This window comes from Tamandua tetradactyla (genome assembly GCF_023851605.1).
Source record: "Tamandua tetradactyla isolate mTamTet1 chromosome 22 unlocalized genomic scaffold, mTamTet1.pri SUPER_22_unloc_1, whole genome shotgun sequence".
NCBI classification, from domain to species: Eukaryota; Metazoa; Chordata; class Mammalia; order Pilosa; family Myrmecophagidae; genus Tamandua; species Tamandua tetradactyla.
In genome coordinates this window covers 1964390-2108568 of record NW_027518251.1, presented here as the reverse complement: position 1 = coordinate 2108568, position 144179 = coordinate 1964390, and the positions used below count along the sequence as shown (strand labels likewise).

The window sequence follows — 144179 nt, the reverse complement described above, 5'->3', positions numbered from 1 at the left end:
GCGCCCAAGACTCCACCCCTCCCCAAGAGTACTTAAGCCCCATGCTTACCCCGCTCTGGGTCATCCGAGCCCCGGGGTCTTCGGACCCCAGACGTCTCACTCCTCGGGTTCCCGGGTGGCCCATCCCGGTGTGTATCAATAAAGCTCTAACCTGAATCTGGCCTCAGTGAAGACTTTTCTTGCGACCGCCGGCTGGGGAAAGCACTGGCTCCAGCTTACCCAGGTTAATTCCCTGCGAGCTCGCCCCCAAAACCACCCAGTGTACCAGTCCGCCGCCTGGCTGAGTTAATCCCCGGCAACTTCCCCTCTCTCTCATTGACCCACAATATGACGATCCACCCAAGTTTTACCCTTTATCTCACCCTGTTATTTATATACTCTTTATCCTTATTTTTTCACTCATCTCCCCATACTGTGGATAAAAGGAGCATCATATACAAGATTTTCACAAGCACATAGGCACATTGTAAAAGCTATATAGTTATACAATCTTCTTTGAGAATCAAGGCTGTTGGAACACAGTTCAAGAGTTCCAGGTGCTTTCCTCTAGCCACTCCAATATACCATAAACTTAAAAGAGACATCTATATAATGAGTCAGAGTAACCTCCAGGACAACCCCTGACTCTGAAATCTCTCAGCCACTATGATTTTATTTTGTCTCATTTCTCCCTTCCTCCTCTTGGTCAAGAAGGCTTTCTCATTCCATGATGCTAGGTCTTGTCTCATCCCTGGGAGACAGGTCCCACATTGCCAGGAAGCTTTACACCCCTGGGAGTCATGTTCCATGTAGGGGAGAGGTCAGTGCATTCCAAATTGGCTTAGAGAGAGAGGCCAATTTGAGCAACAAAAGTGGCTCTCTGAGGGTGACTTTTAGGTATAATTATCTGTAGACTTAGCATCCACTTTTCAGGAATAAGCTTCATAGGGTGAGCCCCAATATTGAGGGCTCAGTCTTATTAAATTTGTTGTCCCCACTACTTGTGAGAATATCAGGAATTTCCTAGAGGGGACATTGAATACTTCCTCCTTTCTCCCCAGTCCCCTAAGGGGGCTTTGCAGATACATTTTTATTCCCTGCCCACATTACTATGGGATACATTGGGGCATCATACAAACTAGGACAGACCAACAAGAGGTCATATCCTATTCAAGATCCCATGTAATTATGTTATTCAAGTCAACTGACCTTAGAAGTTAAGTTATAAAATGTGCTACTCAAAATATAAATTTTGCACCAAATAAACATCTCTCCATTTTGCCTGACACAGAGCTTCACAGAGGTTGGAATTTGAAAATAATAGCCATATCATCCTTTATCTAGTATGCTGATTTACCTTAGTCCTATCCAGATCAGCTTCATTCATATCTCCAGATAGAGTCTAATAGCTATTTCAGCTTTTATTTAACAGGTGTTGAATTGGATAATGTAGACTTTCATACTTTCAGTGCTCTAACTTACATATATATACTTTTATAGTTTCAGTGCTCTAACTTTATATATATATATATATATATACACGAAAATTTTCAGAGAATGACCAGGTTTTATACAAATAGCTCAGTATCTCAGAATTTAGAAATATCAGCTGCAACTCCTGAATATATGTTACTGCTGTAAGAACTTACAATCTGGACACCTTTACAATAGGCCCTGACCTGAAAGCCCATGCTTTCAACTTCAATTCTCTGGGTTTATGTATCATAATTAATCTATATGAGTGAAGCATGATAATATGTGTCTTTTTGTTTCTGACATTTTATTCAGCATACTGTCCCTAAGGTTAATTTGCTTATTTGGAAGCCTCAAATCTTTCTCATTTTAACAGAGTGAAAACCAAATTCTAGCTTTGCAAGAAGATACATTTGATGTGAAAATCATAAAAATTTTATAAAACTACCAAATCTTAGCTAACCTTAGCCACAACAAATACAATTCCTTTCCAACAAGTCTTCCACAACTTTCTACATCCATCAATTTTGTCCTGCACATTCCTATTCATCATTTTGCAGGAACCAGTTATTTTTCTGAAAGGAAATAAGTTACTCTCATTTTCCTTAGCAAAACCACATCATGCATACTTTGCATACTGAAGTTACAAAAAGGATATTAAATCACTTTTCAAGCCACCATCTTACAAAATACAATTATTTTGTAAGTGAAATTTTTCAAAATAATAACAATCTGGTTAAACATATATTTACATTTTTCATTACCTTAAAGATACAGTGCTAGCTTATTTGTTCAGTAAACCTATGTAGGAAGAACATACATAAGTAGAATAAAATTCTTTACTTATATTGTACTTAACACTGAAACTTATAAGACATAGCTGTTATTGTTTAACTAATATTAAACAACTCTTGTTTGATGGAGTTTTGTATGAATTATGTGAACTGAAAACTTTTAAAAATCATTTGGGTTTAATTCTACAAACTCATTTTTAATTTAGAAATATTAGAAGTTTAGACTCCTTATTTCTAGGAAATTAGAATTTACATAAAATTAAGAAAGAGCAGAAGTTTAGAGTCACATTAGTCCCACTAGGGAGGCTAATGTTTCATCAGGTGAGTTCAACCAAACCAATATAATATGCATTGAGTTTCAAGGGGAGCATGAAAGCAGTTTAAGTCAGAGAATGCCATAGTATATCATTAATTTTCTCCAGTTTCAATCTTATTAACATTTATATTGAATATATTTGAACATTTGAAAACTTAAAGAAACAAACACTGAACTACCTCCATAGCAACCTTTGCCTGATTTTTACTGTTTTTTGTTGACCTTTGTTTTCAAATAGGAAAATTAGAAGAAACAGAAATATAGCACTATTTCCACATATTCAGATGTGTATTGAGGAAAGGAATGTGGTAGGTAAATTTAAGGTCCCCTGTCAGTTTTTGAAGGAGTGGTGTGGCTAGAAACAATCAAGAACATTTTATTTCCCTTAATCAGAGAGATGGTATGAAAATATTAGTGAAATAATGATAATAGATCCTTTCTTTGTAGGTTCCAGAAAAACTGAGAATGGCAGATATCATACAACACAAGGTAGGAGAGTCTTTCAGTTCAGTCTAAACAGCTCCTTGTTGTGCTTTTAAATTCTGCATCCTTACATCATAAAATGAACACCTCAGATGTGTAGAGATGAGCAAGGCAACCCCTATTGATGTAGGTTTTCTTAAAAAAATGTTTTTCATAACTGAAGATACAAGATATTCATTCAATATGTTGCCATTTAAAATAATGTGTCCTATCACCTCTAGTTAAAATGTATCCTTAAAATAAGAATTTTATACATTATTTTATTGGATATTGACTCTCCTAATACATGAGTAAATAATTTCACAATTGAGGAATTTGATGATTGTGTAGGCCAATAATCTATGCAGAGACACTGTTAAAAAATTATTTCACTAATGGAAGCAATTATCACTGAAAATTTCCCAACTCTTATGAAAGACCTAAAATTACAGATCCAAGAAGTGCAGCACACCCCAAAGAGATTAGACCCAAATAGGCATTCTCCAAGACACTTACTAGTTAGAATTCCAGAGGTCAAAGAGAAAGACAGGATCTTGAAAGCAGCAAGAGAAAAACAATCCATCACATACAAGGGAAACCCAATAAGACTATGTGTAGATTTCTCAGCAGAAACCATGGAAGCTAGAAGACAGTGGGATGATATATTTAAATTACTAAAACAGAAAAACTGCCAACCAACACTCTTATATCCAGCAAAATTGTCCTTCAAAAATGAGGGAGAAATTAAAACATTCTCAGACAAAGAGTCACTGAGAGAATTTGTGACCAAGAGACCAGCTCTGCAAGAAATACTAAAGGGAGCACTAGAGTCAGATATGAAAAGACAGAAGAGAGAGGTATGGAGAAGAGTGTAGAAAGAAGGAATGTCAGATATGATATATATAATACAAAAGGCAAAATGGTAGAGGAAAATATTTTCCAAACAGTAATAACACTAAATGTTAATGGACTGAATTCCCCAATCAAAAGACATAGACGGGCAGAATGGATTAAAAAGCAGGATCCTTCTATATGCTGTCTACAGGAAACACATCTTAGACCCAAAGATAAACATAGGTTGAAAGTGAATGGTTGGGAAAAGATATTTCATGCAAATAACAACCAGAAAAGAGCAGGAGTAGCTAGACTAATATCCAACAAATTAGACTTCAAATGTAAAACAGTTAAAGAAACAAAGAAGGACACTATCTACTAATAAAAGGAACAATTAAACAAGAAGACATGAGAATAATAAATATTTATGCACTGAACCAGAATGCCCCAAAATACGTGAGGAATACACGGCAAACACTGAAAAGGGAAATAGACACATCTACCATAATAGTTGGAGACTTCAATTCACCACTCTCATCAATGGACAGACCATCTAGACAGAGGATCAATAAAGAAATAGAGAATCTGAATATTACTATAAATGAGCTAGACTTAACAGACATTTATAGGACATTACATCCCACAACAGCAGGATACACCTTTTTCCAAAGTGCTCATGGATCATTCTCAAACATAGACCATATGCTGGGTCACAAAGCAAGTCTTAACAAATTTAAAAAGATTGAAATCATACACAACACTTTCTTGGATCATAAAGGAATGAAGTTGGGAATCAATAATAGGCAGAGTGCCAGAAAATTCACAAATACATGGAGGCTCAACAACACACTCTTAAACAACAAGTGGGTCAAAGAAGAAATTACAAGAGAAATTAGTAAATACCTCGAGGTGAATGAAAATGAAAACACAACATATCAAAACTTATGGGACGCAGCAAAGGCAGTGCTAAGAGGGAAATTTATTGCCCTAAATGCCTATATCAGAAAAGAAGAAAAGGCAAAAATGCAGGAATTAACTGTCCACTTGGAAGAACTGGAGAAAGAGCAGCAAACTAATCCCAAAGCAAGCAAAAGGAAATAAATAACAAAGATTAGAGCAGAAATAAATGAAATTGAAAACATGAAAACAATAGAGAAAATCAATAAGACCAGAAGTTGGTTCTATGAGAAAATCAATAAGATTGATGGGCCCTTAACAAGATTGACAAAAAGAAGAAGAGAGAGGATGCAAATAAATAAGATCAGAAATGGAAGAGGAGACATAACTACTGACCTCACAGAAATAAAGGAGGTAATAACAGGATACTATGAACAACTTTACGCTAATAAATACAATTTAGATGAAATGGACGGGTTCCTGGAAAGACACAAACAACCAATTTTGACTCAAGAAGAAATAGATGACCTCAACAAACCAATCACAAGTAAAGAAATTGAATTAGTCATTCAAAAGCTTCCTAAAAAGTCCAGGACCAGACGGCTTCACATGTGTATTCTATCAAACATTCCAGAAAGAATTAGTACCAACTCTCCTCAAACTCTTCAAAAAAATCGAAGTGGTGGGAAAACTACCTAATTCATTCTATGAAGCCAACATCACCCTCATACCAAAACCAGGCAAAGATATTACAAAAAAAGAAAACTAGAGACCAATCTCTCTAATGAATATAGGTGCAAAAATCCTCAGCAAAATTCTAGCAAATCATATCCAACAACACATTAAAAGAATTATACATCATGACCAAGTAGGATTCATCCCAGGTATGCAAGGATGGTTCAACATAAGAAAATCAATTAATGTAATACACCATATCAACAAATCAAAGCAGAAAAATCACATGATCATCTCAATTGATGCAGAGAAGGCATTTGACAAGATTCAACATCCTTTCCTGTTGAAAACACTTCAAAGGATAGGAATACAAGGAAACTTACTTAAAATGATATAGGGAATATATGAAAAACCCACAGCTAATATTATCCTCAATGGAGAAAAATTGAAAACTTTCCCCCTAAGATCAGGAACAAGACAAGGATGTCCACTATCACCACTATTATACAACATTGTGTTGGAGGTTCTAGCCAGAGCAATTAGACAAGAAAAAGAAATACAAGGCATCAAAATTGGAAAGGAAGAAGTAAAACTATCACTGTTTGCAGATGATATGATACTATATGTTGAAAACCTGGAAAAATCCACAACAAAACTACTAGAGCTAATAAATGAGTACAGCAAAGTAGCAGGTTACAAGATCAACATTCAAAAATCTGTAGCATTTCTATACACTAGTAATGAACAAGCTGAGGGGGAAATCAAGAAACGAATTCCATTTACTATTGCAATAAAAGAATAAAATACCTAGGAATAAATTTAACTAAAGAGACAAAAAACCTATATAAAAAACTACATAAACCTGCTAAAAGAAATCACAGAAGACCTAAATAGATGGAAGGGCATACCATGTTCATGAATTGGAAGATTAAATATAGTTAAGATGCCAATCCTACCTAAATTGATTTACAGATTCAATGCAATACCAATCAAAATCCCAACAACTTAATTTTCAGAAATAGAAAAACCAATAAGCAAATTTATCTGGAAGGGCAGGGTGCCCCGAATTGCTAAAAACATCTTGAGGGGAAAAAAAACCAAGCTGGAGGTCTCACGCTGCCTGACTTTAAGGCATATTATGAAGCCACAGTGGTCAAAACAGCATGGTATTGGCATAAAGATAGATATATCGACCAATGGAATCGAATAGAGTGCTCAGATATAGACCCTCTCATCTATGGGCATTTGATCTTTGATAAGGCAGTCAAGCCAACTCACCTGGGACAGGACAGTCTCTTCAATAAATGGTGCCTAGAGAACTGGATATCCATATGCAAAAGAATGAAAGAAGACCCATATCTCACACCTTATACAAAAGTTAACTCAAAATGGATCAAAGGTCTAAACATTAGGTCTAAGACCATAAAACAGTTAGAGGAAAATGTAGGGAGATATCTTATGAAACTTACAATTGGAGGCAGTTTTATGGACCTTAAACCTAAAGCAAGAGCACTGAAGAAGGAAATAAATAAATGGAAGCTCCTCAAAATTAAACACTTTTGTGCATCAAAGAACTTCATCAAGAAGGTAGAAAGACAGCCTACACAATGAGAGATAATATTTGGAAATGACATATCAGATAAAGGTCTAGTATCCAGAATTTATAAAGAGATTTTTCAACTCAACAACATAAAGACAGCCAATGCCGTGTCCTCTTTTTCCTCCCCGGTTTGACAAGTTTCCCTGAAAGGAAGGGCGGTGGCAAGGCCTTCAATGCCCCACAAGAGGACGAGGCATAAAATGGTGTAATAGAAAAATACTGGGATTAATGACACTAATTGTGTGTTTCTTGTTGCTGGTTGTGCTCCAAGCATTATATCAAAACGAATCAGAAAGCAAAAGAATTGGAAAAAATGATACAAATTGTACAAATTGCAAAACTTTATTAATGACTGTTTGGGAAAAATTAGGTTGGGATACCCCCATTAAGCTAGTCATGCTGCAGATGCAGCAGGCAAAAGTGCTTTTAGAACAAGTCACAGAAAATTGCCCCATAGAGAGTAAACAATTACAATTAAAAAACCCTGCATTGAGCCATCCTATAAATTTACTTCCCACCACACAAGGACCACCTAATGTGAAATATAAAATTGGAGACAAATGGTGAGAACCCCCTAAAGGAGCTAATGTCAATAGGAAAAGATTCCCTGACCCTCCATTACCATACACAGGAGTTTACAATGAAGATAGCCATAGAATTGTAAATGTCAATGATAGGCACGTTAAATTTAACTCTTTATCATTTATAGAAAAACTTAGAAGATCAAGCCCCCTTTGGTGTCTTTTTGGGGCCTAAAACAAAACGAGATCTTTTACAACAATTAGTAAAATCACAGTTAAAATGGAGTTTAACATGCTGCCCCTGGTTCAGGGAACCTGTCCAAAAACTTCAAGAGGAAATAAAAGAATTAGAAAAACTGATACCTATCACCACCCAATCTCCCCCACCACGGCACCGGTCCATTGCTATGAAACAATAAAAAATCTAAATAAACAATGTAACCTTTTAATCAAAACAAGCTAACCTTTAACCAAATTAAAATAAGCCTTGACATATAGCCTCACCTGTAGAATAATAGAAACAGAAAGTCTAAACTCAGAAAACTGCAAACACAATGTCTGCGTTTTAAGCCAATATCTTGCTGCTATTGAAATCTTGTGTAAATGTTCCTAAAAAAATCAGAACGTGTACTTTCGCTTTTCTTCCCTGAACCTATAACTTTACCTAAAATGTAAGCCATGACACAACCATGATCCTGTGATACCTGTTTCTTTGCCAAGAATAAGGGTATAAAATCAATTAAGCAAAAATAAATCTAAGCAACTCTTCTCAGAAAAAATTCTCTAAGCTGTCTCTTGGTGTTCTTCTCACGCCGACGACCCTCTACACCTTCAAACCCGTTCCCTCTGCTGTGGCTGGACCGTGGCAAGCCAACCCAATTACAAAATGGGAAAAAGACTTGAACAGACACCTACCAGAAGAGGAAATACAAATGGCCAAAACGCACATGAAGAGATGCTCAATGTCCCTGGCCATTAGAGAAATGCAAATCAAAACACAATGAGATATCATCTCACACCCACCAGAATGGCCATTATCAACAAAACAGAAAATGACAAGTGCTGGATAGGATGCGGAGAAAGAGGCACACTTATCCACTGTTGGTGGGAATGTCAAATGGTGAAACCACTGTGGAAGGCTGTTTGGCGGTTCCTCAAAAAGCTGAATATAGAATTACCATACAACCCAGCAATACCATTGCTGGGAATCTACTCAAAGGACTTAAGGGCAAAGACACAAACGGACATTTGCACACCAATGTTTATAGCAGCGTTATTTACAATTGCAAATAGATGGAAACAGCCAAAATGTCCATCAACAGAGGAATGGCTAAACAAACTGTGGTATATACATACGATGAAATATTATGCAGCTTTAAGACAGGACAAACTTATGAAGCATGTCATAACATGGATGGACCTAGAGAACATTATGCTGAGTGAGCCCAGCCAAAAACTAAATGACAAATACTGTATGGTCCCATTGATGTGAACGGACATTCGAGAATAAACTTGGAATGTGTCATTGGTAACAGAGTCCAGCAGGAGTTAGAAACAGGGTAAGATAATGGGTAATTGGAGCTGAAGGGATGCAGACTGTGCAACAGGACTAGATACAAAAACTCAAAAATGGACAGCACAATAATACCTAATTGTAAAGTAATCATGTTAAAACACTGAATGAAGCTGCATCTGAGCTATAGGTTTTTTTTGTTTGTTTCTTTGTTTTTTTTTACTATTATTATTACTTTTATTTCTTTTCTCTATATTAACATTCTATATCTTTTTCTGTTGTGTTGCTAGTTCTTCTAAACTGATGCAAATGTACTAAGAAACGATGATCATGCATCTATGTGATGATGTTAAGAATTACTGATTGCATATGTAGAATGGTATGATTTCTAAATGTTGGGTTAATTTCTTTTTTTCCATTAATTAATAAAAAAATAAATTAAAAAAATTATGTCAAGTATGTTTCTTGTATTATGGTTGAAGCTTTATATTTACTTGAAATTGGTAAGGAGCAATATTTTACTTATATATTCTCAAGTACAAATTTCATTATCAACAATTTGGAAGTCACTGGATTATTGGAAGTCTATTGATGAAATTCCTAGGATATTTCACATAATACCTCATGTGCTATTCCATTAAAATGATGAGAAATCTCTTAAGAATGTGCATATTCCAGGTCAAACGAGGAATATTTGACTGGAACCTCAAACAGTCTAAGTCTAGAAATATAGAGGCACTCTCCCAGTGCTGTTATCTTGATCATCATCTTTTGAACATTGGTATGTTTGGTCCTGGATTGAATATAATATTCACCATGTTTTAGGAACATTTGACCTTGATGATATAGCTATAGACTTCACCCAAGATGACTGGGTGCTTCTGGGCAAGTACAAAAAAAAGTTGTTCAGATATGTGATGCTTGAAAACATCAGTTGTTCAATATATATTAAATATTATACACACACACACACACATTTATTTATCTATCAAGCATCAAGAGGACAGTCCCATATTCCACTATACTGCCTATCATAATTCTTTTACAGCACTTGCAACTTCATGGAATAATTTCTTTATTATGTATTTAGTAGCACATAGTTTATCATCTCACTGGAATGTAGTATCTCTGATCATAATGTCATAGGTTTCTAGCTACTAAATCTGCTTTCTCACTACCCATAACTATACTGGGAAGTAATAAAAAATATTTGTATGAATAAATAAATGCTTTAAACTTAGCTTTAGTCTAAGTTTAGTCTAAAGTCTAAAAATGCTTTGGACTTTTCTGCTGTAAGGATAGGGTTGGAGTTTGAGACTATCCACACAGCATTTATAGTGTTCTTGTGAAATTTATTGAATTCTCTTCTAAAAATTTAATTTCTGCATGGTTTAAGTCACTGAGAATTCTATGTGATGTCTTTGAACTTGGTCATAGATATCATCACACAGAAGATTTTATTTCCTTTGCCATAGTGTCAGGTGTGCATTCTTCACTGTTGAATAGCCAGTAATATGTTCTATGGTCTAGGAGCTTCTCCTTCAGTGGATCTCCAATGTTCATCTTTTTTTCATTTGTAGCCACCTTGGAACTTGCATTCCTTTCAGTAGTGGTCTTACAATCTATGCGCAGAATATCATTGTGCAAATTTTATGTAATTTCCCCATTGGAGCAAGGAGATCAGCTGTGGAAGAAAAGGAATCCTTTGCAGAAAGAGGATTTTCCCAAGGCAAGAGTTGAGTTGAATGGCAAAAGCCTGTTTTCCCTCTGAGAGAGAGCCTGAGAAGTGGAGTGCAGGACTTCAGTTGCATCAGCTACAGATTTCCTTGAGTAAATGCCGTTTTCTGAAATGGCTTCAAGGACTGGGGGGAAATTCTAAAGATGGATGTTTATTATATATATTTATTTTGAAAATTTTGTTTAGACTGAAAATTTTATTGAGATATCTTCATATACAGTATAACCCATCCAAAGTATACAAAGTCTCACAGGAATCACCTAGTTTGGTAATCATCAGCATCAATATTAGTACATTTTCATTATTTCAAAGAGAAAAATAACATAGGCATTAAAAAAGAAAATTCAGAACAACCTATATCCCTTTTTCTCCCCACTATTTTAACACTTAGCATTGGTGAGGAATATTAAATGAAAGAATACTAAGATATTACTATTATCTGTAGTTCGTAGTTTTAGATAGGTACTTTTCCCCATATACCACTCTATTATTAACTCTTTGTCCAAGTATCATAACCCTGTAATAGTTTATGAAAGAACATATTTATGTTTATAATGTTACCATATACATTATCTATCACAAGGTTCACTGTGTTACAGTCCCATATTTTAACATCCAGCTTTCCTTCTGGTGATGTACTTGACTTTAAACAACCCCTTTCAGAAATATCCGCCACAGTTAAAAAAATATTATAACCTCAAAAATGAGCTACCATCAGCTACATCCATTTCTAAGTATTTAATGTCAACTCATTAGAAACAATAGACATTAGGAAACTGCTCCCCATTCTCCAGACTCATTCTGTCTCTTGGTAACCTATATTCTAATTATATGATGATGAGTTTCATATTTTAATTCATTCATATTAGTGAAATTAAACACTATTTGCCATTTCATCTCTAATTTATTTCACTCCACATAATGTCCCCAGGTTTCATCCATGTTGTCATGTGCTTCAGGATTTCATTCCTTCTTACTGCTGAGTAATATTCCATCAAAGGTATATGTGACATTTTTTATCCATACATTCATTGGTTGACACATTCATTGTTTCCATCTGTGATGGTTATGTTCATGAGTCAACTTGGCCAGGTGCTAGTACACAGTTGTATGGGCAAGTGCTGGCCTGTCTCTCAGTGTGAAGACATTTCATGGACTTAAACCATGACCATATTAACAGCATCCATAATTGACTACATTTGCAATCAGGTAGGGAGAGTGCCTCTTTCAATGAGCATGCACATCTGGGTCACTCCTACCCCCACCCTACACAGGCGCATACCCAGTCATTGCCACCTGCAACCAGAGTCCTGCCTCTTTCAACAGCACACATCAGGGCCCCACCCCACAGATATGTGCACACACTCAGCCACATCTCCCCATCTCCAGGTGCCCAGATATCTGTGTACCCACCACTCTGGTCCTGCATCCCACACCCCTGTACCACAAATGTGCACCCTTGCCCCATCCCCTGGTACAAGATCTCTGGCAGGTGCCAACATGCACACCTGTGCTACATAGGCCCCACCATACACATGTGGTCACCCCTGTACCTGCACCCCTGCACCAGGGTCCATCCACCTGATATCACCTGCCCCTGACCCACGTATTTAAACCCCATGACCTGTGCCCTGCCCCTACACACTCCCATATCTTCATCCTGGGCCCCTTCCTCACATGAGCCCTGTCCTCCCTGTGCCCTGATCTCTGTACCACCTACTATACACCCTGATAGACACAAACCCCAAACACCATGCACCCACCCACAACCTGCCCACACATCAGCACCTGTGCATGCATACAATCCTTCCCATTTGCCTTCCTCTGTACCTTCTCTCAGTGTGCCCCATGCCACACTCTATTCCTGTGCACTAAGGCTGGTCCCCCACACTTACACCTTCAAAACACTGTGCCCTGCATCCTATGCTCACAGGGACCAGCATAGTGTCCCCAACCAGTGACTATACCTGTGCTGCAACCCATTGCCACACTGTTGTACCCACACCATAGCCCACACTCTGCTGTACAGCCATCCTACAAATATAAAGCTTTAGACTACTGAATGAAATCAACATCCAAAGAAACACTATCATGATATTTACATGCATTGAGAGCAAAAGATGACCATTAAGCATACCAAAATGCAGACAGATATAGTCTAGCCAAATAACTCAATTAAAACACTGGTGGAAACACAGACTTTGGAACAAGTTATCAAAGATGTTCACTTTATTTAATAAATTAATAAACTTAATAGGATGGCTAATGACATAAAAGAGATCAAGAAGAAACTTGAAAAGCATAAAAAAGAATGTGAAAGAATAAATAGAAAAATAGCAGATATCACAGGGATTAAAGATGCTGTAGAGCAAATAGAAAATATACTAGAAGCACACAACAGCACATTTGAATAGGCAGAAGAAACAATAAGTGAACTAGAGGACAAGGCAACTGATTTGAAACATACAAAATGCAAATGGCAAAAGAGATGGAAAAATTTGAATTGGATCTTAGAGAAATGATGGACAAAACAAAGGGCACAAATATAAGCATCATCATAGTCCAAGAAGAAGAAGAGAAGAGTAAAGGGCTAGGAAGATTAGTTGAGGACACAATGGGGGGAAACTTCCCAACCTTAAAAGGATATAAATATGCAAATAAAAGAAATCCAATAATCTCCATATAGTCTAAATGCAAATAGGCATTCCCCAAGACACATACTAATCAGTCAGACAAATGTTGAAGAGAAGCATAAAATCTTGAAAGCCGCAAAAGAAAAACAATCTACTACATACAAGGGAAACCCTATAGTTTGGACTACTCAGCTGGCACTATGGATGTTGAGAAGGCAGTAGTATGATATATTTAAGATCTTGAAAGAGAAAAACATCAAGCCAAAAATTCTGTACCCAGGCAAAATGCCCTTATAAATGAAGGAGAGATTAACATTTTCACAGACAAGCAAATCCAGAAAGAATCTGTCAACAATAAATTGGCCCTACAAGAAATACTAAAGGAAGTTCTTCTGTTTAAAAAAAAAAAATGATGAGAGAGGGAAGACTGGAGGAGAGCACAGAATTTTAGAGTACCACTAAGGGTAACATAAAGGATAAAAGAGGAAGTGGGAAAAATTTATATAGATCTGACTAATAAAATTCAAAGGATAAGATGTTGGATTCAAGAAGTGCATTTACATCTATAACTTTGAATGTTAACAGACTAAACTTACCAATTAAAAGATACAGATTGGCAGAATGGATTAAGAATTATAATCCAGCTATATGCTTCTTATAAGAGACTCATCTTAGACACAAGAATACAAATAGTTTGAAAGTGAAAGGATGGAAAAAGATGTTTTGTATAAGCTTTAACCAAATAAAGCAGGAGTAGCTATAGTAAAATCAAAGTAGACTTTAAATGTGAAGATATTATAAGACACAAAGAAGGACACTATACATTAATAAAAGGGACAATTCACCAAGAAGAAATAGCAATCATAAATGTTTATAATCCCAATCAAGGAGCTCCTAAGTACATAAGGAAAACATTGGCAAAACTGAAGGATGCAATAGCCATTCCAATAATAAGAGCAGGGGATTTCAATACATAACTCTCCTCTATAGATAGAACCAGACAGAAGATTAGCAAGGAAATAGAGAAGTGAAACAACTTGCTAAATGAATTAGACCTAACAAACACATATAGGTCATTACACCCCCAAACACCAGGATATATGTTTTCTCTACTGTTCATGGAACATTCTCCAGGATATATCATATGCTGGAGCGCAAAACAGGTCTTTCTAAATTCAAAAACATTGAAATTATTCATAGCACCTTCCTGATCAAATGGAGTGAAGATAGATATCAATAACCACAAGAATGAGAATTTTCACTAATATATGGAGAATAAATAACATACTCTTAAACAACCAGTAGGTCACAGAAGAAATTAGTAGAGAAATCAGCAGCTCTCTGGAGATGAATCAAAATGAGAATAAAGATTATCTGAAATTATGGGATGCAGCAAAGTCTGGGCTGAGAGGGAAATTTATTGCCCTAAATACTTATGTTAAACAGAAGAAAGAGCAAAAATTGAGAACACAACTATTTGCCTAGAGGAACTCGAGAAAGAACAGCAAACTAGTCCTGAAGCAAATAGAAGAAAATATATAAAAAAGATTAAAGCAGAATTGTATGAATGAGAGAGCAAAAGAATAACAGAAAGAAGCAATAAACAAAATGGTCATTTGAGAAAATCAATGGACATCTAGAAAAGCTGACAAAAAAAATTTCATCAGAAATGAAAGGTTTACCGCAAACCATAAAGAAATAAAAAAAAATCATAAGAGGGTACTGTGACCAAATATTTGCCAGCAATCTAGACAACTTAGATGAAATGGACAAATTCCTGGAAACACATGAACAAACTGCACTGACTAAAGAAGAAACAGATGATTTCAACAAACCAATCACAACTAAAGAGATTCAATTATTTATGAAAATTTTTCCTATAAAGAAAAGCCACAGACAGATGGCTTCACAGAGGAGTATTATTGCACATTCCACAAATAACTATCACCAATCCTGCTCAAACTTTTACAAAAAATTGAAGGAAATGGAACACTGCCTAACTCATTTTATGAAGCTAACGTCACTTTGATACCAAACTGGGTAAAGATGGTATAAGAAAGGAAACCTACAGGCCAATATCCCCAATGAACATAGATTTAAAACAAGTTCTCAAAAAAAACTACTAGCAAATCAAATCCAACCACACAGTAAAATAATTATACACCATGGCCAAATGGGATTTATACCAGCAATGCAAGGATGGTTCAACACAAGAAAATCTATTAATATAATACATCACATTAACAAGTCAGAATCAAAAGAGGAAAATCACATGATCACCTCAATTAATGTTGAAAAAGCATTTGACAAAACTCAACATCCTTTTCTGATAAAAACTCTTCAAAAGTTTGGAATCAAAGCTAATTTTCTCCTTATGACAAAGGGCATATATGACAAGCTTACAGCCAGCATTATACTCAATGGAGAGTGAGAGAAACATTTTCCCCTAAGATCACAAATGAGACAACAATGCCCTCTGTTACCACTATTATTCAACATTGAAGTATAAGTTCTAGCTAAAGAAATCATGCAAGAAAAAGAAATAAAAGGTATCCAACTGGGAAAGAAAGATATAAAACTTTCATTATTTGTGGATGACATTATGCTATACTTTGAAAATCCTGAAAAAACTACAACAAAATTACTTGAGACAGTAAATAAATTCAACAGGCTTGCATGATATGAAATTAATGTGCAAATATCAATAACTTTCTATACAAAAGGAATGACCTAATGGAGGAGTCAATTAAGGAAAAAAATCCATTCAAAATGGCAAGTAAAAGAATCAAGTACTTAGGAATGAGCTTTACTAGGTATATAAAAGATATGTACACAGAAAACTACATAACATTTTCAAAAGAAATCAAGGAAGATCTAAATAGGTGGAAAGATAATCCCTCTTTTCATGGATAGGAAGGTTAAATATAGTTAAGATGTCAATTTTACCCAAATTGATCTACAGATCCAACACAGTGTGAATCAAAACCCAACAACCTATTTTGAAGACTTGGAAAAGATAGTTACTAAACTCATCTGGAAGGGAAACAGACCCCAAATAGCTAAAAGCACCCTAAAAAAAAGAATCAAATGGGAAGATTAACACTTCCTGATTTTAAAATTTTTATAAAGTCACAGTGGTCTAAACAGCATAATACTGGCAGAAAGATAGAAATATTAACCAATAGATTAGAAATGACAGTTTAGGAATAAACCACCAAGTCCATGATCAATGGATTTTCAACAAGGCCCCCAAATCCACTGAACTGGGACAAAATAGTCTTGACAGTAAATGGACATGCAAGAACTAGATATCAATACCCAAAAGGATGAAAGAAGACTCTTATCTTACACTCTATACAAAAATTAACTCAAAGTGCATCAAACAGCTAAATATAAGAACTAGTACCATAAAGCTCCTAGAAGAAAATGTAGGGAAACATCTTAAAGACCTACTAATAGGACATTGCTTCCTAAGCTTTACACCCAAAGCATAAGTAACAAGAGGAAAAATAGATAAATGGGAACCCCTGAAAATAAAATGCTTCTGTGCCTCAAATGATTTTCTCAAAAAGGTGAAGAGGCAGCCAACTCAATGGGAGAAAATATTTGGAAATCACACATTGGATAAATCTTTGATATCATGTATACATAATGAAATCATACAACATACAAACAAAAGAACAAACAACCCAATTATAAAATTGGCTACAGATATGATAAGTATTTTTCTGAAAAGCAAATACAGAAGGCTAAAAAGCATTTGAAAAGATGCTCATTCTCTTTAGCTGTAAGGGAAATGCAGATCAACACTACAATGAGATACCACCCCACAACTATAAGAATGACTACTATTAAATAAACAGGAAACTACAAATATTGGAGAGAATATGGGACACCTATTCATTGCTGATAGGAATGCAAATTTGAACAGCTACTATGCAAGACATTTTAGTGGTTACTTAGGAAACAAAATATCAAGTTTCCCAATGACCTGGCAATCCAACTGCTTGGTATGTTCTCAGAAGAGCTGAAAGTAGTGACACAAACAGACATTGGCACACAGATATTCATAGCAGAATTATTCACAATCACCAAAAGATGGAATAATCCAAGTGCCCATCAACAGGTGAGTGGATTATCAAGATGTGTTATATACATAAGATGGAATATTACGCAGCAATAAGATGAAATGATGACCAGAAGTACATGGCAATATGGAAGAGCCTTGAGGACATAATGCTAAATGAAATAAGACAGACATAAAAGGATAGTTACTGTATGGTTTATGCTTCCAGTATTATGACCATGGTAAAGGTAAACTCAGAGGCTTATAATACAGACTTTAGGGGATCTAGAGATACACAGAATCTAGAGAGGGATGACTGGGTAGCTAATGGGATTGGACACAAATATAAGGGAGTAGATAGAAGTGAAGGCAGTTTACTAGTGTGTCTATAAAAATAATATTACCATATTTAAAGGTGAACAAGATCAATGGTGGTCTATAAACTCATGTTTCCCACTGATTAACACTACACATATAAATAAGTTCCTACATGAATTACTTCAAAGGTATGAATTTTGTACAAAGAGTGTTTAAGTTCACAGTAGAAGGAAAACTGTTGTTGCATGCTATGGGTTATGCTTAACAGGAAAACATCAACAATACCACAGCAATAGCAAGAGTAAATGATGGGGGAAGGGATAAGATTTATTAGGGAGGCTTAGTCTTTCTATTTGGTGAGGGTGTGTTTGTTGTTTATCTCTCTCTTGGGCACAATGAAATTATGTAAAACTGCAAGTATTGATTGACTGTTGACTTTGGACCTTACACATGTTGCCTAATGAATGGAGGTGGCTGAAGGATACATTGACTCAGAAATGGATTGGTGAATGATATATACACATGTGATCAAATATTGCACTGTGACAAAAGGTAATGAATAGTGAGGAATGCAGCATTGTGAATGAACCTGTGGGACATTTGGTAAAGGCAAAATAAGCCAGACACAGGAGAGCAATTATTGTATGACCTCCCTTAGAAAATGCTTATACAAATCTGGAACCTTGATTGTAAGCTCTTATAGCAGTCATATTTAGTCTGGAGTGGCAATTATTATTTTTGGATTTTGATAAACTCATGTATATATATATATATATAACCTGGTATTTAGAGATAAAAAGAAAGTTGATCAGTTAGGGATTGAGGTAATTAAGAAATCAGGGGTACAAAAAAAAGAATACAGGGGTAAGCCAGACATTGTTTATGTTTTAGAACCTCATCTACTCTTTGAAACCAAAGGAAGAAGGCTTATTTTTCCCATAATATAAATTTTCTTTGGCACATAATCTGACTCAAACGGTCTGAGTATATCATTTGAATAAACTAAACAAGAAGCTGTTCTAGTTTGCTAGCTGCTTGAATGCAATGTACCGAAACAGAATGGATTTTAAAAAAGGAAATTTAATAAGCTGCTAGTTTGCACTTCCAAGGGTGAGAAAAAGTCCCAATTAAAACAAGTTTATAGAAATGTCCAATTTAAGGCATCCAGGGAAAGATACCTTGGTTCAAGAAGGCTGATGATGTTCAATGTTTCTCTCTCAGCTGGAAGGGGACATGGTGAACATGGCAGCATCTGCTGGCTTTCTCATGGCTCTACCAAAAGGACTGTCTCCAAAATGTTTCCTCTTTTAGAGGACACCTTTGTCAATGGGTGGAGACACACTTCCATGGAAATCATCTCCATAGGAATAATCAAAATGTTCCCACCTAGCAATGTTGAATGAGGATTAAAGGACATGGCTTTTCTGGGGTCCACCACAGATCCAAACAGGCACATAAGCCAGAGTAATAATGAGGGCATTTAATCCTGTATAGCTTAAAGCAATGCCTGGATACATCCCAGAGTGTATTAAGCAGATAATAAAAAAACACTGGAAAAGTCACTTGAGGAATGGGAGAAAAAATATGGAACCATTAAATTCTACCACCAGGGAAACCCCTGAAGCTGTATAAAGTATTAGGGAATGAATGTTCAATAAGCTTGCTCAATGTTCTTGAGGCTTGCTCCTTTGAAGTTTATGTATGTAGTAGAAAAGCCTAGACTGCCTGTAGTTATGCTTAAGTGCTATTTATGGAGGAACTCTTTTGTTGATGAGATGTGGCCTCACTCTCTCTAAGCCCAACACTTCAAGTGTAGTCATTGCTCTCCCCATTACTTGAGACATGACATCAAGAGATGAAAGTATCACTGAAAGTGAGGAAGATGACTCCAATGGATGAGTCTGGCCCTGGCACTGAGGGATGAACAGTGCCATCCTGACCAAAAGGAGAAAAAGTGTAACAAATAATATATCAGTGGCTGAGAGATTTCAAAAAGGATTGAGTAGACTACTCTGGAGGTCATTCTTATGCAAGCTTCAGTTAGATATCACTACCTACCACGACATGCCAAATATCAACCAAAACCATTCCAGCTAATCCTAAAGAATGTATAGGGTGATATATAAGATTCTACAAAGTTTTTACATATTTGGGTAACTTTCCAGAAACCTGCAACCTCCAGAAGAGTTCCTGGATGAATTAAGTTCTGAATTTCAGAGGAGCCAGCCTTTCCAGAACATCAACTACTTCCATCCGCATCCCATATTACTGTCCACCCCTTCCAATATGAAAATGTCAGAATGGACATAGCCCAAATAACCCTAATGAGTAAGAGAAAGATCATAGGTGATGGTGGAGTTATACAGAGAAGGTAGATGTTAAAAAATGATAATTATTGCTGACTTATTGATATTTCTTTTGGTCTCCAATATCTTAGAGCAGCTAAAAATAAAAATCTAAAATTGTAAAACTATAACCCATACCAAATGCTGAAATACATTCTACAAGAAATTACTGTGTTGTGCTTTGAAATTCATTCCTTTTCTGTACATGTTATTTTTCACACAAAAAGAAAGAAAGGCAATTGTGATTATTAAAGAAATACTTATTTTTCTATCCTGTAGTATTCTTGAGCAGCTAGAAGGAAAAATCTAAGACATTGGAATGGTAGACCCTGACATACTCTGGGATCTGCTCTGAAACTTTGAAGAGTGCTTTGGAAATTTTTGTTTTTCCTTTCTTTGCTTTGTATATATGTCATATTATACAATCAAAAAGTTAAGAAATCTATTTGCAACTCACAATAAGATCTAATTATTACACTTTTATGGACCTATCCTGGAGTGATAAAATCTTGTGTTTAAGAAAGGGGAGTATGGATTACCAATGGTAAAAGCAGAGATGAGGAAGAATGAAGACTTAATGAGTAAAGGATAGACGGTTTGCACTTGGAGTGATGAGAAAAATTTTTAACATATGGCCCCCTATATTGTTAATGAAATTAACTCCACTGAATTTTATGTGGGGAACAATTGATATGGGGAAGTTCATGTTTGTATATATTTTCAAAATTTAAAATTAGGAAAAATGAAAAGGCACTAAGAACTAAGTGCAATACATGATCCTGGAGTGGATCTACAAATGTACATGGAAATGGAAGTGTTCAAGGAAAATCATTATTAAAACAAATTTCAAATGTTTAGCAAATTGATCAATAAGTAAATATGCAGTTTAGTTATTTAGATAAAATGAGATGGCAAATGTGACAAATATTAAAAGCTGGTGGATGGGGTATCTGTGTGGAAGATATGGCATTCTCTATAGATTTTCTTTTATTTTTCCATCTGTCCCTTAGTATAAAATTATTTTAAAATAAAGATTTTATTAAATCTTGTTGTTTACCCCAAAACATCTATGAACATCCATTTTAAGAAACATAAAATGAACATGTTGGAATATCAAGAAGAAATGATCATAGCATACTATGAAGAGTTGATGTTTGAAGATGTTGGAAATAAGTAATCAAGAGTTCAAATTGTTTTTAAATTAAAAAGAGGGCATTCTTAATATTTTATTTAGGGTTTGGCATTTCATAAGAGAAAGACACATTTTTTCTAATGCAGTGCAACATGAGAAGATGTGGAAGGCAAATCCCTATGCATAAATTTTTAGGGGTGTTAAGGTGATTCAGCTCTTGACTGAGGGTATCTACTTTCTCAATGAGTTATTAGGTAAGACTATGAGGTGAAATAAGTCGGGCTAAAGATTAGAAGAATATAAGGAAGATTTGTTAAAGGTTTTGGGGTTTCTGAGGAAATGACTTTACTGGGGAACTATGTACTTAATTATATTTGGACAATGTTCATTGCCCATTTGGCATGTGGATAATTTTGAATTTATGGTTTAATTCATACATGAAAGAGAATACCTGAAAGAGTATTGTTAAATTCACACTTGAAAGAGAACGCCATACCAAAAAGACAATAAATTCTCATCCAATTGTAGTGAAGAAAAGAATTTGTTCATGGTCTTGCAAGAACAGGCACACAAACAAACATGGTGGCTACCACCCTGAGCAACCCAAAGCAGCAGTGTTTATTTCCTAAGCCTAGCATGCAGGTCCTTCCTGTTTCTCCACTGATTGCCTACTTCAGAGGCTATAGCCTATTCAGACAGTCTAACAAATTTAAATTTCCTATGAAGGTTCCCATTTTTGTTTAGGCTTTACACTTCAATGACCTTGGCTGTTATTTATTTAAACTTGTTTCTACTTATTTCATGCCAATTCTAGACTTGCACCAGAGGCTCTCTCATTCCCTACCTGTAAGACTGATTTGAGCTGTCCTGCAGCCATTTCCTGCCCCATTTTGTGTGAAAGTTAAACTTAATTTTATCCTGACAATGTGAGCATAACATTTTGATATTTTCTCCAGTAGAGTGCAGTTGTGTGGTGAAATCATGCGAATATATGGCAAATTGAGGGGATCTTCCACTGATGGAATTTCTCCAGAGAAAAGGAAGAGAGGTAAGGGAATTTGTGGTATTTAAAGCAACTATCTAAAGAGGATGAAGTAGAAGTTTCATTGTTTTTTGTGTTGAGAATTTGTAGATGGGTGTTTGCTTACTTCAGAGAGAAGGGGTGGGAGAATGTATGGGGGCCTGGGTAGGTTGATATAACAATTATTACAATTATTGGTACAAATAGTCTGGTAGTACAGGAAGACATGGTCAGTTCATTTACTAAGGAATCAGGAAAATCTGTATCAGTTGAGAGGACAGAAAAGTTAAATAATAGGTAGAGAGACAGATACTGGTAAAGGTTTAGAGAGACTGAACCTTTAGTAGTAAGGAATATTCCCAAAGTGAACGAATTGAGAGGGTTCACAGTAGATGGGTCCTTTATTTATCTGTAAAATTGTGATTGATGATCTGTCAACATTTCATTAAGAATTAAAGAAGATAATAGTAACAATCTAACATATAAGTCACTGTGTCAGGAGTTCTTCAAAGCCTGTTACATTATTGATATTCTTGTGTATTCTGAGGTAGACAGTTACTGTCACTCCCACTTTCTGAAGAGCAAATGGAAGAATAGCTTGGATGAGAAATTTATCCAAAAGTGATTCATCTAAGAAGTGATAACTTGGGGTTCAAACCCAGGCAATGAAGCTGCAGATTAACTCTATGCCAGGAAGAGCCTTCCCAGCTTTTCTTTAATTACTATGTCAGGAACATACTTGAGAGAGAATGCTCTAGACATGGCTTGGGAATTCCAGATATCCTCAGTTACACAGGATATTCCTGTGTAACTATTCCTTTCGCTAATGGAAATGACCTTTTATATACTTCTCATCTTAAAGTGGTAAACACTCCTGCATTTTGGGTCCAAAATACATACATATATACATGCATACATGCATATTTATATTTATTTATCCATGTGTTACAAACAAGGCACACATGCATATTTTCACAGACTCATCTTACTATATATATATATATATATATACAAAAATATGCATGATAATATTTTTTCACACTCCATGCCAACTCTACTCAATGCTCTGTAAAATCGCTACAAAGTGTAATTATTCAGAAGAATTCTAAAATTTCATGTTGCCAGATTCAAATTCCTAGGTTCTTGACCACACCACAGGAAAGAATTCAATGGCACAGCACAGAACAAGCAAACTGGTAGGAAGTGTATTAAAAGCACATGCAAGAAGGGCCTGCAGACACTCTTACAGCAGTAAGAGGTGAGAGGCTTTTTTTGTGGTGATACAATCTGCTTGTATTGCATAATTTTATCTACTCCCCCTCTCCTATCTTTGTTGGAGAAAAGTGGTTTATTAATAATAATTTTCTGCTGCCCACTCTATTAAGACATATTTACAAAGCAGGCCTTTGAAAAGCACATAAGTCAGGACTCTTTCTCCTATACATTTGTCTCTCCAGGGTGGTGCCTCTTGGTTAGATAGTGAATTTGGGTGGGTGGCTTCCACTTGGTATTTTGCATAGGTGCATAGCCCCAGGCAGCATATCTGTGCATGACAGATTCTCCTGGCCATCAACAACCATCCTTGCTCAAGGACATCCTCATGGTATCTACTGTCTCCTTTCAGGTCCCTGATCTAGCTTGTCTTATTCATACCAAAGGAAAAGCACAGAGCCTCTCTCTGCATTACAGTTCTTAGTTATTCATCTCATTGGCAGCTTTCACTTCATGTGTCTCAACTCTGAGATTAGCAGTGATGTCCTGAAAGTTCATTCATATTGTACAGTATACTATGCATGTTTTATACATGTAGGTAGCTGATCCTGTTATATAGAATACAAGTATTTTTGGGATAATCTACCATTTATTTTATTTTTTATTTTTCAACAACTCTGTGACACTTGTGAATATAAAACTATAGCTAGTGTTACCACAAAGACCATGGATTCTTCTGTCTGACATGCTCAATAACCAATTTCTGAGACACTCTCTTTCAAAGGGAGAAAGAGTTTATTACTAGGTGCATAGTAGGAGAGCAGATGGTCTAGCAGCCCAAAATATGTCTCCCTGAGTTTAGGTGGCTCAAGGTTTTTAAGGATTTTACCAAGAGGAGATGAGGTCATTTGGATAATAAGTTCAAAGCAGAAAAGGAGACATTGTTATCATTATTGCTTCAAAACAATAATGTTGTCAAAAGGACAACATAAGTTGGAAGGAAGGGAGAGCTGTCATTTTAGTATTAATGGTGTGAGCCAAAAGGAAGGAAGACAAGTTATCTTTCAATAACAGAGTCTAGCCAGTATAATTCACAAATATAAGGGTCTGAAACTAGTTGATGACTGACTTCAATAGCATTAGGGCATTTGCCTTACAAGAAAATGACCAGATAAATGGGTAACAGCTCTTACAGTCACAAAGGCACAAGGTGAGTTCTTTTACAATCATTTCAGATATCAGGGTAGCTGATTTATAGTTTAAGGATTTAAGGTATTCCCCCTCTAAGGGAAGCCATCTGGAAGTGAAAGAGACCACAAATAGCTAAAAAAAATCCTAGAAAAAGAATGAAATGGAAGTATTAACACTTCCTGACTTTAAAAACTAAGATGAAGGCACAGAGCAAAGAAGCATGGAACTGAAACAAAGATAGAAACATTGACCAATGGAATCAAATTAAGAGTGTGGAAATAGACCACCAAATCTATGGTCAACTGATTTTTGACAGGGCCTCCAACTTCTCTGAACAGGGACAAAATAGTCTTTTCAATAATTGAGCATGGAAGAACTGGATATCAGTAGCCAAAAGAATGAAAAAGGACCCCTATCTTCCACCCTAAACAAAAATTAACTCAAAATGGATCCAACACCTAAGAATAAGAACTTGCACCATAAGTCTTTTAGAAGAAAATTTGGGAGATGCCTTCAAGAACCAGTAATAGGAGTTGGCTTCCTAAACATAACACCCAAAGTACAAGCATAAAAGAAAAAAATAGATAAATGGGAACTCCTCAAAATCAAATGCTTCTGTATCTCAAAAGACACTGTCAAAAAGGTGAAGAGGCAGCAGCTCAACGGGAGAAAATATTTGGAAATCACATATTGGACAAAGGTTGGATTTCCTATATATACAAGGAAAGCATACAACTCTGCAACAACAGAACAAACAATCCAGTTATAAAATGGGCTGAAGATATGAATAGACATTTTTCTGAAGAGAATACAGATGGCTCAAAAGCACATGAAGAGATGCTCATTTTCATTGGTTATAAGGAAATGCAGATTAAGACTACAATGAGATGCCATCTCACACCTATAAGAATGGCTGTTATGGGCGGGCCGCGGTGGCTCAGCGGGCAAAGTGCTTGCCTGCTATGCCGGAGGACCTCGGTTCGATTCCCGGCCCCAGCCCATGTAACAAAAACGGAAAAACAAAATACAATAAAGCAAGAAAATGTTTGGAGATGTTTCCCTTTCTTCCTTCTATCCTTCCTTCCTTCTCTCTGTCTTTCCTTTAAAAAAAAAAAAAAAAAAAAAAAAAAAAAAGAATGGCTGTTATTTAACAAACAAGAAGCTATAAATGTTGGAGAGGATGTGGAGAAACTGGGACACTTATGCACTGCTGGTGGGAATGTATAATGGTGCAGCCACTATGGAGGACTCTTTGGTGGTTCCTTAGGAAACAAATATCAAGTTGCCATATGACCCAACAAAAGCACTACTTGGCATATACCCAGAAGAACTGAAAACAATGACATAAACAGACATTTACACACTGATGTTCATGGCAGCATTATTCATAATTGTCAAAAGATAAAAACAGAACAAATGTCTATCAACAGACAAATGGTTCAACAAAATATGGTATACACATATAATGGAATATTATGCAGCCATAAGACAAAAAGACATCCTGAAACACATGACAGGATGGATGAGCCTTGAGGACATAAGGTCGAGTGAAGTTAGCCAGATGCAAAAGGATAGATATTATATGATTCCACTCTTATGACCAATATAAAGATATAATCAGAGGCTTATAATATAGAATATAAGGGAATTAGATATATATAGAAGCTAGAGAAGGGTGAACCCTTAGCTAATGAAGTTGAACTCCAATGTAAGGAAATAGGTAAGAGTGAAGGTGGTTTCCTGTGGGTCTATAAGTAATATTACCATATTGAAAATGAACAAGATTGAGAGGGGTTGTATAGACCTTTGTGTCCCACTGATTAACACCAGAAGTATGAATTAGTTCTTGAAAGAATTACTCCAAAGATATGATTTATATACAAAGAGTGTTTAAGTTCAAGGTGCAGGGGGAAAACTGCTCTTGCATGCTATGAATATGTTCAGAAGAAAACCATCACTATCACAGTAGAAGCAGAGGTAAGTAATGGGGTGGGAGAGTTAAGAGGAGATTGAGATTTCCTATTTGGCAAGGTTGTGTTTATTGGTTTTTTCTTTTGAGAACAAAGAAATAATCTAAAATTGAGAGTGATGGTCTGTGGACTTTGGGCATTATATCTGATGCCCAATGAATACAGATGGGTGAAGGATGCACTGACTGACAAGATTGGTAAACTATGGTGTATACTTATGAATGAAGGTTGTCCTGCCTCAAAAAGGAACAAAGTCATGAAGCATGCAACAATGTGAATGAATGTTTGGGACATTTGGTAAGACAAAATAAGACAGAAACAAAAGAACAAGAACAATATGGTCACCTTTTGAAAATGCTCATAACAAAACAGGGACCTTGATTGTAAGCTTTTAGAGCAGACACAGTAAGTCCAGAATGGTGATTATTAACATTTCTGGATTCTGTGAGGTTGTTTTATATCTATCACCTGATATTTAGACATAAGAATTAAGCCAAAGAGGTTGGAGTTAAAGTAATTCAGAACATAGGGGTAAGGAAGACAGTCTCTATATTTTAGAACCACATGTACTCTGTGAGACCAATGGGAGATAGATTTATTTGGTCTGAAACTGAAATTTTCTGCAGTGCATAATCTAACTCAACCTATCTGTATAGCTCATTTGAACAATTGAAACACAAAGAGCCTAGAAAAAGAAAGAGGTCTTTTAATCTTGTATAGATTATTGTTAATGCCTGGATACATCCTAGAGTATATTAAGCAGATAATAAAAATGTATTGGCAAAGTCCTGTGAGGGATGGGAGATAGAATATGGAACTATTAAACCTTACCATCAGGGAATCCCCTGATACTGTGTCAAACTTTAGTTACATCCATATTAATAGACTATGCCCTTGATCTTAAGACTTGCACTTATGAAGCTTATGTAGTTAGTGGAGAAGCTTAGTCTATCTATAGGTATGCCTAAGAGTTACTTCTGGAGGCACACTCTTTTGTTGCTTACATGTGGCCTCACTCTCTCTAAGCCCAACTCTACAAGTGAAATCATTGCCCTCCCCCCTACATGGGACATGACATCCAAAGGTTAAAGCCTCCCTGTTGACATAGGATATGACTCCCAGGGATGAATTCAGACCTGGCACTGTGGGATCAATAATTCCATCCTGGTGAAGAGTCATCTCTTGATGAACTAATAAAGTATCATTGGCAGAGAGAGTTCAAATGGAGTTGACAGGCTACTTAGGCAGTTGCTCTTGTACAAGTTCAGTTAGGCCTTGCTACCTATCAAAACTTCCCAAACCCCAACAGGGAACATTCCAGCCACTCCTAAAGAACCCCTAGGGCAATGAATAAGATTCCATAAGGGTTCTATGCACTAGAGTAATTTTTCAGAAACCTACAATCTGGTCCCTGGTCCAGATTAGTCCTGAAACCTAGCCCAGCCTCTCCAGAACATCAGATAGTTCCATCTCCCTACACCATATTAGTGGCAGACCCCTAAAATATGAAAAATTTAGAATGGCCATAACCCAAACACCCCTAAAGAGAGGGATGGAATGATCAAAGGTGATGGTGAACTTATACAGAGAAGATAAATTCAACAAATGAAAATGAATACTGCATCATTAAATTGATATCTCTTTTAGTCTCCAGTATGTTAGAGTAGCTTGAAGTAAAAACCTAAAATTGTGGAATTATAACCCATGTCAAATTCTGAGAAAATGTTCTACAACTAATTGATATGCTGTGCTTTGCAATATATAGCTTTTTTGTATATGTGGTATTTTTCACAAAAAAAAAGAAGGAAAAAGTCTAATGTGATGATAAAAAAATATTTTAAGCCTTCTAGTCTCCTATATTCTTGAGCAGCTAGAAGGAAAATTCTGAGAGGATTGTATGGTACCCCATGGCAATCCCTAGGATCTGTCCTATAACTACTTGTTGAAGAGTGCTTTGAAAACTATTGCTTTTTTATTTCTCTGCTTTGTATATTTGTTATACTATACAATAAAAAAATTTAAAGAAGTTTGAAAAAAGTATGAATTACAGAAATCAGACTTATGTTCTTAACCTGCCTCAGCCACTTCTTAAATATGTGTGACCCTAGGCAAATCCCTTATCCTACTTGAGCTTGATTTCTCTACTATTAAAATGCAGATAACAGTACACCACAGAGAGTTTTTGTGATTTTTAAATATATGTATAACACGCTTAGCACAGTGCCTGGCAAAGATTATGTGCTCAATAAATATTAATAAAACATGGTAAAAGTATATAGATCACATCATCCTTTACCCTACATTTTGATTTACCTTAGTCCTGTCCAGGGTACTATTATCCATATCTCTAATCAAAGTCTGATCACAATGAATTTTAAGCAATTCAGCTGAAAGAGAAGTCAGAAGGAGCTCAAGAGCTCAGAACTAACATATTCCTTGTCATTTGGAGATGCATAAAGGAAATGCCCCAAGGGAAGCCACTTGAAACCAGAAGACAGGAGACGTGAGCAGAAATTGCCAAATGACTTCCAATGTCATGGAAAAGCCCATGAAAATGTTTTTTTCTAACTTAATAAATAACTCTTATAAAAGCAGGTCTATTCCTAGCATTTTGCATTCTGGCAGCCTTAGCAAACAGAAAAGAAAGAAAAAAGAAACAGATTTTGTTAGCAAACAAGTACAGTGCAGATGAGTCTACAAATACCAAACATGTAGGAATGTTTTTAAATGAATAATTGTGTGGAGCTTGGTAGAGGAAGCCTAGATTGCTTTGAAGAGACTATTGGTATAAATGAGGACTTTAAAGACACCTTTGGTGAGTCTTTAGGTAGAAGTGATGATGCATCACTGCAAATTGGAAGGAAGCCAACCCTGTTTTTACAGGGGCAAAAACTTTGGCAAAATTAAATTCTGATGCTGGATGAAAGGGAGAATTTGAATGCAATTATGTGACATTTAGATTAAGAAATTTCCAAATTTAATTTGGGTTTGTTCTTGCAGCTTGTAACAAAATGGAACAGGAAAGGGATATGTTGAAAGATGGACTCTTGGGTACAAAGAAACCAGATATTGATGATCTGGAGAATTCTGGGCTTCTGGATAGGGAGATCATAGGAAACAGTGCCCCAATTGAGGATTTAATTAAACTTAGAACCAGTCAGTCATTACAGGTCAAGCCAGGATTTCAGATGGAGTTACACAGAAAGGATTTGTAGAAGTTCCTATTGTCCAATGGCTTTGACTCCTGCAAGCTATATGCCAAGTCAACAAACTTTCTCCTGAGAACAGTAAATGAAATCACTGCCTGTCTGGAAAGAAAAGGACAGTAAAGGTACAGATTGAAAAAAATGAATTCAAAGGCAGAACTATGGAAGCTAAGGTCTCAAGTCATGAAAACTGGGGCCAGGAGAGAGGATCCACCCACGCATGTGGAATGGATGAGTTTGCCCAGAGGGAGTGGGGGGGCCTTCCTCCTTGATGTTTGGGAGAGTTTTGTGATCTCAGGCCTCAGAGAAGATGGAGCACATTCCCCTGGGATTGCACAGACACTGGCTGCCAAAAAATTGTTTTTAATGGTTAGAGCATGTGCTCTGAAGATGGAGGAATCTGTGCCACCCAGATGCTTGAGGAGGGTGGAACAAAAACATGTAGTCTCTCCATATTCCAGAGTTTGGAAAAAGCAGGGATGCTGCATAAGCTTCTGCAAAGGGTGGGAATGTCACTTTTGAATCACCTCAGGATAAATGACTTTCAGACTTTGAATGTACCGGAGATTGCCCTGCAGGTTTTTGGAACCATTTAGGCCCAGTGACCCCTATTTTCCTTTCACTTTTTCCCTCTGGAAATCAAACTATTTCTCTCATATGACTGTTTCTTCTTTAAATATTGGAAAATTTTTAAATACGTTGTTCTGATTTTTATAGTTCCAGAGCCACAGGAGAATTCTGCCTTAGGAATGACCATGACTGTAACTGACTTGATGAGATTTTCTATATAATTTTTCAGTGGTATTGAATTTATTTTTTACTGAAATGGTTTAAGTCTATTGTGATGTTAAGATGAAATGAATATACTTTTTTAAAACACGTTTTTTACTAGAAAAACAAGAAAAACCTTTTTATTACATAGAGATAAAATATACAAATCAAATAAATGAAAAAGCAATAGTTTTCAAAGCACTCTTCAACAAGTACTTACAGGACAGATCCCAGAGTTTGTCATGGGCTACCATATGATCCTCTCAGATTTTTTCTTATAACTGCTTCAGAATATAGGAGGATATAATGCTTAAATCATTTTTATCACCACAATGTACTTTTATCCTTTTTTGTAAAAAATAACATATATACATATGTATATCATATATATAAATGATAATGCATGTAAAAGCACAGCACCAAAATATATGACTGTTTTGAAGGGAAAAACCATTCCATAAAAATAGTTAAAGATATCAATTACCCACTTTCATAAATGGATAGAAAAAGTAAACAGAAGATCAATATAGAAAGAAGACTTTGCAAACCTATAAACAAACTAGACCCAGCAAAATACAACTCTTCTCAATTACACATATATATATTACCTAGGTTAGGCCTTATGTAATCCCATGGCATTTCTAAAAACACTGATATCATAAGTATCTTCTGTGACCAAAATGAAATGAAACTAAAAGTCAGTTACAGAAGGCAAACTGAAAAATTCAAATATGTCAAAAGTAAATAATACTCTTAGATAACCAATAAGTCATGAAAGGAAATAAAAAACCACTTGGAGATAGAAATAAATGCATAGCATTTTTTTAGATGATAATGACAAACTAAATGAGGAACTTGGAGTAGGAAAGGCAGGAGGAAATCAGTTTAAATAATTATATTTAATATATAGCTACAGAACAAAAGTATGAGGAAGGATGTTTATCACATCATTATTTATATCATGGATCTGTGAAGAATCTCAAAGCAAATCAGTAAAAGCTGTTAAATGTGGTATACAGCAGCAATTTTGAAAATAGCCTGCAATCAATATAAACAGAAGATATTTAAACTATATTGTGACAGGGAAAAATAAAAAGCAGTTCAATGAAAGTTGTGAAAGTAATTGCCCTTGTAAGAGTCTGGATAATATTAAGGAGGAAAAGTATGAATATTCTATAAATAGCATTAAGCCTTTGGTATCTTAAGTGCTTTTGTGGTGTCTGTGGAAACAGTAGGATATTTGTATTCTACTTTTTTCACAGGAACCCCTTTATTTGCTGCCTGGTGTCAAAAATGGCATCCTTTGCCCCAAGCTAAAAGCCATGAAGAAAGATGTTTACTTATATATAACTCATTTCTCCAAATCAGAGGCATGATACTGGGGAACGTTGTTTGAACTCAGTATCTATGGTTTCAGGAGGTGGCTCAGATCTCAGTTCCAACTTTTTCTACTTGTCTGTCTTTTGTTACTCTGTACTTGGGTGTTTCTGGTGATGTGAATAGAGCAGCTTGGCCAGAATATGGTAATTTTTCTCTTTACCCGTCAGCAGTCTGTCTGGCTGGAGCATGAGGTAAGAACTTGCTCATGACAGGGATTTTCAAGTAAGGAAATATTGGGGTCTTATAGGATGCTGAAATTTACCTCTAGGTGATAATCTGGGATGTGCACAAATGTAATCAGGTTACATTGCACTCAAATGAACATTCATCAAATGTACATATAATATTAGGTACATCTGAGGTGTATGCAGTAGTTGAAGAAATGAACTGCTTTGGAGTTAAGATCCTTGGTGCAAATATTTGTACAAATATTTATAGAACTTTTTCTGGAATACTATATTGAACCCAAAGTAGCTAATATAGCTTGACAAAGAAATCCTGACAAAATATGAAGGTGCATCATTATTAAAAGTCCTATCCCCTTGCTTACCACACATAAAAGTAACTTTGAAAGAAGAATTCATTCATGTAAAATGTAACTGACACGTGATTATATTTTCAAATTTGAAAGTACAAGAAAAAGAAAAGAATTTAAGGATTATTCATCACCAGATAAACATAAGAATATTATGGGAAAGAGACATATAAAAATTGCAATTATAAATGTCTTAATTTCATCTTTTAAATGGAGATGTAAAAATTAAACTATATGCTTTCATATTTTGAATTTTTAACAGGAAAAATTAAATTTTACTGAAAACATGGTTTACAAAAAGCAGTCACTAACTCAGTTTTAAAATATACTAACAATTTAAGTGTTCAAGAAAGTTCATTTTAGAGAGGTTTAAGCAGTATGTTGGTACTGAAAATCAACATCATATGGAATGTTTCAAAAACAGATTTCTCTTATTCACAAATTTTACTTGGTGCAAGTTTGTCCTAATTTGAAGGTGACATATACCTATCTTAAGATGAAATTCACAAAACATAAAAATCATTTAAACCATACAATTCAGTGGCATTTAGTACATTCTCATACTGAGCAATTATGACCACTATTGATCTGTCTATATATTTTACAAACAATATTAGTCACAATGAAATTAAAGATATTTTAGTAAGCTGCACTTATTTAAAAATAATTTAAGATCATTGTTGGGTCCTGAGAAATTTTCCAATGTGGCAATTTTCTCAATTAAAAAGAGAAATTAAGAAGAATATTTCAACAATATTATTAATGAGCTGGCTTCTATTACAAAGGAAAATAAAAAGTATAGTAAATTTTGGTTCCATGAGTAAATAACATATTTAAAATTAAAACAATGTTGGGATTTGTAATAGCTGCAGTTACACTTGTTGACATTTTAAGACTATGTTAGCATTGCAAGAAAAATGAACCATTAAAAATTTATGAAAGCCAATATAGAGGGACATTACTTGACCTTTCCTATCAGGCTCCCATATGGCTCAACCAGGACCACCCTGTCCCCAACTTATCTAGCTGGAAATATCTAATATTTTGCATATTCATTTTAGCATTTTAGATGTTTTCCCCTTTTTCCGACTCTCAACCAGGATTTTCTCCAGGAACAATCCTGGGTCCATAAAAGGATTCAATAGCATGCCAGGATTTTAAGTAGGCAATCCGATCAATAAATAGATACTCTGGAAAAATAAGCCTTGCATCAATATTAGAGGAAAAGTATAAACCACATGGAAGGAATGCAGAGAAAGAGATTCAATGTTTGCTATTTCAGGAAAAAACTTCTTGGGTGAGCCACTGGCAAAGATGCCTCCTCAAAAGCAGGAATAAGAGAAAACATTTTACTCACTGCAAATGGCCAAGATATCCCAGAGCTGACTTTGCCTCCCTGGTTGGTCCCATGGGTATGAAGCTCCATCCTCAGTGTGGAAACAGCACCAGTCTCCTGGAAATTGAACTGCAAGGCATTTCTGAGACAATTTGAGTCATCATGGTGTGAAGAAAGCATGTTTTGAGTGCCTGCTGGAGGATGCACCTCTTCCTCTCTCTCTGGCTAAATCCCTGAGATAGGGCTGAGACTCTTCAATGCCAGCCTGGATGCAGGGTGAAGTGGACTCTTCAGCACAGTCAATAGGGAGGAAATCAGGAAGGAAGGTTTTACAGAAGAAAGATGAGTGGGGGACCCAGACTCTTCAGTCCACATTAGGCCCAAGACACAAGTTATTTTTCCCACCCCCAACTCTCTGGCCAATCCCATTGTGATAATTAAAATGCATCACAATGGGTTTCTTTGCATTCCTATGTGATGGCACCTGGAGGTGCCATCCACCTGGATCAGCTTCCCCTCCTTCATCTCACAGGCCCTCTGCTCTGTCCAGTCAGGAAATATCCACAGTTTGTTGGTGAATCTGGGTGGGGGTACCTAAAGAGAGTGATCTTTCCAAGGCCACACATCCCACTGGGAACATCCCCAGCTCAAGCAAGTGTTCCCAGTCTACACTGTAGGGAGCTGCAGGAGTGGTACAAACTCAGCAGAGGTGTGGCTTAAGCACAGTGGGTGACTGAGGCCCCTCCTCCACCATACACTCCTTGGGATTCCTGCCCCAAGGGATTCCTGCCACTTGTAGGTTATGGGGATTGTTGTTCCTTTCCATAGGCAGATAAAACTTCATTGGTCTCTTTCTTGTGAATTTTGCCCATTGGCTACTATTATGAAAAGTGAACATTAGTTCCATGAAGTGAAAAATCAGCAAATTATTAGAATTGCAAGGTTTGTTTTACACTGAGAAAGTAAACTACTTATCTGAAATATTTTCTATCATGGGATCTGAACCCCTACCTAAGCACCTTGGGGTCCATATGTCCCCATGCTGCAAGATGTAATCAAGTGTCTTAGGAACTAGAATGTGTTATGTATATATACATATAGAAAGAAAAGGACAGCAGAACCTGATTCTGCTTTGGGAGAAATATAAAGAACTCAGAATAATACCTGTGCTCCATTTTAGCTCTTTTATGATATATTCTGAGTTAAGAAAAAAAGCATTCTGAGCAAGTTTCAAAGTAACAGTTGTCAGAAGAGTCTTACTCAATTCAATTTTCCAAAATGTTTGCTTCAGGGGTGTCATTTGTAAGGTTCATTCATATTTTCCCATTTTCTTCTTTGTAGTGTTTGTAAAGCAAATAAAATCACTTAACCATGTTACTGCTATAGATGTATGAAATTTAAATGAGCATGTAGACCACATCATGCAAGCACCCCACAAACCAAGGCCATCATGCTCCCCATCTCCAGTTTTGGGAGGTGTATGGATTGCCTTGCTGGCCAGGCGGCATTCAAACAAGTGCTGGGTCTGTCTGCTTCTGGATGGGATGGGACCCTGGGATGCCTTGCTAAGACTGTCTGTCTGTTTCCCTGTCTCCAATTTTGGTTTACTTCAGTGTACACAGGGTTCACGAAGGGGCTCAATGCATCAGATGCCCAGGGCACAGAGCTGAGGATTCCAAAGGAGGACATCAGGGAGGTGCCAAGACACAAAGCGCCTGGGAAAAGGCACTTAGGAAGCAGACATTTTGGGCAAAGGATTTCCAAATTTCACTTTAGTGAACCTTCTGGTTGTCCACTGAGAGTTCACCAAATCCTCAGTTTGGTGTGAGATCTTTTTAGCTGGTCCAGATCAGTGTGATGCCTCGATATATCCCTGAATAATTTGAGCAGTGAACAAACAAATGTTCTGAGGTCCCCTTGGGGACTGGGAGAAAGAGGAAATATTCCACATCACCATTTGGAGACTATATGAAATTGTCCCAAGCAGGTGAGAACAGTGACATCTTGTGCCAAGTACTCAATCTTGGCATTCCTCCATAAGAACCTAATTCCTGAAATGGATAGATCGAGCATCCTACAGTTAGTCCTTAGAGGCACCCCCATCAATCATCTTTTGTTGCTCATATGTGACCTGTCCTCCCTAAGCCAATTCAGAGGGTGGATGTCTACCTTCCCCCATGTGGGACATGTTTCCCAGCTGTGCAAATCTACCTGGAAATATGGGACACTGCTTCTCCCATGGGCCAGGACTCAGTATCAAGGGATTGAGAAAGGCTGCTTGACCAAAAGAACATGAGAGTGCTGAGACAAATGAAGGTTCAGTGGCTAAGAGATTTCAAAGAGAGAGCAGGTGTTATCCTGCAGGTGATTCTTATGCACTATATGGAACTCCACTGTGTGTTTATGGCATAATGGGCTGGCTGAGGGAATTACCTAGAACTGTTGGGTGATATTCCAGTAGCCTTGATTCTTGAAAACAACTGTCAAAAGATATAACCTTTCCCATGTGACTGTGGGATTGTGAAAACATACTTTCCCTTGCTCCTTTTATCCAGGCTATGAGAGGTGAGTAAAAAAAGGTGGACAAAGAATAAATGAATGGTACAGTGGACAAAGACAATATAAATTGTGTATTTGGAAATTATAATGGTGGATGACAGGGAGGATTAGAGATACTGTATGTATGTTTTTTTATTTTTCTTTTTGTGTCTTCTTCTAGGGTGATGCAGCGGTCTGAGAAGTGATCAAGCTGATCAATACTCAACAAAGGAATGATATTATCCACCATTGGTTGTACACCAGACAAGGAGTGTATCTTTGTGAAGACTTATCAAAAATATTAAAAAGCCAAAAAAAAAGTAAAAAGAGCAAGAGACAGGACCGTGCATATACTCAGTTTCAATTCCGAAGCTCTCAGATTCCCCATCCTGCACACTGAGACTCAGGTGTGGCAAGTTTTTCCTCATTTGATTCCCCACTAGGCAGTAAATGAAATATATCCCATCAAAACATCATCACACACACAAAAAAATAAAAATAAACAAACCACTACAACACCCGGAATACCAAAGCAGACTCCCATCCAAATACTGACCAGGCACGACCCTGTTTAGCTTCTGAGATCAAACGAGAAGGGGACGTTTTGTATGCAAGGTCCCGGTACAGGTAGCTCCAAGAACATGCGCTGGCAATGGCTGCGCTGATGCATCATCTTGTGACACTCCCCGCAGCCCAACGCTGTTTGGCCCCCGGACGGTCCTACACCTGGTCTGACTGCGCCGCGTCATGCTGCTTCCCCCACCCTGCACACCCCACTTGCCCGCCACTGCCTGAGTCCTCCTGAAGTTCCCAACCCCCTCTCCGAAACCTTCAGCTCCCCCTACCGGCCGGCCAGTCTAGCTGCGGTTGCGCAAGGGCTCCGGACCCTTCCTGTCAGCCCACGATGCTGCCTCCCAGTGGACTCGTGGGAGCTTGCCAGGCCAGGCCAGGCGAGGTAATGGAGGAGGCTTGAGGCATGCTTGACCACCCAACAAAAGGCATGTTTTCTGCTCCAAGATAGTGCCTAGCGCTGTCCCCTGCCCTCTGATCTGTCTGTCCCATCCCATCTCAACCAGCCACCCCACCCATTCTCCGCTACCTGCGACAGTACTGTTCCTGCCGCTGGAGAACCTAGGCTGGGTGCACCACCTGCCGGGAGCCAGACTCTGGCTTCGGACCTCTCAGGAGACTCACAGGCCACAATAGTCTTGGGGACGGAAGGTCCAGCCTGGTACGCTGCGGTGTATTTAAGCAATATACATCTTTGTGACGTGCGCGTCCGGTTCCCCCAGCCGTCTGGGCGAAATCGGGGCTCTGATCCCCTCCGCTCTGGCTAGAAAGCGCAGCCATGGCCCGAAATGGGGGACAGAGGGTCGGGTTCTCGGGGTTGGGAGAGAGATGCCCTTGGAGCTGGCCATGGGAGCTGACCCATGGTATCGGGCCTCTCCATGCCAGAAGGCCCAGGATTGTTTGGAAAGGCGGGGCTCAAGAGCCTGCCTGAGATTCCCGGAGACGCTGGCGGATCAACCTGCACCGCCGAGACCAACACTGCTGCTGTGGCCAGGGATGATTGGTGGGCGGGGTCTCCCGCACAGCTGCACCTCCCATGGGCCCCGCCCTCTGACCCACTGTGACCTGTGACCCACTGTGACTGGCGTTTGTGACGCGGAGGCTACAGCCCCTGCGTTTGCGGCCAGGACAGGAGGGCATGTTACCCCCCATCGTGCAAGCACCCCACAAGCCGAGGCCTTTTTGCTCCCCACCCCCAGTTCTGTGATGCGTACTGATCTCCTTGCCCGCCAGGCGGCCTTCAATCAGGCGGTGGGTCGGTCGGCTTCTGGATGGGATGGGAACCTGGGATGCCTCACTATGACTGTCTGTCTGTTTCCAGGCTCCAATTTGGGTTTGCTTCCGTGTACACAGGGTTCTTGTAGGGGCTCAATGCACCACATGCACCGGGCACGGAGCTGAGGGTTCCAAAGGAAGGCGTCAGGGAGGCCCCAAGACACAAAGCTCCTGGGAAAAGGCACTATTGTAGCAGATGTTTTGGGAAATGGATTTTTGAATTTAACTTTAGTGGACCTTGTGACTGTCTGCCGTGGGTTCACACAATCCTCCAGTGGGTGTGAGATCTTCTTAGCTGGTCCAGGTCAGTGCGATGCCTTGATATATCCAGGATAATTTGAGCAGTGAAGAAAGAAATGTTCTGAGGTCCACTTGGGGATTGGGGCGAAAGAGGAAATATTCAACATCCATCCCCATTTGGAGATGATCTGAAATTCTCCCATGTGGGTGAGAACGGCAACATCTTTGACCAAATGCTCAATCTTGGTGTTCCTCCCTAAGAACCTAATTCCTGAAATGGATAGACCAAGCATCCTTAAAGTCAGTCCTGAGATTCCCCCCCATAGATCATCTTTTATTGCTCAAATGTGCCCTGCCCTTTCTAGGGCAAGTCTGCAGGTGAATGACTACCCTCCCCCCATGTGGGACATGTATCCCAGCTGTGTAGATCTGCCTGGAGACATGGGTCACTTCTCTTGGCATGAGCCAGGACTCAGCATCAAGGAATTGAGAAAGCCTGCTTGACCAAAAAAGCAAGAAGATGCTGAGACAAAGAAAGGCTCGATGGCTGAGAGATTTCAAAAAGAGATCAAGTGTTATCATGGAGGTGATTCTTATGCACTATATGGAACTCCACTGTGCGTTTATGGTGTCATGGGCTGGCTGGAGGGAATTACCTAGAACTGTTGGGTGATATTCCAGTAGTCTTGATTCTTGAAGATGATTGTTGAAAGATATAGCCTTTACTCTGTGACTGTGGGATTATGAAAACCTACTTTCCCTTGCTCTTTTTATCCAGGCTATGAGGGATGAGTAAAGAAAAGGTGGGTAAACAATAAATGAATGGTAGGGTGGACAAAGATTAATGCAAATTTTGTATTAGGAAATTATAGTGGTGAACGACAGGGATGGATCAGGGATACTGTAAATATGTTTTTTATCTTTCTTTTTGTGTCTTCTCCTCAGGTGATGCAGTGTTCTGAGAAATGATCATGGTGATCAATATTCAACAAAGGAATGATATTATCCACCATTGATTGTACACCAGGCACGGAGTGTGTGTGTAACGATTCATCAAAAATATTAAAAAGCAAAAAAAAATAAAGAACAAGAGACAGAACCGTGCATACATCCAGGTTCAATTCCTTAACTCTCAGTTTCCCCGTCCTACACACTGAGACTCAGGTGTGACAAGTTTTCATCATTTGATTCCCCACTAGGCAGTAAATGAAATATACCCCATCAAAACATCATCACGCACAAAAAATAAAAATAAATAAACCACTACAATACCCGGAATACCAAAGCGGACTCCCATCCAAACACTGACCAGGCACGATCCTGTTTAGCTTCTGAGATCAAACGAGATGGGAACATTTCTTATCCTGTAGCTCCAAGAACCTGCACTGGCGAGGGCTGCACTGATGCGTCATGTTGGGACACTCCCCACAGCCCAATGCTGTTCGGCCCCCGGACGGCCCCATGCCCGTCCGACCACACCGCCTCGCGCCCCTTCCCCCACCCTGCACAGCCCACTTGCATCCTTCTGAAGTTCCCAAATCCCTCTCCGAAACCCCCAGTGCCCCTTACCGGCCGGCCGGTTCAGCCTGTGGCTGCCCTGTCAGCAAAAAGACCCTGCCAGCGGGAAAACTGGCAGGAGGGCGCCAGGCAAGGCCAGGCAAGGAGAAGGATGAGGCCTGAGGCATTCTTGCCCACCCAACAAAAGGCATGTTTTCTGCTCCAAGCTCCTCTCCTTGCCACCGTCCCCTGCCCTCTGATCCGTCTGGCCCCTCCCATCTCGTCCAGACACTCCACCCATCCTCCACTACCTGCGACCCTGCTGTTCCTGCCCCTGGACCACCTCAGCTAGCTGCCTCACCTGCCGTGTGCCAGACTCAGGCTTCAGACTTCGCAGGGGACTCATACCGCCCTCTTGTCTTGGGGACAGAAGCTCCTACCTGGCACGCTGCCACACATTCAAGCAACATACAGTCGTCGTGAGGTGTGCGAACTGTTCCCCCAGCCATCTGGGCTAAATCGGGGCTCTGATCCCCTCTGCTCTGGCTGGAAAGCACAGTCAGGGCCCAAGATGGGGGCTAGAGGGTCGGGCCCTCGGGGGGCAGAAGAGAGATGACCTTGAAGCTGACCAAAGAGGATCATGTCTCGCTATGCGAGAAGGCCCGGGATAATTAGCGTGGCACAGAAACTTTTGTTTGAATTTTAAACTGTCTACCTCATTTCCAATGCTAATGATTATAACCTCTAAAGCTTTAAGTTTGACTTCTAATTTAATATTTATTTTTTCTTGCTCTTGCAACGTAGCAGAAGTGTTTTGAGCTCGAGTATTAACAAAATGGGCATTTTCTAAACTTTGAAAAAGAGCAACTGCAAAAGTGGTTAGGGTCTGATTTCTCCAGGACAGGAAAATCCCCAAAACTGGTGATATCTTCACCTACAGCTTGAGCCCCAGGAATCCTTTTTTGAAGGGGAGAATGTGATTCAGAGAAATGGGTTTTAGACTCAAAGGTCACTTTCCTACTGCTAGGAGCCCCACTTGTAGCAGTACTCAAATGAATGTCTTGCAAAAATGAGTTTAGACAGTTCTCCTCCCCTTCAGGGTCAGAATTATATATTTCTATTCTTGCTCTCTCCTGTAATTTTTTTCATTACCCTCACCTGATGGTTTATGAAGGGTTGGTTTCTCAGAACTAAGGGGGATGGTAAGTTCTGCAGAAGCAGAGCTCTTTGAGGATAATTTAAGACTGTCATATCCCCTTATGGTTTCTTTTAGAGTTTCCTCACAACTTGACTCTGCTATCTCAGTTTTTCGGAGCTGGCCACTATGTAGGCCAGGATCAATACATTCCTGAATTAAGGATCACATTGAAAAGGTCTAAATGGATATTTTATCTGGACCCTCTGCTGTGTAGTGGTCTCTTAGGTGTTTTCCCATCTTGACCCAGGTCTCCGGATTGACTGTTCCTTCCTTGGGAAACCAATAGCAAGTTTCTTGAAGAAAATCTAAAAAGGTATTAAGCTGGCTTCTCCTTACATCTCCTCCCCAGGCCTTAAGCATAGTCTTTAACATACTCACATATAATTCTCATTGTTTTGAACCAGAATGTCCCATGATTATTACACCTGGCTATACTTTTATGCACTACCCCTTACCTTAGCTCCAAATTGTGTGCATACCATGGGAGCAATCCCTCATCTTGGCATAGAGTTCCTCCATATTCATGTCCCTGTTCAGACACCACCTGCCATGACCAGTGTGACTCAGAGGCAGGACTGAAGGGAGGTGGCAGGGAACTGAGAAAGAAACACAAGAGACAAAGATATAGTTAAAGCTGTGACTAGGTGGGATTCTAAGTTCAGATGGAGACTCAAAGACCCCAAGAGGTTCAGCATGGTTTATTTTATAGGACTGTGAGGTAAAGAAAGTAAAAAATGTGACTAAAGAATGGGGGGAGGAGGAAGCATGAGCTGAATCATCTGCTTCCTTGTGACCAGATGAGTCAAAAGTTACACAAGTTTCCCAAGGCCTCCTTCTGCCCCAGACTCAAGCAGCTTTCCAACACTTTAGTCTTTTCAGAACATCAGGTGCCTTTTCCCACAGAAACAACTTTTCTATAACTGTACAGCAAACATGTGATCTCTGTCTCATCTGCAACCGGCAGACTTAATTATCACTGGTCTTTTACAGGATTCAGGGATGCAGAGAGTGTGCTTTGTGGTTTCTTCCCATGTACCTGGCCATCATGATGGGTTTGTACTGCCTGGAATATTTCCCATCTCATCCTTTACAGGAAAAGTTTCCCAGCCCTTGACTTAAGCCCTAATTACACCTATTGCTTACTCAATGAGTTTAGAGGCCACTTGTTCCAAGGTATGTTTGTTATTTGTATGATGTCAGTGTACTCTATTGTCTTCTCTTCAATTCTTTTGGCTGGCTAGTCAAAATGGCAAGAGGGCTATGGCATACCTGGCACCACACCCTCACTTGAAAGAAGGGTGGAGTTGTCATTTTATGTTGTGACATATTTCCCTAAAACTCCCCAGGACAATTCCTCATATTACTTTCCTTCTTGTCCTGAACCTGGCCACATGTCTTCCTAGATGCAAAGGAAGCTGTGGATGTGTGTGTTGGCAGTGGGCACTCAGATAGTGTTATCAGTTTGGAACCAGCCAGTTTTACCATCAACTGGGCATGCTGCTGCATGAGGAGTGCCACACTTCCATCCTTAAGGGAGGAGTGCCTGCTACAGGTGGGGTATTGGTGGTGGGTGCATATAGGGGATAATGAGAGGGTTAGGATGGCTGACTCTGGGGCAGATTGCATAGGACCCAGTGCTACGCTCTGGGTAAGTTCTGAGTCAACTTCTGTGGCATGGGGGTTTGGGGCCAAGTGAAAGAACTGTCTCCCCTAGTGTCACAGATGCTGCCTCAGTTTCCCTCCTGAGTATAAAGGAGGCAGATCATGGGATGTGAGTGCCTGGGGGTTCTAAGCTAGAACCAGCTGTCCTGGAGTCTGTGAACATAGGGGATTGCATTTTGCTCACATGTATGTACCTGCTCCTAAGGTGCTAGGATAATTCACTGCCAATAAATTCACCAAAATAGCAATTTTCCAGTTTAAGTGAATTACCATTTATGTGACTGATTTGCTGAACTTTAATTCACCAAAACCATACTTCTTTAAACTTTTCATAAAACTTATAGCACTTATGTTTTGCTGAGTCTGCAATAAGCAGTGTACACAGGAGAATTTTTGCATATTTTAATTTTCAGTTTTCTTGAAAATAATGCATATCAAGGATTTTATATATCGAGTTAACTGCCTCACCTACTTTTCTTCATTCTTAGGTTTACTTTCTCAAGAATGGATTATGGTACAGGTAATAGATGGTGAATTATGTCTGGGAATGTTTTCACTTGTGTTAACCAAGCTTTCCTGTGTCAGATTGAATAACTGGCCCAATTTTTTATCCCTTTTTTGCCCGTGCCGTTTTCCATGAAAATTTGCATCTTCCCAGGAAAGGTAAAGTGTGCTTTTCCACCTTTTGACTTTGAGCTCAGTCACATTATGACCTTCTCTAATTTAATCTGGTGGAAATGAAACTGTGCTAGTTAAAGCCATGCCTTGAGAGGTTGATGTATTCCAGTTTGCCATCCTCTGCCTATGCCACCATCAAGAATTTTCTCTGGTTTGCTGCTGCCCCTTAGCCTGGGCTGCAGAACCAATACACGTGAAGCAGAGTTTCTCCAGTTCAACCTGAAGCTGGGCTGCCTTAGTGGACCTACAATATGGATGAGAGTGTATATAATGCTTCTGCTGCATGTTCTGAGGTTTGGGACAGTTTGTTACTTAGCACAAACTCACTGGAGTTGAGCTGGTATATCTGCATGTGAGAGGAGAGGAGACATCTAGGGATTGGGTTAAAGTGGCTAGTATTTATTATATTTAGTCTATTTCCATCACAGTTCTTCATAAATGCTTTTCTGAGCCCAGATTTAACATGTCCTTCCTGCTGCCTGACATTTTATCCTTTGTGAGACTTTGAATCTCTTGTGGACCTCAGAAAAGCCATGACCTTTAATCCTCATTCAGTATTGCTGGGTGGGACCTTTTGATTGTTCCTGTGGAGATACACCCACCCAATTTTGGGTAGTATCTTTGATTAGGTGATTTCCATGGAGATGTGTCTCCACCCATTCAATGTGGTGTTGCTTACTGGAGCCATTTAATGGGCACCATTTTGGAAGAAGCTTCAGAGCTATAGAGCTCACACAGCCAGAGAAAAATATCTCTGGAGAACTTCATGAAACAAAAAGCTGGATAGGAAGCCAGCAGACATCAACATGTTGATCATTTCCAGCTGAGAGAGAAACCATGCACTTTATCAGCTTCCTTGAACCAAGGTATAGTTTCTGGATGCCTTAGATTGAACACTTTTATAAGCTTGCTTTAATTTGGATATTTTCACAGCCTGAGAACTAGAAACTAGAAACTTAATAAATTCCCCTTTTAAAAATTCCTTCCATTACTGGTATATTGCACTGCAGCAGCTTGCAAACTAGAACACCATTGATTGGAACTCTCTGGAAATTGTACCTCCAAATTTTGGCCAAGCTAACATAACTCAATTTCTTTTTCATTTTTTATGGATTTTCCATCTAAATCTATTGAACATCATTTTTTTGTGTTTTACAATTTATATATTTTTCAGGCCTTTTTATTTAAGAGGAACAGCATTAAGCTATATTGAAAGTAGAAGTATGTCATTGCTGAATTAATAATTTAGTGTAATTATTTTATGACTTCATGTTTTATTTTATAAACTGCTGGAATGTGATATACCAGAAATGGAATGCTTTTAAAAAGGAAATTTAAATTACAAGTTTACAGTTCTAAGGAAATGAAGATGTCCAAATTAAGGCATCCAGGGAAAGATACCTAAACTTAAGACTCATGGGTCTGGAACACCTCTGTCACCTGGGAAGCCATGTGACTGGCATCTGCTCATCCCTTGCCATTGTGCTTCATTGCTTACAGCCGCTCTTCCTGTGGGGGTTCCTAACTTTGCTTCTCCAGGGTTGGCTTTCATCTCTTAACTTCCCTTGGCTCTCTCCAGTTTCTGGTTTGCTTAGGACCTCATGGTGACATCTTCTGGGCTCCAAGCATCTCCAAACATCCGTGTCTCTGTTTTCCAAGTTTCATCACTTGTGTGAGCTCTCTGTTGCTTCTGCTCTGTCAGCCCTCTGTCAGCTCTGAGGCTTCTGTCATTTCTGCATCTGTCCTAAATGTTTCCTCTTTTAAGTGATTCCAATAAACTAATCAAGACCCACTTGGAATGGTTGGAGTCACATCTCCACCTAATCAAGAATTTACACCCACAGATAGGTGAGTCACTTCTCCATGGAGATAATCTAATCAAAAGTGTACACACTGTGATGTTGAATCAGGATGAAATGAAAGGGCTGCCTCCACAAGATTGGATTTGGCTTAAAACATGGCTCTTCTGGGGTACAAAATATTTTCAAATTGGTGCACTACTTTAGGCCATTTACCTAAAAGCTAAATTACTGAATTGGTATTCTGTTAGTTACCTGTTGGTAATTTGGACATCTGGTAAATTTTTAATTGGTGAACTGATTTTAGGTGAATTTAATTCTGTAACCAGCGAAATTGTCCTTGAAAAAAGTAAGGGAGTGATAAAAAATGTCAACGACAAAGTCTGAGAGAAATTCCCAACAAGAGATGGCCCTAGAAGAAGTACTAAAGGGACTTCATTAGGTGAAAAGAAAGATAGGGCCTGGAGGACTGGAGAGAGGCACAGAATTGAATAGTACCAGTAAGTGTAACTTAAAGAATAAAAAGAGAAAGAGGGAAAAGAATATAAAGATTTGACAAATATAAATCAAAGGATAAGATGGTAGGTTCAAGAACTACCTTTAGAGTAACAACTTTGAGTATTAACAGACTAAATTCACCAATTATAAAGTATAGATCAGCAGAATGGATTAAGAATATGACCCATCAATATGTTATTTACAAGAGATTCATCTTAGACCCAGGGAAGAAAACAGATTGAAGTGAAAAGATAGAAAAAGTTCTCCATGGAAGTTGCAGGCCAAAGAAAGCAGGAGTATTTTTACTGTTATGAGACCCACAAAGACTTAAATGTAAAGCATCATAAGATACAAAAAAGGACACTACATATTAATAAAAGGGACAATTCAACAAGAAGAAATAGCAATCATAAATGTTCATGCAGTCAATTATTCAACTTTAATGTACATAAAGCAAACATTAGAAAAACTGAAGGGAGTAATGGACTTTTCAACAATAATAGTTGGAGAAGTCAGTACAGCACTCTCCTTTATAGAAAGAACCATCAGACATACGATCAGCCAGAAAATCATGAATTTAAATATCTTGATAAAATAATTAGGCCTAAGGGACATATATAGATCATTACATGACAAAACAGCAGAAAATGCATTCTTCTCTACTGATACAGGCATCTTCTCTATGATACATAATATGCTGGACACAAAACAGGTGTTTATATTTAGAAAGATTGAAATTATTTCTCTGATTAAAATAGAGTGAAGGAAATCAATAACCACTAAAGAAGCAGAACTTTCACAAATACATGGAGATTAAATAATGTACATTTAAATAATTAGCAGGTCAAAGAAGAAAATACTAGAGAAATTGGCAAGTACATAGAGATGAATGTAAATAGAATACAACAGATCAAAATATATGGGACATGGCAAAGGTAGTAATGAAAGGGAAACTGCACTAAATGCTCATTTTTAGAAAGAAAGAGAGAATTTAAGGATATAACTGCTCAATTGAAGGAACTAGAGAAAGAACAACAAACCAACCCCCAAACAAATAGAGGAATATAGATAACAAAGATTGAAGAAGAATTAAATGAATTGGAGAGGGAAAAAAAACAGAATACAAAAAATCAATGAAACCAAAAATTGGTCCTTTGAAAAAATCAATGGGCCCTTAGCCAGGTGGACAAAGAAAAAAAAAGAGGATGCAAATATAGAAAATCAGAAATAATGTACGGTTCTCAGAATGGGTCCTGAAGAAGTAAAATAAAAATCATGAAGATACTAACCAACAAATTAGACAACTTAGAAGAAATGGCTAAATTCCTAGATGCACACGAACAAATTACAGTGATTGAGAAAAAATAGAAGATTTCAACAAACAAACCATAATTAAAGAGATTAAATCAGTCACCAAAAATCTTACAAAGAAAACCCCAAGGTCAGAAGGCTTCACAGAGGAATTTTATCAAATATTACAAAAAAAAACAAAAAAAAATGCTGCTCAAACTCTTCCAAAGCAATGAAGATAACATCACTCTAATACCAAAACTGTTTAAAGATCCTATAAGAAAGGAAAATTAGAGACCAATCTCCATAAAGAATATAGATGCAATATACTCAGCAAATACAAGCAAATTGAATCCAATGACACATTTAAAGAATTATACACCACAATCAAGTGAGAATTATACTAGAATGTGAGGTTGGGTCAACACAAGAAAATCAATCAATGTAAAACAGCATATCAACAAATGAAAAGGGAAAACTTAATTAATCATCTAGATTGATGCGAAGAATCATTGGACAGAATTCACCATCTTTTTTGATAAAAATATTTCAAAAGTTAGGAATCAAATAAAACTTCCTCGGTAAGAGAAAGGGCACATATAAAAAACCCATAGCCAGAATCATACTCAAGGGTAAAAGACTGAAATCCTTCTTCCAAAAATTGGGAATGAGACAAATATACCCACTGCACCATTATTCAACATTGTACTAGAAGTTCTATTTAGAGCAGTTAAGGCAGGAAAAATAAGTAAAAGCCATCCAAGTGAGAAAGAAAGAAGCAAACCTTTCATTATTTTCAGATGACATGATGCTATATTTGGAAAATCCTGAGAAATGTATGACAATGCTTCTTGAGCTAACAAATTCCAAAAGGTGGCAGGATGCAACGTTAATGTGCAAAAATCAGATATGTTTCTATATGCAAGTCTTAACCTGAGGAGACAATTAAGGAAAAAATTTCATTCTAAATAGCGACTAAAATAATCAAGTACCTAAAAATAAACTTAACCCTATATTGAAAAGACCTGTACACAGAAAACTACCTAATATTGCTAAAAGAAATTAGAAAGGATTTAAATCAGTTGAAAGACATTCGTTATTGATAGATAGGAAGTATAAATGTAGTTAAGATGTCAATTCTACCCAAAATTATCTACAGCTTTTTCATGGTTAGGGACACGTGTCAACTTGGCCAAGTTGTTTATCTGATTGGGCAAGCGCTGGTCTGTCTGTTGCAATGAGGACATTTCAAAGCATTAGGTCATGATCACATCAGCTGCATCCACAGCTGATTCCATTTTTGTAATCAGCCAAAGGGAAGTGTCTTCTGCAATTAGTGATGCTAAATCTAATCATGGGAAGCCTTATAAGGAGGACTCAGAGGAGACAGGTTGCATTCCTGCTTTGGCTAGTGAGCCTCTCCTGTGGAGTTCATCCAGGCCATCCATCAGAGTAGTCAGCTTCACAGTCTGTCCTGTGGATTTTGGACTCTGCATTCCTGCGGTCACGTGAGACACTTTTATAAATTTTATATTTGCAAGTGTTCCCTGTTGATTCTGTTCCTCTAGAGAACCCTAACTAATACATCTTGGTACCAGGAGTGGTTCTTAAGAAACAGAATCTTAAAAATGGGTTTTTATGAATGGTTTTCTACTCTGACTGGACTCAGAGACACTAAGGACTCTGATTCCTGTAATCAGAATGACACTCCCAATCCATGGAGTGAGTTGGCAAAGGAGATAGTCAAAATATCATTCGATTTTCCTAATGCTTCGTTTGTACGAAGCCAGACTCTGGGGGATAATGTTTTTGACACATTTACAGAGTTTTGTAGAAATAAGAATTATAGAGATGTTGTTTTGTTGTTGTTAGATACACAGTCTACATTAAGGGGTGAAAGGGATGGGCTTAAGGTTTCAAACGAGAAGCTTAAGTGCCGTCTGAAAGATGTAGACATTTCTATGAGTATCCTGAAGGAAAATCTTATTTCCTGTAGCCGTAGACTTGAGATCTCTGAAAATCAGACTCAGAATCTTACTGGTAGTGTAGCAACTTTACAACATAAACTGAAATCTCAGTCTTGCATGGTGTCTGCTGTTAAACTGAGGGCATTGATTGGAAAGGAGTGGGACCCTGAAAAATGGGATGGTGTCATATGGATTGATAATGATGTTGGGGGCGAGGTTGAAACCCTAGGCCATGCTGAGTCTTCTCTAAATAACCCTGTAATAGTCTTCCCTGAGGACATAGCCACCCTACCTCCAGCCTGCCTTGAGGAATTGGCCACCCAACCTCCTCCTGAAGGGATTAGCCCTAGAGTGACTAATCCTGTTTCACCAAATGAAACTGCAAATCAAGGCCCTGAAGAAAATGGCTTGGAAGACATTTCTAATTCTTTCCATGACCCACCCCCACCACCCCTCATTTCTTCTAGACCTATAACTAAACTAAAGTCCCAACAGGCCCCTAAAGGTGAGGTACACAGTATCACACATGAGGGGGTATGTTATACTCCAAAAGAACTGTGTGAGTTTTCCAATTTATATAGACAGAAATCAGGGAAATATGTGTGGCAATGGATTTTAAGAGTGTGGGATAATGGTGGGAGGAATATAAGGCTGGATCAGACTGAATTTATTGATATGGGCTCACTAAACAGAGATTCTGCATTCAATTTTATAGCTCGAGTGGTTAGAAAAGGTGTTAACAGCTTGTTTGGGTGGTTGGTTGAAACATGCATCAAAAGGTGGCCAACATTACCTGAGGTTGAAATGCCAGAACTGCCCTGGTATAATGTAGATGAGGGGATCCAGAGGCTTAGAGAGATTGGGATGTTAGAGTGGATTTATCATGCAAAGCCTGCTCTTACACCCCAGGAATGCCCAGAGGATGCACCTTTTACCAAAACAGTGAGAAATAAATTTGTGAGACTAGCACCATCATCCCTAAAGAGCTCTGTGGTTACACTTCTCTGTAGGTCAGATATTACTGTAGGAACTGCTGTCACTGAGCTGGAATCCTTAAACACAATAGGGATGACAGGATCCCGAGTTGGCAGAAGCCAGGTGGCAGCACTTAATCACCAAAGACAGGGTAGACGCGGCTATTATAATAGACAGCAAACTCAAAGGAGGCATCAAAATTATATGACATGTAGAGATTTGTGGCATTGACTAGTAAATCATGGGGTATCTAGAAATACAATAGAAGGGCAGTCTACTAAATTCTTGTTGGAGCTGTATAAACAAAAGAGTTCTAGGTCAAGGGGACAGAAGTCTAACCTGAATTACAAAAACACAGAGTCACGGCCCCTTAACCAATTTCCAGACTTGAAACAGTTTACAGACCCTGAGCCTCTTGAATGAAGGGGATGTCAGGTCCCTATGGAGGAGAAACCTGTTACACTGCCACAAATTTATACTGTTAACCTTCCTCTAAGTCTTCTGCAAGGAGACCTATGGCCTTTTACCAGGGTAACTGTGCATTGGGGAAAAGGAAATGATCAGATATTTTGGGGATTATTAGACACTGGTTCAGAAGTGACATTAATTCCAGGGGACCCAAAACGTCACTCTGGACCACCAGTCAGAGTGGGGACTTATGGAGGCCAGGTGATCAATGGAGTTTTAGCTCAGGACCGTCTCACAGTGTGTCCAGTGGGACCCCAGACCCATCCTGTAATTTCCCCAGTTCTGGAATGAATAATTGGGATAGACATACTGAGCAACTGGCAGAATCCCCACGTTGGTTCTCTAACTCGTTTAGTGAGGGCCATTATGGTGATAAAAGCCAAGTGGAAGCCATTAGAACTGCCCCTACCAAGCAAAATAGTAAATCAGAAGCAATACCATATTCCTGGAGGGACTGCAGAGATTACTGCCACTCTTAAGGACTTGAAAGATGCAGGGGTGGTGATTCCCCCCACATCCCCATTCAACTCTCCTATTTGGCCTGTGCAGAAAACAGGTGGGTCTTGGAGAATGACAGTGGATTATCATATACTGAACCAGGTGGTAACTCCAATTGCAGCTGCTGTTCCAGATGTAGTATCATTGCTTGAGCAAATCAATACATCCCCTGGTACCTGGTATGCAGCTATTGATCTGGCAAATGCTTTTTTCTCAATAGCTATTAGTAACGACCACCAGAAACAGTTTGCTTTCAGCTGCCAAGGTCAGCAATATACTTTCACTGTCCTACCTCAAGGGTATATCAACTCTCCAGCCCTATGTCATAATCTTGTTCGCAAAGACCTTGATCATTTCTGCTTCCCTCAAGACATCACACTGGTCCATTATATTGATGATATCATGTTTATTGGACCTAGTGAGCAAGAAGTAGCAACTACTCTAGATTTACTGGTAAGGCATTTGTGTGTCAGAGGATGGGAGATAAATCCAACAAAAATATAGGGGCCTTTCACCTCAGTAAAATTTCTAGGTGTCCAGTGGTATGGGGCATGTCGAGATATCCCTTCTAAGGTGAAGGATAAGTTGCTGCATCCGGCCCCTCCCACAACCAAAAAAGAGGCACAACACCTAGTTAGTTTTTTTGGATTTGGGTGACAACATATTCCTCATTTGGGTGTGCTACTCCAGCCCATTTATCGAGTGGCCAGAAAAGCTGCTAATTTTGAGTGGGGACCTGAACAACAGGAAACTCTTTGACAGGTCCAGGCTGCTGGACAAGCTGCTCTGCCACTTGGGCCATATGATCCAGCAGATCCAATGGTGCTGGAAGTGTCAGTACAAATAGAGATGCTGTCTGGAGCCTTTGGCAGGCCCCTATAGGAGAATCACAATGCAGACCCTTAGGATTTTGAAGCAAAGCCTTACCATCTGCTGCAGATAACTACTCTCCTTTTCAGAAACAGCTTTTGGCCTGCTACTGGGCCTTAGTAGAGACTGAACACTTAACAATGGGCTACCAAGTTACCATGAGACCTGAGTTGTTTATCATGAGTTGGGTGTTGTCTGACCCACCAAGCCATAAAGTTGGGCATGCACAGCAGCACTCTATTGTAAAATGGAAATGATATATACGATATAGAGCCAGAGCAGGTCCTGAAGGCACAAGTAAGTTACATGAAGAAGTGGCACAAATGCCCATGGTTTCCACTCCTGCCACATTACCTTCTCTTTCCCAGACCAGAGCTATGGCCTCTTGGGGAGTTCCTTACAGTGAATTGACTGAGGAATAGAAAACTCGGGCCTGGTTTACAGATGGTTCAGCATGATATGCAGGTACCACCCGAAAGTGGACAGCTGCAGCATTGCAACCCCTTTCTGGGGTGTCCTTGAAGGACAGTGGTGAGGGGAAATCCTCCTAGTGGGCAGAACTTCGAGCAGTGCACCTGGTGGTTCATTTTGCTTGGAAGGAAAACTGGCAAGAGGTGTGTTTGTATACTGACTCATGGGCTGTTGCTAATGGTTTGGCTGGATGGTCAGGGACGTGGAAAGACCATAATTGGAAAATGGGTGACAAAGGGTCTGGGGAAGAAGTATGTGGATAGACCTTTCTGAGTGGGCTAAAAACATGAAGATATTTGGTGTCCCATGTGAATGCACACCAGAGGGTGACTTCAGCAGAGGAAGATTTTAATAATCAAGTGGATAAGATGACCCTTCTGTGGATGCCAGTTAGCCTCTTTCCCCAGCAACTCCTGTCATTGCCCAATGGGCTCATGATCAAAGTGGTCATGGTGGTAGGGATGGAGGTTATGCATGGGTTCAGCAACATGGACTTCCACTCACCAAGGCTGACCTGGTCACAGCCACTGCTGAGTGACCAATCTGCCAGCATCAGAGACCCACACTCAGCCCCCGATATGGCACCATTCCCCGAGGTGACCAGCCAGCTACATGGTGGCAGGTTGATTACATTGGACCACTCCCTTCATGGAAGGGGCAGTAATTTGTTCTAACTGGAATAGACACATACTCTGGATATGGGTTTGCTTTCCCTGCACGCAATGCTTCTGCCAAAACTGCCATCTGTGGGCTTACAGAATGCCTTATCCATCGTCATGGTATTCCACATAGCATTGCTTCGGATCAAGGAACACACTTCACAGCAATTGAAGTGCGGGAATGGGCACATGTTCATGGAATTCTCTGGTCTTACCATGTTCCCCATCATCCAGAAGCAGCTGGATTGATAGAACGGTGGAATGGCCTTTTGAAAACTCAATTATGGTGACAAGTAGGTGGCAAAAATTTGAAAGGCTAGGGTAATGTTCTCCAGGAAGCTGTGTATGCTCTGAATCAGTGTCCGCTGTATGGTGCTGTTCCTCCCATAGCCAGGATCCATGGGTCCAGGAACCAAGGGGTGGAAATGGGTGTGGCACCACTCACTATTACCTGTAGTGATTCACTAGGAAAATTTTTGCTTCCTGTCCCTGCTACCCTGAGTTCTGCTGGTCTACAGGTTTTAGTTCCAAAATGGGGTGTGCTTCCTCCAGGAGAAACAACAATGATACCACTGAACTGGAAGTTAAGATTGCCACCTGATTACTTTGGGCTACTTATGCCTCTGGATCAACACACCAAGAAGGGGATTACATCATTGTCTGGGGTAATTGACCCTGACTATCAGAAGGAAGTAGGACTGCAACTACATATTGGCAGTAAAGAAGAGGTTTCTTGGAATATAGGAGATCCCCTAAGGTGTGTATTAGTACTACCATACCCTGTGATGAAACTCAATGGAAAACTGCAACAACACAATCCAGGCAGGACTACTAATGACTCTGAAACTTCAGGAATGAAGGTTTGGGTCACCCCACCAGGCAAAGAACCACAGACAGCTGAAGTGTTTGCTAAGGGTAAAGGGAACATGGAATGGGCAGTGGAAGAAGGTAGTGTTAAATATGAACTTCGACCATGTGATCAGTTACAGAAACGAGGACTGTAATGCTGTTTTGTTCATGTTATACTATTTAAGTTGTAAGATATCAAGTTTAAGAATGAATGTTGCCCAAGGATTTGCACCCTATTCTGGAGAGATTTAATGTGTTTCCAGTTATATGCAGGACAGTTGAGTATTGTCAGATAAAAGAAAAAAAATGTGTGCTTATTTGTTTTCATTTGGACATTAAGTATGGTTTAAGGTAATATATATATAGGTGCCAAGTTCACAAGGGGTGGACTGTCATGGTTAAGGACACGTGTTAACTTGGCCTAGTTGTGGTACCTGTTTATCTGATTGGGCAAGCGCTGTCCTGTCTGTTGCAATGAGGACATTTCATAGGATTAGGTCATGATCACGTCAGCTTCATCCACAGCTGATTCCATTTGTAATCAGCCAAAGGGAAGTGTCTTCTGCAATTAGTGATGCTAAATCTAATCATGGGAAGTCTTTTAAGGAGGACTCAGAGGAGACAGGTTGCATTCCTGCTTTGGCTGGTGAGCCTCTCCTGCAGAGTTCATCCAGGCCATCCATTGGAGTCATCAGCTTTGCAGCCTGCCCTGTGGATTTTGGACTCTGCATTGCTGTGGTCACATGAGACACTTTTATAAATTTTACATTTGCAAATGTTCCTTGTTGATTCTGTTTCTCTAGAGAACCCTAACTAATACAAGCTTCAATGAAATAACAAGAATTCCAACAGCCTGTTTTGAAGACTTGGAAAAGCTAATTGTCAAATACAAATTGGAAGGGAAAGAGATCTTCATCAGGTAAAATATCCCACAAAAAAAGAAAGAAGTAGGAGGATTAACGCTTCCTGATTTTAATGCTTATTATGAAGACACAAGGGTCAAATCAGCATGGTACTGGCACAAAGATAGAAGTATTGGTAAATGGAAAATAATTGAGAGTGTAGAAAAAGACCACCAAATATATGGTTAGCTACTCTTGAACAATGTACCCAAATCCACTTAACTGGAACAGAATATTATTTTCAATAAATTGGTGTAGAATAACTGGATATCAATAGTCAAAAGAATGAAGGAAAACCTTACTTTATACCCTTTAAAAAGTTAACTCAAGATGTTGTCATGGTGGCTCAGTGGCAGAATTCTTGCCTACCATGCCAGAGGCCCAGATTCAATTCCCAGTGCCTGACCATGTGAAAAAAAGAGAAAGAAAAAGTTACCTCAGAGTGAATGAAAGACATAAATATAAGAGCCAATACCATAAAACTTCTAGAAGAAAACAAATGGAAACATCATCAAGACCTTGTAATAGGAGACAGCTTCCTAAACTTTAAAACCAAAGTGCAAAGAAAGAAAAAAATGTAAATGGGAACATCAAAATCAAATGCTTTTGTACCGCAAAAGTCTTTGTTTAAAAGGTCAAGAGGCTGCCAACACCATGGGATAAAATATTTGAAAATCATGAATTCTGTAATGGTTTGATATCCTGCATACGTAAAGAAATCATACAATTCAACAAAACAAACGACTCGATTTTGCTGGTTTGAAAGGATGTATGCCCCCTAGAATAGCCATGTTTAAATCTAAATCCAATTTCATAAAGGCAGATAATCTCTATTCAATACTGTATGTTTGAAACTAATCAGATCATCTCCCTGGAGAGGTGATTTAATCAAGAGTGGTTGTTAAGCTGGATTAGGTGATAACATATCTCTGTTCGTTTGGTGGAACATCATAAGTTTCTGGAGTCCCATAAAAGAGGAAACATTTTGGAGAATGAAAGCAAATTCAGAGAGAGCAAAGTCCACCAGCCAGCGACCTTTGGAGATGAAGAAGGAAAATGTTTCCCGGGGAACTTCATGAAACAGGAAGCCAGGAGAAGCTAGAGGATGAATCTGTGCTCATTATGTGCCCTTCCATATGAGAGAGGAACCTTGACTGTGTTCACCATGTGCCTTTCCAGATGAGAGAGAAACTCTGACTGTGTTCACCATGTGCCTTCTCACTTGAGAGAGAAACCATAAAATTCATCAGCCTTCTTGAACCAAGGTATCTTTCCCTGGGTGTCTTAGATTGGATATTTCTATAGGCTTGTTTTAGTTGGGACATTTTCATGGCCTTGATACTGTAACCTAGCAACTTATTAAATTCCCCTTTTTAAAAGCCATTCCATTTCTGATTTATTGCATTCTGGTAACTAGCAAACTGGAACATCAATTATAAAATAAGCTAAGGATATGAGCTGACATGTTTTCCAAAAAGAAAATACAGATACTATAATGCATATGGAGAGATTCTCATTTTCACTAGCTCTAAGGGAAATGCAGATCAAAACTACAATATGATTCCACCTCACACCTACAGGAATAGCTAGTAGTAAAGAAACAAGAAACTACAAATTTTGGAGAAGATCTGGAGATATTGGAACATTTATGCACTGCTGATGGGAATGTATAATTATACAGACAATATGGAAGACAGTTTGGTGGACCCTTAGAAAACTAAATATCAAGTTGCCCTAATGTTTTGCAATACCACTACTTGGTATAGACCCAGAAGAGATGAAAGCAATGACAAGGACACATATTTGAAAACAGTGTTCATGGAAGCATAATTCACAATGGCAAAAAGATGGAAACAATCCAAGTAAGATGAAATGAGGTCCTGAATCATATGACAACATGGATGAACTTTCAGGACATAAAGCTGAGTGAAATAAGTTAGACACTAAAGGCTAGATACTGTATGATTTTTTTTATTATGACCATGATAAAGGTAAACTCAGAGAATTATAGTATATAATCCTTTTAAAGTTTATAAGGGATGTAGAGCTACAAAGAAACTAGGGATGGATGAATGGTTAGCTAGTGAGGTTGAACTTAAATGTAAGGTAATAGATAGAAGTGAAAGCAGTTCATTAGTGGGCATGCAAGCACAGTTGCCATATTGAAGTTGAATATGATTGAAAAGGGTTTTATAGTGACTTGTAGCCCACTAGTTAACACTACAAATATAAATTCTTGCATGAACTGCTTGAAAGGATTGAATATGGTGCAAAGAGTAAAAATAGACAGATGTAGGTGGAAAACTACTATTGCATGTTATGTTCTATATTTCACAGGAAGACATCAATAGTATAACAGCAATGCCAGGGGTAAATAATTAGGGGTGAAGGACAAGATATAGGGGAGGTTTTTATTTTCTATTAGGTGAATGTGTGGTTTTGTCTCTGTATTATTGAAAATTGTTCAAAACTGGAGAGTGTTGATGATTGTACAACTAAGTAAGGATAATGTCATACATGGATTGATGGCAATGTACATAATACATGATACCCAATAGATGGAAGTTACATTTACTGAGACGTAGAATGGGGATCAGTGGTGTATATATATAATCAAATATTGGGCAGCTACAGAAAGGAACAAAGTTCTGATGCATGCAAACATGTGAATGACTTGGGGTGATATGTGAAGCAAAATAAGCCAGAAATAAAAGGACAAATATTGTATCATCTTTATTAGAAAACACTTAAGAGAAATTGGGGCACAGGTTGTGGGCTTTTATATCAGTTACATCTAGTCCAGAGCTAAAATTGTTTTTTTTCCACTCACTGATTGAATCACTCTGGGATTCATCAGGGCATCACTCTGGACAAATCAACAAAATCTCATGTCCTACCTGAGATTCCAAGTACTTATGGTGTTAAATCAAACTACCTACATAAGTTATATTAGGAAATGGACTAGTCAAAATATAAATTTCGTACCAAATATACATTTTTTTGCTTTAGTCTCACACATAAGGTGACATTTTAAAATATTAATTACCATCTATCTTCAGCACCCTGCAATAATGACATACCTTTGTTCTTCCTCATGCAAAAACATTTTAAAAATTTGTACATTTAGTCTCTATTATTATACACTCTAGGCATTCCTAGATTATACCATCTCAATCTTTAACGTTTATCTTTCTTTCTGATTTCATTTTTGTTCTCAGCCCTCCTCCCTCTATCATTCTCACATGCACCTTCATTCAGTGTTTTATCGAAATTGTACTACAGTTAGGTAGTATAGTGCTGTCCATTTCTGAGTTTTTGTATTCAGTCCTGTTGCACAACCTGTATCCCTTCAGCTCCAATTACCCAATATCTTACCCTATTTTTAACTCCTGATGGTCTCTGTTACCACCAAAATATTCTGTTTATTCACTAATGTCAGTTCATATCAGTGAGACAAACAGTATTTGTTCTTTTTTTTTTTGGCTAGTCTCACTCAGCATAACGTTTTCAAGGTCCATCCAAGTTGTTACATACTTCACAACTTTATTATGTCTTAAAGCTGCATAATATTCCACTGTATGTATATACCACAGTTTGTTTAGCCATTCATCTGTTGATGGACTTATTGGCTGTTTCCATCTCTTTGCAATTGTAAATAATGCTACTATAAACATTGGTGTGCCAATGTCCATTTGTGTCTTTGCCTTTATGCCTTTGAGTAGATATCTAGCAATGGTATTGCTGAGTCATATGGCAATTCTATATTTAGCTTTTTGAGAAACCACCAAACTGCCTTCCACAGCAGTTGCACCATTTGACATTCCCACCAACAGTGAATAAATGTGCCTCTTTCTCCACATCCTCTCCAGCACTTGTCATTTTCTGTTTTGCTGAAAATGGCCATTCTGGTGGGTGTGAGATCATATCTCATTGTGGTTTTGATTCACATTTCTCTAATGGCCAGGGACGTTGAGTATCTCTTCATGTGCCTTTTGGCCATTTGTAGTTCCTCTTCTGAGAAATGTTTGTTCAAGCCTTTTTCCCATTCTGTAGTTGGATTGGCTGTCTTTTTGTTATTGAGTTGAATAATCTCTTTATAAATTCTGGATACTAGACATTTATCTGATATGTCATTTCCAAATATTGTCTCCCATTGTGTAGGCTGTCTTTTTACTTGCTTGATGAAGTTCTTTGATGTGCAAAAGTGTTTAATTTTGAGGAGTTCCCATTTCTTTCTTTCTTTCTTCAGTGCTTTTGCTTTGGTTGTAAGATCTATAAAACCACCTCCAATTATAAGATTGATAAGATATTTCCCTACATTTGCCTCTAACTGTGTTATGGTCTTAGTCCTAGGGTTTAGATCTTTGATCCATTTTAAGTTAACTTTTGTATAGGGTGTGAGATATGGGTCCTCTTTCATTCTTTTGCATATGGATATCCAGATCTCTAGGAACCATTTGTTGAAGAGACTGTTGTGTCCCAGGTGAGTTGGCTTGACTGCCTTATCAAAGACCAAATGTCCATAGATGAAAGGGTCTATATCTGAACACTGTATTTGATTCCATTGGTCAATATATCTATCTTTATGCCAGAACCATGCTGTTTTGACCACTGTAGCTTCATAATATGCCTTAAAGTCAGGCAGTGTGATACTGCCAGCTTCATTTTTTTTTCCTCAGGATACTTTTAGTAATTTGCGGCACCCTGCCCTTTCAGATATATTTGTTTATTGGTTTTTCTATTCCTGAAAAGTAGGTTGTTGGGATTTTGATTGGTATTGCATTGAATCTGTAAATCAATTTAGGTAGAATTGACATCTTAACTATATTTAGTCTTCCAACCCATCAACGCAGTATGCCCTTCCATCTATTTAGGTCTTCTGTGATTTCTTTTAACAATTTCTTGTAGTTTTCTTTGTATAGGTCTTTTGTCTCTTTAGTTAAATTTATTCCTAAATATTTTCTTCTTTTGGTTACAATTGTAAATGGAATTCATTTCTTGATTTCCCCCTCACAGTGTTCATTACTAGTGTATAGAAACTGCAGATTTTTGAGTGTTGATCTTGTAACCTGCCACTTTGCTGTACTCATTTATTAGCTCTAGTAGTTTTGCTGTAGACTTTTCAGAGTTTTCGACATATAGTATCATATCATCTGCAAACAGTGAAAGTTTTACTTCTTCTTTTCCAATTTTTATGCCTTGTATTTCTTTTTCTTGTCTAATTGCTCTGGCTAGAACTTCCAACACAATGTTGAATAACAGTGGTGATAGTGGACATCCTTGTATTATTCCTGAACTTAGGGGGAAAGTTTTCGGTTTTTCCCCATTAAGAATGATATTAGCTATGGGTTTTTCATATATTTCCTTTGTCATTTTGAGGAATTTCCCATGTATTCCTATCCTTTGAAGTGTTTTCAGCAGGAAAGGATGTTGAATTTTGTCAAAGGCCTTCCCTTCATCAATTGAGATGATCATGTGATTTTTCTGCTTTGATTTGTTGATATGATGTATTACATGAATTGATTTTCTTATATTGAACTGTGCTTGCATACCTGGAATGAATCCTACTTGGTCATGATGTATAATTCTTTTAATGTGTTGCTGGATTCGGTTTGCTAGCATCTTCTTGAAATTTTTGCATCTATATTTATTAGAGAGATTCGTCTGTAGTTTTCTTTTTTTGTGATATCTTTTTCCGGTTTTGCTATGAGGGTGATGTTGGCTTCATAGAATGAATTAGGTAGCTTTCCCTCCTCTTCAGTTTTTTTGAAGAGTTTGAGCAGGGTTGGTACTAATTTTTCTGGAATGTTTGGTATAATTCACATGTGAAGCCATCTGGTCCTGGACTTGGGAAGCTTCTTAATGGCTGATTCAATTTCTTTACTTGTGATTGGTTTGTTGAGGTCATCTATTTCTTCTCAATTCAAAGGTTGTTGTTCATACCTTTCTAGGAAGTTGTCAATTTCATCTACATTGCTGAATTTATTAGCATAAAGTTGTTCATAGTATCCTCTTATTACTTCCATTATTTCTATGGGGTCAGTCATTATGTCTCCTCTTCCGTTTCTGATCTTATTTATTTGCATCCTCTCTCTTCTTCTTTTTGTCAGTCTTGCTAAGGGTCCATCAATCTTATTGATTTTCTCATAGAACCAGCTACTGGTTTTATTGATTTTCTCAATTGTTTTCATGTTCTCAATTTCATTTATTTCTGCTCTAATCTTTCTTATTTCTTTCCTTTTGCTTGCTTTGGGGTTATTTTGCTGTTCTTTCTCTATTTCTTCCAAGTAAAATTGTTGCTTTTACATTTTGATATATTGTGCTCTATATGTATGACCTGGTTGTTCTAGTTTGCTAGCTGCCAGAATGCAATATGCCAGAAACGGAATGGCTTTTAAAAGGAGGAATTAAATGAACTGCTAGTTTACAGTTCTAAGGTCGAGAAAGTGTCCCAATTAAAATAAGTCTATAGAAATGTCCAATCTAACGCATCCATCCAGGGAAAGATACCTTGGTTCAAGAAGGCTGATGATGTTCAGGGTTTCTCTCTCAAGTGAGAAGGTACATGGTGAACACAGTCAGGACATCTCTCTTGGCTGTAAGGGCACATGGTGAACACGGCATCATCTGCTAGCTTTCTCTCCTGGCTTACAGTTTTGTGAAGCTCCCAGGGAGGCATTTTCCTTCTTCATCTCCAAAGGTCACTGGCTGGTGGACTCTCTGCTACGTGGTGCTGCAGCATTCTCTGCTGTCTCTGAATCTCTTATCCTCCAAAATGTTTCCTCTTTTATAGAACTCCAGTAAACCAATCAAGATCCACCGAAATGGGTGGAGACATTTCATCACCTAATCCATTTAACGACTACTCTTGATAAATCACATCATCCAGGGAGAAGTCCTGATTACAGTTTCAAACATACAGTATTAATAGGGATTATTCAACCTTTATGAAATGGGATTTTGATTTAATCATAGCTTTTGTAGGGGGCATGCATCATTTTAAACCACCACACTGGTATTTGCCTGCAGCTTTGGGTTGCTTGTGCTTTTGGTATAAAGTTTAAGAAGGTACCTCCTATTTCTAAGTTTTGAATAACTTTCCTTTTATTTTCTACTAGAAGTGGGTGACACCTGGGACTCAGTTCAGGAGTTCTGCATCTTTGAAAGTCAGCACTGCCACATATAACAGCTATTTAAGAATCCAAAAATAAAGACATCAGTGTTCAACTAGAGATAAGAACAAAGTCAACTTATTAGGGACTGAGGTAAGTCAGAATACAGGGTTAAGCAGCACACTGTCATATTTTAGAACTTCACTTACTGTATGTGATTAAAGGCAGAGAAGTTTCTCTTGTGCAAAATCTAAATTTTCTGTAGCACACAATCTAACTCAATCTATCTGGATAGATCATTTAAAGAACCCAAAGACAGGGAGACCAGAATGGGAATAAGGGTTGGTAATTCTGTACAGCTTAACATAATATCTGTATGTATCCAAGACTATATTGAACAGATAATTTAAAAGCATTGGGAAAGTCCCTTGAGGGATGGGAGAAAAAATATGGAACTGTTAAAGTTTTTATGAGGGAAATACCTGATTCTGTCTCAAATAATAGGGACCACCAAGTCAGAAGGTGATGTGCTTGGTCTTGAGCCTTGTTCTTCTGAAACTTATTTATGTAGCAGAGAACTTAAGCCTAACTACAGTTGTGCTGAAGAGTTTCTTCAAGATGGCTCAGCTGTGGCCTCTCTCTCTCTAGGCTGAACTCTGCAAGTAAAAATTTTACCCTCCACCCACATGGGACAAAACATCCAGGGGTGAAATTCTGCCTGGCAACAAAGGACATGACTCCCAGGATAAGCCTGGCCCTGGAACTATTGGATTAACAATACCTTCTTGATGAAAAGGGGGGAAATAATTACAACAGAATACTATATCAGTGGTTGAGGGTGTTCAAAAGAATCAAAAGGCTATTCTGGAGGCCAATCTTATGCAAGCCTCAGCTAGATATTGCTACTTACCATGGTTTGTCACATCCCAGCCAAAACTATTTTTGTCAATGCTAAAGAGCATCTGAGGCTCTCTCTGAGATTCTATAAATGCTTCATACGCTATGATTACTTTCCAGAGTCCTACAAACTCGAAAGGAGTTCCTAGGCCAGATACTTCCTTGATCAGAGAGTGGCCAGTCTTTCTGAGAATGTCAACAAGTTACATCCAACTATCCCATGTTGTCAACAGCCTTCCCAGCATGAAATATTAGAATGGGAATTTCTTAAATACCCCTAAATTTGGGAGGAGTACCAAATGAGAAGGAGGAGTTGTAACAGAGAAAACAGGATTGAATAAATGACTATGACTGTGGAATTGTTATACTGGTATTTCTTTTAGTCTCCAGTATCTTGGAGCAGCTAGTAGGTAAAACCTAAAATTGTGGAAATGTGACCCATACCAAACTATGAAATATCTTCTATACCTACTTGTTTCAATGTACTTTGAAATTTATTGCTTTGTGGTATAAGCTGTATTTCACAATAAAAAAATTAAATTTTTTTTTGCAAATTCCCTTTGAGTGATGAGAAAAAACAGGGAAATATTAAAGTTTACCCACTTGAGAAGGACAAATATTCTCACAATCTCTAGGGAATGCCAATTTGATGGGACATTTCCTTGATTTTGGGGAAACTTATTTTTGCAAAGGAGAAGATAAACCCACTTATCAATATGCTAAAGGTTAACCCCAGAGATCCTTATTTGTGGCCTCTCTCTTAAAGTCAAACCACAGATTAACTGACTGCCTTCACCCTTAAATGAGGTGTAAATCTCCCAATGGTGTAAATCTCCCTAACAATGTGAGACAAGAGTCCAGGAGATCAGCTTGACCTCAGCTTCATGAGAATGTGAAATCTTTCTTGACCAAAAAGGGGAGGAGAAATAAAACCAAATAAAGCCTCAGTGACTTGGCGATTTCAAATAAGACTGAGATATTGTTCCAGAAGTTATTCTTATGCAGTGTATCATTATCCCTTTACAGTTTTTCATGGATTTGAGTTGCTAGAGGGAAATCCCTGAAAGTGTTGAACTGTAATAAAATAGCTCTGATTTGTGAAGATGATTGCATAACTATAGAATTTTAATATGTGATCATGTGATTATGAAAACCCTGTGACTGACAATCCCTTTATCCAGTGTACGGACAGATAAGAAAAAGTAAGCAATAAGCACTAAATAAACAAACAATAGGGTATATCAGGTATTGTTTGTTTTGAATGTTATTTTTTTTTACTTTTATTTTCTTATAGAGTAATGAAAATGCTCAAAAATCAATTTTGAGGAATGCACAGATCTACATTAATACTGTGAACCACTTGTTGTACACTTTGTATGATGGTATGGTGTTTTAGTTTAAGCTGCTGGAATGTAATATACCAGAAATGGAATGGCTTTTACAAAGGAAATTGAAAAAGAGGTTACTTCACTCAAGATAAGCTAATGCCATCCAGAAGACCTCATCTGGGAAGGCACATTGCTGGTAACTGCTGATCTATTACTCATGTGTTCCATTGCTTTCAGCCTCTGTTTCCTGTGTGGGTTCCTCACTTGGCATCAGTGGTCCTTCACTTAGTTCCTTCAGAACACAGTTCTGTGTTTTGGCTTGCTTAGTTTCTTGTGGGAAGGCACATCATGACATCAGCTTGGCCCTGCATCTCCCTCCAAACATCTGGGCCTCACGTTGGCTCTGTTAGCTCTGAGGAAACTTTTCTGTGGTATCTATGATTTTCCCCCTTTTAGAGTACTCCAGGAAATGCAAAAGACTCACCACAAATGGGTGGACTCACATCTGCATCTAATCAAAAGGTGACATGCAAATTTGGACATGTCACATCTCCGTGGATATAATCTAATAAAAACTTTCAGCTCTAAAGTATTGAATCAGGATTAATAGAAATGTCTACCCTCATAAGATTGGATCAGGATTAAAACATATTTTATTCTGGGTTACATAATAGCTTCAAACCAGCACACATGGTGTGTGAATATAAAATATATGCCACAAAAATTGCATCTTAAAAAATATAAACTAGGGCAGTGCAATGATAGCTCAGTGGCAGAATTCTTGCCTGCCATGTCAGGGACCCAGGTTTGATTCCTGGTGCCTGCTCATGCACACACACAAATTTATATATATATAAATAAGAAATATGAAGTTGTTTGTGTCCCTTGTGAATGTTCATGAGAGGGGCAAAAGAATGTTTTGGTAAAGTGGTTGAAATAACCCATTATGTGGATACAAATCATCTGTTTTTCCCCATCACTCTTGTCATAATAAATATTTAGTATATATATACTAAACAATAGTACATGTTAAACAGGCCAGGATTGATTCTTTCTGTCTCACCATTTGCTGTTCTCAGGGCCTAACCAACAAAGGCAGTTATGAGGGAAGATTTGCTGCAGAAAGATGGAGGAGAGTGGCATTGGTTTAGAGTACTTTCTACTGGGCATGGAGATTAGAAATAGTAGGTAATAAGAAAATGTGGCAGAAAAGGCCATGTTTGCTCTGAAATAATTCCCCAATTCACATTTTTTCTAACATTTATTTTGGAATGTTAAGCATAGCGAACAAATCATTATTGAAATATAAATAGCCTTGGGCTAGGACTAACAATGAAATCTACTTGGCAAAATGTATAAGTAAATAACATAAGCATTATAACTACAAAAAAGTATTCCTGGGTTATGTTTGTTCAAAGTACAGAATTGTATGTATTGCCTAGGACTTGATAGCCTACATGATTTGTTGCTGTTCATAATTTTGGGATATAATTAAGGCAAAGAGATTTTTAATCTCCAATAGAAGGAATGTCATGTGTAGGCCATATAATCCATTTCCTGCAGATAACTACTTTCCTTTTGAGAAATGCTTCCAGCCTGTTACTGGACCTTAGTAAGGACTGCATGCTTAACATGGTCAACAAGTAACAAGGAGACCTGAGGTGCCTATCATAATCTGGGTCTTGTCTGAACTACCAAGTCATAACATAAAGAGCAACACTCTACCATAACATGGGAATGGTATATGTGAGATAAGGCTTGAGGAGATCCTTAAAGCACAAGTTAGTTACAGGAGCACATTGTCAAAATGCCATGGTCCCTACTCCTGCCATATTAATTCTCTTTCCCATCTCAGATTTATGGCCTCTTGGGGACTTCCTTACAATTGGTTGACTTAAAAAACTTAAAAAAAAAGGGAGAACTTGGAGCTGGTTTATGGATGTATTGTATACCTGTACTGCTGAGAATTGGGCATCTGTACCTCTGCAATACCTTTTGGGGATGTCCCTGAAGAACAGGGTTGAGTGGAAATCTTCTCTGTGTTTGGTATAGCAAGCAGTGCACCTCATTTTCAGTTTTTGTGAAAGGAGAACTTGGAAGATGTGCTTGTGTACTGACCCACGGGCTTTTTCTATTGGTTTGGCTGGATTGTCAGGGACTTGGAAGGAGAATCATTGGGGAATTGATGACAAAGACATGTGAGGAAGTGATAAGAGGACAGAACTTTCTGGGTGGACAAGAAATATGAAGATGTTTGTATCCCTTGTGCATGTTCACCAGAGGGACAGAGGAATGCTTTAGTAATCAAGTGGTTGAAATAACCCAAAAAAAAGTGGATACAAATTGTCCGTTATTCCCCATCACTCCTGTCATTGCTTAAAGGGCTCATGAAAAAAGTGGTCATGGTGTTGGGATGGAGGCCATGTGGGGGCTCAGATACATAGACTTCTCCTCGCCAAGGAGAACCTGGCTACCACCACTGCTGAGTACCCAATCTGCTTGCAGCAGAGACCCACAAGTCCCTGATATAACACCATTTCCCTGAGGTGATCAGTCTGCTACCTGGTGGCAGGTTGATTATATTGGACCACTTCCATCATGAAAGGGACAGCAACTTGTTCTAACTGGAATAGAAGCATACTCTGGAAATGGGACTGCCTTCCCTGCATGCAATGTTTTTGTCAAAACCGCCATCTGTAAACTTATGGAATGCTTTATTTATTGTCACATTATTCCATGCAGCATTAATTACGACCAATGCACCCACCTCACAGCAAATGAAGTGCAAGAATGGACACATGCTTGTGGAAATCTCTGGTCATACAATGTTTCCCATTATCTGGAGGCAGCTGGGTTGATAGAATGGAGGGATGGTCTTCAAAGATTCAATTATAGCACTATGTGCAAAAACCTTGTAAATCTGGGGCAATGTTCTCTATAAGGCTGGGTATGCTCTGAATCAGCATTCAATACATTTTGTTTTTCCTTCATAGCAAGGATTCACAGGTCCAGGAATCAGTGGGTGGAAATGAGAGTGGCATCACTCACTATCACCCATAGTGGGCCACTAGAAAAATTTTTATTCCTTTCCCTCCAACATCCAGTTTTGCGGCTCTCCAAGTCTAGTTCCAAAAGGAAGAGTGTTACTACCAGGAGACACCCCAATGATTCCATTGAACTTGATGTTAAGACTGCCACCTGGACTCTATTTGGGTTTTTTATCCCCCTGAATCCACAGACAAGGAAGGGTATTACTGTATTGTCTGGGATGATTGATCTTGTTCTGAGGAAATAGGACTCAACTACACAAGGGAGGTAAATACACATTTTCTTTGGATCAGGCAATACGTTAGGTTACCTCTATCATTACTACCATGTGATGAAAGTCAATGGAAAAATGCAAGAACCCAATCCAGGAATACCAATGGCCCAGAAACTTCAGGAATGAAAGTTAAGGTCACCACACCAGGTGAAGAACCATGATCAGTTAAAGTGATTGCTGAGGGTAAAGGGAGCATGGAGTTTGTAGTGGAATAAGTTACTAATAAATATGAATCTCACCTATGTGACTACTTACAGAAATGTGGACTGTAATGGTATGAATATTTCTTCCTTGCTTTGTTGTATGTTTGCATTTGTACATAAGTCAAATATCTTTGTTTCCTTCTCTACTTTATCCCCTTGTCAAATGACATAAATTGGATTGTTTTTGTTGTAGTATTGATGTTCTAGGAGTGAACATTAGACAAGAACCTGTGCCCTTTTCTGGAATGATTTATTTTCTTTCTGGTTGTACATGAGAGCTGGAATTGTTAGGTGAAGAATATGTCTATTATTGTGTTCTATTCAGAACTTGAATATGGTTTACGGGGGTGTGTGATGTGTATAGCTGCCAAGTTAACCAATGTTGGATGGTTATGTTTAGTTCACATGTCAATTTGATTAGGTGTTGGAGCAAAGTTGTCTGGTCAAACAAGTACTGAACTTTCCCTTAATGCAAGGACATTTTATGGCTGGTTAAGAAGCCAGAAGGCTGGCTTATTGAATCATCAGTCACTTGTTTACATCTATGGCTGATGGCATCTATGGCTGACTGATGTAGTATTTTCCACAATGAGAGAGTCCAATCAGCTAGAAATAATCCAATCATTTGAGGACATTTTATGGAGAAATGGTGTCTTCAGCATAGATAGAGAAGATAATTTTCATTTCCCGTTCACCTGGCCAGCCTCTTCTGGGGAGTTCACGGAGGACTTTCATTGGAGTTTCCAATTCACTGTGTGCCTAGGGAGTTTGGACTTTTGCATCTCTACAGTTACCTGAGGCACTTCTATAAAATCACATATTTACAGACATCTCCTGTTGGTTCTGTTTCCCTAGGGAACCCTGGCTAATATACTTCTATTACTAAATTTATATGCATGAAATGTCATTTATATGTTTAGAGATTGTACAAAATTCCTAAAGACTTAACAATGTTCTCTCCATCCATGCTATATCCTGATACTGATCTGCATGATGTTAAACAACAGTATGATGTTGTTAGTCATGGTTTTATTTATTCTTAGAAAAAAGTTTACAAATTATTTACAGAAACAAGCAAATTTATTTGATAGTTACACTACATTTTTCTAATACTTTTCTAAATGTATACGTGGTCAGTTACAAGTCAAAACTTCATGTTCATCATAAAAATACTTTAAAAGAGAAGCAAAGTAATTGTATACATCATGTTCTTCATTCTACTTAATAAGACCCTAATAAATGTGTTAATATGAGACAGGACAAAACTCCTGTGACATTTTGTTTTTGATGATCCCAGTATAAGCCATCTCTTAATTTTTTTTAAATTTCTGAAAGAGATCCATTTAAAAATACTAATGATAACATTATGGCCTAGAATGTAATTGCATACAGCAAACACATTTATTCCTGAGCTTTAATTGTTATTTCTAAATCTTGAGATGGTTTGCTGTTTGTCTATAACCTGGTAGTTCCCTGGAACTTTGGGTAGCTGTGTGGCACCTGAGACACAGAGTTAGAATACTCTAGCCCTGAAGTTCAACACTCCAACATACAGCAACTCTGAAAGAAGGTGAAAAGGAGATGTGATTTTAATTAGTGATGTGAATGAAGTTTAACAGATTAGGACTAAAGTACAGTAGAATGAAAGGTAAAGGATTATACTGAAAATATATTAAGACTTTAAATTCTATGTGAGACCAAAGAAGAGGTATATATTTTGACCAAAATTTTAACTTACACGAGCACATAATCTAATTTAACCTGTCTTGTCAATTTATCTAAACAATGCAATTCAGCTTTCTTTGACATAGAATCTAGAATAAGGCATGAGCTCTTGATATACTGTATACATTATTGTGATAACTTAGACATTTTGGGCAGAAAATGAAGAAAGCATTGCCAAGTTCTTGAGGGACTGGAGAAAAAGCATGGAATTATTAAACATTCCCACCTGGGGAATTCCACCTATTCCCTTAAACAATAGAGTTTCCAATTTAATAAGCCAAACCCTCAATCTTCAGGCTTGCATTTATGAAATTTATTTATGTATGTGAAGCTAAGCTTTATTTACTTAGTGCCTGAGTCACCCCCATAGAACCTCTTTTGTGGCTCAGATGTGGTATCTAGCAAGTAAACTCCCTACCTTTCTCCCCAACATGGGACATTACTTGCAGTGGTGTAAGTTTCCCTGGCAACATGTACTCCCAGGAATGAGCCCTGGCCTAATGGAATTGGTAATACTTTCTTGAACAAAATGGGGAAAGGAAATAAAGTTTCAATGGCTAAGAGACTTCAAATAGAGTTGAGAGATAATTCTCAGGGTTACTTTTATGTAAGTAACCAAATAATTCAGCCAGATATTGCAAACTGTAACAGAATGCCAAGCCCCAACCACCAGGGTTACTGAAAACCCTAAAGAATGCAAAGGTCTCTAGGTAAGACTTTGTAAATGTTGAATTCATTAAGTCTTTTTTTTGAGATTAAACCTCTGATTGTCCCTATACCAGATAAACCCTGAAACTGAGGCACCATTCTCTTCAATAAGAGCGTCCAATTTAATTCCTCCACCCCATAATATCAATGCCTCTTTTCATCATTATGAAGGTAGAAGGTTCATCTGCAAGATAACCTTCAAGATTGTGATAATGATCAAATGAGAGAGAGAAGCTGTGTGTGAGAAGTTAAAATTTAACAAATTATTATGATTTCTTAATCTATATAGATATATTTTGCTTTCTAATATATTGGAATAACCAGAGGTAAGTGCCTGAAATTACTGAATAAAATGCAGCCAACTTGATCTTGTATAATGACTATATAACTATATTACCTTTATCTTGTGGTTGGAAAAATTTTGTGACTGACACTTGTACCCCTTTATCCTCTTTTACAACATTAGGGCCTTATGGTCACTAAATACTGCCCCTAAAGTTTGCTACTGAGTCAGCCCCAGAACCAATCCACTGCAATTCTAAAACTATTTTGTTATAGCTGGATCTAAGCATAATCGCCTCCCCTAACACATGTCATTTAAACTTCAAACCACAAGTGACTGCTTTTCAGTTTTATAAAGCTGCTGGAATGTGACATATCAGAAATGGGTTAATTTTCAAAATGGGGATATGTTATTTGCAAATTTACAGTCCTAAAACTATGAACTTGTCCAAATTAAGGCATCCACAGTAAAATATGTTCTCTGAAGAAAGGCCACTGGCATCTGTGGTTCCTCTGTCAGCTAGGAAGTCACATGACCAGTATCTGCTGCTCCTTCACTTCTGAATTTCATTGCTTTCAGCTCATCATTCAAGTAGCCTCCTCTCTCAGCTTCTGTGGGTTATTTCTTAGCATCCCTTGGATTTTTCTCTATAAGTTTCTCCTGGGGATTTTTCTGCCAGCTCTTTATAAAGTTCTCCAGATGTTACTCTCTGAGCTATCTGAGCTTTTTTTTCTGTCTTTTATCTACTCACAAAGACACCAATAAAAGGATTAAGTCCCACTGTGATGGTTTGAAATTGTTAGTCACCACAGAAAATCCAATATTGTGAGTAAGACCTATGCTGAGTAGAACCATTTGCTTAGGTTGTTTCCATGGGGATGTGACCCTGCTTGTTTACTGCCCATTCAGTTTTACTTTACTGGAATCCTTTAAGAGATCTCACATACTGAGAGAAAGCCAGAACAGAAAATTCCCCAGGTAAAAGCAAGACAGACCCTCTGGAACTGAAAGAGCTATTTGATATCAGAAGCCAGGAGAGGACTGAAGACATGGCCATGCACTTTCCCATGTTGCAGAGGAACCCCAGTGTCAGCTGCCGTCATTCTGAGTAGATATCATCTTTTTGGCTCCTTATTTTGGATGTTTTCATGGCCTTAGAATTGTGATAATAAATCCCGTTGTAAAAGACAACCCATTTCTGGTATATTGCATTCCAGCAGCTTTAGCAAACTGTAACACCCACCTTGAAAGGGCTGGGTCACATCTTATTTGAAATAACCTGACATAAAGGTCCCACACGAAGTATGTCTGTATCTATGAGAATGGATAAAAAGAACATTGCATTCTCTGGGGTACAACTTCAAGCCAGCACACTGAACCATCAAGACCCCAAAAAGACATTTTATTTCCATATACAAACTACATTCATTCCACAACAATATCACAAAAGCCTTAAATAATTTCAGTAATTGTATTAAGCACAAAGACTAATAGATGTCAGTTAAAACATGGACTGTACAGGTAAATAATTCTTCTCTGGCTATGGACATGTGAAACTTAGAACAAGTTATCTGCTTCCGATAACATAACATTTTGAAATACCTTTCATCATATTAAGACTTCCAATTTCTTACATATGTTCTGTGACTAAGCATGTAATCAGTCTGTTCTGGCTTAATAATTAGATCATCTCTAACCTCCACATCTCAATCCATTGTGCCTGTTGTCCTAAAATCTGCCCATCTTCTGGATACTATAAATCTATCAGAGTTACTGTAGTTTTGGAAAGTGATTTTAGACCAATAGGCCATCTGATCTTCTCCTTTGTGGTTAATAATATATCCTTTATTTTTCTGAAATGGTAGTGTCTCGAGCATTGATCATTTAAGTGCATTTAGCAGGAACCCACCATTATTGATAACACAATTGTGACTCAGAAACAGAATTTTGTAAATACCTCTTTCTTCTATACATGCTTAATGAACAACAAATAGAAATGGGCAATTATTCATGCATACGATCTTGTAAACACCCATAAAGATAGCTTTGATGTAATAGAAAACATACTTGATCTTAAGATTCCTGGTTTCAAATTTTCACCCTGAATCTGCCCAATTTCATGATCTTCAATAAAATGCTTACATATGAAGTACCTCTTTCTTTTCCTCTAACAGATTGGATCAATAATGCCAAATAATATGCATGAAATCCTTAACATACACTAGGGTTCAATAAATATCTTTAGATATCACTACTGGTAGTATTATCATAGGGAAAAGTAAGAAACCTTCTGAAGTTACCCAGATAAATGTGCACATTGCAGCTTCATTGTGCTGGATAGATATAGATGTTTCCTTTTCACACATGGGGGAAAAATGAAGCTTTCACTATTGGGAGAGCCACAGGGCATGAAAGATCAAATTGGACAGAAAGTCTTCAGAGGTCAGAAGCTAAGAACTGGATGAGGTTCACATACCATTGGCTCATGTCCACAGCAATAGAACTAAGCACCTTAACCTACCCAAGTTGAAAACTGAATCTAACTACCACACATCCACCCCTTGTCAACTTGGCAACTATATGCTTCACCATAAATGATATTAAAGTGGCACAAATTGTCTTCTGGCTGTGGACTTATGAAACTCAAAACAGTGCCAATATGTAAAGGAGGAACAGTCACAGGATCCTTAGGTAGAAATTGAAAGGAAAACCTGCAGGGCAAGCACCACTGTATTTCAAAGTCTTGAGAGTCATTTATCCTTCAGCTTTAGAAAGTGGCAGTCCTCCCTTTTCAAGGGCCTATCCAGTGGCCTGCCTCTATCCCAATCAACCTTGGGGAACATTGAGGAGACCACCTTTTTCTTGGCTCCACTCTCCAGGCATCAGGGCCACTCCTGGGCTCTCTGACATTTCTGAGACACATGCTCAACCCCTCCATGTGGTGGCAGCCAGGCTCTTCCCATTCCCCAAAGGAGCATGCTGTACCTTCTCCAAGGCCTGAGGCTGCACGACTCTTCCACTACAAAAAGGTGGGAGACTCATCCTTGCCCTTCAGGGTAAACTCACCCTCTCCATGCATATGGGTGAGTCCACTCTCCTGGCACATGTTTCTTGGCTTCAGACCCAAGCTTACATGGTTTTCACTCCACGAATTCCAATTTGTCCCTTTTGTTTCCCCCTTTGTCCAGATTGGCAGTGATTCTGTTTACACCAACAGTCTCTTCAAACACTCCAGGACTTCTCCATCATTCTCTTCACAATTGCTCCAAAACCTTCCCCTTAGCCATCAAAAAAACCATCCAACATATCTGGTATTTGCATACTGCAGCAGTACCTCACTCTCCAGTACCAAATTCTGTTCTAGTTTGCCAGCTGCCAGAATGCAACACACCAGAGATGGATTGGCTTTTAATAAAAAGGGAATTATTTCATTAGTTCTTCAGAGGGAAGGCAGCTAACTTTCAAATGAGGTTCTTTCTTATGTGGGAACGTACAGAGTGATCTCTGCTGGCCTTCTCTCCAGGCCTCTGGGTTCCAACAACTTTCCATGGGGTGATTTCTTTCTACATCTCCAAAGACCTGGGCTGAGCTGCTTGGGCTGTGCTTTGTTAAGTCTCTCATTTAAGCACCAGCCAATTAAATCAAATACCATTCACTGCAGCAGACACACTTCCTAGCTGACTGTGGATGTATTGAACACCAGATGAGGTTCACATGCCATTGGCTCATGTCCACAGCAATAGGACTAAGCACCTTCACTTAACCAAGTTGACAAGTGTGGACCATCATTGTCACCCTGCTGTGTCAACTTGGCCAAGTAATGGTACCTGTTTGTATGTTTGGGCAAGTGCTGCTTTGTCTGTTGCAATGAGGAAAATTCAGAGTGAAATAATGATCATTTCAGCTGCATCCCCAGATGATTTCATTTGTAATCATCCAAGGGGAGTGTCTTCTGCAATGAGTGATGCTTAATCTAATCACTGGATGCCTTTTAAGGAGGATTCAGAAGAGACAGGCTCCCTTCCTGCTTCAGCTGGTGAACCTCTCCTGTGGAGTTCATCCAGACCCTCCATTGGAATCATTGGCTTCACAGCCTGCCATGTGGATTTTGGAATCTGTTTTCCTATGGTCATGTGAGACACTTTTATAAATTTTATAGTTGTGAATGTTCCCTGTTGATTCTGTTTTTCTACAGAAGCCTAACTAATACAGGCACATAACATTTATGATTATTTGTTTCTTTTGCTGGATTGCCCCTTTTGTTAATATATAATGTTCTTTGTCTCATTAACTTTTTGCGCTCAAAGTTTATCTTGTCTAATATTATATAGATATCTTAGCTGCTTCTTGGTTACTGCCTGCATGGAATAAGTTTTCCAGCCTTTCATCTACTTGTATCCTTGGGTCTAAGGTTAGTCTATCACAGATAGCATATGAACAGATCATTCATTTTTCCATTTTACCAATCTGTGCATTTTAATTGGAGAGTTTAATGCATTAATACACAATGTTCCTACTCTTTAGATAATACTTCAACTGTTTTATCCTTTGGCTTTAATATGTCCTATTGCCTCTTTTTTGGTCCTCTAAGTGATGCTTACTGATAATCTTCAAGTTTCCATCTCCTCCAAGCCTCTCTCCTTTGTCTTTTCTATTCAACTGGCATAAATGCCTTTTAATATTTCTTGCAAGTCAGGGAGTCTTGCTAATGAATTCTCTCAGCTTCTGTTTTTTAGTGAATATTTTTTAACTCTCCCTAATTTTTGAAGAGTTTTGCCAGTTAAAGAATTCTTGGGTGGAATATTTTCTCTTTTGGTAGCTTAAGTATATCATACCAGTACTACCTCATCTCCATGGTTTCTACAAAGAAATTGGCCCTTAAATTTTTCCTATATTTTTACTGAGATAGCTGTACACACTGTAAAGGCCATTCAAAGTATGAAATAGTATCATCACACAGATATGTATTCACCAGCAGGATATTTAATACATTTGCATTACTCCAGAAAATGAAATTAAAAAGTAAAAGAAAACCCCAAACATCTCATAACATATTATCCCTCCCTCTTACTGACCTCTAGTATTGCAATCTATACAATTTTAAGACTTACAATTGAGGTAGGTTAAGACAGTGTAGTATTGACAGATTAAAATAAGACAGTCAGTGGAACAAAAGAAAATACTCTGAAGTTGATCCATACAAACACAGACAACTATTTCTTTGCAATATACTTATCAATCATTATCAGATATCAGAGCTACTGGATTTCAGTTCCACAACTTCAGGTACTTCCTTCTGGTTATTCTAAAACATCATAATCTATAAAGAAATGTCCATATAATGAGTCAGTAATCACAGTCATTTACAGAATTCAACTTCTCAATTACACCTCTTGTCACTTATTTTCATTCTTCATGGTACCTGAATAAGGACCATTTCAGTTATTTCATGCTGGGAAGGGGTATTGGATTTCTGGGATAGATGAATTAATCTCGTTATTTTCCTGGAATGACTGGTACTTATGGTTTTCAGGATTTATCTGGCCTATGATCAATCTGGAGGATTTAATTTTCTGAGAAAATAAACTTACTAAGCAAATCTTTACATAGACTTAGATAGAGCAGACAGGCACTCCCTAAAGCTTACACTAGAGTTTACAGGAATATTGTTGTTTGCACTATGGCATACTGTGGTAGTGTGAAATATCTGGCTACAACTTGCATAAGAAAACCTCCAGAATGACTTCTCAACCCCATTTGAAAGTTTTACCTGCTGAAACTGTATTTTATTCCATTTCTTTTTCCACTTTTAATCACTCTCAACTCATGTGAACAAGGCAAGTATCATCCCTGGACATCATGTCCCACAGTGCTACAGAGGCTTATGCCATTGGAAGTCATGTCTTATGTATAGGGAAGAGTAATGAGTTTATTTACAGATCTGTTGGCATTTAATTTAATTCCAATTCTGTTGTATGTAATGAATTGCTTTTCTCTTAATGCTTTCAAAATCCTCTCTCTTTGGAAGTAGACATTCTGATTAGTATGTGTCTCAGAGTAGGTTTAATAGGATTTATTCTGTTTGGATTTCAATGCATTTGTATCTATATGTCTTTGATAAGACTTGGGAATATTTTTTGCCATTATTTACTTGAATATACTTTCTGCCTCTTTTCCCTTCTCTTGTCCTTCTGGCAAACCCATTTCATGTATGTTTTGATTTCCATGTTATCATTCAATTCCCAGAGATCCTACTCAAATTTTTCCATTCTTATCTCTATGTACTTTTTTCTCATTTTCATTTCAGATGTCCTACCTTGCAGGACTAATTCTTACTAGTTCTTTCTTCTGCCTTTTCAAAACTGCTGCTCTTTTCATCTAACATATTGTTAATCTCATCTATTGTGTCTTTCTGTTAGTTTTATTCCAGGCTTTCAAAATCTTCTTACATGCTCACCCAGTGTCTTGTTAATAACCTTTAATACACATTTTCTTTCATCTCTGAAATGGTTTAGGAGATTTGATTGAATATCTGTGAGTGGTTGTTCCAGTTTTTACATCTCTCTTTTAAATTTCTTCCTTTACCTGGCCATATTCTTGCTTATTAGTATGGCTTGTACTTCTGTGCTTGTTATTTGGGCCATTAATTAAGCTGTTGAGATTTTGAAGTCTGGTTTCCCTCTGTTGTCTAAGATTTTGTTGTTGATAGGGCTCTGTAACAGCTCTTATATGTTACTGTGCTTGTATTTCCCAGCCAAAACAGGGCCAAGGTCACATGCAGGGGGTGTAGAAGAATTCCAAAGGGACTTGGATAGAGGATCAGGAAAACAACTTCCCAAGATGACACATTCCAAGCCTTTACAGATGGCACAGTTTGGCAACAACAAAGGCAAGGTATTTTAGCACTCAGTCTGCTCTATTTCTATGGGAATTGGAAATAATGGCATTTCAAGAACCTGCCTGGGTAGGACCAAAATGAGACCTAGAAATCCAATTTTCCAGATCAACTCCTTGGCCAGGCTCTGTTGCATCCACCTGTATTCTTGGCAGAGGGATAACTTCCTCCAAATCTTTCAGTCTGCAGTAGCCCACTAGGCAGTGAGTAGGCCTATCAGAAGCTTTTGGTCTTAGGGTTTGAATATGGGCACCATGAGACATGGCCAATTGAGTCATTCATGGTAGTTTCTCTTTGAGTAAACAATGGTGCTCCAGGCACCATGGGTTCCTGTGTGTAATGGGGCAAGGCTGTGGGATCAAGATGTCCAATTTTTTTGAGGAAGAAATGTATCAGAACTGTACCATGTCATCCTGTTCCCAAAGTGGCAAGGGATTTCACAAATTCCAGTCCACGGCATCCTGACATAGAGGAACTGGGCTGACCAGAAACTACTAAACTCAAGGGTGGGGAGTAAGTGCAAATAGGCACAGTCAAGTGAGTTTCTCACTACAGTTTCTCCATCACAACTCTCTTTTGCTTCCTCCAGCATGATACTCCACTGATCTTTTAAGCCCAGAATAGCAGCTTTGGACAGTTTTTACCTGTCTTCTAGGTGTTTTCACTAATGGAAACTCTGGGCTTCTTTTTCCACCATCTTCCATTTTGGAGATTTTTATTGCAAGCTTATAGAACCACCTTTATTCAATTTAATTTCAGCTTATAGGATTCTGTAGACTTGTCTCTGTCTTAAAACTGCTTGACATACCTGTATTTATATGAACTTCCCCATGACAGCAAGGCTGTTCTGGTGAATTTCATGACAGATTCAAGGTGTGACTTGACTCCTGGATAGATGACTATGTAAAGATTTACCTGAAGAATTCTTGACATTGAACAGTAGAATCTAGGAAATGGCATAACACAGTTGCAGGAAAATTACCCCTGCCAAAGATCTGATTCTTGGCCCTCCATTCTGAGCAGTGTCTACCAATCTCTTTATTGCTGTGTTTGCAGCTTTAACTTTTTACATGCCTTAAATTTTCCTTCTTCCTCAAAAAGACATAATTTTATGCTTTTCATATGATCTAAATTCAATCAAGAAATGTCTTAGGACTGGTATGGGAGACGAATGCAGCAAATGGAAAAGTAATATCTAGAATATCCATTCAAGATCACTTGAAAAATATTTAGGATGATTTTTCAACATCCTTAAAATACAAAAAAAATAGATTTCTATGTTAATTACAAAAATTGCATAAACAAAGATGTTAATACAAAATATGCAATGTGAGAGACAGCACATATGAACATTCTCCTTCATTATGCTCTATACTTTCTCAATGAAGTGGAGAGATTTGTGAATGATTGAGGAAAAATGGCAAAATTAGGAAATAGTGAAAAGTTTTATATTTGATAACTAATTGGATATACTATTTATTTCATATACCATCTAATTGGACTTTATGAATCTTCATGTTTCCTAAAGACAATGTATCTTTCGTGAGAAAATAGTAGAGTTTTATGGATTATCAGGAATTTTTAGTGTTCTTTAATATTGGGTGTGGACAATGATGTAGATGCTTTCAGGGTATAGCCCCATAAATTTCATTTTCATAATAATGAGAAAACAATTTTTCCATGTGTATGTAGAAGTTCATCCAGTTATCAAGTTGTCATCACTAGGGTTGGAGTAGGTGGATTTCAGGTCCTTTTGGATGGGATGAATTGAGGAGAGGACAGCATCAGTCTGGGGTTTGTTGTTGGAATTCAGGCCTGTGTCAGTTCAGGAGGAAGCTGTGGGAAGATTTGAGTCAGCATCGTATGTACTTGCCAATCAGTCAAGCACATGAGAGAATATCTCAGGAACAATTCCAATTTGAAAAAGCATTAGCTGAAATGGACAAGGAAACCTTTTCCCACTCTAAGGACAATAGGTAAAATTCAAAAATGAGCTCTGGATTGGATCTTTTCACTTTCAGATTTGGGTTTGTGTGGTTACATAGGAGAATGTTACTGTTTTGAGGAAACATACACTGGTGTACTTTGTGTTAAGGGGTAAATGTGATGAAGGTATAACCACTGGGATTTTGAACAGACCAGGAATTCTTTACACTGTTAATACAATTTTATGTGTAAAATCTATACATTCAATAATTATTTCACAATCTGTTTAATTACCTTATCAATACCATACCATTAAGGGAGGACAAGATTAAATCCCATAATAGAGACTAAACTCTATGTAGGTTGACATCAATCAAAGTTGTGATACTAAGTCTGAATTTAGTTAAGGAGGTAGTGAGTGAATATTATATGAATGGCCACTTTGTATTCAGTGTTATAGATGATGTTGTGATACTATGGAAATAGTACTATATTTGGATTCAATTTTTGCACATGAGCTCCTTCACCTGGGAACTCTGAAAACTGATTGCCTTTTAAGCAAGGCTGAATGCTAAGGAGAAAGGCACTTATTGTCTCTAGTTAAAATATTGAGTAAAGGCTTTTCCACGTAGATGACATTCCTAAAGTTTCATTACAGTGTGACTTTTCTTATGTCTTCTAAAGTTAGAATACTGGGGAAAGACTTTCTGACATAAATGACATTCATAGGGTTTCTCTCCAGTATGAGTGTTCTCATGTCATCTAAGGTTAGAATAATGGCTGAAGGCTTTCCCACATAGATGTTGTTTAAGGCTAGAAGAATGAGTGAAGGCTTTGCCACAAAAATGACATTCATATGGTTTCTCTCCAGTGTGAATTCTCTCATGTTCGCTAAGATGAGATCCAAGAGTAAAGACTTTCCCACATAGATGGCATTCATATGGTTTTTCTCTAGCATGAGTTCTCTCATTATCTAAAGTAATAATAATGGGCGAAGACTTTCTGACATAAATGACATTCATAGGGTTTCTCTCCAGTGTGAATTTTCTTGTGTTTTCTAAGGGTAGAACAATAAGTGAAAGCTTTACCACATAGATGACACTCACATGGTTTCTCTCTAGTGTGAGTTCTCTCCTGTTGTTTAAGGCCAGAAGAATGAGTGAAGGCTTTACCACATAAATGACATTCATATGGTTTCTCTCCAGTGTGAATATTCTCATGTTCTCTAAGGTGAGATCCAAGAGTAAAGACTTTCCCACATAGATGGCATTCATATGGTTTCTCTCCAGTATGAATCCTCTCATATTCTTTAAGGTAAGAAGATAAACTGAAGGCTTTCCCAAATTGATGGCATTCATATGGTTTCTCTCCAGTGTGAGTTCTCTCATGTTGTTTAAGGCTAGAAGAATGAGTGAAGGCTTTCCCACACAGATGACATTCATAGGATTTCTCTCCAGTATGAGTGCTCTCATGTTGTTTAAGGCTAGAATAATAGGTGAAGGCTTTCCCACATAATTGGCATTCATATGTTTTCTCCCCAGTGTGAGTTCTCTCATGTTGTCTCAGTTCAGAATATTTAGTAAAGGTTTTCCCAAATAGATGATATTCAAAGGGTTCCTCTCCAACATGAGTTCCATTGTAATGTGTATAGCCAGAATTTTGAACAAAGGATTTCTTAATTAGATGACATTCATATGACTTATTTCCAGGGTAAAAATTCTGTTGTTGATTAAAACATGATAGATCATGGAGGGCTTTTCCAAATTGATTGCTGAAGTAGGATTTCATTCCTTTGTGAGTTAATACATGTTGAATCACTCTGGAACTATGAGTACAATCTTCTGACAATTTATGACATATAATACCATTCTTTTGAGTATGAGTATTCTGCTCCTAGGAAGTAGAGGAGAGAATGTAAGAGGTTTGCCCATAGATATCAATCCATATGCATCTGAATTCAAAACTAACCAATCGGTAACAATCTCCAATTAAAATATTTCCCATGTTATTTGTTAATCATTTTATTCTTCTGCAGGTACAGAGATCTACTGTTTTATAACTTCTCAACTGCAGAACTTTCTAATCAGTCTTGAAGACTTTATAATGTATCAGAGATTGAGTATATGAGCTTTATTTATAGAATTATCTTTTCATATATAAGGAAGGTTATATTATTGTGTTCAAATCAATTGTTTTCTATATTCAAATTATGACAGACTTTTCCTGGATTCACACTTAAACCAACTTACAGTTAAGTGATTGTACTGAATTTTTAATTTATTCCACTTCCAGGTATCTATTTGGAAGACCAGGGTTACAGCCATAATGTTTACCAATGACATGATGGTAGATATTTCTTTCTTACAGATATGATGCAAAGATGACATTTTTTGTTCTTTAACACTATCTTCCCTGCCTGAAAGAACTGAAAAAACAATTAATTTCTAGATAAGCATTAGGAAAATGAATATGTTGAATCAGCACACATAGCCATATAATTATTTCTAAAATGACAATTATCTGAGAAAGAACATCAAATTAAAGATTGCTTGAGTTAGTAGAAACTTTCATATGACACTATCGAGTAGAAAATATTTTCAAGATTTAATTATAAGAAAAATAATTTCAAAAATAATATGTTGGGGAGGTAAAGAGAGGGAAAAGCATTGAAGCCAAGGATGAGAAATGGGTCATAAGTGAAAGTTTAAATCCAATTGTCCATAGACATCTATTTTGCCAAAGCTAATGACATGTGAATACAGAGTGATAAGCATTTGATACTTTGAACTGAGGAAATTTCCCCAATATGTACATTTCAGAAAATATAACTTGCAGAAATCTGCAGGTGATATTTGAGTCACTCATTGATAATGCTCCTCCCTGTCCTGAATACATGTTCCAAGGAAGTGCTCACCTGAATTCTGGTTTTGAAAAAATCCAATTCCTTCTTCCCACAATTCCTCCCCTTGAACCAACTTTGAAGCTACATCTCATTTACAGATATGATATCTTGTTTATGGGAAAAAATACAAGAAATTTTGTGTTCTGTGCACTTAACAGTATATTATCATGATGTCCAGTGAAGGTGATTGTGTAGTTTGCAAGTGGCTGGAAGGCAATATACTAGAACTGGAATATTTTTATAAAGGTGAATTTAATAATTTACAAGTTTACAGTTCTAAGGACATGAAACTATCCAACTTAAAGCATTAACAATATTGTCTTCACTCAAGAAAAGTCAATGGGTCAGAAACACCTGTCAGCAGGGTAGGCACATGGCTGGCATCTGCTGATCACTTGCTCCTGGGCTTAATTGTTTTCAGCCTCTGTTCCTGTGGATATTATTCACTTTGCTTCTTCAGGGCTGGCTTTCATCTCTTGGCTTCCCTTGGCTCTACCCAGATTCTGCTTTGCTTAACATCTTATGGCAATATCTACTGGACTCCAAGCATCTCCAAATATCTGTGTCCCTATTCTCCATGTGTCTGCATCTGGGTAAGACCTGCTGTGAAATTTCTTTTGGCTCTGATGCTTCTGTAATTTCTGATCCTCTCCAAAATATTCCCTATTTTAAAAGATTTCAGTAAACTAATCAAGACCTACCTAGAATGGGTTGAGTCATATCTCCATCTAATTAAAAGTCAAACCCACAATTGGGCATGTCCCATCTCCATAAGATGATCCAATCAAAATTCTCAACCTATATTTATTTAATCAGAATTAAAATAGCTGCTCAGCAAGACTGGGTCAGGATTAAAACATGGTTTTTCTGGGGTACATAACATGGTCAAACTGGCACATTACAACTTTTGGGCCCTCAAAAAGACATATTTCAATATACAAAACACATTCACTCCATCAATTTAACCATTTCAATTCAATTCAAATACAGTAAGATGTAAAAGCCAGTAAAAATTCTCAATGAAGTCAATTATAGACATCATCTGCTCTAAGGCAAAAATTTTCCTCTGGCTCTGGACCTGTGAAATTTAGAGCAGGTTATCTGCTGCCAATATGCAAAAGCAGGACATTCATAGGATAAATGTTTCCATTGCTATAGAGAGATATATAAAAAATTAAAATGGGGCCACTGTACTCATACAGTTCTTGAAACCTGCATGCTTTCTCCATTCGATTTAAAATTCTGAGAGGCATATATCCTTCGGGCTTTAGAAGGCAAATTAAAAAAAAAGCAGCAAAGGCAGTGCTAAGAGGGAAATTTATTGCCCTAAATGCCTTTATCAGAAAAGAAGAAAAGGCAAAAATGCAGGAATTAACTGTCCACTTGGAAGAACTGGAGAAAGAACAGCAAACTAATCCCAAAGCAAGCAAAAGGAAAGAAATAACAAAGATTAGAGCAGAAATAAATGAAATTGAAAACATGAAAACAATAGAGAAAATCAATAAGACCAGAAGTTGGTTCTATGAGAAAATCAACAAGATTGATGGGCCCTTAGCAAGATTGACAAAAAGAAGAAGAGAGAGGATGCAAATAAATAAGATTAGAAATGAAAGAGGAGACATAACTACTGACCTCACAGAAATAAAGGAGGTAATAACAGGATACTATGAACAACTTTACGCTAATAAATACAACAATTTAGAAGAAATGGACAGGTTCCTGGAAAGACAGGAACAACCAACTTTGACTCAAGAAGAAATAGACGACCTCAACAAACCAATCACAAGTAAAGAGATTGAATTAGTTATTCAAAACCTCCCTAAAAAGAAAAGTCCAGGACCAGACGGCTTCACATGTGAATTCTATCAAACATTCCAGAAAGAATTAGTACCTACTCTCCTCAAACTCTTCAACATAATCGAAGTGGAGGGAAAACTACCTAATTCATTCTATGAAGCCAACATCACCCTCATACCAAAACCAGGCAAAGATATTACAAAAAAAGAAAACTACAGACCAATCTCTCTAATGAATACAGATGCAAAAATCCTCAATAAAATTCTAGCAAATCGTATCCAACAACACATTAAAAGAATTATACATCATGACCAAGTAGGATTCATCCCAGGTATGCAAGGATGGTTCAACATAAGAAAATCAATTAATGTAATATATCATATCAACAAATCAAAGCAGAAAAATCACATGATCATCTCAATTGATGCAGAGAAGGCATTTGACAAGATTCAACATCCTTTCCTGCTGAAAACACTTCAAAAGATAGGAATACAAGGGAACTTCCTTAAAATGATAGAGGGAATATATGAAAAACCCACAGCTAATATCATCCTCAATGGGGAAAAATTGAAAACTTTCCCCCTAAGATCAGGAACAAGACAAGGATGTCCACTATCACCACTATTATTCAACATTGTGTTGGAAGTTCTAGCCAGAGCAATTAGGCAAGAAAAAGAAATACAAGGCATCAAAATTGGAAAGGAAGAAGTAAAACTATCACTGTTTGCAGACGATATGATACTATATGTAGAAAACCCAGAAAAATCCACAACAAAATTACTAGAGCTAATAAATGAGTACAGCAAAGTAGCAGGCTACAAGATCAACATTCAAAAATCTGTAGCTTTTCTATACACTAGTAATGAACAAGCTGAGGTAGAAATCAAAAAACGAATCCCATTTACAATCGCAACTAAAAGAATAAAATACCTAGGAATAAATTTAACCAAAGAGACAAAAAACCTATATAAAGAAAACTACAAAAAACTGTTAAAAGAAATCACAGAAGACCTAAATAGATGGAAGGGCGTACCGTGTTCATGGATTGGAAGACTAAATATAGTTAAGATGTCAATCCTACCTAAATTGATTTACAGATTCAATGCAATACCAATCAAAATCCCAACAACATATTTTTCAGAAATAGAAAAACCAATAAGCAAATTTATCTGGAAGGGCAGGGTACCCCGAATTGCTAAAAACATCTTGAGGAAAAAAAACGAAGCTGGAGGTCTCGCGCTGCCTGACTTTAAGGCATATTATGAAGCCACAGTGGTCAAAACAGCATGGTATTGGCATAAAGATAGATATATCGACCAATGGAATCGAATAGAGTGCTCAGATATAGACCCTCTCATCTATGGACATTTGATCTTTGATAAGGCAGTCAAGCCAACTCACCTGGGACAGAACAGTCTCTTCAATAAATGGTGCCTAGAGAACTGGATATCCATATGCAAAAGAATGAAAGAAGACCCATCTCTCACACCCTATACAAAAGTTAACTCAAAATGGATCAAAGATCTAAACATTAGGTCTAAGACCATAAAACAGTTAGAGGAAAATGTTGGGAGATATCTTATGGATCTTACAACTGGAGGTGGTTTTATGGACCTTAAACCTAAAGCAAGAACACTGAAGAAGGAAATAAATAAATGGGAGCTTCTCAAAATTAAACACTTTTGTGCATCAGAGAACTTCATCAAGAAAGTAGAAAGACAGCCTACACAATGGGAGACAATATTTGGAAATGACATATCAGATAAGGGTCTAGTATCCAGAATTTATAAAGAGATTATTCAACTCAACAACAAAAAGACAGCCAACCCAATTACAAAATGGGAAAAAGACTTAAACAGACACCTACCAGAAGAAGAAATACGGATGGCCAAGAGGCACATGAAGAGATGCTCAATGTCCCTGGCCATTAGAGAAATGCAAATCAAAACCACAATGAGATATCATCTCACACCCACCAGAATGGCCATTATCAACAAAACAGAAAATGACAAGTGCTGGAGAGGATGCGGAGAAAGAGGCACACTTATTCACTGTTGGTGGGAATGTCAAAGGGTGCAACCACTGTGGAAGGCAGTTTGGCGGTTCCTCAAAAAGCTGAATATAGAATTGCCATACGACCCAGCAATACCATTGCTAGGTATCTACTCAAAGGACTTAAGGGCAAAGACACAAACGGACATTTGCACACCAATGTTTATAGCAGCGTTATTTACAATTGCAAAGAGATGGAAACAGCCAAAATCTCCATCAACAGAAGAGTGGCTAAACAAACTGTGGTATATACATACGATGGAATATTATGCAGCTTTAAGACAAGATAAACTTGTGAACCATGTAATAACATGGATGGACCTAGAGAATATTATGCTGAGTGAATCCAGCCAAAAACTAAAGGACAAATACTGTATGGTCCCACTGTTGTGAATGGACATTCGAGAATAAACTTGAAATATGTCATTGGTAACAGAGTTCAGCAGGAGTTAGAAACAGGGTAAGACAATGGGTAATTGAAGCTGAAGGGATACAGATTGTGCAACAGGACTAGATACAAAAACTCAAAAATGGACAGCACAATAATACCTAATTGTAAAGTAATCATGTTAAAATACTGAATGAAGCTGCATCTGAGCTATAGGGTTTTTTTTTGTTTTTGTTTGCTTGTTGGTTTGTTTGTTGTTGTTGTTTTTTACTATTACTACTACTTTTATTTCTTTTCTTTATATTAACATTTTATATCTTTTTCTGTTGTGTTGCTAGTTCCTCTAAACTGATGCAAATGTACTAAGAAACAATGATCATGCATCTATGTGATGATGTTAAGAATTACTGAGTGCATATGTAGAATGGTATGATTTCTAAATGTTGTGTTAATTTCTTTTTTTTCTTTCCGTTAATAAAAAAAAAAAAAAAAAAAAAAAAAAAAAAAGCAGAGGTATGGATTTTAGTTAAAATGTTTTCTGGGCACATACAATTTCGAACCACCACATTCCACACTCTGCAACCCAGAAAGACCTGTTCTTTTTACAGGCAAAGTACATTCATTCCATTAAAATATCCTCCCAAAATTTCAGCCATTTTAAAAACAACACTTAGTACAAAGTCTAATCAAAATTGGTTATGGGTATCCTCTGCCTGTGGAACCGTGAAATCTATAGAAGAATGTACAATGGAGTGACAAGAATAAAATAAATGCTTCCACTTGATTGATAGGTGAAAGGAAAGCACAGTTTATGGTTCCAAACCCTGAATGGCGTACTCTATTACATTTCAAGTTCTGAGAGTCACATACATAATGAGATTTTGTCCTCCAAGACTGATGAAGTGGCAATTTCAGCTCTCCCAAGTGCTTGTTCAACAGCCATGCTCTCTGTAAACACAGGAGTGAAATATCCAACCTCTCAGGATTTTGGGGTTGTGGTCTGACTCTGAAAGCCCTGGGGAATAGTCACAACCCTTGCAGAATAGTGAGGTGGCAGAGAGAAATTCTACATTCCCAATGGGTTATGATTCCACCATCTGAAAGAGTGAGGTTGTACTCACCATGGGGTGGGAGGCCAACACACCCCAAGCTGTGAAAAACACACACCCTTTCTATAGATATTGGTGGGTTCACCTTCTTGCCTCAGATGTCTTTGGTCCAGACCTCAGCTTCAATGGTTCTGCCCTTGAAGTGATTTTTCCTGCAATCTGTCCCTTTTCATCAAGGCTACCAGTGGTTGTTCAGAAAGATTTTGCAAACGACTTGTCAGTTGTGAATATTGCACACAGAAGTCCAAACCATCAGACAGAACAACATTTCACAATTCTCTCCTGGATAACTGCACTCTCAATCTTGAGTAGAACAGAATTGCTGACTTTCTCACGTTTAATTAAACCCTCACATTAAGCACTATTCTCTGGGAGCTCACTTTCCAGAAGCTCCAGTTTCTCTAAACCACCAATATCTGGTTTCTTTAAGCCCATGATTTCAGTTCTTAGCTTATCACATCTCTCTCATATTTTAACATAAGTGGCAATTAGAATTCTGAGCTTCCCATGCTTATCTTGGAAATTGTCTCAGTTAAATATTCAAGTTCATGAATGAAGATCTGTCTTCCACGCAATATCAGAAGTCAATAGTGACAGGAATCACCTTTGCTCCTGTCTCCATAATACATCATCATTTCCTTCTTGAGCATTACTGGAAATACCTTTCACATTCATATGTCTTTGAATGCTCTCTTCAAAGATATCTAAGCCATTTCTATAAATGACCTCACAATCCTTCCAGCCTCAACCAATTACCCAATTCTGAAGCTGTATTGCCTTTTGTGGTATATGCAACAAAAGCACATCAAATGCCTGGGCCAAACTCTGTCTTTAGTTTCCTAGGCTAATTAAGCAATAGCATAAAATGGGCTGGTTTAAAAATGGAAATTTATTGGTTTCTTGTTCTGAGCCTTGGGAAATGTCCAAATCCATACATCATCAAGGCAACACTTTCTCCCCAAGACTGTGGCTTTCTGAGACTCACAATTGGAAACTATTGTTCCTTAGTTTGCCATATGGCAAGATATATGATGCTGTCTCCTGGTTTCTTTCTTTTCTTCAAGGTTTCATGGACTTCAAAATTTTATACCTGTGGCCTTTTCTCTCTCTGTCTGAATTTTATTCTCTTATAAAAGACTCCAGTAATAGATGAAAACTAATCCTGCTTGAGATAGGACACAACTTAACTGAAGTAAACTTCATCAAAAGTTAATGCAAACAATTGCTCACATGTGAAGTAATGGATTAGATTTAAGAATATGCTTTTATTGCAGTACATACAGCTTCAAACCACTATCATGACTAGAAAAGAATATAACTGTTGAAGGTCAGTCAGAGGAAAAGTACCTGGAATATAGAATATTGACCAGTTTTCACCATCAAAGTGTCAAATCTTGGACTTGTGCCCAAATACAGTGAGACCTTCTGGTCGCTGAGCCAAGCTCAAGAACAGACTGCAGAACACTCTATATTTTCAGACAAGGAAAATTCTAGATTTCCATAATAGTTTATTATGATTTTCACAAAGAATTCAAAAACACTGTGATGGTTAAGTTCATATGTCAACTTGGCCATGTGAGGGTGCCAAGTTTTCTGATCAAGTAAGCACTGGCATAACCATTACTTCAAAGAAATTTCATGGCTGATTAATAAATTGAAGGCTGGTTTTCTAAATCCTTCCTTAGTTTATTGCATCTGTGGCTAGTTACATCTAGCATCAAATAAGGGAATGTCTTCCACAAAGAGAGAATTGAATCAGTTGGATTTAATTCAATTTGTTGAAGACTTTAAAGGGAGAAGATACAGAACTTCCATGCCTTATTCAGTCAGCCAACCCCTCCTGGAGAGTTCATGGATGACCTTCATTGGAGTTGCCAGCTAGTGCCTACGTTATAAAATTTGACTCATGCATCTACACAGTTGGTTTGAGATACTTTTATAAAATCTCATATTTACAGATATATTCTGTTGGCTCTGTTTCTCTGGAGAACCCTGAGTAATACAATAAGTTCCCATGGAACATTCTAAGTTAATGTGGAAAATGATATGCCTGTTGTGTTATTACTATCATCTGAATCCACACAAAATCCCTAGAGCACCCCAAATCCTGGAGACTAAAAGAAATATCAATATAATTCAGCAGTCATACTCATTGGTTAAACCCTTTCTCCTCTGTTTTAATTCCACCTTCTCCTTTGATCTTTCTCCCAATCTTACAAGGGTACTTGGGCTATGCCCATTGTAGCTTTTTCATGTTGGAAAGAGCTGTTGATAATATGGGATGGGGGGATGGAGCTAGATGATGTTCTGGAGAGGCTGGGCCCGCTGGGTTTCAGGACCTATCTGGCTTAGGGACCCATCTGGAGGTCATAGGTTTCTGGAAAGTAATCTTAGTGCATGGAACCTTCGTAGAATCTAAGAGTTCTAGATGTTCTTTAGGGTTAACAGGAATGATTTTGGGTGGGGTTTGGCAAACTGTGGTAATTAGCAATATGTAGCTGAAGCTTGCATAAGAGTAGCTGCCAGTTCCTCATATTCTCACAAGCAGTGCGGACAACCAAATCAATAGGCCATGCCATCAGTCTAGGGGATTGTTCATTTGAAACTTATCCCCACAAAGGATAGACTAAGCCTACTTAAAATTAGGCCTAAGAGTCACCCCCTGAGAACCCCTTTTGTTTCTCAGGTGTGGCCTCTCTCTCTCTCAGCCAGCACGACAAGCAAACTCATTGCCCTTTCCCTCTCTACATGGGACATGATTCCCAGGGTTGTAAACCTTCCTGGCAACATGGGACAGAAATCCTAGAGTGAGCTGAGACTCAGCATTAAAGGATTGAGAAAATCTTCTCAACCAAAAGGGAGAAGAGAGAAATGAGACAAAATAAAGCGTCAATGGCTGAGAGATTTCAAATAGAATTGAGAGGTTATCCTGGAGATTATTCTTACACATTATATAGATATCACCTTTTTAGTTTAAGGTGTATTAGAGTGGCTAGAGGGGAATGCTTGAAACTGTAGAGCTGTGTTCCAGTAGCCATGTTTCTTGAAGATGATTGTATAACGATATAGCTTTCACAATGTGACTGTGTGATTGTGAAAACCTTGTGTCTGATGCTCCTTTTATCTACAGCATGGACAGATGAGTAAAAAGTATGGATTAAAAAATAAACAAATAATAGGGGGAACAAAGGTTAAAATAAATTGAGTAGATTGAAATACTTGTGGTCAATGAAAGGGAGTGGTAAGGGGTATGGCATGCATGAGTTTTTTCTTTTTTCTTTCTTTTGCTGGAGAGATGCAAATGTTAAAAAAATTTATCATGGTGATGAATACACAACTGAGTGATGATATTGTGAGCCATTGAGTGTAACCATGTCAAGAATGTTCGTATGTAAAGAATGATTGAATGTCAAGAATGTTGGTACGCCAGTTCGTTGCTTATAATAAAATAGTTTTAAAAAGAGAAAAAAATCCCTAGAGCACAACAATTATTTAGAGCATATTTAATCTCTTTATTTATCCTTATAGAAAATACTCATTGTATTCTCAACAGTGTGCTGAGTATACAAGAAACACATGGAATTTGTGTTCACAAAGATTATATTTTAGTCAGGGGAAGAGCTAGATGTAAGTAATAAGTAAAGAGACAAAAATCTTAGATAGTTTTTCATGTTATGAAATAACATAGAATATGAATATAAAGTAAAATCCAAAACAATATAAACAAGCTGTTCTAGACACTTCTTACAAGGATTAGATAGGTAAGTTTAATACTCACTCACTGAGAGCAGATGACTGATATTCTCCAGCATCACATCTCTGACCAGCCTTCTCTGGGATGAATCCAGCATGAGCCACTCTGCCTGAGTAAATTCTATAAATGCGTCTTTCAATTTCACTAACTCCTAGAAACATCAGAGATACAAGTATTCAGAAAGGGCCATCTGCTGATATTCAGATCACAATGATTGGAAGCATAGCACTTAGGAACTGATAACTGCTCCAGAAAGCTCAAACTGCATTTGAGTTTCAAGTCAGATGATTCTCAATACTGAACAATCAGTCTTTCAAAGGTGTGGACACATACATATACACACTGATTATTTGATTCAATTATTTTTAAAAATCCCAAAAAAATGCATGGTCTAATAGAATCTTGACATTTCCCAATAAACTGGTCATTATGACGTGCAGATGGTGAGGTATAATTTGCACTTCAGCATTTATAACAAAAAACTATTTTCTACCTATTTCAAGTAAATATACAGACTCATCACAGGACAATGAATACCCATGTGTTGCCACTTTTATAACTATAGTTATATTACTGCCCCAGATGACCTGTTTTCTCTCATTTATGACATCATTTCACAAACAGTTTGAAATTTTGAAAGATCTAATGAACTTATGTGTAAAGTACTTTACATCCAAACTTAATATACAGCTATATTATTCAATAGAATGGCAGCAAACTTTGCAGCTAAATATAGCATTTTACAGAACTAAATACGTATCATGGATAAGTTGGAACAGTGCATGCTGTCTCATTAAATTTTCCATAACTTCAGGTATTTATCATCAAATACAAGTATGGATCAGTGGCTCACTTCACAGACTCCTGAAACTCCTATACTGAAGGATGATCCTAGCTCCCCATCCCAGGGATATCAGATCATTCAAACTCAATTTTCCTTGGGATCTTCAAAACCCATGTTCATTCTGTGTTCATTATCTTCACCTCCTCTTTATGTTTAAGAATAAAAGAAGGCCCTTAAGCCATTCTGGTCTTTCAAATTCATCACAAAATTTCCCAGGGACATGAATTTTACTCTACTTACTATACTCCTGAATGAAAGTTAAGATTAAAGAAACAACACTTCTTTTCATTACTCCTATTTATAAAATTTGAATAAATTGCTTAAAATAAGGGGAAAAGAGCAATGAGAACAAAAGAAAGGGAAAATTTTAGGTATCCATTTTAAAAGTTTTGAAAATGTACAAATATACAATATTAAAACTTTAAGAAATTATGATTTGAGGAAAATAAATGATTCTTCTTTTCCTTCTATTAACTAATCCTCACATTTGTTTCTCTCAACAATGCCAAACCCTCCACCTTAGCAACTGTAACCCTGTACTGATGAACTCACTTGCTGAGCACCAGCCTCCCTACAAACTATAAATATCTGCTATTACTCAATTTTATCAATTAAGCTCACTATACATCTAAGCCAATTGCAGGCATTAACAGGGTCAATGAGTACATTATTTCTCTAAAGAGGACATGGGCTGAATGAGAACAAACCTCTCAGTTCTCCAGTGAATACAGAGTCTTAATGGAGTCTGCAGTGAACTTGTGTTGGAAAGATTACTTATTGAGGAATGATCACTGTGCCAGTTTGAGAGGATTGATGTACTCTAAAAAAAACCCATGTTTTAACCTTAATCAATCTTGGGAGAGCAATGGTTTCTTCCAGTCCTTATCCATCATTATAGGTTGGAAGCATGATAAGATTATCATTACAGAAACATGCCTCAATCAATTGTGGGTACTAAACTTGATTAGATGGAGATGTGTCTCCACTCATTCTACCTGGGTTTTGATTAGTTTGCTGGAATCCTATATAAGAGGAGACATTTCAGACAGAGCCCCTTTTGAGAACAAGAAGACAGGTACAGAACCATGACAGAAGGATGAGAGAACCATAGAGTCTACCAGCCAGCAACCTTTGGAGATGAAAAAGGAAAATGCCTCCCAGGGTGCTTCATGAAGCAAGAGGCATGGAAAAAGAGCCAGCAGATGACACCATGTTTGCCATATGCCCTTCCAGCTGAGAGAGAAATGCTGAATGTCATCAGCTTTCTTAAACCAAGGTGTCTTTTCCTGGATGTCTGAGAATGGACATTTCCACAGATATATTTTAACTGGACAATTTCACAGCCTTAAAACTATAAACAAGCAACTTGTTAAATTCCCCCTTTAAAAGCCATTCTGTTCATTCCTGTAGCTGACTTTTATGAGACTTTTACTGGTTTTAACCTTGTATTGTATTTGTAATGTTACTATAAATGGTTTAAGGTTCTCTGACATTGTAATGGAATGAATGTATTTTGTATATGGGGAAAACATATGGTTTTTAGGGTCCAGAGGGTGGAATGTGCCAGTTTGAAAGGATTTATGAGCCCTAGAAAAGCAAAAACCATATTTTAATCCTAATCGATGTTGTGAGAACCACAGTTTCTTCTAATCCTTGTTCAGTACTACAGGTTGGAAATTTAAACAGCAAACTTGAACAATCACCATCCCAGAGGCCAGGAAAAATGTAACTTTAGCTTAGATCACTGAATAACTTCTAAATGAGATTAGAATATTGTTCTAGTTTGTTAGCTGCCAGAATACAATATCCCAGAAATGGAACAGCTTTTAAAAAGGAGAATTTAATAAATTGCTAGTTTACAGTTCTAAGGCTGTGAAATTGTCTAAATTAAAACAGGTCTATAGAAACGTCGAATCTAAGACATCCAGGGAAAGATACCTTGGTTCAAGAAGGTGATGACATTCAGCATTTCTCTCTCAGTTGGTGGGGCACATGGCAAATGTGGTGTCTGCTAGCTTTCTCTCCAGGCCTCTTGCTTCATGAAGCTCCCTGGGAGGCATTTTTCTTCTTCATCTTCAAAGGTCACTGGCTGGTGGACTTTCTGCTTCATGTGACTATGTCATTCTGAAGCATTCCCCAAAATGCTTCTTCTTTTAAAAGATTCCACTAAACTAATCAAGATCTATACAGAATGGGTGGAAACATGTCTCCATCTAACCAAGTATAATACTTACAAATGATTAACCACATCTCCATGAAGATAACCTAATCAAGTTTCCAACCTATAGTGCTGAATAGGGATTAGAAGAAACCATTGTTCCTACAAGATTGATTAGGATTCAAGCATGGCTTTTCTAGGGCACATAAATCCTTTCAAACTGGCACAAATATCTATGCCCATCTGCTGAAAACACATGGGTAATTTCAGTAAAAAGAAGTATTCCTTACTCACCAGTGGCTGCATGGTCAACAGCCTAGCTGTCAGTTGTCTTCCTCTGGGTTTACACTCACAACAGCATAAGCACTTGGTAAGCAAAACTGAGAATGTAGAAAGAAGCTATTAGATTCTGGACTTATCCTTGACTTTCAGACACAACTCTCATGACTCCTAATCCTCCACCTGGGAATGATCCCAATCTAATAAACAGGAACATGAAATATGCCCTAAGAGAATAACTTCTTTGTACAGATAAGGTGAAAACCATTGAGTTTTATATCTTCATCAGCCCATGGTTTTCAGTGATTTTCCATTCCTTTTCTGACTCAAAACATTTGGTCTCCACATCCAGAGAAATCACTGTGGATTTTCTCAGCTATCAATATGTCTGGCTTCTGAAATATCCAACCCCATCCTTTCAACTCTCACCCCAGTCCTACTTTGCCTTGTAGCTGTCCTGAGGATATTTTCCTGAAAATTTCCTGGTTCTTCCACATTAAATGTCTAATACTATCACTCTCTCAATACTTACTTATGATCTCATCCTGCTGGATTTAGATAATCAAGAAACAATGCATTTTATTATCAAGGACTTGTTCCACTTTGAGGGATCAATGGATGGCTGCTGTATTACAAATATAGTCCTGAAAATCCCTTGCATCAAAAAAGTAGCATATGCACATGTGTCATAACATCTCACAATCCTGATAGGTTCAGGAGGCTCAAATTAAATAGAATTAAGGATTTGGAATAAAACCCATACCTCACATTGAAATTAGCAAAATGGCAGTTGACATATTATATTAATAGTTTTCAATTGTAACATCTTTCATTTCATAATTTATAGATGTGGAAGATCTTTTATGTTTTAAATTTTTATTAACATTGTTAAAAATTATATAATTATTTCATGGACAAATGATATTTTCTGAAAACAGTCAGATTAACTTATGCATTTGTTCCTAAAATCACATAAACAACATTGTATTAAATGTGTTTGGAGAATTACTTTTATTTAATCTTTAAATTAACATATTAATTAAGGCAGATTTACCTATTTAACAAATTAAATGAAAAGAGGTTCAGAAACCTTAGAAAACCAGAAACTTTTTTAAGGTTTGTAATCTTAAAAAAGTACATGGCTAGAAAAAGACACAGCCAGAGTTTAAATTTTTCCTTCTTGCTTCCCAGTTCAAATTCCTTAAGGCTTACACCATTACCTGAATGCCACCTGTCATTTCAGTAATCAGATGATGCACCTTGTTGTGAAAATCTCCTTTTCATATAGTTTGTTTTCACAGTTATGTCCCATGTCCAGGTTCCCCTCCAATGTGAGAACTTTCATAAAACTGAATCCACAACCCAAACATAAACTTTGGCTCACCTGATGTTTACTGTCCAACATAACTATACTTACTCACATTAATATATATTTATGGAGAACAATATTTCTCATGTCCTCCCTTGTCCCTGCTCCATACAGAGATGACTAACATGTTGAGCCAGGTTTAAACACTGAGTTCCTTTCCTTCAGGTAACTCATAAAATTTGTCATTATTCATGTATTAGTTCATTTGTCTGTGCTTCCTACTAGTGTAAATTCATGAATTTATTCCTTGAATGATTTTAGGCAAGTTTCCCTGAGAAAAGTACTAATGAATTTTAAATCTAGAGAAAGTGTTTGTTCACTAATAGCTAACCTGACCTCAAATAGCCTGGGCCTAAATGCCTGCAGTCAAATTCAATAATTAGAAAGTAAATAAGAACTGTCCTTTTTGGTTAAAATTCTCTTCCTTATAAAACAGAGCTCAAACAGGCCAAAAATGTAAGTAAATCAATACTTACTGATGATGCTTTCATCAAATTGCACACTCAGAGGTTCTTTATCAGTCTAGAAAAGGTAACATTTTCATGGAGGACTCTCCTTTAATGAAGTTGACAGTGTGATCAGTCTATAATCCAAAACATGCTCTCATTAATTCAGATGAGAGATACATATGATCAGCAATGCCTTCTTTAACACCATCATTACCCAAATCACATAAACCATGCAGATATCCTTTAATTCCTCCTAAAATCTGAAAACCAACCTATATATCTTTTCCCAGAGAACTTACTCTTTGTGATTTTTGTATGCTGTGTAAGTATTCTGGAGAATCTACAGGTAGAAGGGCTCTACTACTCTTCATCTATAAAAGGACTTGTAATCAACCACCACTCTCTAAGGGTGTGAACATTAATGTAGTCTATATAAGGTAAATATTTTTGCTAAAAAAATATATACTCAAATAAAAATATATTCATTTGTTTTTTTTTGCATGGGCAGGCAAATGTCATATATATGGAATCATACAGAATGAGGCATTTTGAATGTGACATCTTTCATTTAGCATTATGTATTTGAGATCCATACCTACTGTATGTATACTGTTGCTGAGTGGTGCTTCATTGTATGAATGTACCACAGTTTAACCATTCACAAGTTGAAGGATTGTTAGATTATTTCCCAATTTGGAGCAATTATGCATAAGGTTGCTATAAACGTTTGTATACAGATTTGTTTGTTAACCTAGGTTTTCATTTCTTTAAGTTAAATGGCTAGGTGTGGAAATTTGGGTCATATGATAAATATGATCTAGATAGGTTTAATTTTTCAACTATCAGACTTATTCCAAGTTTCTGTACAATTTTGCATTTTTACCAGTGATGTATGAGAGTTTCAGTTGCTTTCCATTTTAGCCAAAATTTGGTATTGTGAATTTTTTTTAAAAGCCAGTCTAGAGTACTGCTATAGTGGCTCAGTGGCAGAATTTTTGCCTGCCATGCCAGAGGTGTGAGATTTCCCTTTCATCTGGGGAGGCACATGGTTATGTCTGCTAGCTTTCTCTCCTTGATACTCCTTTCAAATGGATTCTGGATTTCAGAGACCTTCCCAGGGGGTATTTTCTTTCTGCACAAGTGTTTCTCTCTGTGTTGGCTCTGAAGCATTTTCTAAATCCGTTCTCTCTTAAAAGACTCCAGTAGGTGACCCAACTTGAATGTATGGAGTCATATCTCCATGGAAACAATCTAATTAAGGTCCCACCCACAATTGGGTGGCCTAAATCTCCATGGATACAGCTCAATAAAAAATAATCCACCAACAGATGAGTGAAAATTAGAGACATAAATAATTACATAATGGGTGGGATTAGGGGTAAAAAATTGGGGTAGATTGCAATACTAGAAGTAAATGAGGAGGGGAGGGTAAGGGTATGGAATTTATGATTTTTCTTTTCATTTCTTTTTCTGAAGTGATGCAGATATTCTAAAACTAATCATGGTGGTGAATACACAACTATATGATGAGTTAAAAATTGAATGTAGTGATGCATTATATGATGATACTGTGAGCCTTCAATTGTATACTCTGGATAGATGGTATGCTGTGTGACTACATCTCAATAAAATTGCATAAAAAGTGATTCCACCCAAAAATAATGAGTCAGGGTTAAAGAACATGGTTTTTTTGGGGGGGTACACAACAATGTCAAAGCAGCAAATCCTACCCTCTGAACCCCAAGGAAAACAAATCTTCTTTCCATATATAAAACACCCTCATTCCATTACAATATCATAAAGCCTTAAAACATTTTCCTAACCATACAAAGTCAGAACCAGTAAAAAACCTCATCAAATTCATTTACAGGCAGAGTCTGTCCCAAGGCAAAATTCTCCCCTGGGTCTGGACCTGTAAAACTCAGAACAAGTTATCTGTTGCCAACATTTACAACAGATACAGTCAGACAGTAAACATTATCATTTCCATTGGCAGGAATTGAAGGAAAACAAAGTTCACTGGCCCAAGCAGCTTCAAAAACCTACAGGGCAAGCTACATTAGATTTCAAAGTCTGAGAGCCATTTATCCTCAGGGCTTTAGAAAACAGCAGTTCCACCCTTTCTGAGAGTAAAAACACTGCCTCTTCAAACATTGAGGTGAAGGGTACAACCTTGGGGGACATTGGGGAGAGCACCATTTTCTTGTTTCCACCCTCAACAAGCATTGGGAGAGCACCTGGGTTCTCTACCATCCCTGGGACACACTCTAAACCCCCTAAGAAAAATAGAGGAGTAGCAAGGCTCTCCCCAAAACACAAGGAATGAGCTCCACCCTCTCTGAGGCCCAGTCGCTGAAACTCTTCCTGAACATTGAAGCAGAAGACATGCCCTATGTTTTCAGGGCAAACTCACACTCTCCAAATGCATGGAGGCCTGCTTTTCTGGCGTGAGTTTTCTTGGTTTTAGACTTTAGCTTCCATGGTTCTGCCTTTGAAGTTATTTTTCCTTCAATCTGTCCCTGTTCTGTCCCTTTTAGTGCATACTGGCTAGGGAAAGAAAACTCTTGTTGATCAACAGTCAACTCTTGTTGATTTTCAAGGCAGAATAGTGGGATCATACCTATCAGTTGATAGGACTTTCCACAAATCTTCCCTGGGTAATACCTATCAGATGATAGGACTTTCCACAAATCCAACCTGGATAATCCCATCTCTAATCCTTGCTTTTTCTGTAGTATCTTACAAGTTTCATGTTTGGTTAAATCCTCACATGAGGAACTGTTATCTTAGGTCTCCCTTTCTGGCATCACAGAATTTTCCAGACCATCAATTTCTAGTTTCTTTGTACACAAGAGTTCAGATCTTGGTTTATCTCTTTCCTGTCACATTTCACTATAACCTACAAGAAGAAACCAGGCCACACTTTCCACATTTGTGTAACTCTTCAGCTAAGTATCCTAGCCAGTGGCTTTTAAATTTTGCCTTCCATTCATAACCAGGACTCAATGTAGTTAAATTCTCTGCCACTTTAAAACAAGGATCACCTTTCTTCAAGTTCGGAATAACGCATATACCATTTCTGTCTAAAAGCTTATCAGAAGTATCTTTCGAGTCCACATTTCTGCCAGCAGTCTCTTTAAACAATGTAAGCCTTCTCTATAAACGTCCTCACAAAACTTCCAGAATCTCCTCTCATCCATTTAAACAGCCATTCAAAATATTTGGCATTTGCAAACCACTGTTGTCTACACCTCTTGTACCAATATCTGTTTTAGTTTGTTAATTGTGCTAGAAATGCAATATATCAGAAGTGGTTTGGATTTTATAAAGATAATTTATTAATTTGCAAGACTATTGGTCATGCCCATGAAATGATCAAACTAAGGCATCCACAGAAAGATCTCTTGACTCAAGACAGGGCTTATATGTTCAGGGTTTCTCTGTCAGCTGGGAAGGCATTTGGTGATGTGTGCTAGGTTTCTTTCCTGAGGCACACAGCAGTTTAAAACTGGCAAGGATGCAATTTATTGTTGTTCTCCAATTTGAAAAAGGAGCAATTAAATTTATGTAGTTCTACAAACATGAAACATATGGCTCAATATATTAATATGTTATGTGCCAAATTAATATGATTAAATTCTGCCCAAAATTCACACCAAATACACTGACAACATTGATAAATTGATTCTAATATTTATTTGAAAGACACAAGGTCAAGAATGCTGCCACTGATCTCTTTGCTTTAGTCCCACCTAGGCACTTCTTGCTATTTATGATCAGGGCCTAATAGGTGAGAATAGGGATCCCTATTTTTGCAAGTGTGATTAATTTGAAGGTATGCTGTTATGTCACATGAGGAAAGAAGAATGTGTTTAGCACTTACATGATTTACTTAGGTACCTCTCTATATTCACCTGTCAAACTTGTTAATAAATGGAAAATTTAGCAAACCCTGCCTGAGCAAGGCATTGTGACAAATAGATCTGACCCATTAAGGGTAAGACCTGAGACAGAAAGAGGTGCCATGTGGTGGTGAGGGAAATCTAGAATGCACAAGGTAGAAGGATACTGATTGGCCCCAAGAACACCTGAAGCCATGGTAGCATTACATGTAAATGTACTTCCTCTTGCAGATTCCTTCAGGAAGAGAGGCCTGGAGGAACACCTCCCTGAATAGAGACAGATAAAAGTGAGACAACAGATGAACTGGATGGACATGTAAATGGTCCACCAAGATCCTTCTTATGTGAAAAATTTCCTGCTCAGATTCTGAGTGTTATCAACACTCTGACAATGTCCTTTATTTGTTTGGATATTTGAGGATTGCCTCACCTGCAGAAAACCACATGCCATAAGGTCACACATTCCCAGGGTGATTAATGGAGATCAGGGTATGTACTTATGGCCATTCTAGTTCAGTTAAGCATGCATATACTGGGCCATGTCAGTAATAAGGTTGCTTTGCAGATTCAATTTTCCCTCTGCCCAGGATTTCTTTCTCTCCTTTCCTTTCCACTACATTTATCCCAAGAGCACTTCCAAATAAATATCCTACATATTAGGTTCTGGGAATCTAACCTGTGAGAACAGTCAAAATTGTCTGGAGAAAAAAGATTTCATAAGCAGGAATTACTCAAATTCTGCTGAGGAGGAAATAAGATGAGGGCTGAAAAATCTCATAAGACTGCTATATTGATGAAAATATTACTGTCATTAAGACTGATGTCCATGAATTAATGTGAATAAAGACTCAGATTGGAAAGGGTGAGAAGAGTGGGATGAGGAGAGGATCTGATGTATGGACTCTGCTCTCAACTTGCACTGAAAAGTACATGAGAGGTCAGCAGTTGTAAATAAAAGTTCAAAAGTGTTTTAATGGCTCATCAAGTTTTGGAATGGAAGATTTTAGAATATGTCAAAATTCAAAGGACCTGGATCAGATTTTAGATGGAGTAGATTCTAAGATAAAATGTTATTTATAAATAATGATATAAAATTCATGATACTTTAGCAAGGGATGGGAGTCAAACACAAAATTAGAAGTAAAGAAGTCAGCTGGGATAAAGGATGATGCCTCCGTTTTTATGGAGAGATGCCAGCAGAAGAATATTTTCAAATTTAATGGCTCAAAATACCTACCTCAAAAGTACCTATATTGTTTCTCAAATAGATTTCAAATGAGCTGCTGAATTTGAGTGGAAAGGTAAGAACGTGGAGATTCATAGACATGGCAAGGGTGTAAAAGAGTATTTATTAAGCCTGGGGAATGGAATTGACCTGAAAGACCTAAAGGGATTGCCTGAAATTTTTGAGAAATGCCCCAGATAACCTGGTGACACAGCCTTATATACAGGGGAATAATTACAATGTAACTTAGTAAAAGAGTTTCCTCTTGGGAACCAGAAACTTCAATGTATAAGGGCCTATCTCTGCAGTAAAAATTGTTTCTGAGGGCCATTACAACTTGGAAACCTTCAGTATGCCACTTAGGGTCCTCAATAATTGGCAGTTGTTGCAGGGGGTGGTAGACACTTAATGCTAAGATACACCAGAAATAGGCATGCTACTAAACAGCAATGGAACTTTGAGACTGAGTGCATCTGAAGGCCAGGACTTAATATAATGATCCCTGTGGCCAAATGCAACTCATGCTTGTACATCCCCAGGATAAATTCAAGCATCACTAAATGTGACCTATTTGTGCCAAAGAAAACTAATTTCTTCATCTGAAAAATGTAGGTGATATTTGAACCAACTTCTTATTCTGAATAGTAAAATAAATAGTTGATGTAGAGTTCTTTGAAGTAAGCCCAATAAAGATATTCAATTAATATGTTAATTTATAATAGAAATAATGTACTATTATTTAAGTTTTGGACAAATATTTTTTTCTGAGTTCAGGGAGTGATGTCAGGCCCTCTTTATGAGAAGTATGAAGTTTGAGTCTAATATATTGTATCAAATTAGAAAACATTGAATTCAGTTTGAACAGAATTATGTGGAAATGTGAGAATCCTGATTAAAATATATGAATCATAGGCAACAGAACAATCCTTAAAGAGGAAAAGGAAAATTCATATTTTTTCAAAAGTTTGAAATAGTATCAAAGGTCTTCAAGTCAATGATATATTCCTTGAAAGAATAATTCTAACAAGATTAAAAACCTCATGGGAGGAATTCAGAAAATGTCAATATTATTCCAATAAATTCTACAATGTTGAAAAATCTGAACAGTTTATTAAAATAGCTAACAAGGGATAATCGCAAGAGAAGTCTATAGTTTAAACAAAGTAATCAAACCAATATTCTTAATTATTTTAGATATGAAGCCTGGAAATAATTTTAATAAAATAGAACATCTTTTAACTCATTTAATGGGTCCCCAAAGAGCATGAGACAAAAATATGCTTTGTATAATTGTTTATTTATGAAAATTCACTGTCATTGCTATGGCTTAAATTATGTCCTAAAAGATTTTTCACCTGAAAATAGTCTTAAGATCTAACAAATTCAAACAGTTGTGATCAAACAATTCTCTTTTTTTGTCCCATCCTTGGCTATACCAGTTCAGGTGTTCTCCAGTTCAGTTTGTGACAGTGAACATTGATGGCTTTTGTTTAATCACCAATAAAACTACTTCAGGAAGCTCCCAGACACTGCCCAACTAATTGCTGACATTTCTTGACTGGGAACTGACTTCTTCAGAGTTCCTCAAATACTTACAAATGGCTTCCCTCAACATTAATCCCAAAACATGGGCATTAATAAAGAAAAAATTCCTAAAACAAAATATCTGGCATTCTTTCAATAGAGTTTCTGAGACTTTTCACATGCCACACTGTGATATACAATGCTGAGATAAACAAAATTGATACCTGCTCATCTGGAGTACATTTGGGTCAAGAGAGTCAAGAAAAATGTATTACTAGTGGTGTGTACTTTGGTGGAAACACAGAGGTTTTGGCAGGCTCTTGATAGGTAACAAGGCTGGGCTTCAGTATTCAAACTCCTAAAATCTAAGTGAGTATCTAAAAAGAGGCCCTGCAGAATATTCTTGTCATAAGGAGTCCTAGGAATAGGTGACTGTGTGAACAAGTCACTAATGCAGTAGAGCCTATGGCCACCCCACAGAACAAGTGAGGTTATTCATGTGCTGCTGAGATCAGGTACACACAAACTGCTTGGGAATAAATATGGCTCCAATATCACCACATGACCCCTAAGGACACCATTTCAGGTAAGTCAAGGAATCAAAATCTCTCTGTGGGTAAACTGGCATAGTAGTAAATCTCTTATGGCCTAAATTCAGTAACCACATGAGGTCATGGGTGGTGTTGAGACTGAAAATGTTTCATGACAATTCCAATCCTCCTGCTACTTTCCTGCCACATCACTACCTATCTGTCTTCCTATGCTGTGGATCCCTACAGGGGTGAGACTACAAAAGACATAGACTCATGACCTTAATTTAAGCAGCTACATCATATATTTATAAAGATTCTCATCCAACTCTTCAAGAGCCACCAGAGGCCCAAAACACTGCCCTCCTGAAGAGGCACTGCATCCTGGTCTGAACCCTGCTGTGAAGAAAATATACTAGTCAGACACATGAGAAAAGGTTACAAAATCTTGACTTGTATCATAATGAAGATGTAGGAGAAGATTGTGAAAGTGGATACAGTTTTGGTATTGCCCTATTTCAGAAATATTGGCATGTTCAGAAGATTCAAGGTTTGCATGAAAAGAAACACAGATGACAAATGTAAACAGATAATAAATGTAAACACAGATCTCAGCATCAACACTTTATGAGAGAAAGCTTATAAAACTCTAAGAAGAAAATGAGTCTGTTAGCTTTCTGCCTTTTTAACATAATCAAATTACCCAAATGAGTGAGGATCAAATAAGAAAAGGCAGACATCCAGGGTCATAACCAATTCTTCACCTATATGCAACTAACTAATGAGAAAATTACTGCAAAAAAGTTACGACAAAAAAAGAAGTGTAAAAATGGTGAGACCATGGACTGCTCTATTAGAGCAACCAATTCAAAGAAGAACTAAAGAATATGCAAAAGCATGAGAAATATTGTTCACTAGAATGTAGGTCCCAGCAGGCCCACAAAACTCAGCAGTGAAGTAACAATAGAGAGGGCTGCCAAAAGGAGGATTGTCAGGTGAAAAAATTTAGATATAATAGATTATAAATTGAAATTAAAGGATTGGGAGCAATTTTACAATTATTTTGCATATTAGGGATGATAATTGATTAGATGCAATGAAAGTGAAGAAAAGGGCAAATTAAAACAACAGCTGATTCCAGAATAATTTTTTAATAAAAAACTACAAAAGAGCAATAAAGGTTTTATATCTATTCAAAAATAATATAAACACTAATTACATTGAACAATATTCATGATATAATTATTTTGGGATAAGGTTCTGGCTAAGAGTTGGGCAGGTATAGTGTATAAATGAAAATACTCATCATTTGATACATTGAGGTATCTAAAGATGAATATACATCTGGAAAGATAAAATTAAAAACAAAAAGATTACTGAAAACTGAAAAATACAAAGAAGCCTTAAAATAACTGAAAATACATACTTCTCAGAAATAAGGTTGAGGATGTGAAGAATTAAGGTATAGGGGAATTCTTGTTTATTACAATATTGGTGATTGTATTAGTCAGTATTTCAACCTAAGACTATTTCATTTTGGTCCAACATCCAAAAGAAGGGAAACGGCTTGGGACATCAAAAGTTCACTACCAAATGTTTACTTTTCTTGGCAACCATCTGTACTTTCTCTTCTAAGCAGAGATGCTTTGGGACATGAACAGAAGGAGACAGTGGCAGTATCCTCACTTTTCTGCATAGGTGTGGGAAGCTAAAGACAATTGAGTACCAATGCTGCTCATACTTCAACAATCACACGAATCTCTCCAATCTTGTAAAAATTCAGTTCCTGATTTATTAGGTTAGTGGAGGACCCTTTGAAATTGCCTTTCTAGCAAGCTCTTAAGGTGTGTGATACAAAGGGCATATGTACCTCACACTGCAAATTGCAAGGTCCTGTTTTGGTCTCCACTTCTTTATGGAAGTGGTTTTCAAACTTGAATACTTATTCAAATAATCTTAGGACCTTTTAAATTATGAACATCAATTTCAAAACCAAGGACAATTAAATCAGAATCTCTGGCAATGCATTCTAGATATCATAATAAAAGGAAGGCAAATAATATCAAGGTGCAGAGGGCTTAAAATCCATTGTCTTGGAAGCAATGATTTAATATGGGTGATATTCTCACTTGAAATTGTGCAGCTCATAATATCAACAAAAACATCAGATTAGGGAGCTCCAATGGATCTTCTGTCCTCAGAAGAAATGAATAAAAAGCATAAACTGTCAAAATCATATTTGTCATAACAAATAGCTTCAGGTTTATAGCAACCACCTTGAAGGCTGAATCAAAAAGGTAACAAATGAGGAGAGGCTTTGCAGTATTTCTACTTAGCCCTATAACCCCACATCACAAGTGTGGGATGGTTCTGAAGACAGCAACGTCTAGTTCTTGTGCCTGATTCCAGAGGGAGAAGGGAGATTTAGATCTCAAGAAATTGTGCTTGTCTCATTTAATCTCTCAGAACATTTCCTGAAGGTTAGATGAAAGTTTGTTGCCTTTCTTTGGTCTTAGAACTCTGTCATGGCAAAAATAGTGGCAAATTGGAGGATGGTCCTTGAAAACATTAGAATGAGAATGAGAATTCTCTGCTGCCCAGTGATGTAAGATGCCCAGTGATGTAAGTAATAAACACATCAAAATCCTGTCTAGAAAAGCTGAAGAGGCCTATTTTAGAGAATAAATATTTTGAAAAACTTATTTCTGAGGGAAATCAAGAAAGCCAAGTGTGTGTTTTGAAAGAATTTGTGCTCATTCAGAAAAGGACCAAGAGGAACCTATGTTGCCACATCAGTGTGATGATAAAGCTTCAAAAAATTAGGAAGTGAAGAAAAAGGTAGATGTTTAAAGGACCTAGCTAAGCATAAGGGAATACTCCAACAGAACCAATGTGCTAAGACAGGGAAAAGTGTTTAATTTCACATGTGTGATTTTCATATGGAATGCTCTATGCATAGATAATATATTCAAGTCTTAGTGAACACTCATGTTGTGTTCACTCATGTGAAACCCACTTGAAAATGATATCTTCAAATATACTAAGGTAAGTCAGAATCTGGACTCATTTGTGAATAGGATCTATGGATATTCTTTGGCAGAATGGAATGAATTTGAGCTTGAACCCAATAGGAGATACTTCATATGCAAAGAAAATTGAACATGAAGATGGGAAGGAAAGAACCAGACATTGAAGCCAGAGAAGGGAGAGAGATCACCATGTGAAAGAGGCATTCCATCACCACAATTCTACCAAGTACGACAGAAAGCATGGACTTACTGACATTCTGATTTTAGTCTTCTAGCCTTCAAAACTGTGAGACAGTAAAGGCATGTTGCTTAAGCCCATATTTGTCATGGCAGCTCTGGTAAACTAAGACTACTAGCATTAATGAATTTTTTTGTATGTAAAACCTCTTTTTCTCAATATGACTCAGAGACAATTGCATACAACAATAATTATAAACCTATGTTATTGGGAATAAAATATATAAAGATGTAAATTGTGACAATAACTTAAAGAGGGGTTGATTATGCTATGTAAGACTATTACCAGTAATAGAGGACTTAATGCTATAAACCATCTAGATCTAGATACAGAGCATGTCACAAAACAGAAGCAAGTATCCACTCTTTTTAAGCTCACATGGGATATTCTCAAGGTTAGACCATATATCTAGTTACAAAATAAGTGTATAAAATTTTTAAAAGACTGAAACACACAAAGTATCTTCCCAAACAATAATGAAATGAACCATAATTCAGTAACATAAGGAAAACTAGAAAATTCACAAAAGTGTGGAAATTAAATAGCACCCAATTAACAAACTGTGGGTGAAAAATCAATTACAAGGGATATTACAAAATATATTGAGATGAATGAAAATGATAACACAACATACTAACTTTGTGGGATGAAAGGAAAGCAGTGTTCAAGCAAACTGTATCTTAAAATCCCTACTTTAATCAAGGAAAATAATTCCCAATTAAGTATATAACTTTACATGTTATGCATTGCATAGATCTATAAAAAGGAGAGCAGACTAAGCACAAAGTTATGAGAAAGAAGAAAATAAGAAAGATTAAAATGGACAAACACAGAATGTAGAAGAGAAAACAAAAGACAAAATCAACAAAACCAAAACATGGTTCTTTGAAACATCAATAAAGTTGCCAAGATTTTACCTCAACTGGCAAACACCAGTAACAAAAATGAGAAAATAAAGTAGGGGATTGAATGAGTATTCTATAAATAATCATAATCCAACAAGTTAAACAGTGTGAATGGCAAAAATTCCTAGAAATAAACAAATTACAAAAATTGACTCAAGAAGATATAAAATATCTTAACAGAACTATAATAAGCAAAGAATTTGAATCAGAAATAAAAAACCTCCCCATAAAGTAAAAATCAAGACACCTTCACTGTTGAAATCAATAAAACATTTAAAGAAAAACTGGCACCAATACTTTTCAAACTCATTCATAAAACAGAATAGAAGATGTATTATATCCACACAATGGAATATCATTCAGCCAGAAATAGGAAAGAAGTAATCACATCATATAACAATGAACAAATAAATAAACATGCTAAGTTAATGAAGGCAGACCTAAAAGTTCACATATCTTAATGACTCTATTTATATGCAATACCCAGTGTAAGTAAATACATAGAGACAGAAAGAAGATTAATGTTTAATAGGGTTTTATAGTGGTAGATATGGGGTTCCATTTGAGGATTACAAAAATTTATTGGCACTAGATAAAACCAATGCACAACACTGTGAATACAATAAATGCCACTGACTGTACACTTCAAAATAGTTCATTTGATGTTATGTGCATTCACCTCCATCAAGAAAAAGGGATAATAACAAGTCAAGGAAATCCAATCTACTTTTGAAACATAAAACATATTTTACTGTATCTGTTGTGAATATGAACATTAACAAATTAAAATTTCAATTAACTTTTGTTTGTCATATTCACATCATGCAAAAAACCCCACCACAGAGAAAAAAAATGAAAAATACCAAATGAAGATAGAGGCTCTAGAATTCCTTTCAAATATTAAATTTGTGAACAAAATGGCAACAAACTCATGTACTACAACCATGCTATGTGCTAAAAATATTCACTTAATTTCTACTTATCAAAAATAATTCTAGACAATAAAAAATGAAATACAAGAAAGAAAAGAAAAACAAAGACAAAATAAAAATACAAAAAGCAATTATAAAATTATCATTCCATTTTAAGAGAGCAGATAACATTCATAACTGAATCAAGGGGAGTGCTATTTGGCTTTTAACCTACCAACTCCATCCTCCCTTCTTTATCCCAGGAACCTGTATTATTTTGTTCACATCATTTTACATTCTGAAATGTCCTTATTTACTCATCTTTATGCCAATTTGAAAGTATTGTATGTTCCAGAAAAGCCATGTTTTAATCCTGATCTAATCTTGTGGGAGCAACCATTTCTTCTAATATAATTCAATACTGTAGGGCACAAGCTTTAATTAAACTATCTTCTCAGAGATGAAGCATGCCTTATTGTGGGTGTCACCTTTTTATTAGCTAGAGATGTAACTTTGCCCATTCAGGGTGGGTTTTCATTAGTTTACTGAAGTCCTTTAAAAGAGGAAACATATTGCAGAGAGAGACAGAAATGACAGAAACCTCATAGCTGACTGAGAAAGGAGATGTAGATGCTTGGAGAACAGTTGCTTCAGAGAATAGAGACAAATGTTTGGAGATGCTTGGAGCCCAGCAGACATTGCCATGAGATGTTAAGCAAGACAGAATCTGGAGAAAGCCAAGAGAAGCCAAGAGACTAAAACCAGCCTCAGAGCAGCAGTGAGGAACCCATGCATGTAGTGACTGAAAACAACAGAGCCCAGGAGCAAGGGACCAGCAGTTGCCAGTCACATGATGTCCCAGCCAGCAGGTGTTCCAGACAATTTGGCCTTTCTTAGGTGAAGCTACCTTCTTGTTGGCACCTTAATTTGGGCATTTTCATAGACTTAGAACTGTAAGCTTGTAACTTATTAAATCCCCCTTTTGAAAAGCTGTTCCACTTCTGGTATTTTGCATTCCAGCAGCTTGCAAACTAACACAATCTTCCAATTATTAATATTTCCAAATTTATTTGAGGGAATTCTGGCATGTTGTCTATAGGGTATCTAGTTAGTGTCTTTGTCTCCTTTCTCTATCTCCAGGACTAAAATGATTCCTTACATGATAATCAATTCAGAAGCACTTATGAAGGAATTAAGGAATGCATGAATCTCTTTCCTACCCTTCAAAATGGTCTTATATCTATATTATCCAACATCATATAGGGGATCTTATTTTGTAATTTTCTGGTAAAGCCTATCAAGATGAAGAGTGTGCATCCACAGAATGAAGCTCTAGCTGGGTTTATTATGTTTGTAATCAGGGTGTGACCCCCGGAATATAGCCCTTCTCAGATTTAGTAACTGTTTTTAAATAGAATGCAAAATAGTGGTTTATGTATGATGAAAATAAGCTGGAAAGTGTGGAAACTAGAGAGAAGAGCAAAGTGCTTCCCTCTGCAATTTTTCTGAGAAATTGGTTGACCTGTGTCTTAAAATTTGGGGGATCATCTGGGTTCTCCAAACAGTAAGCTGTGAGCATACCACATTCACTTATACTTTCATAAGCCCTGCTTATATTCAGACATGTGTTGTATCAAAGCCACTTTTACCTCATTATCTACATTTCCTATTTTAATGAGTCCTTTTACCATTTAAGCTTTGAATTTTTCAGTAATTTTAACTGCCCCCTCCAAGATTCTATGCCTATACTGTGTAATACTGTAAGCCCTGGATTTGGATTAGTGTTAAATTGACATTAACTTTTAAAAAATCAAACAAAACTAAAAGTTCAGCTCTTCAGAATCACCACTTTTAACAGCCCCCTTCAAGATTTTCGATCTGAGCTGTGCAATATCATAAGTAATAGCGGCAAATTGTTGTTAAATTTACATTGAGGTTAACATAATCAATTAAAACTAAAATTTAAGCTCCTCAATAGTGCCAGTCAAATTTAAAGACCTCATTATGTACATGTGAGCAGTGGTTTCTGTAATGGACTGTGCAGAAATATAAGCAAGGATAGAATACTATTTTTACTGCAGACAGCACTGTTTTGACAAGTTGTCTGCATATTAGTATTTCTTCTATTTTTTGTATATAAATAATTTATTTTCTCCTTCTCTCTTAATTGCCCTCTATGTCTTTCTTCAAATGATATTTTCATTGTATTTGTTTTAACTTCATAAGGTAAGTGTGCATATTGTTTAATTGGTATTTTCCACAAAATGAGGCAAAAATTATCCTATAGTATTGGTTTAATTTTACTCACCTTTCAGATGTACTGCTTTCATGGATAAATTTCTTCTATACTTGTGGAATCCATTCTATCTTTAATATTACTGAATGTGCTGGTTTAAAAGGATACATGCCCCCTAGAAAAGTCATGTTTTAATCAAAATCCCATTTCATAAAGGTAGAATAATTCCTATTCAATACTGTATGTTTGAAACTGTAATCAGATCATCTCCCTGGATGATGTGACTTAGTCAAGAGTGGTTGTTAAACTGGATTAGGTGATGGCATGTCTCCACCCATCTGGGTGGGTTTGATTGGTTTATTGGAGTCCTATAAAAGCAGAAACATTTTGGAGAGTGGGAGATTGGAGAGAGCAGAGAATGCTGCAGCACCATGAAGCAGAGAGTCTACAAGCCAGCAACCTTTGAAGATGAAGAAGGAAAATACCTCCTGGGGAGCTTCATGAAACTAGAGGCCAGGAGAAGAAGCTATCAGACGATGCTGTGTTCACCATGTGCCCTTCCAGCTGAGAGAGAAGACCTGACTGTGTTCACCATGTGCCTCCTTCCTTGAGAGAGAAACTCTGAACTTCATTGGCCTTCTTGAACCAAGGTATCTTTCCCTAGATGCCTTAGATTGGACATTTCAATAGACTTGTTTTAATTGGGACATTTTCTCAGCCTTAGAACTGTAAACTAGCAACTCATTAAATTCCCCCTTTTAAAAGCCATTCCATTTCTGGTATATTGTATTCTGGCAGCTAGCAAACTAGAACACTAAACTTTTGGATATATCAGATGTTGAACATTAATAAGGGTTTTGCTTTGGTATATGATTGTTCTAATTTGCTAGCTACCAGAAAATCAATGACTTTCAAAAAGGAGAATTTAATAAGTTGCATGTTCACAATTTTTAGGCTGAGAAAATGTCCCAATTAAAACAAATCTATAGAAATGTCCAATCTAAGGTCTCTTGGGAGATACTTTGATTCAAGAAGATCAATGAACTTCAGAGTTCTTTTCTCAAATAGGAAGGCAGATGGTGAACACAGTCCAGGTTTCTTTCTTGTCTGGAAGGGCACGTGGTGAACATGGGATGATCTGTTAGCTTCCTCTCCAGCTTCATGGGAGGTAATTTTCTTCTTCATTTCCAAAAGTCACTAGCCAGTGGACTATCTGTGTGGAAGGCCAGGAGCACTCAATCAGGCCCAAGCAGGGAGAGTCCCCACACCATCTGGGTGGAATGTTCCCAAGAGTTAAACAATAACCAATGCTAAGAAACTGTGGGAACGTGATCGGTTTTCGCAATGACTAACGGCATTCTTCTGCTTCTGTGAACCGCTTGCTTGCTAACAACTGCAAAAAAAAAACAGCATGATTTTAGCCTTTATAAGCACACCTTGAAAACCTCTAGGGGCTGCTCTCTGAATCCTCTTTCTTGGAGGTTTCTGAGGCAGTTGCCGGCCGGCTAATAAAGGCTCCAAATTGGCTTGCAGTTTTGAATTGTGTGGTCTCTCTTTTGGTGTGCCCCACAACATCTGCTTCATGGTTCTGTGGCATTCTGTCATCCTTCTCTGCTCTCTCTGAATCTCCAGGTTTCTCCCAAATGTTTCCTCTTTTATAGTGTTCCAGTAAAGTAACCAAGACCCACCTGGAATGGATGGAGACACGTCTCCACCTAATCCAGTTTAACACCCACTCTTGAGTGAGTCACATCTCTATGGAGATAATCTAATTAAAGTTTCCAACATACAGTACTACATAGGGATTAGAAGAAATGGCTGTCTTTACAAAATGGGATTAGGATTAAAACATGGCCTTTCTAGGGTACATACATCTTTTCAAACTGGCACAGTGATCCAATATGAAAGTATAGATTTGTAATTTATAATTTCAATTATTACTTCATTCATATTAAATAGATTTTGTTTTCTGCAGGATTTGTCTTTGTTTTTCTATTTATGCTTTGCTAGAATACAAGCAGAAAGGAAGAAAGAATTTTTTTTGTTTAATTGTTCATTGTATTCCCTGTAATACCTGGACCAGCACCTAGCCCATTGCTGCTACTGGGATTTAAGAGGAACCACTTAAAAACATCTCTTTAAAACACTGCATTATTGAGTAAAAGGAAGACAAATCACTGGTGAGTGGATAGTTGATTTTTTCACTAACAGAGCTATTGGTAACATGTTTTGATGTGGAAACAAAGAGATGCCAAACACTGAACTGCAGCACTAAGCAGATCAGTCCACAGAGAGGAAGAGCTGGGAAATGACAAGCCTGCTTTTACATGACAATGAATGCTTTTATGTATTAAAGTGACATTGAGGATATGTTTGACATCTACTTCTGTTGGCTCTTTAAGAGATCCAGATGGAAAGCCTAAGCAGAGCACCCACACATCCTAGAGGCACTAAGGACTTAAATCACTACATTCACTCTGTTGATAATTTGTATAATATTTTTTGTACAAAGTATTTTTGAATAAATGGATATGAATGATTTTGAAGCATTAAAAAGTTTGTAACATCACCTCAAAATCAAGAGGGTAGGTATGTTCTTTGTAATATATTTCATCTGCATCTTATCACATAGTTTCTATTGACTCCATACTGCAGCCCACTATGAAATGTCTGTACTTTGACTTCCTTCACTTAATATATGTATTTGTCACAGTCTACATTTTTATTCATCTATAGTTAGCTCCTACATGAAAGAATTCTTGTGCATCTTTTACTGTGATATTTTGAAAGACTGTATGTGCTTATATTATGAGCCATGATTGGATTACCTGACAGTTTTGTAGACATTCTCCAGTATTTCATCAAGTTGGGAAACCTTTCCCACTATTTGACTTGTTTCTTTTTTTAATGATCCTAAATATTTATATTTGAATTACAAATGGTGAGAAGGAAGTTTGTTTAAAAATTGTTATATTTATATTTGTTTATTCACACTTAGAGTGAGCATTCCAAAACTCTAAAATGAAATTTCTTAATTTCTATGGAATTAAATCATAAAATTATTTTTTCATATTATGCACTTTTTCTTTACTAGTAACATTAATTTCTTCTGTTTTAGAAACAATAAAAAATAAGTGGGTCAATGAAGAAATTGCAAGAGAAATCAGTAAATATTTCAAAATTAAATGAAAATGAGAACATAACATATCAAAACTTATGGAATGTAGTGAAGGCAGTGCTAGGAAGGAAAATTGTGGCCCTAAACACCTACAATAAAAAGGAGGAAAGAACTAAAATAAAAGACCTAATGAAATACCTGAAGAAACTAGAGAAATGATAGCAAACTAATCTCAAAGCAAGCAGAAGGAAAGAAACAAAGATTAGGGCAGAAGGAAATGAAATAGAGAACCAAAAACAATAGACTCAATAAAAGCAAAAATTGGTTCTTTGAGAGGATCATTAAAATTAAGAAACTTCACTAGACTGAAAAATCAAAAACAGAGAAGATGCAAATAAATAAACTTAGAAATCAGAGGTGTAACATTATTACTGACCCCACAGAAATTAAAAGGAGCATAAGAGCATATTCGAACAACTGCATGCCAAAGAATTAGACACCTTAGATAAAATGGACAAATTCCTAAAATTATATGAATCCTACCCTGACTCTAGGAGAAATAGAAGACCTCACCAGGCCAGTTACAAGAAAAGAGATTGAATCTATCATCAAAATCCTCCCCACCAAGTAAAGCCCAGGACCAGATTGCTTCACAGGTGTATGCAACCAATCATTCTATGAAGTATTTAGTATCAATTGAGCTCAAACTCTTTGAAAAATTGAAGAATACTACCTAATTCATTCTATTATTCCAACATCATCCTAAGACCAAATCCAGGTAGAGATGCTACAAGAAAAAAAATAATTATGAAACAATTTGTCTAATGAATATAGATTCAAATATCCTCAACAAAATACATTCTAATCAATCCAACAGTATAGTAAAAGAATTAGATACCACAACCAAGTGGGTTTTATCTGAAAAATACAAGCTTTGGCTCAATACAAAAAGAAATTGATATAATACATGTAAAATTTGAAGGCAAAAATTCACATGATCATATCAGTTGATGCACAAAAAACCTTTGACAAAACTGAATATGCTTTAGTAAAATACTTCCAAAGGTAAGAATAAAAAAGTTCAACATGATAAAGGACATATATGATAAACCCACATAAATATCATACACAATGGTGAAAAACTGAAAGCTTTCCCTCTAATGTTTTAACAGTGTAATGATGCCCACATCCACCACTGTTATTCAAGATCATGCTTAAAGTCCTACTAGAGATATCAGGAAATAAAAGGGATCCATATTGTAAAAGGAGAATTAAAACATTCACTCTTTGCAGACAATATGATCCCACCTATATAAATTTTCAAAAAATCAACAAAACTACCAGAGCTAATAAATGAGTTCATCAAAGTGAGGAGATACAAGAGCATCATGCAAATATCAGTAGAGTATTTATACACTAGTACTGAGTATTCTGAAGAGGAAATCAAGACTAAAATCATTCCATTTATAATGGCAACTAAAAGAATCAATATCATGGAATAAATTAAACAAGTATATAAAGTGCTGTGTTTGGAAAACAACAAAATATTGTTAAAGGAATCAAAGAAGAACTAAATAAATTGAAGGACATTCCATGTTCATGTATTAGAAGAAGAAATATTGTTAAGAAGTCACTTCTACCAAAATTGATTTACAAATTCAAGGCAATCCTGATCAAGATATCAATAGCTGATGTTGAAGAAGAGGAAAAGGAAATTATCCAATTCATTGGGAAGACTGAGGCCCAGAATAGCCAAAAACATCTTGAAAAAGAAGAAAGAAGTTGGAGGACTCACACTTCCTAACTTTAAAGCTCATTACAAAAATTCATTGATGAAAAAGCCTGGACCTGACATAAAGATAAACATATTGATCAATGGAAGCAATTGAGAGTTCAGAATTAGACCTGCACATTTTTGAACAACAGATTTTTGATGAGTCTGACAAGTCCACTCTACTAGGACAGAACAGTCTCTTCAACACATATTGGAAAAACTGGGAGACATCTATATCCAAACAAAGAAAGAGGACCACTATCTCACACCTGATACAAAAATTACTTCAAAATGGATAAAAGACCAAAACGAAAGTGAGAGGACCATAATGTTCCTGGAAGAAAATGTAAGTAGAACATGTGGTGGATAAAGGTTTATTAGACCTTACACTCAAAATCACAAACAATGAAAGAAAGAATACATAAATGGAACCTCCTTGAAATTGAATATTTTTGTGCTTCAAAGGCTTTGCCAAGAATGTGAAAAGTCAGCCTACTCAATGGAAAAAATATTTGGAAATCACAAACCAATAAGAATTTATTATACAGATTATACAAAGAAAGCATACAACTCAATGATAAAATGTCAAATCCAATAAAAAGTGAGCAAAAGACTTCAATGGACGTTTTTCAAAAGAGGAAATACTAATGACTAAAATGCACACAAAGGCATGCTCAGCATTACTACCTGTTAGGGAAATGTAAATCAAAATTATGAGCTCTCATTTCACACCTACTACAACGGCCAATATTTAAATAAAACAAGAAAAATACAAGTGTTGGAGAGGACATGAAGAAATACAGACACTCATTTACTGCTGGTGGGGATATAAAATGGTGCAGCTGCTGTGGAAGACAGTTTTGCCATTCCTCAGGAAGCTAAGTAAAGAACTACCATATGATGCAGTGATACCATTACTGTGTATATACCCAGAAGTGCTGAAAGCAGTTACATTACAGACATTTGCACACTGATGCTAACAGCAGCAGTACTCACAACTGCCAAAAGATGGAAACAACCCATGTTTATCAACTGATAAGGGCTAAACAATAAACATAATTGAATATCATTCAGCTGAAAGGAGGAATGAATTCCTGATGTCTGTAACAACACACATGAACCTTGAGTACATTATGCTGAGTGAAGTAAGCCAGACACAAAAGGATAAATATTTTATGATCTCACTAATATGAACTAATAATAAACAAAATCAGAGTCATAATCTAGAATATAAGGTACCAGGGTACTGGAGAGTAGAAAATGGGGAGCTGATGCATATTTTTTGTAGAAGTTTTTATTACATTGATTCATAATAATTTGAAATGGATGAAAGGTGATGATGGTACTATATTATTGTGATTCTAATTAGAACTGATAAATTATGTGATAGTGGTTAAAAGGGGAAATTTAGTGTCATGTCTGTCACTAGGAGGAAAGTTAGATAAAACAGATGATGAGGGTGAGCCACGGTGGCTCAGCAGGCAAGAATGCTTGCCTGCCATGCCAGAGGACCTGGGTTCAATTCCTGGTGCCTACCCATGTAAAAAAAAACAGATGATGACAGTGGTGAGTAGTAAAAATATAAGAATATTCTTTCATGAACTAGTACAAATCTATGTCATTATCACAAGATGCTAATAGGGTGATAGCTGGAAAAAACTATACCTATAACAAACTATGAACTACAGTTAACAATAATATTTTAATATTACTTTATCAACTGTAAAATAGACACCACACCAATGATAAGTTTCAATAATAAAGGTCTATAACATGTATCAGATTTTCTTTTGGGAGGAATGAAAGTATTTGGAAATTGCCTGTGGTGATGAATGCACAATTTTTGTTGATTATACTGTGAGAGCCATTAATTGTATACTTTGGATGAATTGTATGTTATGTGAATATACACCAATATGGTGTGTGAATATATCTCCATAAAAGTGCTTTAAAAATAAAAGAAATAAACCTTGGACACCATAAGGCACTGAAAAAATTATTTATAAAGTACTGAAAAAAATTATAAAGCAACATTATTTGTATCTAGGAAGCTCTTTTTCAAAACTGAGGGAAAGACTAAGATATTCTCAGATAAGCAAAAGCTGAGGAAGCATCATTTGATCTGCCCTACCAGCAAAACCAAAGTGAGTTCTTAAGAGTGAAAGGAAAGGATACAAGATAGATGATCAAAGAAGCATGAAAAGATTCCCAGTAAGGAAATTATGTTGGTAATTTTAAATTTCAGTACTATTTTATTATATTCTTGGTATGCAACTCCACATGCAGAATATATCAGGCAAATGCATTAAAGTAATGAAAATGAATGGTTTTAGTCTCAAAAGGAATAAACACATAATTTGGGACAAGAACTTTATAAAGAAGAGTGAATAGAAAAATATAGGAACAAATTTTGTGTATGACCTTGAAGTTAAGTTGGTATCAAAATCTAAAGAGATTATTACATACAGGATGTTAAATTAAACTCCATGGTAACCACAAAGAAAATACCAGAAAAATATGCAAAAAAGAAAATGAGAAGTATTTCTGTAGTGGTTCATTAAAAAAGATCAATTAAATTAAAAAGGAGGAAGTAATGAAATAATTGAAGTACAAATAATTATGACTTACAAAAACCAAATACCAAAATTTTCAGAAGTCCTGAATTACCAGGAGTTATTTGAAAAGTAACTGTCTTAGGGCAGGCCACAATGGCTCAGTGGCAGCATTCTTGTCAGTCATGCAAGGGTCCTGGGTTCATTTCCTGGTGCCTAGCCATGTATTAAAAAATATGTAAATGTGTTAAATATCTCAAACAGAAATTAAGTTATCCCATCTACATCATAACTTTCTCCATCATGTATTCAATATGTCACAGGTTAGCATAAGAAATTAAATGGGACCTTTAGTGGAGTTATGCAGAAGCTGCAGCTGACACATGAAGGCCACTAGACAATACAGAAAATGTCTAGAAACTCAGAAATGCATAAAATTTATGTATAGTATTATGTAATATCAATATGTGTTATCTTTCAATGCCAATAAGTTATTGTAAGCAGAAAAAAATTCAGACTTCTTCTCTGTTATGAGTAGAGGACCAAAAAAATTGAATGCAGATTTTATACATTGTGGGGGCACCACTTGCTCCCTAACCCCTGTGATGTGGAAGGGAGAACCCTATTCTACTTACAAATGACACACCTTAAATTCAAAGACACATATTAGTCAAAAGTGAAAGGATGAAAAAATATCACATGAATATTGTAACCAAAATAGAGTGGGGATGGTTAAATACTCAGCAGGCAAAATAGACTAAAAGTCAAATATTCTTAGGAGGAACAAAGACAAAGCCTATATATATTGATAAAAAGATCCATTACAAACATAAATAGAATATGTAAACTCAGTCTTAAAACATAGAATATAGGGTACATAGAAATAGACAGAAGCTAGAGAAGAGGGGGACAATTACCTATTGCACAGTGAATTTTTAACCAGGTTGAACTTAAATATTTGGAAATGTGTAGAGGTGAGGGTAGCTTGTTATTGGGATTATAAGTAATAGTTCTCTATTGTAGGTGAATTTGGTTAAAAGGGGTTGATAGAGAAATAGTAAGTCACCAATTAACACAACAAATATAATCAATTTCTTGTATGAACTAGTACAAATATATAATGCTCATATAAACAGTTAATATAAGTGATATATGGGGAAAATACCTTTGTCAGCTATGGACTAGAGTTAACAGTAATACCTTACTATTATTTCATCAACAGTAATACGTGTACCACACCAATACTAGAGGTCAACAATAGAGGAGATAAGGGATATGGGATGATTTGCTTTTTCTGTGTCATATGTCTATGTGTATTTTTCTTTCTGTAGCAATGAAAATGCTCTAAATCTAAGTGTAATGATGATTGCACAATGAGAGGATGCTACTGTGAGATGTATACATATATAATATGGCAATATATCACAATAAAATTTGAGAATAAAAACATGTAAATAACAATTATGAGGGCTGAAATATATAAAGCAAACATTCACAGATTGATGGGAGAAATAGGTGATTCCATATTAATAGTAGAAGATTTCAAAATCACTTTAAATAATGGCTAGCACATCCACAATGAAGGCCAAAAGAAAAAGGGGACTTGAATAATAATATGCACCAACAGATGCAACAGACATATATAGTCGTATATAACATAAATAGAGAGGGAGAGTATGAGAAATAGGTTACACAAATATGTTCAAAAACAACAGAGTAAATATTTTTCTGAAGTGAAGAAAGATCATTCCCTAGGACAGACTGTAGATTATATCAAAAACACATTGGAATACAAGTTTAAACAAATTTTAGAAGATTGAAATCATATAAAGGAGCTTACCCAAACAAAATGAAATTAATCTACTTATCAGTAACAAGAGAATATGAAAATTTACAAATATGTGGAAATTAAACAATGACTCATAAGAAACCAATGTGGCAAAGAAAAAAATCACCAGAAAATTTGGAAAATCTTAAGATGAATGAAAAGGAAAATACAAAATACTCAGACTCATGACAAAGATTAGAGAGACTGATAAAGAAACAAAAAGAGAGGACACAAAAAACAAAAATCATTTGAACTGAAAGGGGAAATAATGAAATAAAAGAGATTGTAAGAGGATATTAAGAATGACTGTATGCTAATAAATTAGATAGCACATGAAATGGACAAATTCCCAGAGACACACAAATTGATTAAACTGACTCAATAAGAAATACAACCTCAAAAAGACCAAGAATAATTAAGTATTACATCAGTTATTGAAAACTTCCCAATGCAGCAACACCTAGGACAGTATAGATTCATTACTGATTTAAGTAGAATTTCTCCAAAGAAAATACAAATAGCCAATAGTAAATGAAAAAATATTCAACACCATAGGTTATCAGAGAAATGCAAATCAAAAGCAAAATGAAATACCACTTTCCATCCTCTACATAGCTATTTCCAACCAAGTCAAGAATAACAAATTTTGATGAAGATACAGAGAAATAGGGATCCTGATATTATTGTTACTGGCACTGTAAAATGGTATAGTCACTATGGAGAGCAGTTTGGCAGTTCTACAGAAAGTTGAAGATGGAATTCCCATATAACCTAACAATCCAACTTCATGGTATAAACTCAAAAGTTAGAGATATTGATAATATTGTATACCAGTGGTTACAGCAGCATTGTTCAAAGGAGATAAAACGTGGAAGCAACCTATGTCCATTAATAGATGAATGAGTAAACAAAAAGTGGTATACCAATGTTTTGGAGCAGCTAGAAGAGAAAATCTGAAATGGTGATATGGTAGCCCGAGACAAACTCTGAGATCTGTCCTGTAACCACTTGTTGACAAATGCTTTGAAAACTATTGCTTTTGTCTTTCTTTGCTTTGTATATATGTTATACTGTAAAATTAAAAATTAAAAAATAAAAATAGAAAATTAATTCAAAATAAAATTAATATTCTCTTACAAACTAAGGTCTGTAGTTAACAGTAATGCTGTAATATTCTTTCATTAATTATAACAAAGTCACCATACCAAAGCTAGCTGTCAATAATAGGATATAAAGGGTATGGTATTTCTTTTGGAAGAAGTGAGAATGTTCTCATATTAAAAGTGATGATGAATGCATAACTATGTGATTATACAAAGAGACTTTGATTGTACACTTAAAATCAATTGTACAGTGTGTGAATAAAAACTGTTTTAAAAAGTGGTATACATACATGAAATATTATTCAGCTGTAAAAGTGTATGAAGATCTGATACATGCTATAACATGCATGAATCATGAATACATGTTGTGTAAAATAAGCCAGACACAAAATGACAAATATTGTATGAACTTGTTTATACAAAATAACTGAAAGAAGGAAACTTCATAGTGACCAATGGCTGCTGTGTTACAAAATTATGTTGTTACCAAAGTCTAGATGTGTACAGAGGGAAAAGGAATTATTGTTTGATGAGTAAAAAGTTTCTGGTTGAGGTGATGAAGAAGTGGGATAACAGACATTGGTGATAGTAGCACAATGTCATGAATGTAATTGATCCAACTGAAATGTCCATTTGAAAGTGATTAAATGAGAAACTGAGTAGTTTAATTGGTACCACAAGACCAAATTTTAAATAGATCACAATGATATATGAATTTCACACTCATGAAAATGGTTACTATTAAAAATAAATACAAGGTGCAGTGAATTAAAAAACCTTGTACATTTCTGGTGGTATTATAAAATGATGCAACCACTGTGTGAAAGAGTTTGGAGATTTCTCAAATAGTTAAACATACAACTAACATCTGACCTGGCATTCTACTTAAAGATATATTCCCCAAAGAACAGGAAGCTCAAATGTATAATTGTAGAGCAATACTTATAGAAACATTTTTATTACATCTAAAATGTGGAAGCAACCCAAGTATGCATCAACAGAGGAGATAAAATGTGTTATATAAACATAGAATGGAATATTATTTAGTTGTAGAATGAAGTTCTGACACATGCTACCATGAATGAACTAGAAGACATCACAATGAATGAAATGTCTGGCACACACAGACATATTGTATGATTTCACTCATTTGAATAACTGAAATAAGCAAGTTCAGAGACAGAAAATAGATTAGAGCTTATCTGGTGCAAGATAAATAGGCAATAGTGAATTGATGCACAATGGCTACAGAATTTCTGTTTAGGGTAAAGGAAAGGTTCTGGAAATGAATGGTGGTGAGCATAGTCTAACATTGTCCATGTAACTAATCTCAGTGAATGTTATTCTTAGGAGTGTTTGAGGTGGTAACATTCATGCTGTATATATGTTTCCAGAATACAAAAACTGTCTTTTTCTCTTTTGTTGCTCTTTTTTTTAAAACTGTGGAAACATATATACAGCATACATGTAATACTGTCTCTTTTCTTATCCCAAGATGAATCTAATATTGGAGAAAAGACTTGAAAAGACCTTGTTGGACATATGCCCTGTAACAGTATTAATGTCTATAACTTGTTAACTCTATATAAGGCAGTTCCATTAGTGATTATCTTAGTTCTAAGAATATTTACATAGAAGTATTGTGTGCAACGAAAATGGTGTATCCAGGATACACTGAAATGTTTAGGAAGGAGAAACACATAAAGGAAGAAAGAAGGAATGGCAAATGTGGCAAAATATAAAAAATACTAAATCAGGATATAGGGGCAGGGTTGTGTTTTGATATTCTTTATTTTTTGCATTTGCCCTGTGTGCCAATTTTAAAGGATTTATGTACTGTCAAAAATCCATGCTTCAATCCTAACCCAATCTTGTGGAGACAGCTATTTCTTTAAGCCCTATCCAGCACTGTATGCTGGGAACTTATCTCCATAGAGATGTGGCTCTATCCATTCCACGAAGGTCCTGATTAGTTTACCAGAATTCTTTAAAAGAGAAAACATTTTGAGAAAAGTGGAGAACAAGGAGAGAGCCACAGAACCACAAAAGAACCATAAGCCAGAGACATTTGGAGATGAAAAAGGAAAATGCCCCCAAGAGAGCTTCGTGAAACAAGAAGCCTGGAGAGAAAGCAAGCAGCATTGCCATAATCACCATGCCCCTTTCCAGTTGAGAGAAACCCTGAACTTCATAGGCCTTTCTTAAGTGAATGTAACCTCTTGTGCCTTCATTTGGACATTTTATAGACTTGCTTTAATTGGAACATTTTCAGGACCTTAGAACTGTAAAATTGCAACTTATTAAATTCCCCTTTCTAAATGTCATTCTGTTTCTGGTATATTGCATTCTGGCAGCTAGCCAACTAGAATACCCTGTAATTTAGAAATTATTTCAGTAACATTAAAGGAAAAAGTGAAACGAGAAGGGAATTAAAAAGGTACACTACAAAATAATGGAGGATTTAATAATAAAAAATACACATAGAAATCAATTAAAATGTAAGTTTTATGACTTTCATTGTAATAATTTTATCCACTATGCCATGCTCTATTCTCATTTATCTTAATAAATTTTCATTTAAAGAAATTATTTACTTAGAACAGAGCTTGGTGCAACCATCTATTGCCTGTAAGAGAACAACTTTAGATACAAAGGACAGAGAGGTTGAAAATGAAGGAATGGAGAACAGTAATGAGATACTACATGCAAGTAATACCTAGAAATTAAATAGGTACACCAGAATAAAAGATAAAAATTAAAACAACCATAGATATAAAAAACAAAAAACAATATTTTGTATATATATGAAAGTGTCAACCTCTCAAGAACATGAAAAAATTGCAAACTTATATGTAAGGAACAGCAGAGCACCAAAATATATGGAGGAAAAAATAAATATGTGCCTATTTGGATGGACATATAACTCTCTATTATGATAGATAGTTCTATTATAATAGATGGACAGCTCAATTTTCCATTTCACAAATGAATAGAAAAACTAGACAGATGATTGATAAGGAAATAAAGGACTTAAACAACACTATAATTCAACTAGTTCCAGCAGAATATACGTTCTTCTGAAGTTCATGTGGAACATTCACAGAATAGATCATATGTTACCCTATAACTTATATAAAAAACACTGGAAACATAAGTAACTTCTTTGACTGAGTGAAATGACATAAGAAATTGATAAAAAAGGGAAAGTGGGAAGTTCCACAAATTTGTGGAAATTGAACGACATGTTCAAACAAAGGGCCACAGATGAAATCATGAGGAATATTAGAAAACACTTAGAGATATACAAAATTGAATACACAACATAACTTATAGGATGCACTGAAAATCTTGCTAATAGAGAAATTCACCCATAAACACCTGTATTTAAGGTGGGAATAGTGGCACAATGGCAAAGTTTTCACCTATCATGCTGGAGCCCTCAGTTCAATTTGTGGTGCCTGCCCATGCAAAAAAAACTGTATTTAAAAAGAATAACAATTTTAAATTAATACCAGAATTTACAACTTAAGGAAATAGTAAAAGAAGAGCAAACTAAACCCAAATCTGATAGAAGGAAGGAAATAAAGATTAGATCACAGATAAATTAGAGAACTGAAAAACAACAGAATCAATACAACTAAAAGTTGGGCTTTGAAAAGATCAATAAATTTGAAAATGTGATAGCTACATAAAGAATAAAAGAGAGAAGAAACAATTCATTAAAGTTAGCAACAAAAGTGGTTTCATTTCTAATAACCTCACAGAAATAAAATGGGTTTTAAGAAAACACTACAAATATTTCTGCCCCAACAGATTAGACATCTTTGTCAAGAAGACCAATTCCTAGAAACCCACCTTGTTCACTTTATAATATTTATTCTTAAAAATTCACTTATTTAAAAAAGTGCATATTTTTGAAAAGCAGTTATTTTATGTAATCATGTATTCTACTTTTTATGTTATCCATAATTTCATGTTGCCTTTTGTCTTTCTAGTTTAGTTATTATGCAACATTTTTAAAGGAATTAATAATCTCTTTGAGTCAAAGCTATGTTGGTCAATGCAAATATATAGGAAAACAAAACAGTCAATTGTCTGTCCTGTGGTGTTTAATTTTAGTTTACAAAGGATAATTTAAAGTTAAAAAATGTCAATATTAATTATGTACATAGTATCAAAGGACATAATTTTTGGGATGGGACAATCTTCTTGGAAAGAACAGATGTGCTTTGGGTGAAATTTAAAGTATTGAGCTGGGCAAAGTCCTAGAAAATTTGCCTGGTATACAAACTAGTTCAATGAGAAAATGCACAAAATCTCAGTAACAACAGACTGTTCTTTGCAGAAATTGAGAGTGGAATGGACTGCAGACAATTGGGGTAGACTGGATGGCAAAGAGTGACAGAGAAAAGAATTCAGGGTCTGAGGACAATTGTAAGCCCTATAGTCCTTGTTCTAAGAACAGGGCATGCATTGACAAATTTAAAGAAAAATGGCATGATGAGATATCTGTGTCCAAGCGAGCCCTTTAGGTTTAGGATACATTGACATTAGGACTAAAGGGGTACATTAAGAGAAAATTTAGAATGGCACTGGTGAATTTTAAATATTCAAAGATGGATGCCTACAAACCTTAATGAAAGAAATAAGACCTGTATCATAGGATGCAACATGGAAATTGAAATCAAGTATAATTTGATTCTCTCTTCTTGCATCTCACCTTGACTAAGAAAATGTGACATACTTGAGGCCCCACTTGAATCATCTTGCAGATCCCACTAGTGCAATCTGGTACAATTTAAGCATTAAATAAATAACAGATGAGAATACATTGAATAAAATAAGATGCATGATGTTTGAGTGCTGTAACATAGCCAGTGAGCAAGCAAACCCTTTGTAAGGCAGAAAGCCAAATGAAATATAGATCACTGTTGGAAATGGAAAGTATGACCAGATGGCAACCATTGGAGGGTGGTTGACTGGGTTGAAAGGATTGTGAGTGGAGGATGAATGGAGACCACAGTATTGATATAATCTCAAAATATGCCTTCATAAAATGACATTATAATACAAAGGGAAAGCATGTTTTTGCATATGGAAGAACTTTAAGAAATTTTAACAGGTTATAAAAGTCACATCACTGATGTGTGAGGAAAGTGGATCTCTGATCATGCTTGATTGAATGAAGTAAGTAAATCATAGCTTCAAGCTGGGTTTCTACTGGGAATATTGGGCCTAAAACTCAAAAGGGAACACTGAGCAGATGAAGGCTGGGTCATATGTGCTCCTTAAATTTGTCAAAGATGTAAAAATAAAAGAACCTCAGGAGGAGTTCCATATTGAAATTAATTGGAAAAAATAGATATTTTTAGAGAGTTTGAGAAGGGTGGAGCGAAGGATAAAAATTGAAGGTGTCGCTTCTCCGCCGGTGCTCCCACCACCATCTAGCCCTCCTCTTCCCCCTTCTCTGCCAGCACTCCCACCACCATCTAGCCCTCCTCTTCCCCCTTCTCTGCCAGTGCTCCCGCCACTATCTAGCCCTCCTCTTCTCCCTTCTCTGCCGGCGCTCCCACCACCATCTTGCCCTTCTCTTTCCCCTTCTGCTCTGGCAGCATGCCCGCCGCCATCTTGCCCTCCTCTTTCCCCTTCTCCACCGGCACTCCCACCGCCATCTAGCCCTCCTCTTTCCCCTTCTCTGCCGGCGCTCCCGCCACCATCTTGCCCTTCTCTTTCCCCTTCTGCTCTGGTGGCTCTCCATCCACCATGTTATCCTTCCCTTTCTCCTTCTACTCCAGTGGCTCTCCAACCACCACTGTGCCCTCTTCCACCTTCACCGGCTCCTCCGCCACTGTCCTCGACAGCCTTGCCATCCTCACCTTTACTCCTCCAGAACAGCTACTAGGGGAGTAGAAATGATACAGAACAGCCCCCGGAGCCACAACAGAGATCAAAAAGACAGCGTACCCCATCCTGGAATGGCTGACTGGCTGAGAGAACCCACTCCATTGAGATCGCCGAGGGGTGCGGGCTACCCCGGGCGAGGTGGGAAGTGGCTGGAGTCCCTCCACTCCTCCTTCCTGGGCCAGCTGGCAGAATTGGACAGGCGGTCCCCTCAAGCCATGGTGGCTGGTGCCCCCACCACATGCAGCCCAGCGGACCAACTGAGAGAATTGGATCGGAAATCCCAAGGCCGTGGAGAACGGTGACCGGGGGGGTCCCTTCCAAACACATGACACCCCGGTCCGTCTGGGAACGGTGCACTCTTCCAGGCCACGGCGGCTGGTGCCCTCCCACCAGGCTTGGCACCCCAGGGTGACTAGGAAATTCGGACGGGCACTCTCCTGGCCTGCGGTGGCCGGTGACCCTCCCCGCATTCGGACCCCTGGGCCAGCTGGCACTCTTCCAAGCCGCTGCAGCTGGCAAACCTCCCCCACGGCGAGAGTTTTCCAAAGTTAAAGGACCCACAGCACCTTTTACTGGTGGGACCCACAGAAAAACGTGTGCCACGAGCGCCACCTACTGGGCAGGATAAGAAAAACAGAACCCAGAGATTTCACAGAAAAATCTTTCAACCTGTTGGGTCCAACACCCACGGAAATCTGACTAAATGCCCAGACACCAGCAGAAGATAATGGATCACGCTCAGAAAATTGAAAATATGGCCCAGTCAAAGGAACAAACCAATAGTTCAAATGAGATCCAGGAGCTGAGACAACTAATGCTGAATATACTAGCAGAAATGGAAAACCTCTTCAAAAACGAAATCAATAAATTGAGGGAGGACATGAAGAAGACATGGGCTGAACAAAAAGAAGAAATAGAAAAACTGAAAAAACAAATCACAGAACTTATGGAAGTGAAGGATAGTGTAGAAAAGATGGAAAAAATAATGGATACCTACAATGATAGATTTAAAGAGACAGAAGAAAGAATTAGTGATTTGGAGGATGGAACATCTGAATTCCAAAAAGAAATAGAAACTATAAGAAAAAGAATGAAAAAATTTGAACAGGGGATCAGAGAACTGAAGGACAATATGAACCACACAAAGATATGTGTTGTGGGTGTCCAAGAAGGAGAAGAGAAGGGAAAAGGAGGAGAAAAACTAATGGAAGAAATTGTCACTGAAAATTTCCCAACTCTTATGAAAGACCTAAAATTACAGATCCAAGAAGTGCAGTGCACCCCAAAGAGAATAGACCCAAATAGGCATTCTCCAAGACACTTCCTAGTTAGAATGTCAGAGGTCAAAGAGAAAGAGAGGATCTTGAAAGCAGCAAGAGAAAAGCAATCCATCACATACAAGGGAAACCCAATTAGACTATGTGTAGATTTCTCAGCAGAAACTATGGAAGCTAGAAGACAGTGGGATGATATATTTAAATTACTAAAACAGAAAAACTGCCAACCAAGACTCCTATATCCAGCAAAATTGTCATTCAAAAATGAGGGAGAAATTAAAACATTCTCAGACAAAAAGTCACTGAGAGAATTTGTGACCAAGAGACCAGCTCTGCAAGAAATACTAAAGGGAACACTAGAGTCAGATAAGAAAAGACAGAAGAGAGAGGTATGGAGAAGAGTGTAGAAAGAAGGAAAATCAGAAATGATAAATATAATACAAAAGACAAAATGTTAGAGGAAAATATTATCCAAACAGTAATAACACTAAATGTTAATGAACTGAATTCCCCAATCAAAAGGCATAGACTGGCAGAATGGATTAAAAAACAGGATCCTTCTATATGCTGTCTACAGGAAACACATCTTAGACCCAAACATAAACATAGGTTGAAAGTGAAAGGTTGGGAAAAGATATTTCATGCAAATAACAACCAGAAAATAACAGGAGTAGCTAGACTAATATCCAACAAATTAGACTTCAAATGTAAAACAGTTAAAAGAGAAAAGGAAGGACACTATCTACTAAAAAAGGAACAATTAAACAAGAAGACATAACAATCATAAATATTTATGCACCAAACCAGAATGCCCCAAAATATGTGAGGAATACACTGCAAACACTGAAAAGGGAAATAGACACATATACCATAATACTTGGAGACTTCAATTCATCACTCTCATCAATGGACAGAACATCTAGAGAGAGGATCAATAAAGAAATAGAGAATTTGAGTATTACTATAAATGAGCTAGACTTAACAAACATTTATAGGACATTACATACCACAACAGCAGGATACACCTTTTTCTCAAGTGCTCATGGATCATTCTCAAAGATAGACCATATGCTGGGTCACAAAGCAAGTCTTAACAAATTTAAAAAGATTGAAATCCTACACAACACTTTCTGGGATCATAAAGGAATGAAGTTGGAAATCAATAATAGGCGGAGTGCCAAAAATTCCAAATACGTGGGGGCTCAACAACACACTCTTAAACAACAAGTGGTTCAAAGAAGAAATTGCAAGAGAAATTAGTAAATACCTCGAGGCAAATGAAAATGAAAACACAACATATCAAAACTTATGGGACACAGAAAAGGCAGTGCTAAGAGGGAAATTTATTGCCCTAAATACCTATATCAGAAAAGAAGAAAAGGCAAAAATGCAGGAATTAACTGTCCACTTGGAAGAACTGGAGAAAGAACAGCAAACTAATCCCAAAGCAAGCAAAAGGAAAGAAATAACAAAGATTAGAGCAGAAATAAATGAAATTGAAAACATGAAAACAATAGAGAAAATCAATAAGACCAGAAGTTGGTTCTATGAGAAAATCAATAAGATTGATGGGCCCTTAGCAAGATTGACAAAAAGAAGAAGAGAGAGGATGCAAATAAATAAGATCAGAAATGGAAGAGGAGACATAACTACTGACCTCACAGAAATAAAGGAGGTAATAACAGGATACTATGAACAACTTTACGCTAATAAATACAACAATTAGAGGAAATGGACGGGTTCCTGGAAAGACATGAACAACCAACTTTGACTCAAGAAGAATAGATGACCTCAACAAACCAATCACAAGTAAAGAAATCGAATCAGTCATTCAAAAGCTTCCTAAAAAGAAAAGTCTAGGATCAGACGGCTTCACATGTGAATTCTATCAAACATTCCAGAAAGAATTAGTACCAACTCTCCTCAAACTCTTCAAAAAAATCGAAGTGGTGGGAAAACTATCTAATTCATTCTATGAAGCCAACATCACCCTCATACCAAAACCAGGTAAAGATATTACAAAAAAGGAAAACTACAGACCAATCTCTCTAATGAACATAGATGCAAAAATCCTCAATAAAATTCTAGCAAATCGTATCCAACAACACATTAAAAGAATTATACATCATGTCCAAGTAGGATTCATCCCAGGTATGCAAGGATGGTTCAACAGAAGAAAATCAATTAATGTAATACATCATATCAACAAATCAAAGCAGAAAAATCGCATGATCATCTCAATTGATGCAGAGAAGGCATTTGACAAGATTCAACATCCTTTCCTGTTGAAAACACTTCAAAAGATAGGAATACAAGGGAACTTCCTTAAAATGATAGAGGGAATATATGAAAAAACCACAGCTAATATCATCCTCAATGGGGAAAAATTGAAAACTTTCCCCCTAATCAGGAACAAGACAAGGATGTCCACTATCACCACTACTATTCAACATTGTGTTGGAGGTTCTAGCCAGAGCAATTAGACAAGAAAAAGAAATAAAAGGCATCAAAATTGGAAAGGAAGAAGTAAAACTATCACTGTTTGCAGATGATATGATACTATACATCGAAAACCCAGAAAAATCCACAACAAAAATACTAGAGCTAATAAATGAGTACAGCAAAGTAGCAGGTTACAAGATCAACATTCAGAAATCTGTAGCATTTCTATACACTAGTAATGAACAAGCTGGGGGGAAATCAAGAAACGAATCCCATTTACAATTGCAACTAAAAGAATAAAATACCAAGGAATAAATTTAACTAAAGAGACAAAAAACCTATATAAAGAAAACTACAAAAAACTGTTAAAAGAATCACAGAAGACCTAAACAGATGGAAGGGCATACCGTGTTCATGGATTGGAAGACTAAATATAGTTAAGATGTCAATCCTACCTAAATTGATTTACAGATTCAATGCAATACGAATCAAAATCCCAACAACTTATTTTTCAGAAATAGAAAAACCAATAAGCAAATTTATCTGGAAGGGCAGGGTGCCCCGAATTGCTAAAAACATCTTGAGGATAAAAAACGAAGCTGGAGGTCTTGCACTGCCTGACTTTAAGGCATATTATGAAGCCACAGTGGTCAAAACAGCATGGTATTGGCATAAAGATAGATATATCGACCAATGGAATCGAATAGAGTGCTCAGATATAGACCCTCTCATCTATGGACATTTGATCTTTGATAAGGCAGTCAAGCCAACTCACCTGGGACAGGACAGTCTCTTCAATAAATGGTGCCTAGAGAACTGCATATCCATATGCAAAAGAATGAAAGAAGACCCATATCTCACACCCTATACAAAAGTTAACTCAAAATGGATCAAAGATCTAAACATTAGGTCTAAGACCATAAAACACTTAGAGGAAAATGTTGGGAGATATCTTATAAAACTTACAATTGGAGGCAGTTTTATGGACCTTACACCTAAAGCAAGAGCACTGAAGAAGGAAATAAATAAATGGGAGCTCCTCAAAATTAAACACTTTTGTGCACCAAAGAACTTCATCAAGAAAGTAGAAAGACAGCCTACACAATGGGAGACAATATTTGGAAATGACATATCAGATAAAGGTCTAGTATCCAGAATTTATTAAGAGATTGTTCAACTCAACAACAAAAAGACAGCCAACCCAATTACAAAATGGGAATAAGACTTGAACAGACACCTCTCAGAAGAAGAAATACAAATGGCCAAAAGGCACATGAAGAGATGCTCAATGTCCCTGGCCATTAGAGAAATGCAAATCAAAACCACAATGAGATATCATCTCACACCCACCAGAATGGCCATTATCAACAAAACAGAAAATGACAAGTGCTGGAGAGAATGTGGAGAAAGAGGCACACTTATCCACTGTTGGTGGGAATGTCAAATGGTGCAACCACTGTGGAAGGCAGTTTGGCGGTTCCTCAAAAAGCTGAATATAGAATTGTCATACGACCCAGCAATACCATTGCTGGGTATCTACTCAAAGGACTTAAGGGCAAAGACACAAACGGACATTTGCACACCAATGTTTATAGCAGCGTTATTTACAATTGCAAAGAGATGGAAACAGCCAAAATGTCCATCAACAGACGAGTGAATAAACAAACTGTGGTATATACATACGATGGAATATTATGCAGCTTTAAGACAGGATAAACTTATGAAGCATGTAATAACATGGATGGACCTACAGAACATTATGCTGAGTGAGTCTAGCCAAAAACTAAAGGACAAATACTGTATTGCCCCACTGATGTGAACCGACATTCAAGAATAAACTTGGAATATGTCATTGGTAACAGAGTTCAGCAGGAGTTAGAAACAGGGTAAGATAATGGCCAATTGGAGCTGAAGGGATACAGACTGTGCAACAGGACTAGATACAAAAACTCAAAAATGGACAGCACAATAATACCTAATTGTAAAGTAATCATGTTAAAACACCGAATGAAGCTGCATCTGAGCTATAGGTTTTTGTTTTTTTTTTTACTATTATTACTTTCATTTTTTTCTCTATATTAACATTCTATATCTTTTTCTGTTGTGTTGCTAGTTCTTCTAAACCGATGCAAATATACCAAGAAACGATGCTCATGCATCTATGTGATGATGTTAAGAATTACTGATTGCATATGTAGAATGGTATGATTTCTAAATGTTAGGTTAATTTCTTTTTTTCCATTAATTAATAAAAAAAATTGAAGGTGTCTGTAAGTGAGTTTATAGCCTTGAATCAAAGTTGATTTCTGACTTGAAGTTTTTTAGGAATATGCCTTTGTTTTGCCAATAAATACAATGGAGTATATTTATGAAATGTTTGTTCATGATCAAATATAGTTAAATCCTAACAGCTGGAGAAACTTTGTAATGGGATCAGTAAATCTTTGTACCCACTCTTGCAATTTTTTATATCATTTAATATTATTTCAAAATAAATTACTTTAAAATCACCCATGTCCATCTCCCAACATCTCCCAAAACCCTATTAGGTCCTTAATTGGAAATCATTCCCTTTATAAACTCCTTTTTGGGAGAATGAGTATCAATGTCACATGACTTTTGAGAACATGGTATGTATTTTCATTCTTTCAGAATGCTGTTTGTTTTCTTCAAGTATTTTATGGTTTTCTTCACATGGGACTTTTCTTGTTAAATTTATTTTATTGTTTATGTTGCTGTTTTGAATAGACTATTTCCTTAAACTTCCATTTCTAGTTGTTGCTAGTTGTTCTCCAGTGTATTGTTAATTTGGAAAAAAAAAACTATTATTATTTTTGCATGTAGCCATTTTACCCAATTGTCTGATTAATTTTCATTTTGCTTTTAAGCTCTAGAAGTTTGTGCTTTCTATGTCTGCAAACATACTATTGGCAAAAACAACCAATACATATTAATTATATAAAGTTTTTAGTCTTAATACATTTCTTTACCAGAAGCAATACAATATTGAATAATAATGACATTAGTAAGAAAAAGAAAAGGAAATGTTTACAAAATCAAATGTTCTACATGGTAGATTTCAAGATTATTTTTAAAAAAGTCATCAGTAGCCTACATTTATTTTTTCTCCAGAGCAGATGCTTGGGCTCTTATTCCTTTCTTCATATTGAGTGTGGACTTTCTATTATAAAATATGTAATTATGTTTCATTCCATAATGCCTGAGTTGCAAAACATCTCAAAAAAAGAAAACAGTTTAATTTCTCTTCCTATATAATACAGATATGAAAATAAAAGATTATGCAATTTTGTGAAATAAAAATAAAACATTCATTTCACTCTCATGACACTAAAGTACTCAAATGTACCTAAATGCAACTCATCCAAATTTTTGAAGCAATCAGCCTTTTAAGAGTTTGGATGTTATTACATATGAATGCGTCATTATTATAATAATCGCAGCATGTCATTGGTGTCCTGGATGATTTGCACTCTGTGGAAATAGTGAGGTGTTTGCGTTTCAGTTTCACACAAAAAGTCCTTCCCCTACTGCATATTTTGGATATTGACTGTATTTTAACCCACGTTGAAAGACATGGAGAAAACTGTATATTATATAAATCCATTCTCCAAACCAGGGATGTGCTACTCCAAAATTATTTTGCTCACTAGACTTTCAGGAGGTGGATCAGATTTTAGTTACATTTCTGCACTTGTTTTTTTTTGCCTTTCTATGTATGTGTGCTTCTCAGGATTATCTATCTCTTTCCACTTCAGTCGTCTTTTTTTAATTTTTGTATGCAGTATGGTAGGGGTCACATTTCATTCTTTTCCCACGTGAGTATCCCTTTATAGCAGCACCATTTGTTGAACTTTTTTGTTTGGTTTGGTTTCCCATTTGTTTGCTTGCTTGTTTGTTTATTTGGGAAGTGCAAGGACCAAGAATCAAACCCAGGATTCCTGCATGCAGACAAGAACTACTGAACTACCCTCACACACATACCCACCTTTGCATTCTTTAGATAGATATTAGTGAATTTTGGAGATATTAGGGGAATGAGGGTGTGACTTGATCACATCAGGGATTTTCAAGGTGGAGAAGTGCCACAGGCTATCAAATGTGAGGGTCTACTTTTTATGTGCTGTGTTAGTTAGATTCAGTTTTCAACTTGGCCAGGTGAGCATACCTAGTTCTGTTGCTGCGGACACAAACCAATGGTACATGAACCTCATCTGTTGCTAATTACATCTGCAGTCAGTTAGAAGGCGTGTCTGTTGCAATGAGTGACGTTTGACTTAACTGGCTGATGTTTAAATGAGAGAGCGCCAAGCAGCACAGCCTAGCAGCTCGGCATTCCTAATCTCAGCACTCGCAGCTCAGCAGAGGCCTTTGGAGATGCAGAAAGAAGTCACCCTGGGGAAAGTTGTTGGAACCCAGGGGCCTAGAGAGAAGACCAGCAGAGACCATCCTGTGCCTTCCACGTAAGAAAGAACCTCAGTGGAAAGTTAGCTGCCTTTCCTCTGAAGAACCATCAAAATAAATCCCCTTTTATTAAAAGCCAATCCTTCTCTGGTGTGTTGCATTCCTGCAGCTAGCAAACTAGAACATGTGCCAAGCTGGGAGGGTAACACATGTAATCAGGGAACTGATTCTTGATGAAAAGTTGATTACAAACATTTTTGAGACTTATTGGTGTGAGATGATATACTGCACCAAGAGAAATTAGTTAGTAAGTCTGAACAAAAATCCAAACAATATACATAGGTGGATGCTTCTTAGACCTATTCCAACTTCAGTGTATATCATTAGAAAAAAATTTAACTAGCCACAAATATATTTTCAAATTTCAAAGTAGAGAAAGAGAAAAATATTGCAAATGATTCATAACCTTTTAAAATAGTGACACTTACAAGAAATAGGCATATACAAAATGATGAGATTGTAGACTTACTGATTTTATCTTTCCAAGGGAATATACAAAATTAAACTAAGTACAGATTCAGAGTTTAAATTTTCTACAGGAGATATTTAGATTCAGTGAACACATCTGAATGACAAAAAACAAGAACAAACAAACAAGCAAAACACAGACTCTGACATGGCTCTTCAATAGACTGATAATTTAAGTATGGCACAAATTTCATCTTAAGTAGATTTAAACAGTATGCAATACTAGGTATTGAAAATCACAATAGTGTCTTGAGTATCAAAATCTAATTTCTGTTCATGCATGAATTTCACTCAAGGCAAACATATCCACCCTTGAAGTCTGCATATTTGGTAAATTCACATGACGAATAAGCAATTTAAAGTGTACAATTCAGGGACATATAGTCATTCTCATTCTTTGGAATTATCACCTCTATCGATCTGCCTTTATAAATAGTATGGTATCAGTCTCACTAAAACTAAAATATTTTACTGAACTAAACTTAAAAGCAACTTAAGATCATTACTTAGTCAAAAGAAATTGCAAAATGTAGCATTTGAAAACAGAAAAATTTTAAAAGTATATTTCAAAAACTTTACTCATAAGTTTGCTTTTATTAAAACCATGAAAGTAAAAGTATTATGAATGATGGAATTTGGGGTAAATAACATTTAGCGTTAATATTGCGAGTTGTATTACCCTACTTGTAAACTCTTCAACATTTTTTCAAATACATCATTTTTGCAGGAAAAATTTTTTTAAAAAAGTAAATAACAAAGTCATATACCATTTTCCCTTTCACTTCGGACTCTGACATGTGGCTCAACTGGTCCCTCAACTACTCCACTGGAAGGCTGGTATATTTTACGTATCAATTTCGGTATTTTAGAATGATTTCCCCCTCTCTGTGCATCTCTATTAGGATTGTCACTAGAAAGAGTAGATTCCATAAAATAATCCCAGTTTCTGACCTGGCGAAACCACCATTGAGCAGACGCTTTGCTAACAAACCTCTTGTTAAGAAAGTAGAAAACGAACTACATGAAAAGAGTGCATAAAATGAAGATTCTGTGCTTGCTATTTAAAAATAAACCTCAGAGAACAGCAAAAATCCCTTGCTCAGTCTCAGCATGAACAAGAAGCTATTTACTCACACTGCACGTGGCTCAAGTACTCCGCGAGTTATGGGCGCCTGGTCTGTGGGTCCCACAGCAAGAAATTGCCTGTTCTTCCTGTGGTTGGGGCGCCTAGTGGAGGAAATGAGCCAGGAAGTGTTTCCGGCATGGTTTGGTCAGAAAAAGTGTTTTCGCGCTCCCTCTGCTGGCCGGTGGTCCACAGCGCAGGAAGTTTTGGGCTCTGCTTCATTGTGAAAATGTGCCTACTCCCTCAATGACTAAATAACTGAAACTGTATTCAGACTGTTCAATGTCCAGAGACTGAGCCTGGGTGAAGTGAACATTTCAGCACAGTCAATATTGAAGGTTCAGAAAGAAGGAGTTGAAGAAAGAGCAAGAGCTCTGGAGTCCCCTCTATGTCCTGACTCTTGTTCACATCACATATTTGCCCCCACCCCCACCTGTCAAATTTGAAGAAAGAATAAAATGTATAAACTAAAAAAGTTCTATAAGAAAGAGGGGGAATTTGTAAGAAAATTAAGTTTAGCTTTCACACAAGATGGTACAAAAAAGGGCTGCAGAACAACTCAAGGAGCAGGGAAGGAGAGCACCTCTGATGTAAGCCTAGAATTGGACCGAGAAAAGTAGAGAGAAGTTTAAATAAATAATGGCCAGGGTCATTGAAATGTAAAGAGTAATAAAAAGCAGGAAACTTCTGCAGGAAATTTGGTTAAACTATCTGCATAAGTTACAATCTATGTAACTTACATAGATTTTGGGAGGTCACAAAATGTATCTGTGACCTCCCATGGGGCTCTCTGCTGGCCCCACCTAGCCAGAGTCCTTCCTACCTCCATTGCACCAACTTTCTGCCCTGTCCAGTTAAGAGATATACACAGTTTTGTTGATAAAGTTGTTGGACATCGAATTAGGTGACCTGCCCATTATCTCATTGACACCTGGAAGCATGGCAGGCCCAATCCCATGTTCCCAGCCCAGGGTACACAGAGTTGCATGGCTCATAAAAGTTTAGCAGGTGGCTGCTTAAGTCATAAGAAAGGTTGACTGAAGGCTCTCCTCCACAACTTACTCCTTGGAACCTGACCCATGTGTTAGAAAGTACACAATACTTGAAAGAGAATAAGCATTCACCTGATTGTGAAGAAAAACAATTTCTTCACAATCTTGCAAGAATGGGTGCCCCACCAAAAAATGGTGGTTGGTGCTCCAAACAATAGAATGTCACAGGTATTTATATCCTAAGCTTAGCATGCAGGCCCCTCTCCTATTTCTCCACTGATTGGATATTCCAAAAGTTACAATCTATGCAGATAGTCTAACCAAATTTCCTGCAGAAGTTTCCTGCTTTTTATTACTCTTTACATTTCAATGTCCCTGGCCATTATTTATTTAAACTTCTCTCTACTTTTTTCGGTCCAATTCTAGGCTTACATCAGAGGTGCTCTCCTTCCCTGCTCCTTGAGTTGTTCTGCAGCCCTTTTTTGTACCATCTTGTGTGAAAGCTAAACTTAATTTTCTTACAAAATCCCCCTCTTTCTTATAGAACTTTTTTAGTTTATACATTTTATTCTTTCTTCAAATTTGATAAGAACATTTTCACACTTTTCATTATAGGGATTTTCTTTTTTAAGGAAATTGTACTGGACAGACATTTGCTTGGTTAAGGCAGCCTCAATGAGTCTCTGAACCAATCTTCAGGCACATGGGATAATGAAACATTCAAGTGTTATGAGTATCCCAGCTAGGATGATTAAAGAAGTTAACATGGATAGTGCCACCCCTTTCCATTTCCTAGACTGTTTTTTTAAGAAACAATGAGGGGGTGATCTATGCCTGGAGTTTTTGTCAATTCTTTAGATAAGACCCTCAGACTTGTAGAGCTTTGCTAAGTGTTCTATTTGGGGCTGAATTACTTGGGGATAAATATATAAATACCCCTGGCCACAAAGCTATTTCCTTCCTTCTCAGCTCATACCATGTATGGGACCATATTATTTTTCCATGTCATTTGGCTAGTAACATACAACTCTTCTGATCTTCTTTCAATTGCACACTTAGTAATTAATTTGATTAATACAATCTACATTTTTGTTGATGGTGAGCACTAAAATAAGAATGATTTAAATTCTTCAGCTACTTAATTTCTAACCTTAAACTCATTTGAGATTTCCCTTGGAGCCCCTATACTTTTTAAATTAACTCAATCCTCCTCCTTTTTAAATGTCAGGGTGAATAGGATGGCCAATTGCACCAGAGCACAGTTCCTTCTCACCTTCTTTGGAAAAACAGGTTGGATGATGCCCTTTTCACAATACCATCAAAGGCCTGCTTGTGGTGTGGTTAACCTGGAGAAATTGCTATTACTGTCCTCAGTCACATCCCATGCTTGGATACATTAGGCCATGTTCCCAAGGACCTGGAGCCCTTCTTCCCATCTAGAGAGACAGGCAGAGTGATTTCCTTAACTGAGGCAAGAAGCCAGTATTACCTTGACTTTTCCTTCCCTGATTAGAGGGAAAAGGAAGGACAATATACTTCAATTTTTGACAGGAGTAATATTCTGAAAAAGTATCATGCACTTGGACTCCTTTTGGGTTCCTCCATACACTTTGGAAAGGGCACAACAAGAGCAGTGGGATGGTGTGTTGCACACACATAACAGTTGCTTTTGTTTAGACTCTGGGCTGGATATATGATCCATTCCACCCAGGCATTTGCATTTTTGCACCCTATCCCTACACTTATGGTTTGCTCCAAGTTTTCTATTCTTTCTGCCCTGACAACTTTGGGATTATTCTGTATTTGGGAAACTAATTTTTAGCTGAGTTCTTAGGCACTATTGAAGAGTTAATTGTAGAGGGAGTTATTGGCTAAGGAAAGAACTTGTATCCTGAACCTTTCTAGAGGGTGTTTTTCAGTGAGGCTTGCCCCATCCCATATATTCTGATAACTATTATTGCATTTCTGCTGAACCCCCGCTAGATGATTGTTTGCTTTCTTGATGGTTATCATGAGGTTACACTACCTTTAGGTCTGTGAAATTAATTCCATGTTCACATTTCATCCTTGAAATTGGGTAGTCCATCATACATCATTCCAGGATGGGCAATGAGAGGCTTGACTGTAACAACTCCCTACTGGATCTGGACACTAGTATTTGTTTTTCCCACCCAATTAAAATTGATCTGTTAAGTCTCTGCAATATATTATTTGCCAAGCATCAAATGTAAGGCCTGGAAGATAGGATCCCTTCCACCAGGATGTAAGCTACCCCTGATAATTATTTTAGAAAGCCACTCTTACCCCAAACGGCCTCAGCCCAGCATCTCCTTCAACCTCAATCAGCTGTTTTCTTTCAGTTACTTCTCATTATTCAGCCTCCAGTCTCCAGCAAATGAATTCTTGTGTAAACTCCCCTCATTTATTATTTGTCTTCCAGCATTTATAACCTTGCATGCCTAAGACAGTGTTGGAATTTTAAACTTTACCAATAGAAAGCTCCCATCTCCAAACTTAGCCCCCTATTTCTGAAAACTAGCTGAAAGGGACTTGTCTAACCATTTCCCCCAACTTTTATATCTTAAACCTTAAAAACCTATCCCTATCCACCATCTTGGCGCAACAATCTTTCTCTTTCTCTTGAAAGGTTGCCTGGGTGGCTCTGTTTTCCCCTGAAATAAAGCCTTTGCTTAAACCCCTTTGTTTGACCTCCTTTCTGGCGACTTTGCAGAGATTATGTTTCATCAAACTGTATAGTATGGGGCTTTAAACTTCAGTTACATACATTACTAATTTAGCAGGGTTTATTACATTCCCAATTTGGAACATTATGACTATTTCTCGTTTTTAAATTGGGCCCCAGATCCCTCATCTGTCTTCCTTGAGTAAAACTTTACTTTAGCCAGGATCACTATTAACTATGTTAGATTAAAGAAGAAAATCCAAACCCCAAATTAAGAAAAAATAAAAAACCTTTACCCTCTCAACTATTGTCTCTTTAATGTGATTTTAAAGGGTCCAAAGTTGGAGTTTTTCCCAGGAATCAGACTATGTTGCTGGGTACTTATCATCTGGCTTAAGTATTGGTCCTTTCACTTTATTGTAGTGAGTCCAGACTTTCTCTGCCACCCAGATGGTCATTCAGTTGTCAACATCATTCCCAGGCCAGTTGGGGTTTTGATGCTTTCCACAAATTGATGAGGACCTAACTGCCAGGTTGGTGTTGATGGACAGCAAATTCAAGAGGTGGAGTCTGAACTGGCAAGCCAAAGTTCCCAAGGGCTGACAGAGTAGAGGACAAAGCCAGTTTATAATTTTTAGGGAAGAGATCCTTTGCAGATTCAGCTACATGTATGGTCTGCCCTAACACAAAATCCTCCTGTTATGGACCTGAAAAATTCAGAAAAAGTCATCTGTTGTCAACATACAAAGGAGGAACATCCATAAGATACATATTCCAATTTCTCCCATAAGGAGAAATTGGAAGAAACACAGGGTTTACCAGACCCAAGTAGCTTTGAAAAACCCACAGGGTAAACTCCTGTAGACTTCAAAATCTAAGAATCATTTGTCCTTCGTGCCTCAGAAACTGGTAGTCCCACCTTTCCAAGGGCCTACACATTGACCCACCTCTCTCAGAATGCAAACTTGGGGAACACTGGGGAGACCACATGCCTCCTGGCTCCACCTTTTCCAAGCATTGGGGTGGCAACATGGCCCTCCTCCACCTCTGGGGCACATGCTCAAGTCCTCCATGTGTTTGGCCCCTAACTCCCCCCAATCCTCAAGGAATGTGCCCAACCCTCTCTCCAAGGCCTAGGATGACACCACTCCCTCACCACGAGGAGGAGACCCATCCTCTGTCCTTGGGGAAGGCCACCTTCTCCAAGTGCTTGTGTGGGTCTATTCTCTTGGCTCAAGGCCTCTTGACTTTAAATCCAAACCTCCATTGTTTTGCCTCCAAAGCCATTTTCCTCCAATGTGTCCCTTCCCTTCCCCTCCTGATCTTTATTGGCACTGGCTTTCTTTATATACAGATGCCTCAACACTCTCACTGTTACTCCATTCAGCAGTTTGGAGTTGTGTCCATTACCATTAGCCAGTACCATGGATTTTATTAGGTTCTTTCCCCAAAAGCTAATCCCAGCTTCTGGAATGTAATGCATGGAGATTATAATTTGGCTATCTTCCCAATAGATATCAGTAGGTTTGAAAATGGAGATTTTAAATCTTTTCCCTTTTACCCCTCAAACTGTGAGGAGTTACTGTGAATTTGATTCCCTTCGTGATATGGGTTGCAGAAGATTGAACTGCCCTAAGAAAATGTCAGTTCTATTTGATATGGGCCCACCCTTATATTTATCAAAGGCTTCTGATGGGCTCTTGAGGCAAGGAGGCCTTAACCTTCTTAATTTTTAAAATTTATTAGGGGTGTCCCCTTATCTTCTTTCTTTAAATTCAGTAATTTCATTTTGAGATGACCAGGTTTCCCATTGCTGTGTCTTGTGCCTCCCTCACACTTTTATATCCTTTGGCCAAGACTGTTTCTCTATTTCATCTCTGCCTGTTTCCTTCTTGTTTTACTTTTATCCTTTACTGACCATGTGGTTAAATGTGCTTAACATGATTTTAACTTGTTATTTCTGCTTTCCTGTTCCTTTTTCAAAGCCCACTATAACCAATGGCATGGAACATAAAGCCATGAAGTTACATGACTTAGTTTCTGCACTTGGTGAAAAGCCTGGGAACATGAAGGCAGCATTTGCAGTGGCCCTCAGCCAAGCTCATCCATGGCCTATCCCTGGTACTTTGTTCCACCAGAAAGGCCAGTGGCTGCCAGTACTGAGAGCTTGGGGTTGGGCCATGCATGGCAGAGGGTTTGGGGTCTTAGAGGAGGGGGTCAGGCAGTTGCCAAGTCTATGCTCTCATGACTAACTGACCCATGTTCAATTGCTGTTCACACAGAATCCTTCTCCATTTTAGCCTTCAAAGTTCTCATTTAAATATTTGCTATTACCACCAAGGCAGCTATAGCCATGTCTGCACCCAAGGCTCCAAGACTCACTGCAGTGGCTTTCTTATTCATTATGGCCTACCATCCACGAGGTTGGGAAATCCAAGTTGGTGATGTGAGGCAGCAACAACACATCCTGCTCCTGTTTCTCTCATCCCTCTGATGTACAACCCAACTGCCAGGGATGGCCAGGTATGGGCCCAAAACTTCAGCACCATTCATTTCTACAGCACTGATACTGAGCAGTTTTGAACACCCCTCTCTCACCTGCTTTTCACCTCCCTTTTATACAGCACTTCAAAGCAGACAAACAACAAACAAATGCACACACCTGTTCCAAAGAAAGAACAGATGATCCTACATCTAAAATCAAATATAGAAGCAAAGAAAGGAGCCCAATTGTATCTTCAGGGCCACCATCATCAGTAAAGTTAAATTCAGCAAAACATCACAGATAAAATACATGCTGAGACCTTCTTAATAATTCTCCTAGTTATTTATCCTTCCACCTATCTATTTTTGGGTCTTTATCTGAATGTCTGCCTAAGACCACTTTACATCCTTGCACCACAGGACTATCAGGGTCCATCCTTGAATATTTTCTTATTTGGTCAATCAACTTTTGGAGGTAAGCAAAGGAAGTTTTGTTGTAGTTCATCCCTCAAAAAAATGTAATATCCAGCAAGGTTTTGATGGAAAAGATGCATCTTAAGTTTAACCAAATATCTCTTGTGTCTCTTTAATCAACCAACCTCTCATTGGCTTAGCTATTTGCCCAAATAGATCAGAAAGCAGGCATCTTTTCTGCCACCTCAAACCATGCCAACATTATTGCTCAGAAGTAGTTGGCAAATGCCGCGGTCCAGCCTCAGCAGAGGGAACGGGCTTGAAGGTGTGGAGGGTCGTCGGCGCGAGAAGAACACCAAGAGACAGCTTAGAGAATTTTTTTCTGAGAAGAGTTGCTTAGATTTATTTTTGCTTAACTGATTTTATACCCTTATTTTTGGCAAGGAAACAGGTATCACAGAATCATGGTTGTGTCATGGCTTACGTTTTTAGGTAAAGTTACAGGTTCAGGGAAGCAAAGCGAAAGTACACGTTTTGATTTTCTTAGGAACACTTACACAAGATTTTAATAGCAGCAGGATATTGGCTTAAACCACAGACATTGTGTTTGCAGTTTTCTGAGTTTAGACTTTCTTTTCCTATTATTCTACAGGTGAGGCAATATGTCAAGACTTATTTTAATCTGGTTAAAGGTTAGCTTGTTTTGATTAAAA

At 37.2% G+C, this 144179-nt stretch overlaps 1 protein-coding gene and 1 long non-coding RNA gene across 2 annotated transcripts in view; both read right to left on the bottom strand.

Moving 5' to 3' along the window:
- LOC143672907 (uncharacterized) overlaps positions 1-38012 on the bottom strand; it is a 38909-nt gene extending 897 nt beyond the window's left edge. Inside the window, exons 1-2 of the long non-coding RNA XR_013170097.1 lie at positions 37556-38012; positions 33940-34206 (exon numbers count right to left, since the gene is read on the bottom strand). This is a non-coding gene — a long non-coding RNA (uncharacterized LOC143672907). The remainder of the gene's footprint in view (positions 1-33939; positions 34207-37555) is intronic.
- A 41550-nt stretch (positions 38013-79562) lies between these two features.
- LOC143672900 (uncharacterized) lies at positions 79563-136991 on the bottom strand. The gene is given in 8 exon segments (XM_077147352.1): positions 79563-80193; positions 80195-81114; positions 81555-81637; positions 82136-82230; positions 91244-91374; positions 94520-94605; positions 96350-96456; positions 136905-136991. Coding segments are annotated over 6 exon segments (1572 nt in total). The 5' UTR covers positions 94532-94605; positions 96350-96456; positions 136905-136991; the 3' UTR covers positions 79563-79862.
- Positions 136992-144179: the final 7188 nt, after the last annotated feature.